This window comes from Atractosteus spatula, chromosome 19, assembly GCF_055471065.1.
Source record: "Atractosteus spatula isolate fAtrSpa1 chromosome 19, fAtrSpa1.hap1, whole genome shotgun sequence".
In the NCBI taxonomy this organism is placed as follows: Eukaryota; Metazoa; Chordata; class Actinopteri; order Semionotiformes; family Lepisosteidae; genus Atractosteus; species Atractosteus spatula.
Window position 1 is genome coordinate 18,559,102 of NC_142724.1, and position 136,833 is coordinate 18,695,934.

General features: G+C 37.8%; 3 protein-coding genes across 3 annotated transcripts; 1 reads left to right on the plus strand and 2 right to left on the minus strand.

The window, feature by feature from the left end:
• Positions 1-19,421: 19,421 nt before the first annotated feature.
• Positions 19,422-75,733, minus strand: LOC148818171 (polyunsaturated fatty acid lipoxygenase ALOX8-like). The gene is made up of 14 exons (XM_088937459.1): positions 75,581-75,733; positions 73,244-73,439; positions 71,822-71,903; positions 70,549-70,671; positions 66,173-66,279; positions 63,406-63,578; positions 46,168-46,311; positions 45,547-45,747; positions 43,830-43,916; positions 42,591-42,760; positions 41,654-41,775; positions 34,385-34,485; positions 23,785-23,955; positions 19,422-19,601 (listed from the first exon to the last, which is right to left on the minus strand). The coding sequence occupies exons 1-14, from the start codon at positions 75,731-75,733 to the stop codon at positions 19,422-19,424; spliced, it is 2,010 nt and encodes a 669-aa protein (XP_088793585.1).
• Positions 75,734-95,681: 19,948 nt separating this feature from the next.
• LOC148818172 (cytochrome P450 2J4-like) lies at positions 95,682-106,660 on the plus strand. Its single transcript, XM_088937359.1, has 9 exons — positions 95,682-96,194; positions 99,039-99,198; positions 99,947-100,096; positions 100,635-100,795; positions 101,365-101,541; positions 102,556-102,697; positions 103,339-103,526; positions 104,305-104,446; positions 104,599-106,660. Exons 1-9 carry the CDS (start codon positions 95,988-95,990, stop codon positions 104,772-104,774), a joined length of 1,503 nt encoding a protein of 500 aa, XP_088793485.1. The 5' UTR covers positions 95,682-95,987; the 3' UTR covers positions 104,775-106,660.
• Positions 106,661-128,098: 21,438 nt separating this feature from the next.
• On the minus strand, positions 128,099-133,815 carry LOC148818173 (cytochrome P450 2J4-like). The gene is made up of 8 exons (XM_088937569.1): positions 133,709-133,815; positions 132,900-133,049; positions 132,215-132,375; positions 131,499-131,696; positions 130,162-130,303; positions 129,333-129,520; positions 128,427-128,568; positions 128,099-128,274 (listed from the first exon to the last, which is right to left on the minus strand). The coding sequence occupies exons 1-8, from the start codon at positions 133,734-133,736 to the stop codon at positions 128,099-128,101; spliced, it is 1,185 nt and encodes a 394-aa protein (XP_088793695.1). The 5' UTR covers positions 133,737-133,815.
• Between the last annotated feature and the right edge of the window lie 3,018 nt (positions 133,816-136,833).

The following is a 136,833-nucleotide window of genomic DNA, read 5'->3' on the forward strand; positions in this document are numbered from 1 at the left end:
CTTTACATTAAAAAAAAACTTTTTTTAAATGCATTTTCATTTGCACACAGAGCAGTGTTTACTTGAACATGGAGATGCCATACTGAATAATTCCTGCACACAACCATTGCAGCGGAATTTGCATCGTTTGGCAGGGCTATGATTCATACAAGTGGTGGTGAATTTGGAGACAAAATGTATTTACATTGGGTTGCTGTAAGTGGAGCACTAATAAGCCCAAAGCTCTACTTATTGTTTTACAAGAGAATGCACCTGACAAGCTGGACAGTATGCTTCTCAAAGCGCTTTACAGAATAACAACAACAATTTACAAGTTCTGGGAGGAAAAATATGATCAACATTAATAATAATAATAAACTTTATTTTATATAGCGCCTTTAAAGGTGGCTCCTCAAAGCGCTTTACAGGATAACAACTGATAAAACAACAGTGGCTGGGGTTGAAAATACCTGTGAAACCGGTTTGTTCACTGTAGACACAGAGACTTAGTAGCAATAGCAATTACTGTAGCAATAGCAAAATAGCAATATTATGAACACATAATTGACTTTTTTTTTAAAACTTTTTTTTGACAGCTTGACACAAGTTTATCAGTGAAAAGACCACGGGCATTCTTCCTCCCCCCTACATTCTCAGAGTAGAATAGAATTTATTATTAGCACAATTTATTACAGTGCTAAATTTAATAGATAGATAGATAATACTTTATTAATCCCGTAGGGAAATTGATGTGATTACTAATAATCAATATTAATCAATATTATTGATTACTAATAATTTATGCAATCACCTAGCTTTCTTAACGCGAGAAGTACTACTGTAAGTAAGTACTATACTTACTGTACTGTACTTAAGTACTACTGTAAGCAAAAAAAAGGGGTTTTGGAGGGGGGGGAGGTGTCTTTCGCTGGAAGACTTGCCCCCTTCTACTTTGAAAATACCTGTGAAACCGGTTTAATTCGTCACAGCCAGCACTCCCACAGAGAGTGATGAAAACCGCGCTGCACCAGGCGAATGCACATAATGCTGGGATTTTGGGCTCAGGTGGATTTGCGCCCTACAACCTGCGGTAACCACTGTGTACTGTACATACAGTACGAACATGTGTTATTTTGAAATATAAAAAAATGTCAGTATACTGTAGTGTCCATAATATTTGCTATTTTAGTTTTTCAAAGAAGTGTTTTTGTTAAAAGAAAACTCATAATGATAGCTGGATTTGAACACCCAACCTCACACTTATACTGTAAATCAGTCGCTTAAGCCATGACGCCACCAAGGCAAGTCATCTAACACACACTGAAACAGCAATACAGATATTAGAGTAATATGGTCGGAAGGTCAACCACATGTAAGACTTTGGTGCTTAAAATGTTTAGGGAGAAATGGAGTATTGGTGTGTATTTTTTCTTTAAAATACCAATAACAGCAACATACAGTTTACATAATATGTTTATGTTCCTAAATTAATATCGTTTATGACCTTTATGACCTTCATTATGCTCCTCTGCGTTTTATGCTTAGCTACTAAAATTTCCCTTTAGTGGTAAAATTCCATATAAATATTCAATACTAAGCAGATTAAAATGTGCACAGTAAAGAGATTAAATGATTAAATCTTTTCACCAATGTCCAATACACCACATTATCTTCCGTGTCGCATTAACATTGGAATGTTTTTTTGCAAGTGTCAAAAGAAGCGATACACACCCTGTCTTCTCTATAACTCTTCAGTTTACAGAGAAATTCCACCAGAGCCTCACAACATTGTCCAATAATACTCTTCTTGTGTCTAATTTTTAGTTAAGCAGGATTTGAGCTACAGACCATAACAAAAAACAGAATCCACCTGTGATTCGGGTGTTAACAAAACGTGTTTACAAAGAAAGTGAAATACAGTAATACTACTAGCTATATAGATAAATAGGTTTAGATATTTAGATCTTTAAATTAATATTGTAACGCCCTCGCCCGGTGGTGAGGAGGAAGCGCACTTGAGCACTCATAGTACCGCGGAGCAGGCCAGGAGTTATAGCCAGGGAGAGTCTGAGGGACAGCATGACGACCAGCAGCTGACCCTGCATATGTAAATAGTGTTATAGTAGTTTTAGTGTCCTGTGTAGCCATATAAGTGTATAGCCGGTTGTTAAGTAAGGACGACCCTAACGATGTGTACGTGTTCCGGAGTCTCCTCATGTGTGTGATATCCTGCGCTTGGTTTACTGATCGTGTCTCCACTAGTCCTTTGTCCTGAGAGAACCTGTATACGTTACAATATCATTATTAATTTCTTTAGATACGTGATTACATATTCTCGATTATAAAACAGATAATTCCAGTCCAGGAATCTGACTTGCTGACACCCTTCTGAAGCGGTACCATAATCTCTGGTATATGGACACCCCAGAAATTTGACTTTTTACTGTGTGATAAATTTTAAAGACTACTTCTTAGCGTAGATAAGAAAGCGTAGATAAAAAAGCTTGAATTCTCATGTATCTGATACACGTATCTTTTTATGCAGTCTTTGTTGTGCTCTTGAGGATCCTTTTGATATTTTGAGCTCTGGTTGAATGATAAGTGTGACAGCTTAAATTATTTTCGTTGTTAGAAATTATGAAACGCTCTGTTAAAAGCAAGGGAGTTTTATGTCAGTTACAGTAAAAGAAAATGCCTGACGAACTAGGGATTGGACAGTTTCCAAGTGCTTGTACAATCGATGGAAATGTTCAAATAAATGTGCTAAAGAAATAAACAAAAAAAGTCATTTATTCCTTTATCATATTGGCTAGCTAATGTCCTGTCCTCGTTAGTTAGATCAACGAAATGCTGTGGTGTTTGTCAATGAAAAAAATAAAGTCTTTTCATTTAAAATGACAGTTACAAAGAATGTGGACCAGCGTAACTTTGAGTTTACAGCTTGTCCAAGGTCATTCATTATTAATACTATTAGTAATATCTTCGGTAAAGGCTTTGATGCATAAAATATTTCTGCATAATTAAAATATTTATGATAAAGGTAGGTTGTGTACTTTTGCCCAACTGAGCAATCTTGCTTTCATAAAATATACCAACTTTTTAATGACTGATGATTAACATGCTGTAATGCACAGTTTAAATTTAAAAGCTCAAATGCTGTACATGAGAGGTTAAGCTTTATTGGCTCCTCCTGGTGGTTTTACAAGGTGATTCCGGATACTTTCTGATATGACGTCATATGACATGTTACACTGCGTCATACCGCGTTTTGATGCGACACGCCCACCACCTTGTACCGTGGTGTACCTCACGCGTTTTGAATGGCTGCATCTGTATGGCAGTTATGCCTTGCAACATAACATATGTTGACAGTTAAGCATTTAGACCAAAGCAGAAGTACATACTTTCATAACTGCTGAAGTGGAAATTTACAAGACACAAGTATTTAAAATATAAAAGACTTATCAGACAAAGGAATTAAGAATAACTCCCTCATCTTATAGAAAGTATTTTACACTGACAAACTGAACTAAACCTTTATAGTCTTAAGCAGAGAAGAGGAAGAGGGGATCTGATCTAAGTATTCAAAATCCCCCAAAACAGTGCTCTGTTCTAAAGTAATGGCAGGGGTATCTGATTGATGCTTTCTATAATCTACTATATGACCATGTGTTTGGTTTTTGACACATTGAGCTGAAGAAAAGAGTTAATCCTCGCTTTTATATCTACTTGATTGAAATGGTGTCTGCTTTGGTTTATCATCATTTCTGGATGGGATGTATTTGTGTAAGCAGTATATTAGGGAGCTGTATCAGCATGCGTAGGAAGAAAGAAGGTGTAGCTTTAAGTCTCAAAAACAGATGAGACTATCTCCTAAATCTTCTACATTCTGAAGGAAAGGGTTAAGAGCTTCTTGGAACCCTTAATTGTTGCTGGGCAGGATAGGCTGCTTGAGAAATAAATTCCCATTGGAGTTTTAAGGAACAGTACATCTGCTACATAGAGCTGTTTATTACCTTTGTGTGTGTGTATTGATTAAAAACAACTGTAAAGCTAAAGTTAATTAGTGTGATTACTTTGTTATACTAAATAACACTTCCTAGGGAGTTGTCATTGCTGGTATTGGTATTCCCAGTTTTAGAGAGTTAAGATTACATGTCTTTTATATTTTAGATATCTATAAATATGTAATTTTGTATTTACATTACATTTAATAGATTAAATGATTTAATAGATTTAATAGATTACATTTGTTTCCGCAAATATTATATTTAATGTCTCATGTTGTTCTTTGCTCATATCACAAAGACACTTTCACAAAACATTTTCAAAAAACATGAAAATGAATGCTTTAATAAGATAACATCTTAGTAAGGAAACTAAAACATAAAGATATGCTCAATTAATATTGCTAGTGCTAGAGTGGCTATAGAAAGTATTCATTCCACCTTGGATTTTTATTTTACATTTTATTGTGCTTCAGTATAAAAACATTATGTGTTTAACTGGGTGTTTGGCCACTGATTGATCACAAAACACTATAAAGTGTCATATTGAAAACAACCTAAATGTACTGCTAAATTAATTATAAATATAAAACATAAAATAAATGATTGCATAAGTTTTCACCCCCTCTTAGTCACTCTATGGTAAAGGCAGATTTGTCAGCAATTATAGCCTTGAGTTTTCTTAGATATGTTTCTACCAGCTTTGCACACTTGGACACTGCAATTTCTGCAGAAAGAAACTTTCGAAAATCAATTAAAGCAAAAATAAGATATTTGCTGAACATTTCTAGTGGTATATGAATATGTGTACAGTGTTATTTTCTACAATTCACTCACTTGCTATTTCAATAGCCACAAAAATCCAAGATTATTTTGGTGTAGAACAACAGTATTCAAGTGCTTCATACATTGAAGATGCTACCATCTACTCTTAGGGATTAGGGATGAACCTGGTACCACTTACATGTGTACTTGAAATAGATGCACAGTTTATACAGTGAATAGAAAATTATGTAACATTTTCTGGGGGAATATCAAGCATCAATTTATAAACAAAATGTTTGCAGTAAATGTATGTGTTCATTATTGTTCATCTTTGTTCATGGATTGGTGCCTAACAGTCCATTCAGACCACTAACTCCTAAAGAAAATTCAGATGTCTGCCCATATTTTAACTCTAATGGGGAACTTGTAGTTAAGACTGGCATGTCTTTTTAAAGTTAGATGCATCAGCAAATGTTTGTTAGATACCCCTGTAGGGGTTTTGTGCATTTACAAGGACAATCACAAAATGATTCTTCAACGACTATTAGAAAATCAACCTTTCAGAACAACTCAGCAAAGCACATGCATGGATACTAATACACGAGAATACATTTATTAATACATAAAATGTGCATACTGTATATAACAGATCTGATAGTGAAGGCTAGCAGAATACAAAAGGTATATATTCAGTTACGAAGAGTTACAAGTACCAAGAGATACATTCAGTATACCATTCATCTACAGATGCAGCCATTCAAAGTGCGCGTTACAGACACGTACCGCAGGTGGCGTCGCTCAGTGTGACGCAAGATGACGCGTGGCACCGCAGTACGTGATTGGTTGACCAACAGGGGCACTCGTGGTCCGTTGGTCTGTCGTAGAAAGACTTACAGTAAACGTCTTTGCTGTGCCCGTTGTAGATATTGAATTTTACCACTGAAGGGAAATCTTAGTAGCTGAGCATAAAAAGAATAGGAGCATACTGTAACGCGTGTGAAGGCCATAAACAATATTAATTTTGGAACATAAACATACAGTATATAGCTGGTCTTGGTACTTTAAAGAAAAAAAATACACACCAGTATTCCATTTCTCCCTAAACATTTTAAGCTTTGAAGTGTTTAACTAACGTGATACCGGAGTCAACAAGCATACTTTTAGAATTTGATTAAAAGGGAATATAATATGGAATCGCGTATCTAAAGAATTTAATAACGGTATTCGTGTGCTGCGACAGGGCTGTGTAGGGCTGTTTCGCCTGCCTGTTCATGCGAGCTGTCTTGTAGCCGACTGGTCTAGGTGCGTGACTACCAACTGGCAGGTTGTGTGTTCGAATCCAGCTGGTGCTGGACTTTTCTTTTAACAAACATTTCTTCGAAAAAATAGAATAGCGACATTATGGACAATCAATTGACTTTTATATTTCAAAATATCGCAACATGATCGATATTTGCGATATTTTGAACATATCTTCCCTTCTGACAGCGGTTCCTGCTTCTATTGTGTGTGTGTGTGCAACAGAGTAAATTTTTATAGAGAAATGGAGGCTGGACAGTATGCGTTACAATATAAACATTTATATTGATTTAAATTGTGTTCTGATTTAAATCGCAAACGCGTGTTTAATTATGTGTGTTTTTTAATCATAATCAGGCTAATGCATTTCTACATTTTCTGTATGAACCAGCTTAGAGGTTCATACAGAAAGACAGCTTGTGTTTAAATTGAGTGTAAGGTAATTTATGCTTCTAAAGTCATGGTCAGCATTTATTATTGTACTGTGCTGTAAACTTTTTCTGTGTCTAGTCACATTATTTTATAGCGTTTTTATTGCGTTATTAAATCCGGTGGCGCTGTGTGTTAGTTTCCTGATTCCCATTATTTAAACTGCGACACTGATCATTCATCTCTAAATAAACTTTATTTTATATAGCGTTTTAAGCGAATAGGTAATTAGATTGCTCATAAACCTAATCGCTTTTTCTACATAAACACAGCGTGATTGCTCTCTGAAAATGCTTTTCCTTTATTTTTAAAGTAGGCTCAGATTTCAACTATAGATCGTATTATTATAAACTTTCTTGGAAAAATGTATTTTATGTAAACCATGTTTGCTATTAATTCATTTAGGGCTAAAATACGTTCATTGTCTTCCAATCGAGTCGAGTTGACATTGGAAGCCTGCCACACCCGGACTGTTAAACCAACGCATTAGCACGTCAAAGCCCGTATTGGTATTGAGCCAGTATTGGCTTTAGTATTCCCCCCCTCTCCCCTCAATTCAATTCAAATCAAGGTGTTTTATTTGCATGACAGATGGGTACAAGCAGTGTTGGGTATGTATATTGTAACACTTACGGCAGACAGGCACTGTGTAAGAGCCGGCGCACCAGAGCAGCGCACCGAGGGAGCGTCTGCATTTATAACTTAGTTTTTAAAATTAGTCAAGCAATATGAAGCATCTCCTTTTACGTTTAAGTCCCTTAAATACATTGAGCACAGCTTTCTCACCACTTAAGATTGCTTTTGATACCATCCTTACACAAAGCAGAAGGGAGATCTTAGTGCCTGAGCATAAAAAGAATAGGAGCATACTGCAACGCGTGTGAAGTCCATAAACGATATTAATTTTGGAACTTAAACATACAGTATATGGCTGGCCTCGGTACTTTAAAGAAAACCGACACACCAGTATTCCATTTCTCCCTAAACATTTTAAGCATCGAAGTCTTTAACTAACGCGATACCGGAGTCAACAAGCATACTTTTAGAATTTGATTAAAAGGGAATATAATATGGAATCGCGTATCTCAAGAAATTAATAACGATATAATTATATTCATGTTGCAAAAGAACTGCAACGGACATAAAAACTCCCTTGCTTTTAACAGAGCGTTCCATAATTTCTAACTACGAAAATGCCAGGTGAAAGGATTTGTAAACATATTTTGTTAAAGCAAGTCAGTTTTTTCCGCAACACATAAAAGACATTTTTCCAAGAAAGTTTAGCCTTTGTCACTAATGAAACCACTAAATAAAGACATAAATATAGAAATCTTAAGATTTGTTTTATTTAATGTTGGTAGCAGGATGAACTGTCAGAGTGTATATTTTGTCGCAGAGTTGCTGCAAGATGTTAACAGTGAAAAAGGTATTTAGAAATGAGTTATTTCAAGATGAAAATTTTCAGAATAATTGCAAATCTAGCAGGATAGAGAAAGCACAGAAAACTGGCAGTTAGATTGATCAGATTAGTATGAAAAGTCATTTAGCAAAGGGAATGAGAAGAGTGACAAACTAGTATACTTTAGATGTTTTTTTCTGAACCAGGGAAAATCTGATCATGTTTCCCTATAACAATAATAAAAAACTTTATTTGATATATCACCATTAAAGGTGGCATCTCAAAGCAATACAGTAGATGTAAAAACAGATAAAAGGACCACAGATTACAAAGTAAATGCATATAAGAAAGACAAGCAGTTAGAGGTGCTACCAAAATTAGAAAATGAAGCAGATACAGACACTAAGTCTTCTGAAAAGAAAGGTTCTGAGGTTAGATTTAAACTGGCCCTGGTGTGTGTGTGTTTGTGTCTGTCTGTCCTGTGATGGACTGGCGCTATGTCCAGGGTGTATTCTGCCTTGTGTCCGTCGCTTACTGGGATAGGCTCCAAATCCTCTGTACTGGATAAAGAGATTAGAAATGGATGGAAGTAAAGGCACTGTGTGGATGGAACTATACACAGTGTTAGAAACCCACTATGAAATGGCAGCATCTCACTGAGAAAACATTTTATAGTGCTGGCTTAAGGAAACAGCCTTTCCACCTCTCTTGCACATCAGTATCCATACCTAGTTATTTAAACAAATTGCCTCTAATTATAAACATCTTAATATGCTGGCTCTGTGGATCCGCATCAGCTATGTTTGCCCATTCCTTCAATTCATGTGCGTCCAACACACAGTTCAACGCTAGCAACTACACAAAATCTAAAATATGAGCTCTACTTGCCACTTACAATACCAACAGTACCAGCTAACTTTAGTAGTGACATTTTCATGGATCTTTTAAACAATAAAATTTACAACATCAGACTTCAGACACAATTAAACGGGCCTCAAAAAAGTCTGGTACAAACATTTTCAGCATGGAATAAACCTTTACTTTAATGGTATAAACCTTAAATGGATTCATATTCTCAATAAGATTTGGTGCTCAGTAACATGACTTAGAAAATGACAGAAGACATACGTATCATGCTTATCCTTCTATTTTTCATAATCGTAAACTCCTTAAGGCAGTTACATTTTCTCTGTTCTGACCTGGAGTTACAGAGAAATTTAAATTCTAATAAGAGATTTGTAATGAGGAAAGTCATACCAATCACTCATACCAGGATTTGCAATTACAATACAAATACTTTCTTTCTGTATGTGTTTATTTTGCAGTTTGAGTCTATGGCATTCCTTTGGGGGTCTATACTCCAAGGCATGACTTTTTTATGGGAACATGACATTTTTTTAAAGTCTTTTAATGCAAGCTTCATATAAACCCTTAGCAGTGGTTACTGTCTGGAGCAGGTACTTGAATGGCACAGATTCATTGAAATGATTCAATTTCTTTTGAAAATATTTGGGATAATACATATTCCAGAAATCACAGCCGTTGAATTATCCAGAAATTAATTTCTCTCAGGGTGTATTTAACCCCTCATGGATGGCATTGTATGAAATGAGTTTGAAGTTCCCCATTTGCCTCTATTATGAGATGCTGTGGACACTATTTTATACATTTTAGGAGTGTCCATAGGAAGGTATGTTCTAGAAAGAGTGAACTTCTGTTTTGCCATTATTTTTAATAGGGGCGTTACATGTTTACACTTGGTGCTCCTACTAGAGGAGAGGATATGATTAATCTAGGCTTATCACAGAAACTGAAACACATCTGGTTGGTGAGTCTACTGTGGGTAAAATGTTACTGGTACCGCATGTTGTAAAGCTCGGTATTTTCTCTCTTGGCCTGACTTTTTTTAATGTCTGAGTGTTAGAATCCATGTTGTTGCTGGTAAGGGAATGGTAGGTGCTGTGATTGACACAGTCAAAGCCTTGTACAGAGATACCATTGTAGCTGTTTGACAGTATTTTAGATGCCCTTAGTTAAAAGCATGGGAGGAAGTACTGCCAAGGGAAGGGGGGGAGCAAGGATTTTTTCTTTGAGTTTGTGAGGTTATTTTTTGTTATATTGTGTTTCAGAAAGCAAGAAAATAAGATTTACTGTATGATAAAAAGAGAAAGAGCTGGAGTAGATCCTCAGATCAGTTTGCTACCAGCAATCAAACAAAAAAATGGAAAGAATTGTCTCCTCCTGATTGGAACCTTTCTTACTGTCTTATTATAATTTATCAGGCTACCTTTTAATTTCCACTGAGAGAAGGAAGTCACTTGTCATGCAGCTATTTTATTCTTCATTGCACAATATGCTCTAAGTTAGCAAATGAAACATGAAATAAATCAAGAATACGATTAACATGAATGTATAAACATCCAAACTATACTTTATCACATTTAATTATTGGGTTAGCTTTTTATTGAGCCAAAATGTTATAAATGTGTGAACGTCTGTAAAATGGAAATATTTATATTTTTCTCTTTTCTGTTACCTGCCTGACAGCATTTTGTATCCCATTCTGTATATTACTGGAAAATATTAGACCCAACCTAAAGAATTCATGGGGGTAGTGGGACACAGTACTGCAAAGAGTCTCCTAAAGGGACAGAGCTATTAGTACTTATGTGTTTGAGTCTGGAGAATATAGTAAACTCTAAACATTAAGGGAATGCATGGAATCAGAAAATATAAATTGCATAGTACACAAGACTTAACTGGTTTTATTCTAGGAAAGCAGACAAGACTGAGTCATGGGACTCAGAGGATCCAAGGCTAGACTGAGTATAATAGGCTTCGGTCTTCTATTGTGACATCTACTGTAAATTACAGAAATGTTAAAAGTAAACAAAATAAAGTAACTAAAATGTGGTCTGAAATCACCCCTTTAGACACTCATTTTACTTCACTGGTGTCAGATATGAAAGGCAATAGTCTCCCGTTCTGTCTGCTGTGTGTTGCAGCAGAGGGACTCCCTGCAGCTGAAAGGGGCAGAGTAACTTGCATGCCCTCTAGTACAGTTTACACATGCACGACTTTAAAAGCTAGCAAGACAGGTTTCGATTCACATTAGCTGGCGAGCCTTGTTAAAAAAACGAATGATAATGTTCATGAACAGTGGCATGTTACAAAGTTATACTGAGATTTCCTAAGATACGCGATTAAAAAATAAATAAATAAAAATTTGAATCTCCTGCGGAACACATTCCATAGGAATCAGCGGTTTTACAGTATATATCGCCTTTAAAGGTGGCTTCTCAAAACGCTTTACGGGATAAAAACAACCAGAACAGCAGCAACAACAATATTGTATTTCGTTGCACTTTGAAAACCAAGTAATAACTTAACTATACAGTACGTGCAAACGTTTCGTATGTTGCTGTCGTGAATGCCTGTGTACCCATAAGTATCTTATTTGCCTTGAGTCTGTCTACAGTATCTCTGTCCCACTACCCCCCTCTCTCCCTCAATTCAATTCAAGGTGTTTTATTTGCATGACAGATGGGTACAATTCTTGTTGGGAATGTATACTTTGATATTTACACCCGGCGCGGCACCGAGGGAGCGTCTGCATTTATAACTTGGTTTTTAAAATTAGTCAAGCAATATGAAACATCTCCTTTTACTTTTAAGTCCCTTAAATACATTGAGCACAGCTTTCTCACCATCCTTACACAAAGCAGAAACTGTCCGATGACTCACAGTACAAGTGGAAAGATTACAGATTTTATTCGTCTTTAATTTTGCCTGTGGAGTGTATCTTATTAAGCTATAAATTGTATTTTGAGCGCGGTTTTTGACTTTTTTTTAATTGCATTTTTGGCGCGGACAGCACATACAAGGGTTAATGAACTGCGCCAAGAAATTTAAAATAGTATTCTTTAGGTGTGAGGGTAGGAGTGGACCGCAGCAGGCATAATCAGCAAACAAGGAAAACAAAGAACAGAACAGGTGAGATGTGTATCCAGAAAGCGAGTGATCAGAAAAAGGAAATGGAAAACGCAGAAAAAGGAAACGCTTTACAGGATAAAAACAATAACAACAGTAGTGGCTGGGCAAACGATTTTTTTTATCGAAATACAAATTGAGATACTGTACTGTATAATGATGTGCATGAACAAAGGTACACTGCAATTTTCCTTAGATACGCGATTAATGCTTCGTAGGAGGAGGCGGTCTTTTCCTCTTGTCTAACAGTCTGTCCACAAACAAAACATTCCTGTTGGACAAGAGGAATTGAAAAAAAACAATTTTGTCAATGAAAACCGGTGTGTGTGTCTCTCCCTGCTGGATGTCCCTCTCACAAACTGCTGAATGAATAAAATAATTTTATTGAAAACGCGTTTGCGATTGTCTGGTATTTAATTTGGTCCCTTTTAACTGTTTTTCGATCTACTGTATTGCTTTGAGATGCCACTTTTAAAGGCGATATGTAAAATAAAGTTTTTTATTATTGTTATAGAGAAACATGATCAGATTTTCCCTGGTTCAGAAAAAAGATCTAAAGTGCTACACATAACTTTCTTAATTCGATGTATTTAAAGCAGTGAACTACTGTAGGTGTCACATAACATTCAGAAATACAATCACGTATTTGACAAATAAAAACGATTATAATCTAATCCTTCCACGTTTGATCCCAAAATCCCAAGAAATATAAATCTTGACGGGTAGAAAGCTATGCTGAAAGTTTATTAAGATACTTAGAAGACAAAGATACTGTATCAATTTATGTTGCATTAGCCTGATTATGATTAAAAAACACATATAATTAAACACGCGTTTGCGATTTAAATCAGAACACGCTTTAAATCAATATAAATGTTTATATTGTAACGCATACTGTCCAGCCTCCATTTCTCTATAAAAATATACTCTGTTGCACACACACACACAATAGAAGCAGGAACCGCTGTCAGAAGGGAAGATAAGTTCAAAATATCGCAAATATCGATCATGTTGCGATATTTTGAAATATAAAAGTCAATTGATTGTCCATAATATCGCTATTCTATTTTTTCGAAGAAATGTTTGTTAAAAGAAAAGTCCGGCACCAGCTGGATTCAAACACACAACCTGCCAGCTGGTAGTCACGCACCTAGACCAGTTGGCTACAAGACAGCTTGCATGAACAAGCAGGCGAAACAGCCCTACACAGCCCTGTCGCAGTACACGACTACCGTTATTAAATTCTTTAGATACGCGATTCCATATTATATTAGCAGAAAAGCTTAAAACTACCACTTTTTCACACGCTATTTCACATGCTAGTTAAATACTTCGATGCTTAAAATCGTTAGGGAGAAATGGAATACCGGTGTGTATTTTTCCTTTAAAGTGCCGATTCCTGGAATCTGACTGGCTGACACCCCTCTGAAGTGGTTCCATAAAATGTGGTATACGGAAAAGAAAGCGTTGATAAATACAAGTGTCTTTTAATACACTCTTTGCTGTGCTCTTGAGGATCCTTGTGATATTTTAAGCTCTAGTTGAATGATAGGTGTCGCATTTTAAATCATTTTCGTAGTTAGAAATTATGAAACGCCCTGTTAAAAGCAAGGAAGTTTTTATGCCCGTTGAAGTAAAACAAAATGCCTGACAAAGTATGGCTTGGACAGATTCCAAGTGCTTGTACAAATGTGCTAAAGAAATTATACTTTGAGTATACAGCTTGTCCAAAGTCATCCATTATTAATACTATTAGTAATATCTTCAGTAAAGGCTTTGATGCACAAATATTTCTGATAAAGGTAGGTTGTGTACTTTTGTCCAACTGAGCAATCTTGCTTTCATAAAATATACCAACATTTTAATGACTGATGATTAACATGCTGTAATACACAGTTCAAAATTAAAGGCTCAAATGCTGTACATGAGAGGTTAAGCTCCCCCTGGCGGTTTTACAAGGCGACGCCGGATAGTTAACCACGTGACAAAAAGTTAACTGCGTCATACCGCGTGATACTGCGACACGCCCACCGGGGTATGCCGCGAAATACCTCACTCATTTTGAATGGCTGCATCTGTATACCATTTAGTTAATAAGCTTTTTGATTACAACTTCTACACTAGAGACTCAAAAGCAAGTACATCACTCATATGAATTAAACTGACATCAACTGGGATTGAGGTAACAATTGAATTCTCGAGCTGTAAATGTTGAATACTCATCCGATCTATGTGGATTCAGATCTCCCACGGACACAAAGGAACAGCAACAGGCTGTTGCTGCGTCCAGTCTGTGTCCTCTGGGCCAGTGCCAGGCAGTCTGGTCTGGCGTGAGGTGGGGGAGAAGGAGAAGATACCTGCTGCAACAAGCTGGCAGTAGGCTCTCTGAAGACCATCTAGTTAGTTCTGGCTGAACTAGCAGAATTTGTGCACATGGAAAGTGACTGCGGGTCCAAGCAAGTCACACTCTTTAAATGGGAAGAAGACCAGTTCGTTCCCGGTGTAGCGCTAGTCCTGAATACTGAGATTCAGCTGTCGACAGTTCCGACCGTAGTTCACTCATTGATCAGGCGAGCGTTCACTGTGGTGTACCGGCGGTTCACGAGGCTTGCTGCTGGGCTAACCTCGGGCGGATCCTTTGGTTACGCGTGGGCGACATCCGATCAAAGTAAAGTCCTGGCACTCAGACACAGTGGCCAAGTTGAGTCTGAGAACGTCCTGGAGTTCTGCTTTTGCAAACATCAGTCTCACTTGAAATATGATGGCTACTCGAGTGGATGAGATTGCTAACAATCTACAAGAGCAGCTTGCAGAGAAAGCAGCCAAATTTATTGCATATTCACTTGCCGTTTCGTTGCCGTTCAGGATTTTATGCCCAGATTAGACTTTCTTGCATCAAAGAAAAGAGCTCCGGTTTCTGGCTTGGCAGAGCAACAGTAGACTAATAGTATGTGATGTAGACCTATCCTTATTTGGGTTTGTTTGTTTTTATTCATTTCAATTCATTTTGTACTATATACATTGGCAAAAATTACCTAAAATGTTTGATCTTATTTTTAACTTGAATACATTTTCTTTTATGAAATGCTCAACTATATTCTTAAATAGAGGAATAGTGTAGCAACGTTTTGTTTGTATAGGCTACATTCACTTGCATATGTGGAAAAATTTATAATAAAACTCTAATCATTATTCATCTCTGCATGTGTGGCCCGCAACATGATTAAATGTTTTTAGTTTGTCCCCCCTTAAAAATGAGTTTAACACCCCTGTTCAACTTCCAGCTTCCCCTGACACCTCTCTCTTGTGGTTTGACCTTCCCTCTCCCCTCTCTTCTCTCTTCCTCCTTCTCTGTGGTCTTAATGTGATCTTATTTGGTGTGTTTCTGGACTGTCATGTCACCTCAGAACCTCATTCCAACCTCACCTCCCCCAAACTCTGTCACTCTGAGCACCTGAGCTAGTCCACCTCAGAGCCTCATTCGAACCTCACCTCCTGCGAACTCCCAGTCCCTCTGAGCACCTGAGCTAGTCCACCTCAGAGCCTCATTCGAACCTCACCTCCCCCGAACTCCAAGTCACTCTGAGCAGCTGAGCTAGTCCACCTCAGAACCTCATTCGAACCTCACCTCCCCCGAACTCCTCCAAGTCCCTCTGAGCACCTGAGCTAGTCCACCTCAGAACCTCATTCCAACCTCACCTCCCCCAGACTCCTCCAAGTCTGTCTGAGCTCCTGCACTTGGAGCTTGACTTGCCATTCAAGGGCCCAGTATGGCTGGGGCTGGATCAGCTTTCATATAAAATTTTAAATAGACTTTAATATTTAAGATTTTTCCAAAAACTGGAAAAGATGAAGTGCCATGCTACCAGGAATGTGTCCAGAATTTAAAATTGATAAAGGATCACTACCGAATTCACTGTGAGACTGTCTGTACATACAGTCTTTCTGGACCTCCACAGTACAGAAAGCACACTTAAATATTTCAATTCCACTGTCTCCTATTACTTGCATCATAGGTGATCTATCTAAGTTTAAGCAGAAATTCCACATAAGAATGCTTTTCTGACCCTTTGTATCATTGCTAAAACATAATCATGCAAAAATGTGTGGCTTAAGCAGTACCTTCTCAAAAGAATGGATTAATGAGGCAGTATCACAGATTACATTTGAAAAGATAGTATATATGTAGTCTACAGGGGACAATAATTAATATACTGTAAGCATGTACTGTATGGGGCCTATTAGAAGAATATTTGAATTGCAATTGTAATCTCATTACCAATGTAGTATGTTGTTCTTTTCTTCCTCATATTTTTTTTTACCATAGAGGAAAAATTAGTGAAGAGAAGAGAGAAAAAAAATGAAATAGATGGAATGAATGTAATATTTACTAAAAAGGTATACGAGAGAGTAACAACAAAAAGTAATAAAGTTGTCCTGTTATTAGTGCATTTTAGACTCTTCTGTTTTTTTTCATTTTCCTAATTGAAAATAATATAACTTAAGACATTCTTCTACCGAGTCATGTAATTGGTGCTAATTGTAACTTATAAAACACATTAATTGAAGTAGTTATGTGTTTTTCACAGTACAAAGACATACAGATGAAGCCATTCAAAGTGCGCGGCACAGACACGTACCGGAGGTAATTGGCTACGGCCTCGTGCATCGTGACGCGCGTTGTTGCAAAATACCGCGGTACGTGATTGGTTGACCGACAGGGGCACTCGTGGTGCCTTGGTCGGTCGTAGAAAGATTTAAATGTCTTCACTGTGCCCGTTTAAGTATTGAATATTTAAATGGAATTTTACCACTGAAGGGAAATCTTAGTAGCTGAGCATAAAAAGAATAGGAGCATACTGTAACGTGTGTGAAGGCCATAAACGATATTAATTTTGGAACATAAACATACAGTATATGGCTGGTCTCGGTACCTTAAAGAAAACATACACACCAGTATTCCATTTCTCCCTAAACATTTTAAGCATCGAAGTCTTTAACTAACGTGATACCGGAGTCAACAAGCATACTTTTAGAAAGGGAATATAATATGGAATCGCGTATCTAAAGAAATCAATAACGATATAATTATATTCATGTACCGCAACACAAGAATTGTACACGCTGTACGATGTCTGTTGATAATGTTTTGTAGGGCTTTTTCAACACTCCTCACATGACCTTGCCGGTGGTGCTGTGGGTTACGTTCCTGACTCCCACATCACACGTTGGGTGTTCGAATCCAGCTGGCGCTATGACTTTTTTTTTTAACAAACATTTCTTTGAAAAAATAAAACGTTTCCCTGGGTCAGAGATTAAATAAAACTTCACTCGCACCAAACAAATTTATATTTCTAAATATCACAACATGATCGAATTTAATAACAATCATTTTGATCATTTTAATAAATAATGATAACAATAACAATGATAGCAATAACAATGAGTAGTCACCTATGCGTTACAATATAAACATTTATATTCATTTAAATCGCGTTTTGATTTAAATCGCAAACGCGTGTTTAAATATATGTGTTTTTTGATTCACAATCAGACAAATGCAACATAAATTGATATCTTTGTCTTCTAAGTATCTTAATAAACTTTCAGCATAGCTTTCTCCCCGTTTAGATTTATTTTTCTTGGGATCTTGAGATCAAACGTGGAAAGATTAGATTGTAATCGTTTTTATTTTTTAAATACATTTTAGAAAAGTGTAATCTATACTAAAAAGCTGTACACCACCTGCTATAAAGATACATATTGTAATACTTTCGGGTTCGGATAGGACGGACACAAGAACTCAGACTTCAGAACTCAGAGCTCAGACTTGCGGAGTTAAAGCAAGTTAAAGTTAAAGCACCTTGAATTGAATTGAATTGAGAGAGAGAGCACAGCCAGGACAGACAGGCAAATAACATACACTCCACAGACATTCACAACAGCGACATATCATAAAACGTTTGCACATATTGTTAAATTATTACTCCCTTCAGTGGTAAAATTCCATATAAATATTCAATACTTAAACGGGCACAGTAAAGACATTAAATATACATATACATACTGTATACAGTACAGTTTGCATACAGTAATATGTTTATGTTCCTAAATCAATATCTTTCATGAGCATGTGAAAGGCATGGTGAATCGGAGATTCTCAAAAATTACTGTACTTTGCATGATTGGAAACAAATGCGTGATTGCGAAATGCTGTGGTGTTACTTTTACAAAGACGGTCAATGAAAAAGAGAATGTGGACCAGGGCAATACTTTGAGTTTACAGCTTGTCCAAGGTCATTCATTATTAATACTATTAGTATTATCTTCGTTAAAGACTTTGATGGCGACAGCTCAAACATGAGAGGTTGAGCTTTATTAGCTCCACCTTGCAGAAATTCCGGATACTATTATTTTACTTGCGGTACTATACGAGAATTTACGGTAACTCACGGTAGACTGCGTAAAGCGCACCGCAAAATAATGCGGTATCGCCCGCTTGTTTTGAATGGCTGCATCTGTAATGGTATGTTATTTGGCCTCTGGGTAAACTGGCCCTGGTGTGAGTTTGAGTGCGTGCAGCTGTGTCTGTGTGTGTCCTGTAATGGACCGGTATACCACCAAGGATGTATCCCACCTTGTACCCTGTTTGCAAGGATAGACTCAGTGAAAACATTGAGAAATATTTACTATTGGAAGGAAAAAACAGACAAACTTAGAAGTGGGTGATAGATGTAGCACACAGGTCCATGTGTTTTCAGGAGAATATTTATTTAGAATTTGAATTTTTTCACTGGTGAGGACCCAAACACAATAGGGAACTCTTTAAAATAGCTGCAACATACATTTTATTAAATGCTAACAGAAAACCCACAAGCATCTACCAATGAAGACTGATTGCAAATGTCATCATTTAGATGTATATGTTGTAGTAGTTTTGGAACCAATTATGTATAATTTCACATCTCAGTGCACAGCTACCTTTGGATCATTTGTTGACATGTCACAGACAGCACAGTCCCATACCTGAGGTACAGGCGCACACTCTTCACCACAAGCCTGGAGGAGCCTGGGAGACCCAGAGGTCAATGTGATAGTTCTGGCCAGCTAATCCCACCCTACCCTCAGCAGTGCTCATGCACTTGCACATCCCCTCTTGGGGAATCTCAGTCACTGTTAATAGTGACCTGACCCAGAGTCAAACCCACAACAACAAGAACATAGAATTAAGAATCTACACTCAGATGAGCAGTTTTACTTGTTGAGCCTCTCAGGAGCCTTGGAATCTTGCCTTACTTTTCTATTAATTATCCAGCCCAGAGAATAACGAACATAGAAAGGGAAACCTCTAAACCCACATGATCTTAAAGCTTTTTCAAAGATTCATTTGATTTAATTTTAATTATTCCTTTTGATTTAATTTGTATTACTTTTTATTTCTGTTAATCGGTAAAAGAAAAGCATATGCAGTATTTTCCTTCTATTTTTTAAATTCAGGATGAAACAAAACAGGCAAGACACTGAGTTTAGAATGTGCCTCTTGAGGGTAAGATTCAGACAGCCACACTGTTCTCCACAACAGATGGAAGCATGTATGTGTATTTCATTTCAATGCTTGTGTTGCGAGTATTTATTTCATCCTCAATCTTCTCCAGCTCAGATCTGAATTTTAAAATCAGATCTTGGGGTCTTTTCTCTGTGAAGAGTTTCTCTGGATAGTCTCCCAGTTTAACCTGTGAAAGAGAGGAGTAGAGTATGATGATGTTGAAATTATATACTTGACAGTAGTTATGTTCTGTGTGGTGATCAACACAGATACATGGTTAATTGTGATAACAAAATGCAATGCTTACAGTATAAGTTAAGTAGAGAATGAAATGTTAATGTTGTATTTTAAATTCTATTTCATGATATTCCATCCTCATTCTTCCCTCAGCATCTATGTATTCTACACTTTATGAAGACAATAAATCTTTGATCCTGGTTGTTATTTAGGTCTGGAATATATTCTGGTAGAATTATGAGAACAAGCCGCTAGCTATTGATCTGCTGGAAAGGAGAAGTTTTAGATATTTTCCATGATACCGAAGTATTATCTGAAACGTCAAAGCAGTATACAGATGCAGCCATTATAAATGAGCGAGGTACGCTGCGGTAAAACGCGGTGGGCGTGTCATGTCATACCGCGTCATACTGCGGTTATGATTATAGTATCCGGAATTACCTTGAAAAACCACCAAGTGGAGATAATAAAGCTTAACGTCTCATGTACAGCATTTCAGCAGTAGCCAGAAACACCTGGTTTCAAATCCCAGTCACTGCTGAAGGACAATCTTTTTCCAATTAAGAATTTCAGGTGTATACTCTTAAGACTATTAATCATTTTAAACTTTGTATTACACAACCAGCAGCCGTCACCCTGCAACTCAAAACTGGCAGCCCGCTGAAGCTAAGCAGGTGTGAGCCTGGTCAGTACCTGGATAAGAGACCTCCTCGGAAAAACTAAGGTTGCTGCTGGAAGAGGTATTAGTGAGGCCAGCAGGGGGCGCTCACCCTGCGGTCCATATGGGTCCTAATGCCCCAGTAAAGTGACTGGGACATTATACTGTAAAACGAGCGCCGTCTTTCGGATGAGACATAAAACCGAGGTCCTGACTCTCTGTGGTCATTAAAAACCCCAGGGTGTTTCTTGAAAAGATTTTTCATTGAGAAAAAGTAACTCCACAGCTTTTCGTTGATCCTATCACGTATTCGTTTCCAATCATACAAAGTAATTCTTGAGAATCTCCGATTCACCATGCCTTTCACATGCTCATAAATGATATTAATTTAGGAACATAAACATATTATGTAAACTGTATATGGCTTGTATTGGTAGTTTAAAGAAAAAATACACACCAGTATTCCACTTTCTTCCTAAACATTTTAAGCATCAAAGTCTTACATGTGGTTATTTTGGAAATGTTTTTACATGCTCCTTCTGACTATATTGTTTATATACTTTGTAAAAAGTTATAATGTTTTAACTTTATAATGTTTTAACCTTTTCTGCGAATATGCTCGTTATCGCAATAAACAAAAGCCTACTTTTAATAAATAGGTTAATAAGGAATATAAAATGGAATATAAAGAAATTAATAACGATATAATTATATTCATGTACATTCATGTACAACAGAAAAAAGTGAATCCTGTTTTTTTTTGGTCTGTAGCTCAAATCCTGCTTAATTAAAAATTAGACACGAGAAGAGTATTATTGGATAATGTTGTGAGGCTCTGGTGGAATTTCTGGTGGAATTTCTCTGTTAACTGTAAACTGAAGAGGTATAGAGGAGACATGTGTATCACCTCTTTTTACACTTGTAAAAAAGAACATTCCAATCACAGAAAAGGTTAAAACATTATAACTTTTAACAAAGTATATAAACCTAATATAGTCAAAAGAAGCATGTAAAAACGTTTCCAAACTAACCACATGTAAGACTTTGATGCTTAAAATGTTTAGGAAGAAAGTGGAATACTGGTATGTATTTTTTCTTTAAACTACCAAAACCAGCTATATTTAGTACAGTTTACATAATATATTTATATTCCTAAATTAATATAGTTTATGACCATCATATGCGTTATGCTCCTCTGCTCAGCTACTAAAATTTCCCTTTAGTTTTAAAATTCCATATAAATATTCAATACTAAAGGTATTAAAATGTGCACAGTTTTCACTACTGACCAATGCACCATGAGTGCCCCTGTCGGTCATTTTGGCCAGCTAATCACGTACCGCGGTACACCGCAGTGACGGGGTTGTACCGTTCATTTTGAATGGCTGCATCTGTACATGGATTTGTTAATAAATGTAATAATTACTACCTGCTCTTCTTCAGCAAAGAAACAAAGGAGGACTTGAATTGTTTTACAAAATATATATTTTTTAATTTCTATGTTTTAAGGGGGAGGAGGGATACATTAGGATAATTAGCATATTTAAAATCTAATATCTCAGAAAAAATGCCTATGTTTCAGTTTTTAGCCTTCTTACGAAGTGCCACCAGTGTGCTATTATTCCGGATGATGTGAATGTGGTCAGGAATATTATTCTTGACAGACTGATGCAGTAGGACTCACGTGCCCAGTGTCTGTCAGTAAGAGGGCTGGACTGTTCTGGGGAACAACACTCTGTCTCTTAGCAAGACAATTGTGACTTGTGGATAGTAGTGGAAGGCTGAAAGCTCTCAAGGTTAGGAGTGAATGGTCTAGGGGTAAGGAGACTCCTAGACATATGTGTTTAATGATAGCAGTGAAGTTCACAAGAGTAACAGCTGCAGTCGTTTCTGTGTCAGCTCACTAGTAAAGAGAAGATGGGGAAAGGTGCAAATAGAATCGACCAGGAAAGAGTCTTTCACTGCGATTTAACCCGAAGGCACTACAAGGCTTAAGCGCTGGTGAGCAGTCAAAGGTCTGTGTGAGCATTAACATGGTTAAAATGGAAACAGGTTCTTTTTTTTAGTCTATTATTCTAAATCAATGGTCTTCGGTTGTTGTCTAGGGGATCACCTATGTCCCCTGTGTTTTGCGTGAAATTAAATCTTAGCCAGAAGCCAACTGTGATCTGTGTATGTTGAAGAACTTTTTGAAAACACATGCGTCCATCTCTTAAAAATGTAAGTGGGATTTGAAATGACTATCAAACCTGAAGTTAATTTAGTAGTTAACTAGTTAATTTCAGAACTTTTCCCATTCTCAAAAAAGAAACTCATTGTGGGGATGTTAAATTGGCATTCTAACTAATATACTTCAGAACTAATATACTTCGGGGTATTACTGAAACCAAGCACTGAGAGCAAAAAAAGTCTAAACAAGCACACAGATCAGTTACAGACACCAATTCACACCGATGAATAAGGGCTCAGTTGGTTGAAAGCCAGCAGACTCAGGGGCCCTTTAATATCAGGACTGAGGACTGCTGTGTTCTAATAGGGATGTTCCCTGGTCTTGCTTGGTTCTCTTACTAGATGACGACTCTAGTCTGGGTCTCATGCATTGGCAGAGCTGGACCTGGCTGGCTGGTCTGACTGCAGCTCAAAAGACTCAGGTGTCACGATGGCAGTCTTCACATTACCTGTAACAGACCCTGTTTAGATGGCAGTGTAGCAGAGGAACCTGCACATAAAGCTGTTCCTTTATATGGGAGTTTAAGTTGTGAACAAATCAACCCCCGATGTGTAAATACCTTTCAAACCCTGTCCTGTCCATTTGAAAGCAGGCCTAAATCCCACTCCCACAGAAAGTAATAGTAGGAAAAACCCACATGGTCAATCCCATTTAGGTCAGTCTGCTCTGTCCATCTGCTTTCTTATCGGCAGGCTTGTATGATAAGGATCAAGGCTGCTACTTAAACTAAAGTCTTATTTTCAGTTTTAATCCAACCTGAATATTTTGAAACTTCTTAAATTGACACAATGGATCTCACCCAGAGGTCTAGTATCTCACCATCAAGAAGAATGTCAGGGTCTGAGAAGGCAAACTCTGTTCGTTCTTGTACACTATTTCTAGAGATTTGACTTTCTACAGATGCAGCAAATTCCATAATAACCTTGTGAGAATTTCAAATTTTCCAGTTTTAGGAGTGTCTCAACATCAACCTCTGGTGGCTCAATCTCAATTTTTCTCTCTTTCTGGCTTCCTTGCTACACTCCCTCTGAATTGTTGATCTAACTTATCAATCACATGCACTGATACTGTAATGCTTGGGTCCATGGAGGGGAGATCTGGATTGCTGCTGCTGATGCTTAGTGCTTCAAACTCAGTTGTCTAACGCATTCCGGGGGATCCAGGGGATCCTAAGCCAGAATACATTTGCTAATTAACTTGATGGTGTCTAAACAGTCCATGTCAGTGTAGGAGAGGGAAACTCACTTTGTCAAGATAAGAGTAGCTGACCATCCGTGTGACAGCCAGACTCCTTAAGGTGCTGTTTTTATCAGCTATGCTGTGGATGAGCTCAGAAAAGGGGAGATCCTGCTTCGTGGTGGGAGGAGGGCGGGTCATGGTGGAGGGAGCGTTAGGCATCCAGGAACAATAGTCAAACTGAGGAACAAAAACAGAAGCATGATTATAAATGTAAACTTGTGTTAAACTTTACTAAAAACAATCCCCTCCAATTTCATCTGCCAATATTACTGCAGCACGCCCAGCAAAAAGGATCAGCAAAATTTCATGAACATCCATGAATGCATACTGTATAGGAACATGCACAAGAACAGATATACAGATTAGATCAGTATAATGATAAAGGAACGAATCATGCTTGAGTCTGAACTCACATGCTATGTATGGAAGAAGGTTTTGCTGTAAGTGGTGACTGTAAAGATACTGATCATGTAGGACAGTAGTTCTCAAACTGTGGTACGCGTACCTGCAGTGGTACGCGGAGTGCCGCCAAGTGGTACGCCAAATGACCCTGGAACTGTGTTGTGTGCGCTGAAAAATCGGGACGGGTTTTCATATTTTGTATTTTAATACGTGTCGAATACGCAGCCTACATACTACGATACAGTGCGCGCTAATACTTCAGTGGACACAAGAGATACTCTGTAATTCTATACCACTCTATGGGAATGCGTGCTATGGACGCAAGTGACCAATTGTATTTAAAAAAAAGCTATTGTATCTCCAGCAAATAGGGAGGTAGGAGAATGTGCGTGATTTTGGAACAATGCCAATGCTGTTAGCACAGGAATGCATAGAAATACGTGCTACGAATGCTGGTAATCTTGTGAGCACAGGAAAGCGTGATAGATAACAGAAACATATTTAAGAACTGTTCTAAGTTAATTTGAGAAAAATACACCGAGCGTCTCTGTGTTTCGCTCCCATGCGCATGAAATAAAAACTTAAAATAAATACGGAAATAAAAACAGAAACACGGAAAAATGCAAGCTTGCGGATTGCTAAAGCAGGTAAGCCACGCTATTTTTGAAGAACCTTATTTACCGTTGGCAAAAGAGCTGACACGTATTATGTGTGGAGAAAAAGCTGCTAAACAGCTCGACCTGCTGCCGCCCCGAAAGACACAGTCACTCATAGAATCATTGAAATGAAGGATTATATCAAAAGTACGCTGATAGAGTGCGTTAAGATGAGAAGATGTTTTTCACTGCAATTAGATGAGTCTGTAGTCGATTTGGCCAATTTGCTCGTTTTACTTTAGATACGAGTTTGAGGGCATGTCCCATGAGGACTTTCTGTTCTGTAAGCCGCTACCAACAGGAACTATAGGAGAGCACATATTTCAGCTTCTGAATGAATTTATCGAAGAGAATGGCATCGACTGGATAAAATGTGTCGGAGTTTGCACAGACAGTGCTAGAGTGATGACAAGCCGACACAGTGGTGTAGTTGCACGATATTGAGAGGTTGCTGCAGAAATGAATGGACGCATTGCAACATCCACCGCGAGACTTTTGCAGTCAAGAAAATGCCTGACGATTTAAAATCTGTTAGACTCTGTTGTGAATTGTATCAAGGCTCGAAAAATTAATTCACATCTGCTTTGCTCGACTAAACAGGCTCACCCCCTCACTGAAATGGTGCCTTTTTATTATTTTTATTTGTTGTTGTTACTGTTTTTTTTCTGTAAAACACTTTGAGAAGCCACCTTTAAAGGCGCTATATCAAATAAAGTTTATTATTATAATATTTATTATATGTATGCGCGCTCATGTTGGTCATTGAGAATTTCTGGGGTTCCTATGAAATGATGACTTGTAGGTGGTACTTGGATGCTTTGGTTGGATAAGGGGTGGTACTTGGTCCAAAAAGTTTGAGAACCACTGATGTAGGACAAGCTATTTAGTAAATTAATCTCCTGTCAGCTAAGTCAGTCCTTTCCTTATACCACAGATGATATTGCATTTAATATGCTATATAAAATTGGGAAGCAAACTCCTCTTTGAACATATTTTATATTATTATTTTTTATTAACCGCACCAAATTTAGAATAAACTCAGTGTCTGTTAGAAACTTACTCCACAGAAGAGCAACCAGATTATAGTATTTTCCAGGGCTCAAGAGAATATCTTACACTGAGAGGCTGAAGGAACTAATGGAATATCATTATCTTCAAAGGCACTGACAAAATAACTAGCAGATTTCTTCTGTATCAACAGTGAAACATAAATCAGAGGACTCAAGTGGAACTACTTGGAAGTGCATTTAAAAGCAAGGAGTCTTTACCCAGTGGGTCGTGGGTATATGGAGCAAGTTACCCAGATCTGTTATTTCTGAAAATAGCCAGACAAGATAGCACATGATCCACTTACATGCAATCCTAGCTAATTAATTAAAAATGTTTCTACATTATACAGTAATAGCATTAATTATCATCTGTGAGTCAAAACTCGTTACCACTGCAACCTGACTTGATGACAACATGACAACGTGGCCAGTGGATCTACACTTGACAAAGAAGATTAATAGGTGACACTTGTGGTGTATTAGGTGTTTGTGAAAACATAAACTTAATTTAATCTGTTGTGCTACTTCTTTAAATCAACTTAATATGAAATATTAATATATTACATCTCCCTTCCAAAGTTTAATATCCCTGGAAACATCCCCATTTCCACTATGGTCTTAAGAGATTAACCCATTAGTGATTGTTTAAACACAATTTTTTTTTTTAAATGTTATTGTCCTTATAGTGGTAATAGGCAATGTACTCTCATGTAGTGGGCTGCACCCAGGCAGTTCAAAGCACGATTATTTTGTTTCTTACATAGCCAAATATATAAAAATAGTCCACTATTATAGCTCGTTGTTGGCTACGGCGTGAGTGTGTGTATCAGGTTGAATTATTATGAAGTAAGATGTTAAGACGGGGTTAATTTTAAATCCTTTCTGCATGAAGATTAAACTTCTAAGCAACAAGCTGGAGTTTATGGCAGGAAAGAGGGTTAACTGATAAGGATTCCAGATGCGAGCTAGGAACCCCCTGGGGACGTAATCTTAACTGACCATTTGGCCAGGGTCTGTTAACTGGTCAAACACCATGACCCCCCCTTTTTTCCATAGTACCGAGTGACGTCAGAAGCGGCAAGAATATACTATATAAACTAGAAGTTTGTACCGGCACCTTGAACAATATTTCAGTTTTGTTGTTCCTTGCATGCAATAAACTCATCTGTTTAACTTCATCTCGGGATCCAGAACCTTATTCTTTCTGTTACAACAATTATAAGTGATGGATTCATGATTTAGGATTTCTTCACGGAATTCTTTAAGTTAAAGGAGGGAAACGAGTCATTTTTACATGTTGTGTATCACCTCTTATATTTGTAAATACATTCCAATTTAAATGCAATATGGAATATATTATTAATAATATTGTAACGAATTGGGTTCTTGGGCTTGTGCCTTCGCTGTTCCTGTCCCGGCTCATCCTTCACCACATAGGCTCGATCCCAGGTCTCCTGTGTTGCTCAAAAGAGGTTTTGCCGGCTGAGCTACAGAAGACCTTCATTAACACCAAAGGCCAGCAGCCCTGTTATGCACAGGGGAGTAGAGGGCTGTACTGTCACCACGCTACCAACGGCTTGTACCATCTGTATGCCTGCCGTACATTGCAAAATTAATAATGAATGACCATGGACGAGCTGTAAACTGAAAAGTTAGAGAAGACACGTTGAGTCTTGTCTTTTCAGCTTGGAATTAAACCTTTACAGCGATCCTTTTGGCTATATTTTTTACAAAGCCGGATGAGTAAAAATAGATTGGATTAATAAATGGAGTAAGAAAAGATATTTCACATATACTTTGAAACCATACGACTTTGGAACAGCGGAAGGCGAGACTTGGCTGGGAGGGGGGGCTGTATTTTGATTTTCCTGCGCAAACCGTATTCGTTACAATACTATAATGAGTCCCTGAGGCATACCATTCAAATTTCAGAATTATAAAAAATAAAACTTTGCTCAGTTTGAAAGTTTTAAGTTTAAAAGGATCCTTATTCTAGGGGACTTTAATTATACACATCGATTCAACCTCTTCCAGTCTGGCTAAAGACTTCCTTTCTCTTTTGGGATGCTTTGACCTTACTCAGTTTGTTTGTACCCCTACACATAACAAAGGACACACCTTAGATTTAATTATTGCAAATGACTCCTTTGTCTCCCACTGCTCTCCCCTTGATCTAGGCCTCTCTGACCACTTAGTTAATCTCTTCAATCTGGAATTACCTGTTTCCAACATCTCCCCCCCACGCTCTGTAAATTTCAGCAACTGGCGATCAATTGATCACCCAAGGTTTGCAAATTCTATTCTGTCCTCCTTATCCTGTTTCTCTTCCTCTGACCCTCTAGAGGACAAAATACAGTTACTTGACAGTGCTCTTTTATCTACCCTTGACACCTTTGCTCCTTTAAAAACTCGAACCATCTCTTTCTCTAGCCCTGCCCCCTGGTACAATGACCATCTGTGATCCATGAAGGCAGCCTCTCGCAAACTTGAGCGTAGGTGGCATCTTTCTGGCCTAAATGTACATTATCAGGCTTGGAGAGATTACTTATCTGAATATAAGGTTACTATAGAGTCTGCTAGGTCCACCTACTTCTCTCACATCATTGAAAATCACCAAAACAACCCCAGACATCTTTTCTCCACCTCAACAGACTGCTAAAGCCAAACTGCCCTACCACATTACCTGCCTCATCACAACTTTGGAACACATTCTTAGATTTCTTTAGTTCAAAGATTGACAACATCCGGCATCACATTCTCTCCACTACGCATATAATTTCCATACCTCCTCCCTCCTCATCCAACTTCTCTGGTTCCCGTCTCTCCAGCTTCTCTCTTCTTGACTCAGCATCCCTCAATAAACTAGTTACACGCATGAAACCCACCACATCTATTTTAGATCCCATTCCCACCATTTTATTCCAGTCCTGTTTCTCTTCTCTCTGTCCTATTGTCCTCAATATTATACATGAATCCATGAGCACTGGCATTGTACCAATGGTCCTCAAAACTGCTGCCATTACCCCCATGCCAAAAAAGCCTAACATAGCTCTCGACAATCTTAACAACTTTCGCCCCATCTCCAACTTACCCTTTCTTGCTAAAATTCTAGAATGTGCTGTCACACTTCAGTTACATAACCACCTCACGATCCCCTCCAATCTGGCTTCCGTCAACTTCACAGCACAGAAACTGCCCTGGTCAAAGTCACCAATGATCTTCTAATAGCTTCTGATTCTGGTTCTCTTTCTATACTCATCCTTCTTGATCTCAGTGATGCCTTTTACACTGTTGACCATAACATCTTACATTTCTCGTCTTGAGACTGTGTTTGGAGTTTCTGACACTGCCCTCAAATGGTTTAAATCTTACCTCACTGATCGCTGTCACTTTGTCTCTTTCAATGGGTACAGGTCTGAAATTGGTCTTGTTAGCCCTCAGGGCTCAATACTGGGCCCCTTGCTCTTCAGCATTTACATGTTCCCACTTGGTCAGCTTTTAAGATCACATGGCCTCAGCTTTCATTTTTACGCTGCTGATACTCAAATATACATGCATACCAAACCTGACACTGATGTGGCTGTCTCTATTCTATCTAATTGCATCTCTGACATAAAAATTTGGATGACTCAAAACTTCCTTCATCTTAACTGCGACAAGACTGAAGTCATGCTTATTGGCACCCCCCATCAACTTCGTAAAGCCAGTCCTGTAACCCTATCTGTAGATGGCTCTGTACTTGAGCTTCAGTCTAAATTGAAAAACCTTGGGGTTATATTCGATTCAGGCTTAACATTCGACCCACATGTGCAACATACTGTCAAAACATCTTTTTTTTCACCTTAGAAATATCGCAAGACTACGCCCTATGCTATAATTAACTGTGGCTGAAAAGCTGATCAACACATTTGTATTCTCTCGAACTGACTACTATAATGCTCTACTCACTGGGGTATCTAAATCTACTCTGAACAAACTGCAGTATGTCCAAAATTCAGCAGCCAGAATCCTGACCAGGTCTAGTGCAAGTGTTCACATTACTCCTATCCTGGAGTCCTTGCACTGGCTTCTGGTCATTTCCGTGTAGACTTTAAAATTCTCATGCTTACCTATAAGGCTCTGCATGGCTTGGCACCTCAGTACCTGTCTGAACTATTATCGCCCTACTCCCCTCCTCGCAACCTCCGCTCTTCAAATTCTGCCCTTCTTAATGTCCCCCAAGCCCGTCTACATTGTATGGGTGACAGGGCCTTCTCCTGTTATGCCCCCAAGCTCTGGAACTCTTTGCCCAAGGATATCAGAAAGTCACCTTCTCTAAACACCTTCAAATCCAGATTTAAAACCCTCTTCTTCAGAAAAGCCTTTACTTAACTGGTTCCATTCTTCACCCCTCTGCTCTTCTAAGTACCACCATCCACTATCTCCTCTATTGTTATTGTTGTATTGTTGTATTGTTGTAATTGTATATTGTAATTGTGTCTTATCTTGTGTATTCTTCTTATTTATTGTTGTATTCTTCTTATTTATTGTTATTGTCATCCTGTAAGGCGCTTTGAGAAGCCACCTTTAAAGGCGCTATATAAAATAAAGTTTATTATTATTATTATTATTATTATTATTATTATTATTAATCAACTTTGCCTGTCCAGGGGGGTTGGGCAGAGTGATGGAGAGTGAAATAAATGACCGCCTTCACTTTCCCTTACCTCCTGGTGTGAGGTGATAATGCGGAAAACAGGTTTTTTTATTTTACTGGGAGTGTGAGCATTAAGTAAGCACTGGGGCGCACAGTGAGATTAACACAGTGAGATTACTGAGATGGATAGTTTTAGTAAATACAGATGCAGCCATTCAAAATGAGCGGGGTATGCTGAGGTACAATGCGGTGTGCATGTCGCAAAGAAACGCATCATAACACGTCATTTCGCGTCATACCACACTGTACCGTATGCAAATTTGATTATGTTAATAGTATCCGGAATCATCTTGTAAAACCGCCAGGTGGAGCTAATAAAGTTTTACCTCTCATGTACAGCATTTGCGCTATCACCGGAAAACACTCGCTTTCGAATCCCCATCACTGCTGTGGGACAATCTTTATTCAATTAAGAATTTAAGTTGTATACTCTTTAGACTTTTAAACTGTGTATTACAGCATTTTAATTATTATACATTAAAAAGTTCGTATATTTTAGGAAAGCAAGATTGCTCAGTTGGACAAAAGTACACAACCTCTCACCTTTATCATAAATATTTTAATTATGCAGAAATATTTTATGCATCAAAGTCTTTACCGAAGATATTACTAATAGTATTAATAATGAATGACCTTGGACAAGCTATAAACTCAAAGTATTACCCTGGTCCACATCCTTTGTAACCGTCTTTGTAAACGAAAATACTTTATTTTTTCATTGACAAAAAGTAACACCACAGCATTTCTTTGATCCGATCCGATCCGATCATTCGTTTTCAATCATACAAAGTAATTCTTGAGAATCTCTGATTCACCATGTCTTTCACATGCTCATAAAAGATATTAATTTAGGAACATAAACATATTCCTGTATGTAAACCGTACTGTATATGGCTGGTCTTGGTAGTTTAAAGAAAAAATAAACATCAGTATTCCACTTTCTTCCTAAACATTTTAAGCATCAAAGTCTTACATGTGGTTATTTCGAAAACGTTTTTACGTGCTCCTTCTGACCATATTACTGTACGTTTATATACTTTATGAAAATTGATTGTTTTAACCTTTTCTGCAAATACGCTCATTATCGGAGTAAACAAAAGCTTTTAAATACTTTTAGAATTTGATTAATAGGAAATATAATATGGAATCGCGCATCTGAAGAAATTAATAATGATATAATTATATTCATGCACTGTTGCACAAACAGTACTATAAGACTTTCCATTGATATGTGTACTTCTGTTTTACTGTTTAGTGTGTGTCTGCAGCTTAAGTGATTGACTTATAAGGTTTAGGTCAGGTGTTCAAATCCAGCTATCGGCATGAGTTTTCTTTTAACAAATAAACATTTTTTTGAAAAACTAAAATAGCAAATATTATGGACACTACTGTATATTGACATTTTTTATATTTCTAAATATCACAACATGTTCGAAGCTAAGTCATTTATTAATAACAACGAATAATTTCAAACTTCTACTGATATTATTACTGACTTAATATTTTCAACACTATATTGAATTTGTTGGTCTTTCTAAATATCACAAAACGTTCAAAGTGTGTTAAGCGATTACCATTTTCCATGAATACTTGCGCTCGTTATCGCAGTAAAAGAAACTCATACTTTTCAGAATCTAATTTAAGCAACAAGACACGAGAAGCAGTGCTACTGTATATCGTGGATATAGTCACAGTTAAAAGGTGTTGTTAGGCCCGACGCGATGCAGAGGGCCGGCAGCCCTTTTAACGGTGGCTATATCTACGATATAGCACAGGCCTCGAGTGCCTTATTGCTTTTATAAAACAGTCCCCAAATATGCGATTGCTGTATAGAATGAATTTTAATTTAAAAAATTTAACACGAAAATTAAGCTATTTACGTTCCTCCGCCTGAGAATATAGTCCCTCGTTGCTATGCAACGCAGAAACACAGCCACAAGTAACTAACTAACAAGGACAGGACATTAGCTAGCCAATATGATAAATTAATAAATTACTTGTTTTTTGTTTATTTCTTTAGCACATTTATTTGAACATTCCAGGTGGATGCTGCACATTGGTGGTGGTGTAGGGGAGTCCCCATTACCTGTAAAGCGCTTTGAGTGGAGTGTCCAGAAAAGCGCTATATAAGTGTAAGCAATTATTATTATTATTATTATTATTATTATTATTATTATTATTTCAATCGATCCTACAAGCACTAAAAAACTGTGAAACTGTCCAATCCCTAGTTCGTCAAGCATTTTCTTTTTCGCTGCGGGAGTGCTCCTACTGGTCCTGGTCTCAGTGCTTTCTAGGATATAATGCCAGTGATTTGTTGTTAAAATTGGGTTTCCAATAACGCTGCAACGAACTCTCGTTTTTATGTCCACTATAACAGACATAATCTCTCTTGCATTTAACAAGGGAGCATTTCATAATAATAATATGGACAGCAGCCCACTGAAGCTAAGCAGGTGTGAGCCTCGTCAGTACCTGGATGGGAGACCTCCTGGGAAGAACTAAGGTTGTTGCTGGAAGAGGTGTTAGTGGGGCCAGCAAGGGGTGCTCACCCTGCGGTCCATGTGGGTCCTAATGCCCCAGTATAGTGACGGGGACACTATACTGTAAACAGGCGCTGTCCTTCGGATGAGATCCTGAATCTCTGTGATCATTAAAAATCCCAAGGCGTTTCTTGAAAAGAGTAGGGGTGTAACCCCGGTGTCCTGGCCAAATTTCCCATTGGCCCTTACCAATCATGGCCTCCTAATAATCCCCAACTCTGAACTGGCTTCATTACTCTGCTCTCCTCCCCACTGATAGCTGATGTGTGGTGAGCGTTCTGGCGCACTATGGCTGCCTTCTCATCATCCAGGTGGGGCTGCACATTGATGGTGGTGGAGGGGATCCCCATTACCTGTAAAGCCCTTTGAGTGGAGTCTCCAGAAAAGCGCTATATAAGTGTAAGCAATTATTAATATTATTAATAATGCTCCTATTCTTTTTATGCTCAGCTACTAAAATGTCCCTTTAGTTGTAAAATTCCATATAAATATTCAATACTAAGCAGATTAAAATGTGCACAGCAAAGAGATTAAATGATTAAATCTTTTCACTACTGACCAATGCACCACGAGTGCCCCTGTCGGTCATTTTGGCCAGCCAATCACGTACCGCAGTATGGCGCGGTGGTTCGTGCGTGGATGCGTGTGGTACGGGTTTGTACCGCGAACTTTGAATGGCTGCATCTGTATGCTGACAAATATCTGAATTTTTGCTTTCACGAGGCAAGATAAAATTGTATCCAGCTGTGAATCAGCTACATGACCTTGCCCCTGTGAAAGTTTTGGGAAAGAGGTTTAGTGGGCAGCGTTACTCACAGTGTAGTGCCCATAGAGTGTTAATTTTGATACACTGTATGGTATAACAGCATAAAGTAAGTACATTTTTTAAAATGTTTGTAATCGCTATTCTTGCAAGTGTGCTGCCTGTTTTTGCCTGCCAAATCAATTGTATTTTATATAATCAAGAAAGAAAGAAAATATTAGTATTTACTGAACACTATAAGTATGTGAATGTTGGTGTTTCAACTTACATTGGTTGTTGAGTTATGGTAATCTAAATTTTTAGATTTGTAAAAATCTAAACATTTGTAAAAATAGAATAACATTCTAACAGGATTGCATTTATATGTTTTGTTTTTTCCATCTTTACTTTGTTCAGCAGAAATAAGGGGTCAAGATGACCAGGAAGGCAGGACTACATTTGATAGAAAAGAGATTTAAACAGAAATTGGTTGTTTCCAGTCATTAGAACTAACTCACCTGTCCACTATTGACTGCGCTGTGTTGCACCGAGCAGGTGAATATGACCATGGTGAGAAACTTCGTTAGTTCATGAACAGTGAGGAAGGTTTCTGGAATACCTGTAAGAGATGTGGTAACACACAATGACACTGATTGACTTAACAATACTAGTATAATACCATTACAATGCCAGTAATAGTGCTGATACATTACTTTATGGGAACACAAAGTGGATATTAAGTTATCTTTTGGTTAATACCTCTATATATATGGAGAATTAGGACCTGACGATGTGCTTCTCACCCTCCGCCCCCAGAGGTATCTGTCATTGGACACGCAAATGAGTGAAAAAATTGAGTGATTGAGTGATTAAGTGTCTTCTAAAGCCACATTTATTAAATTATTTCTTTGCAGTCCTTCTTTATCTCAATTGATAAATTATTTATCTCAATTACTATTAACAGATTAATATTAAAAGACTAACAGAAATATACTGTATATGACTGCCAGTCTTAATCAAGAGTATACTGAGTCTTATTCAGGAGTCTGTTTTATTGTTTTAGTAGTATCACATAAAGTTCAAAGAGTATCAGGAACAGATCTATTGTAATTTGATATTGCTATTTGATATTAGGCTGTTCATGCTCATTTCCTGCTAACAAGTCAGTCTGCATGCATCCCCCCATATAGAACATGCCTGAATAATGGGGCATTGGGATTCCTTGTTGCGTCACAAAGAGAGATAAGAGCTGCACAGACATAACCATAAAACCATTTGACTATGAGTAAAGTAGGCCTGGTGATTCTCAAGTCAAGAGAGAAGCTTCCTCAACAGAAGAGACAAGATCATTTATTTGGGCTCCTTAGCAAGGAATGCAGGGAAGGACTTCTGTTAAGCTTCAGTTTCAAGAAACTATGCAACCATAATTTAAAAACATCCAATTATATATATCCTACATACCACGAACACCATGTTTTACCATTCTGTGGATTTTAAATGAAGAAATAACATGTTTATATTCAAAAGAAACATAACCAGCTGTGTTAACCTCAAGAAACAAGGGTTATCTGATCAAATGCCTATAGATATAACGTTTTTATCTTAAAAAAGGGCTACTTAAAATAGATTAAACTGTCAGAATTCTGATTGCAACTAGCATTATGAAAAAGATTATGATTTAGATTTTAGAGAATAGATTATTCTGATCAACCAACATGAGATGAGGATTTGTTTGGAAAATCGAGTCACCCCTGGTTAAACAAACAATGGCATTTCTCAGATGTCTTTTAAATTTGAAATATATTTTTCTGCACAATATTTAACAGCTTTTTTAAAAAATACTGTGTATTTTAAAAAATACAAAAACTGTGTCCCTTCATTGCCTGTCTCTTAATTTTCTTGCAGGTAACCATGTTAAGGGTACTGAATTTGGCACCAAGCCTACATTAGTAATGATAATAATAATAATAATAATAATAATAATAATAATAATAATTGCTTACACTTATATAGCGCTTTTCTGGACACTCCACTCTAAGCGCTTTACAGGTAATGGGGACTCCCCTACACCACCACCAGTGTGCAGCCCCACCTGGATGATGCGACAGCAGCCATAGTGTGCCAGAACGCTCACCACACATCAGCTATCAGTGGGGAGGAGAGCAGAGTGATGATGCCAATTCATAGATGAGGATTATTTGGAGGCCATGATTGGTAATCTATAGATTCATCAACAACTGTGTTACAAGATTAGATGTGTTGATATGTTCTTTAGAATTGTTATTGTGTAGACCAAGCATCTGCAGTCAACACACATCTTTCAGTTGACTTGCTGTAGGAATTGCTCTGTGTTTGTTGAGAAATGCATCTTGGGATGGTCAGTTTCCAGAGGAATATTAATGCACGCTAACACCTCTATCAAATCAGTAATTACAGTCTGGCAATGTTCCAAATTTTCTGTTTCCTTGGCCCCATATAATCAATGTCAATTTCCCAATTGCTTTTGTTTTTTATCAACTTTTGTGAGTTTAAATGTTGGTCCATTGTTATCTTCAGAGTGCTGACCAATGATAAATTGCAGATTTATCAGTCTCACCACCTCCATGGTGAGTTGTAAATTTTTACTACGTCTTGCAGAATTGGTTCTCACACTGAATGTTTTCTCATTCAATAACCTTTCTTATCAGCCAGCTAGTGGTGTCAGGTATGGCATTAGGAGCACCTGGTTGGACCCTATGCAGACTGTAGGTAGCTAGTGGTTGGCGTCCAAATCCCAAGGGGAAAAGGCAAAAACCGTAGTCAAGGTAGAAGAGCTAGGTTGGGTTTCACAAGAGTCAGGTCGAGAGCATCCAAATCCAAAACGAGAGGAGACGAAGTCGAAGCAGGAAGAAAACAAGGTTGGGTAGCCAGAAATCAGGCCGAGATAGATTACACTCACAAGAGGAAGCCAAGGGTTGTTCTCAATAGTGAGCGGGGACTGAGTGGAGTGAAAGGGTATAAATAGGGAAGAGCATGAGGGATGACGATTGATTCATTACTGCGTGGGTGTTGGCAGTGAGAAGTGCACATAGGAATGCGGTTTGTGACAAGTGGAGTTGCAATGGGAACCAGGATGGGACCCAGCTACGCTAATATTTTTGTCAGCTGGGTAGAAGAATGCTTTTTCGCTTCCTACAACGGCTTTGTCACCTCTACATGCAATACATTGATGATTGTGTCAGTGCTGACACATGCTCTAATGACCAGCTAAAGCATTTCATTCATCACTTCACCAACTTCCACCCATCCCTCAAGTATACAGTTAACATATCTCCCATTATGCTTCCATTTCTGGACATTAAACTACCCATTAACCTTCCAGGACTCTCTACTTCTGTCTATTACAAACCCACTGTCACGATCGTTACTCCTCCTCTTAAGGGCGCTCCAGCCCTTCCTCGTTCTGTCCCATTCCCCACACCTGTTCCTTATTCCAGCCCCTCTTTAGTTCCACCTTAAAGCCAGACGCAGGCGATTGCTCGGGGCTTCTCATTGATTTCCGTGTCGTGAGAGCCCGGGGTCCTGCCGCGTCTGGCTCCGTTATGGTTTTAGTTTCCTGTTCCTGATTCCCTGCCCCGCCGGTCCCGACCCGGTTCTGGTTTTAACTACGGATGGATCCCCTGGTTTTGGACTATACTGCCTGTCTTGGATTCCCCCTCTGGATTTACCCTTGGATTGTTCGCCTGGATTCACTCCCCCTGGACACTGGCACTGCATGGACACGCCCCCCTGTCTCCTGACCTACTCCTGCATGTTATTTTTCCCTATTGTTTCTTCACCTTTCGGATCGTGTCGTCCACATAGGGCCCGGAAAGAACTGTTCCTGACACCCACAGATTCACAGACCTTTCCGTTGCTTCTGAAAATGTTTTCAGAAAAATGAAAAATATTTTCATTTTGCTTTAATTAGATTGGTAACACGCAGCAAATAGTCACATAATGATCTGTGTTCTCGTTTTAAAGGCACTTTGACGTTCCACTTTTTTCCACTGTTGATTCTGAAGTTCACTGGGTTGATTTTGAGTGTCACATTCCTTTACTGCAAATCAGTTTTTGTCACTGCTGTTCCAAACGATATTTTTCCAAAGAAGAGTAACTACGTACCTTCCCAGGTCCTGCCCTGGCTAGCTTGAAGAACTGGACATTCTTCAAAATCAAAAGTAAAATGGAAACTAGAGTGTAGAAGTGGATACAATGTGAAAGTGCATTTAAAACTGAACAGGAAACATTTTCTTATACAAATCATTGTGGGAGGCTGAAGTAAGCTTCCCAGTCATGTCGATCATGCTGATACCCAGGTTTCTTTCAAGAAATAGTTGGATGAAATCCTTGGGTCATTTAGCTACTAATTATGAAATAGGCTAGTGAGCACACTGGCCTTTTCTCATTTGTTACCATTCATATGGTCCTTCAGGAAATTATTTATGACAAGTATGACTTTGCTCTGTGCAGTGCCATTACAATTATAGAGAGAGTCTCATTTCTTGTATTTCACCCCACACATACTAAAAATTCTCTCCCTTTTTCAAGTTCCTCAGGCTCTGATGACTTTGCAGTGACAACATGGACATACAAACCCAAGCCTTTAAAATGCACTCTTTTTTCATCAGCAGAGGATACCCCACCTACCCCACCCATGTTATTGACAGGGCCCCCTCCCTAGCCAAAATAGCTCTTGGATTATCAACTCAACTAGGAACTCCCAGCCTCACAGCCACATTCCTTTTTTGCTTCCTTACCACCCTAACAGCCTTTCTATCCCCAGGACCATTAACAACAACTTTCCCATCTTACAGGATGATTCCTCCATCAGTACCATTTTTTCCGACCGTCCCATCATTTCATATCGCCGACCACCTTTTCTGCGTAACCTTCTTGTTCACAGCTCCCTTGGCCGCCCTCAGCAACCACCCACACCAGGTACTTTCCCTTGAAACAGAACTCGCTGTATCACCTGCAAGTATACATCTAACACCACATTCATTCAAGGCCCCTCTTTACAATTCCGGATTACTCAGATGACATCTTGTACCTCCAGCAACCTTATTCACTGTATCTCTCGCAGTAAATGCCCAGCTACCTACATTGTTGAGACAAGAAGGAGACTGGGAGACTGCTTTAGGTAATATGTCAGGGCTGTGAGGAGCGTTGATTCTGCTTCTCTCCTGCTCCCACCTCCTCTCCACTCCTGGCTTGTTCTCCAGTACTTTATCAACTGCTGATTTTCCTCTCTCTCACACCTGAAGAAGGTTTGACAGCCAGTTGTGTTTCTTTTCTTCTCTTTTCAGCATGGAAAAAAACCTTTATTTGTTTCCTTGAATTTATACTACTTCCATCTGGGAGACGTCTCTGGAAATCATTTATCATTCATCACCGCTGTAATATCTCTCTGAAATGTAAAGTAACTCTCTTATCTCCTGTAACACTATTTTACCATCTTCTCTGTTTGTCATTTTTGTATGTTGTTGTATTGGACTATAGTCTAAAACCGTGGTTCTCAAACTGTGGAGCACCCCCAGGTGGTACACCAGATGACCCTGGAAATTTGCTATGTGCAGCGAAAAACTGGGATGAGTTTTCATATTTTCTGATTTAATAAAATTAGTATCAAATATGCACCCTACATACAGTACTTAGCTACGACGATACAGTGCGCGCTAATGCTTGAGTGGATACAAGGTCCACTATGTAATTCTAAATCATTATATAGGAATGTGTGCTCGGAACCTAAGTGACCAATTGTATTAAAAGAAGTTATCTTTAACAAATAGGGAGGTAGGAGAATGTGCATGATTTTAGAACACTATCAATCTTCTAAGCACAGGAAATTTGATAGATAACAGAAAAATGCTTAAGGACAGTGTTCTGCTCCCATGCGCATGAAATAAAAACTTTATTTATAAAGTTTTTTAATATAACTTTATATTAACCCTAACTTAACTTAACTTAACTTAACTTAACAGGGACTCCTGACTCCCTACACAGTCACTCCTAGAATTATTGATATGGCGGATGACGTCAAAAGTATGTTGATAGAGTGCATTAAGATGAGCAGATGCTTTTCACTGCAATTACATGAGCCAATTTGCACATTTACGTTAGATACGAGTTTGAGGGCATGTCCCAAGAGGACTTTTTGTTCTGTAAGCCGCTACAAGAACTACATGAGAGCACATATTTAAGCTTCTGAATGAATTTATTGAAGAGAATGGCATCAACTGGAAAACATTTGTCGGATTTTGTACAGACGGTGCTGGAGCGATGACAGGGCGACATAGTGGTGTAGTTGCACAAATTAGAGAGGTTGCTCCAGATATGAAGTGGACGCACTGCAGCATCCTCCGTGAGGCCTTTGCCATCAAGAAAATATTTAAAATCTGTGTTAGACTCTGCTGTCAAATTGTATCAAGGCTCGACCAATGAATTCACGTCTGTTCAGTGTGCTTTGTAATGAAATGGACAGCGAACATGTGCAGCTTTTGGTACATACTGAAGTGAGACGGTTATCAAGGGGCAAAGTGCACACAAGGCTCTTTGAACTGCACTGCGAGGTACAGATGTTTTTACATGACCAGCAATGTCCCTTGGCAAGTCTATTTGATGATCCAGTGTGGCTGGTAAAATTAGCCTACATGGCTGATATATTCTCACGTTTGAATGAGCTGAATATGGGACTGCAGGGGCTCTCTTTTACAATGTTTGATGTGTATGACAAGATCACCACTATGAAGAAAAAGCTGCAGCTTTTTTTAATAAAATCAATGCAAGTGATATCTCTGCTTTCCCAACTTTGGAGAACTATCTGCACACATATGGTGTGGCATTTGATGCTGCTCTTCTTGATGTGATTGAGTGCACCTCTTGTCACTCTGGAAGAACAGTTCTCAGAGTACTTTCCAGTTGAGGCCACACCAGAGTGGATCAGGAACCCCTTTACTGTTGGGAATACCCAAGGATCTGACCTGTGCTGAACAAGAGAAGTTGCTCAAGTTATCATCTGATGCGACTTTGATGTCAAAATTGAAACAACAGTCACTGTCACTGATGCCTTTTGCTACTTCCTACCTTTGTGAGAAAGGCTTCTCTGCTCTCACTGCAATCAAGACAAAGTACCGCAACAAAATGGATGCTGAGCCAGATCTGCGTTTGCAGCTCACTGCCCTCATCCCTGGCATTGCAAGGCTTTGCTCGACTAAATAGGCTCACCCCTCTTACTGAAATGGTAATTGCTCAGTGCTATTTTTATTACGTGTGTGTGCTCACATGTTCATATTGGTCATTGAGATTTTCTGGGGTTCCTATGAGAAGATGACTTGCAGGTGGTACTTGGATGCTTTGGTTTGATCAGGTGTGGTAGTTGGTCCAAAAAGTTTGAGAACCACTGGTGTAAAACAAAATTCCCCCAGAAGATAACAAAACTTTAAGTGAATTGAATCAAATTTGTCAGCACACAATATAGTTATCGTCATTTTCATCGTCATCACATTCCTATGCTGATTACCTAATTAAGTGTCACTAGGTTAGTGTCTACAGGGACACCTGAAGGAGATTGCTACAGGTTAGGAGACCAAATTTCAAATGGTCAAGAAAAATGATGATAGTTTAGCACTAGAAATATCACTTATGATAAAAATACAAAGCCATGCATACAATGTCATTTTTTTCATGTAATTAATCATTTTCTCTTATGTTTTTGAACCCCAAGAAAAACATTTAAACAAGATCTTGTGTTGTTAATGTTGGCCTACCTGACTGTTCCCTTCCCAAGAACCCATTGCTGAAGATATCCTTTATCCAGGCCTGCAGCTCTGGGTCTTCCAGGACATCTTTGTCCGCTGGGTAGTAATTTTTCAGTATGCCCTCCACAAACCTGACAAGGAAACACAGCAGTTAAGCAATTCATTGAACACTGCATAAATATGTTTTGCAGGATTTGCAGTGAAGTGTTACAGTCAATGAGATACAATCGTTGTAACTTCACAAATTTAACAACTCTTTTGGTACTTGAAATCTAATTAAAAATAGCTCTTTGTCAGATTTTATCATTCAAATGATCCTTTTGTTTATGTGAATGTGTATTGTTTGTGGGTTTTCTTGTTTCAGGGTTCACTCAACAGATTTCAGAATTAACAAACTTTTTTATCACATTACTTAGGTAAAGAAGAAAGTAATCTTACCAATGTCTTCCTTATGTCGCAGTAGCCATTAATTTAAATACAAATTAAAAGTTAAAGTTTTATTTAATTTAACGTTTGTGAGTTTAAGAATGGATTCATCCACACTCCTGTGCAATAAAGGGTTAAGCGTTTTTTTTATAATGTTTCTGTTCATTTTTATCCATGTGAAAGGTGTACCTACTCAAATCCTTCTATTAAACATTTTGAGTTATTTTGAGTAGAAGTCCATCTATTCTTCTATGTAAAATAACTACAAAAATATCAAAATCTGTTGCTGACATGCTGTGGACTTGCTAAACAGTCAGAAATTACCGCATGAACACTGTATTTTTGGGTTTTGTGTCTACACTCATGTTCATCTCTTGCTGCTTAAACTCTGATGTTTCAGCTTCTGAGTAACGACAGGCAGTTTGAACATGATCACTGTTTTTCTCTTAGACAAAGAGTCCAAATTAATGAAAACTGTGGTTGTCTGCATCCCTGCTATGAAGACGCCTGGCAGCCCCACCTGTTGATTGCAGCCCACAATTTAAGGCCGTCATCGCGGTAGTGGTAGTTGGGTATTCCTTCTACCCCACGAGCGGCAATGTCCTCTGGCAGACAGAGGGAGCTGTAAGTCAGGGAACTGAAACCTCTCTGCAACACTTCAGACTTCCCCTTTCCTCCAGAGCTGCAGACCTAATACAGAAGGAAACAAAGAGACATTAGTTTGAATCTTGTTTCTTCTAATTTTATAACTAATTTTGTAATTAGAATGAAGTCGAGGAATGTTTTTCCTATGTATAAAATATCTGAAGAGAACCTTCAATTATGACTGATTATAGCATAGTGTATTTTTGTTCCATATCTGGAAATCTTTCATAGCATCTTCTTTGTGATGCTGACAGGATTTATAACAAATAAAATCCTTAAATTATGAAATTTCCTTGAAGCCACCCCAGGAAAAAAGACACTTTAGGGCACCCTATCAAATCTAACCTGCTAAAATCTAACAAATCTAACGTGATAAAACCGCATGTAAATGCATAGAGCCAGGATCCATAAGATATTGTTAACCAGCATATAAACCAGAAAAAGGATAGGAACCCAGCCTATAACCTTGTGTTTCAAAGATTTGTAGACAGTTTGGAATGCCACATGCTTATAGCCATGCAAAATGTATTAACATTTAGATCTACCATTTATGAAATTGCTGTTGAACTGCACACTATGTAAATGTGTCATTTAAATTTTACTCTTTACTATCATTCATACTCCTATAGAACCACACAATTATTTCTGCAGTAAGCAACTAGTCATACGTCTTGATAAATTTGGTGCTGCTTCTCTAAACTGGTACTTAAGAAATAAATCAATAAAAAAAATTAATTTGAGAAGGTTAGGAGATCATTGACAGATGTCCAATTAAATAACATAAAATAGTTGGTTTTATTAATTTAGAATCCATTATAATGTGACAATATTATAATGTATACAAAAATTGTTATTCCTCAAGAAGTTACATAAAAAATTATGGTTTCAGCAAAGGAACGACAAAATATTTAACAGTGTTTAAGACCTTATGGAGTATTTTATTTTGAGGTAAAATTATTATGACATTGATTTATAGTAAGTTTGATTTTTCAATTAAATTAAACAAGTCTTTGTGACAGATTTGAACTTGGAAACGTCTACCTAAATGTTTTAATTACTACAGTTAATAATAGAAATGTAGTGCAGTTTCAATGGTTATGTGCAAGAGACTGACCTCATCCAAAACTCCACCTTCAGACATCAGCTTATTTCTTGCCAAAAGATTGATGTGAAAGGTGTATCGCATGTGAGGAATCAGGACCTTCAGTTTGAAAAGAAAATATAACTTATTAGTAATATGTAGACACTTTAGGAAAGAAAACAACAACAATGACCAATCTGAGATACAATATTGAGTTGTAGTGGAAGGGATCTCCTTGGGGAAGCCTTCATCTTTACTTGAAACCCGGATAGACTTGAAACCAAGATGGCCTCCTAGTAATTGTAAGAGGAACAGATTCAGCTGGAACAAGTGTTGGCACTCAAAGAACTGGAATTCCATGGGAAAGAAAGGGTCTCTCTGAGAGATTAGGCTTCTCATAAAATTCGTACTCAGAAAAAAGATTCAGTCTGGGCCCTGGCTTCATCTGGGAATAAGAAATTGGTAACTCTGGCAACTGGGTTTTTGTGCAAACTCATATGGCCACCTCACCACTATTTCTTTTTTTTTCATTGTCAATAAGCAGACCATTACACTTACTGCTATTTTAAACTTATTTGCCCAATTGTTTAAGGATTAGTTAAGGGTAATTCTAGTTATTATTGTTGGAGAATAACACAGGTGTCTAATACTGTTTTAATATTTGCTCTCTTTGGTCCAGAATATTATGAATCACACTCTGAAACTGAAAATATTTTTAAAAGTATCAATATCAGCTGGGACCACATCCAAAATTTTAGCAAGCCACTATAAGGGACTCTTTTGTTCCTGTTACAGAAGATAACTTCTCCTCACCTGGATCATGAACAGTGTTGTATTTTTCCACAACAGGAAGTCTGGCCATTTAATGTAGCAGAATTCACTTGTCTGAGGACACGCTGTATCTCTTTGGGCTGGCAGAAAACAGTACAGCCCTAGAAAACTACTAAAATTGCACTATTTTGCCAAACAGATCTTACTGCTGTACTGGGGACTAAAGAACTCCTGTACATACATTTTTCCTGTAGCTGGACAGTTTCTGGTCTGTGGTGCTAATTAAGGAAATATTGGGATGATGTCATGAATTTGTTCATTGTTAATATTCTCTCAGTCCATACAATTGTTCCATTTTAAAAGAAACGTAATGTAACCACAATCTGAAGACGTAAATCAGAGTATGTGTTTATGCATGATTTATGTCCAGCCCAGTAAAACCTTTAATGCACAGCTGGGGATGATCCTCAAGGAATCACTACATTAACTATACAATAAATGAATTATTATACTTGAATGTTCATTCTAAGTGACCCATTTTGATTTTATTTGACTCACAATTCTGTGATAATTGAGATAAGTACAATATGATGGTGACAGTGTCTCACCAGTAGAATCCAGACACAACTTTCACTATTAATGAAGGTCTACAGCTAAAAGGTCAGTGCACAAAGTTCATAAATAACTTAAACTATAACCCTGATATATGGTAACTAATCACATTTGTACCACATTCATACCAAAGGTTTGTTGTATTAAGCCACTATGGTGTCTTAAAAGTAGGGTGTCGAGGAAATGGATCAGATCTGCTCAAGAGGAGAAAGAATTGTGGGAGCTTGAACTGCCAAACATATCTAGTATAATAATTTGGAAACTTTCCAAGATGACTGGAATATAGCAACAAGTAAATAACACAAAAACTAAATACATAAAGATTATGTTGGGTACCTCAGCTGTCAGAAATATACAGGAACAGTACCTTGAACAAAGGGTGCACTGAGGGTAGCTGCCTGAGTGTGGCAACACAGAATAACTCTGCAATGAAGTGGGTTCGCAGTAAGTGAGTAACCAACTCGAAATAGTTAAAGTCAGCACTGCGCACATAGGTCTTCGCCAGGAGCCAGCAGACAGAGTCGCTGGGCAGGAATATGGGGTTTTCTGGTCCTGCCTTCTGCTCAAGCTATAATGAGGAAACAAAATGCATTAATAAAGACCCACTATCTTTTGTACAGCTTCTGTCACTGGGTTTAGAAAATGTTGGACATTCACATTCAAGATAATCCCTCACCATGTTATGATGCCAAAGTAACAAAACTGCAAAAATGTAGACATCCCTATATCAAAACTTTCATTAATCATAAGGGGGATTATTGATAAACCTTCATAGGTATTATAATTAATGAAACATGTAATTAGTGTATTGTAAAGCCTACACATATCTAAATTAAGATCGCTCAATTGGAATTTAAAAAAACAGGTTAGTCAACTTCAGACAACTTCTTATTACACTAAATACGTTTTGTATTACAAATGTTTAAACAATGTTTGAAATATATTATTAGGTATTTTAGATAAGTTAGTAATTGCATGAATCTGACACCTGGATGGCGATGGGCATCAGGTTTTCTTCATTATCCAAATACAAAAGGCAGAGAGGAGCAGGAAGGTATTGTTTTTTGTTATCGATAATATTGGTTTCAATGCCATCAAGCAGTTCATAGTCCACCAGATAGATACTTCCTTTCTGTGGAAACAAAATTACATGAGTTAATTTTGCTTTTTGCCTTTACAAACCTAAATGAGATGCTACAATACTTGACAAATTTATTAATGCTAAGAAATGGAAGACTTATTTGGTTCACTTCAAAAAGAAAAAAGAAAGGTTTTTTGATGCATTTGTTAATGCCTTCACAGACTGATTATTATTATTTCATGATCGCGCTCCAGGCACCTGGGCTGAATTCTGGCCTCAGGAATCCTTTTCTGTGGTGTTTTCATGTTTTCCCACTGTTGTGAGTGTTGTGAGTATTGCTTCTCTAAAGTCTCCCCCTCCTATATATCATATGTGTTTAATGTTAATACAAAGTACAATATCTAGGCCTCTCTGACCACTTAGCTATTCTTTTCAATCTAGAATTACCTGTTTTAAACACTTCCCCCTCACACTCTGTAAATTTCCACAACTGGCGATCAATTGATCAGCCTAGGTTTGCAAATTCTGTTCTGTCCTCCTTATCTTGTTTCTCTTCCTCTGATCCTCTAGAGGACAAAAAATACATTTGCTTGATAGTTCTCTTTTATTTACCCTCGACATTTTTGTGCCTCTAAAAACTTCCACCATTTTTTTCTCACTCTGTCCCCTGGTACACTGACCATCTGTGATTTATGAAGGCAGTCACAAACTTGATCGTTGGTGGGGTCCTTCTGGCCTAAATGTACATGATCAGGCTTGGAGAGATTACTTGTCTAAATATAAGGATACGATAGAGTCTGCTAGATCCACTACTTCTCTCACATCATTGAAAATCACCATAACAACCCCAGGCATCTTTTCTCCACCATCAACAGACTGCTAAAGCCTAACTGCCCCACCGAGTTACCTGCTCATCACAACTTTGGAACACATCCTTAGATTTCTTTAGCTCCAAGATCAACAACATCCTGCATCACATTCTCTCAACTACACATATCATTTCCACACCTCCTCCCTCCTCATCCAACTTTTCTGGTTCCCTTCTCTCCAGCTTCTCTTGACTCAGCATCCCTCAATAAACTAGTTACACACATGAAATCCACCACCTCTATTTTAGAACCCATTCCCATCCCTTTGTTTCAGTCCTGTTTCTCTTCTTTCTGCCCTGTTGTCCTCAATATAATAAATTAATCCTTGAGCACTGATGTTGTACCAGTGGTCCTGAAAAATGCTGCCATTACCCCCACGCCAAAAAAGCATACCATGGCTCTGGAAAATCGAAACAATTTTCGCCCCATCTACAACTTACCCTTTCTTGCAAAAATTCTAGAACGTGGTGTCACATTTCAATTACATAACCACCTCACGACAAACAACCTTTTCGAACCCCTCCAATCTGGCTTCCGTCAACTTCACAGCACAGAAACTGCCCTGGTCAAAGTCACCAACCATCTTCTAATAGCTTCTGATTCTGGTTCTCTTTCTATACTCATCCTTCTTGATCTCAGTGCTGCTTTAGACACTGTTAAACATAACATCTTACTTTCTCTTCTTGAGACTCTGTTTGGAGTTTCTGATACTGGTCTTAAATGGTTCAAGTCTTACCTCACTGATTGCTGTCACTTTGTCTCTCTTGGCAGATTTAGTTCTGAAATTTGTCTTGTTAAGTCTGGTGTTCCTCAGGGCTCGATATTGGGTTTTCTACTTTTCAGTATTTAAATGTTTCCACTTGGTCAGCTTTTAAGATCACATGGCCTCAACTATAATTTCTATGCTGGTGATACTCAAATATACATCCATACCAAACCTGACACTGATGTGGCTGCCTCTATTCTATCTAATTGCATCTCTGACTTCAAACTTGGATGACTCAAAACTTCCTTCATCTTAACTGTGACAAGACTGAAGTCATGCTTATTGGAACCCCCCATCAACTTAGTAAAGCCAATCCTGTAACCCTATCTGTAAATGGTTCTGTACTTGAGCTTCAATCTAAATTGAAAACTTTGGGGTGATATTTGATTCAGGCTTAACATTCAACCCACATGTGCAGCATATTGTTAAAACATTTTTCTTTCACCTCAGAAACATTGCTAGACTACACCCTATACTATCACTAACTGTGGCTGAAAAGCTGATCAACACATTTGTCTTCTCCCGAATTGACTAGTGTAATGCTCTACTTGCTGGGGTATCTAAATCCACAGTGAAAAAACTCCAGTATGTCCAAAATTCGGCAGCATTACTCCTATCCTAGAGTCCTTGCACTAGCTTCCTGTCAAGTTTCATGTCTAGTTTAAAATCCTCATGCTCACCTATAAGGCTCTGCATGGCTTGGCACCTCAGTACCTGTCTGATCTATTATGGCCCTATTCCCCATCTCGCAACCTTCGCTCTTCTAATTCTGCCCTCCTTACTGTCCCCCAGGTCCGTCTACATTGTATGGGTGACAGGGCCTTCTGTTATGCCCCCAAGCACTGGAACTCTCTGCCCAAGGATATCAGAGAGTCACGTTCTCTGAACTCCTTCAAATCCAGACTCAAAACCTTCTTCTTCAGAAGAGCCTTTACTGAACTGCTTCCATTCTTTACCCCTCTGCTCTTACTGTATTTAGTACCACTACTGTGACCCCTTCGTATTCTCATCGTGTTCATCTTGTGTATTTTTTATTGTTTATTTTTAATAGTTTTTGTTGCTGTTGTCATTCTGTAAAGCACTTTGAGAAGCCACCTTTAAAGGCCATATGCAAAATAAAGTTATTATTCTTAATATAACGCAAATAGTGGGAGAAAATATCTGTTAGGAAATATTCACCTTAATATTCAACATTTACTGTAGCTGTTGTAGAGGCTGCTTAACAGGATTTCACCTACCAAGTTTCACTTGGAGCAATAAGCAATAAGTATTGTAACTACACGTTCCTTTTTTTATGCACCACGTGACAAGTGATTTATGGTTTTGTGTTGTGGTAATTTTGGTAGACCTGAGATTGTGAATTCTTCTACAGCTCTGTTGTAAGGCAGCTCCTGAGGTCTTTGACTCTTTCCCAGAGTATGTACAGTATACTCCGGGACTGGACACGGTAGCCATCTAGATCTTTCTTTGCCCCTTCCAAGGTTTATAAGAGAACTAAAGAAAAGTACAGATGCAACCATCTAGAATGTGCATCAAATCTCACACTAACTGTAAGCAAACTGCAGTATATCTGAGTTTTGGCCAGTGTTCTGCAATCAGTTCTGGAAACTGTTTAAAACAAATGTGTAGGTGGCGTGTGTATTCAATTAGACGTTATTGAAATAGCAGTTTTATTTAATCAGTGTTTTTCTTAGTTTAATAATAATATGCCTTGAACACATACTGTAACATTTCATATAAACAAATATGTAAACAAAAATAATATATATAGACTACTTACTGTTGAAAGAAATGTGTAAAGTTTTTTTCTGAAAAGGAATTAGATGTCATGAATGGAGACTGGATAGGACCTTGTTTTTTTAATGTGCCTGGTTTCATGGACATTCTCAGTAAACAACGACTTTCATGGAGTGACTATAAACTAAAACAACTGAAATTGTTAATGATTTGCAGTTAGACTGTTAAGGGATGCACCACTGAAACATTTTAATTTCATTTTAATGATTGCTTGCAAACAGCTGTGTAAAAGAATGCATCTAGATGAAGGCAGTGTACATGAACAGTGTTAATACTGTCGCTGTCATTTTCCATCACCCCACTAAAAACATTGGTAGAGGTCTCTTTGTAATGTAAATCAATCCAGAAACCAGTCATTCTAATGCCCCATAGTCTTTTGTCTTTAGAAATATTCCTTGATGTCAAGAGATTCTAATATTTGTAGTATCTACTATCAGGTGGGAATTAATCAAGATTCAAAATTGATAATCAAAATCTCCCAATGTAAAAAATGGAGCCAACAAATGCTTTACAAATAAATATTTTTTCTGGTTGAGTTTGCATGGAACGTAATGAAATGTATCCTAAATCAGCACATCCCACTTTTTTCATTGTCAAAACGCTACTGAAAAATTGACCCTGTTTAGTAATACTGTATACTCACCCACATCAGTGCTACAACACATGTATGATGTACAATATTACGCTGTAACCAGTATTGACAGTTAAAAAAGATAGAAATTATAAAACGAATTTGAAACTAGTTATTATCTCTTTGTACTTCTTCTATTTCACAACCGCATGTGAGATAATGGTGTGCCCACTGGGTGTTGTGCTTAAATTACTGAGGCTGTAAAGACTTCAAGTGAGCTCTGGGGGCCTGTTTCACATTGCAAGAAATGGCCAGATAAGTTTAGTAAACATATTGATAAAAGTCTGTATTTTCAGTTCCACAGAGCAAGAGCAAATTGTATCCAGTTAAGTACCTATAGCAACACATCTACTATTCTTAACCTGCTCCATGCAGGTTGGTTTAAAGTGTGCCTGACCTTATGGTTAGGAGCTCAACTCACAAACTAATCAGACCCCCGCCAAAAATGATGTCACCTTTCTTCAGGGACATAGCTGATGTTGAAGCAGCTGTCAGGAGATCTTTGTGGGAAGAAAGTAAACTTAGAGATCACCAAAACATTTTACAGTTCTCTGATAATTATTATTTGAACATAACTGTTATGACCGTGCACCACACCATTAATTGCACTCATTAACCTCATTTCCCAATCATGTCCCTTTCCTTCACTATTTAAACTCCTAGTTCCCACACTTCCTCGCTCGGTATTTGAGTCACTGGCTAGTCAGTTTGCTGCTTGCTTGGTTAAAATCTCACTGCACACTTTACCTGGAATGATTATCCCAGATTTAGACCTCTCCCTTCGACCTTTGGACTCTGCCCTTTTGGATTGCGCCTCTTGGACTTGTTTGCTTTCTTGGATTCTAACATGTACCACATACAGATGCAGCCATTCAAAGTGCGCGGTACAGACACCGCGGTACAGATACCGCAGGTATGATGACACGGGATACCACGGTGCGTGATTGGTTGACCGACAGGGGCACTCGTGGTCCGTTGGTCTGTCGTAGAAAGACTTACTGTAAACGTCTTTACTGTGCCCGTTGTAGATATTGAATTTTACCACTGAAGGGAAATCTTAGTAGCTGAGCATAAAAAGAATTGGAGCATACTGTAACGCGTGTGAAGGCCATAAACGATATTAATTTTGGAACATAAACATACAGTATATGGCTGGTCTTGGTACTTTAAAGAAAAAAATACACACCAGTATTCCATTTCTCCCTAAACATTTTAAGCATCGAAGTCTTTAACTAACACGATACCGGAGTCAACAAGCATACTTTTAGAATTTGATTAAAAGGGAATATAATATGGAATCGCGTATCTCAAGAAATTAATAACGATATAATTATATTCATGTTGCAAAAGAACTGCAACGGACATAAAAACTCCCTTGCTTTTAACAGAGCGTTTCGTATTTCTAACTACGAAAATGCCAGGTGAAAGGATTTGTAAACATATTTTGTTAAAGCAAGTCAGTTTTTTCCACAACACATAAAAGACATTTTTCCAAGAAAGTTTAGCCTTTGTCACTAATGAAACCACTAAATAAAGACATAAATATAGAAATCTTAAGATTTGTTCTATTTAATGTTGGTAGCAGGATGAACTGTCAGAGTGTATATTTTGTCGCAGAGTTGCTGCAAGATGTTAACAGTGAAAAAGGTATTTAGAAATGAGTTATTTCAAGATGAAAATTTTCAGAATAATTGCAAATCTAGCAGGATAGAGAAAGCACAGAAAACTGGCAGTTAGATTGATCAGATTAGTATGAAAAGTCATTTAGCAAAGGGAATTAGAAGAGTGACAAACTAGTATACTTTAGATCTTTTTTTCTGAACCAGGGACAATCTGATCATGTTTCCCTATAACAATAATAAAAAACTTTATTTGATATATCACCATTAAAGGTGGCATCTCAAAGCAATACAGTAGATGTAAAAACAGATAAAAGGACCACAGATTACAAAGTAAATGCATATAAGAAAGACAAGCAGTTAGAGGTGCTACCAAAATTAGAAAATGAAGCAGATACAGACACTAAGTCTTCTGAAAAGAAAGGTTCTGAGGTTAGATTTAAACTGGCCCTGGTGTGTGTGTGTTTGTGTCTGTCTGTCCTGTGATGGACTGGCGCTATGTCCAGGGTGTATTCTGCCTTGTGTCCGTCGCTTACTGGGATAGGCTCCAAATCCTCTGTACTGGATAAAGAGATTAGAAATGGATGGAAGTAAAGGCACTGTGTGGATGGAACTATACACAGTGTTAGAAACCCACTATGAAATGGCAACATCTCACTGAGAATAAAACATTTTATACTGCTGGCTTAAGGAAACAGCCTTTCCACCTCTCTTGCACATCAGTATCCATACCTAGTTATTTAAACAAATTGCCTCTAATTATAAACATCTTAATATGCTGGCTCTGTGGATCTGCATCAGCTATGTTTGCCCATTCCTTCAATTCATGTGCATCCAACACACAGTTCAACGCTAGCAACTACACAAAATCTAAAATATGAGCTCTACTTGCCACTTACAGTACCAACAGTACCAGCTAACTTTAGTAATGACATTTTCATGGATCTTTTTAACAATAAAATTTACAACATCAGACTTCAGACACAATTAAACAGGCCTCAAAAAAGTCTGGTACAAACATTTTCAGCATGGAATAAACCGTTACTTTAATGGTATAAACCTTAAATGGATTCATATTCTCAATAAGATTTGGTGCTCAGTAACATGACTTAGAAAATGACAGAAGACATACGTATCATGCTTATCCTTCTATTTTTCATAATCGTAAACTCCTTAAGGCAGTTACATTTTCTCTGTTCTGACCTGGAGTTACAGAGAAATTTAAATTCTAATAAGAGATTTGTAATGAGGAAAGTCATACCAATCACTCATACAGTACCAGGATTTGCAATTACAATACAAATACTTTCTTTCTGTATGTGTTTATTTTGCAGTTTGAGTCTATGGCATTCCTTTGGGGGTCTATACTCCAAGGCATGACTTTTTTATGTATAAACATCAGTATTTACTGCTATTAATTACTGTACGATTTATAGTTGAAATCTGAGCCTAGATATAAAGTTAGATATAAAGTTAAAATCTCGACAAAGCAATGTAGGAAATACAGAGAAAATAAATCCTTTCTGACATCTAAAATCAGTTTCGATCAAGGTCTCTAAAACGAACAAGAAAAAGAAGATTTTCGGAGGGCAATTACGCTGTGTTTATATAGAATAAGTGATTTATGAGCAATCTAATTTCTTGTTCGTTTAAAACAGTGAAATGTCAGCTGTAAAAGATCGCACCAGAAACAGCACTCTCTCTGCCTGTCATAGACGTTCAGGAAAGGCTGAATGAAGTCATGTCAAGTACAATAATTCGGAGATCAATAATAACAGTTGTAGGACAGTATATAAGGAGGATAAGGATTTTGAAGTTGACTCGAAATCTGAAAGGTAACCAGTGCAAGGACTTGAAAACAGGTGTAATGCATCCCTGATAGGATTCTTGCTGTCATATTCTGAACATATTGAAGATTGCTCAGTGTGGATTTAATTTCCCCAGTTCTTAGTTTCTCTAGTTCCCTTTAAAATAAACTATTATTCCACAATGCAGAGTATTACATGGCCAGTATTTACACATGATATTTGTGATTTAAAGAAATTAACACAAGCAGCTTTTGGAGATTTAAGTGTTGGCTGAGTTATTGCAGGATAAAAGACTAGAGATGTTGGCAAGAAGAAGATAGTTTGGGGAAAGCTGAGGAATACACTTATAACAAGAACACTTCCTAATGGGGTTAGGCATACTTTTGATGAAGATGATGAAGTTAACAGACTATATGTTTACATAGATACTGAAATAAGGATTGTATTTTAGATTATGTGTAGTTGCTGGCATTGAACTGTGTGTTGGATGCACATGAATTGAAGGAATGGGCAAACATAGCTGATGCGGATCCACAGAGCCAGCATATTAAGATGTTTATAATTAGAGGCAAGTTGTTTAAATAACTAGGTATGGATACTGATGTGCAAGAGAGGTGGAAAGGCTGTTTCCTTAAGCCAGCAGTATAAAATATTTTATTCTCAGTGAGATGCTGCCATTTCATAGTGGGTTTCTAACACTGTGTATAGTTCCATCCACACAGTGCCTTTACTTCCATTTCTAATCTCTTTATCCAGTACAGAGGATTTCGAGCCTATCCCAGTAAGCAACGGACACAAGGCAGAATACACCCTGGACATAGCGCCAGTCCATCACAGGACAGACAGACACAAACACACACACACCAGGGCCAGTTTTCCCATAAACCAATTAACTTACCAGTATGTTTTGGAGTGCGAGAGGGAGTCATATCACACATATGGAGAAAAACCATGTAACCCAGAGAGAACATGTAAACCCCACACACACAGGATGGCAGGAATTGAACCTAGGACCCCAGTGCTGCAAGATAGCAATGCTAACCACTTTGCCACCATTAGAAATGGATGGATATCTTAGTTATCTTTCTAGTTCACAGGTTTGCATGCATAATTTAATTTTGAAAGCCACTGAGACATCAGGTACTACTGTTGTATTTATGAAAAAGAAACAAAACAAAAAACATACTAACAACTGTGCCATCCTACTCCTTAGCTAATACATTTTATTATTCATAAACAGTTAACATTGTTAGCAAAATATTTTGAATTATATTTAACCCTATTTTTTCTTTAGTTTTGTATTTAACTTATTATATGATAGTCAGACTTAATGTATATTTGAACAATGAAAATATATTTTTACAAGATTTTACATTAAGCACTTAAAATTAATATGGTTAATAATAGTAAACTGTAACATGCTGTAACAAGATCGGTTAAACTGCGAAGAAAATGCTTTCAGAGAAAATGTTTCAGGTGTGAAGAACATAGATCTCCAATGCAATTTCAACCAAACCTGTTCCCACACACCCTGCCCCCACTACCATTAGAATATACACAAAGCACTCAAATCTTTCGAGCTAATGATCAGGTGACCCGAGAGAGAGCGAGAGAAACACCAAGGGGTGCGGAACCAGGGAACTATTTACATGGAAAACGGGCGATCTCCCCAGACTGTCCGCCCGTTTCACTGTTACCTGGACACCTCTTTATTTAGAACTCACAAACACTGATTTTTAGTTTAGAAGGATTCAAGTAGGGTTTTAGATGAAAGGCAGCGACCTTAATCAAGCCCAAATCACAATTGAACCCATTCAGAGCCTACATTACATTTTAGCGTTTTATTCTGAGCAGAAGACCCTCACACCTGAAGAAGGGGGAGGTGTTTTTCGCTGGAAATCTCGCCTGCTTCTACTTTACAACCGGAGTGCTGGCTGTGACGAGTTAAACCGGTTTTACAAGTTTCAATCACAGACCATGTGACATGGGAGTCAGGAAACTCCACCAGATTTGATAACGCTATAAAAACGCTATAAAATAATGTGACTTGGCACAGAACAAGTTTACAGCACAGTACAATAATAAATGCTGACCATGACTTTAGAAGTATAAATTGCCTTACACTCAATTTAAACACAAGCTGTCTTTAGCCCTCTAAGCTGGTTCATACAGAAATGTAGAGATCCAGGCTCAGAACACACAGCTTCATTAGCGAATACATATGCAGGACAACTAGAGAAGACGTTTTACAGAGGATGGATTTTTAGAAACATCCCATCAGTGACATCACTGAAGTCAACTCCTAGGTACTGTAACTGTCGTGTGGATAGTTTCACAAGAATCAGACAAAGGTTTAAGCATCGCTTGTTCTAGATAAAACTGCAAAAAAAAAAACAACAACCCATAATGTACTTCTTTGCGGCTCTGTTTGCCCAAATCATATATTCACAACGTGAAATCTAGAAAATAATATTACGTAACCAAAATCCGCAATATGGAAACAGAACCTGTGTAATTGTTGATAGATGATGTACTCGTAACATTTTTTCAAGACGAACTACAACATTTAAAAAATGACTTGTATGTACTTGATATCTCTAATCAATCCACGGGTCCCAGCACAAAACGAAAGTAAAACGCATACCGTTTCGCGCTTCTTATTAGTTGCTCAAAAGTAATTTGACCGTATGAAATGCATAATATAAACCTAGAAACATGTACGTGAGCAGTACTTAAGCACTGTAGTATCGGTGTTAAGACATACCTCTCAAATACTGTAAATCAAGTTAAAAATATCTCAAGACAGATTCTGGTCATAATGAAACCATGTTTCGTGTATGTTTTCTTTAAAGTACCGAGACCAGCCATATACTGTATGTTTATGTTCCCAAATTAATATCGTTTATGGCCTTCACACGCGTTGCAGTATGCTCCTATTCTTTTTATGCTCAGCTACTAAGATTTCCCTTCAGTGGTAAAATTAGATATGAATAGTCAATACTTAAACGGGCACAGTTAAGACATTAAATATACATATACATACTGTATACAGTACAGTTTGCATACGGTAATATGTTTATGTTCCTAAATCAATCTCTTTTATGAGCATGTGTAAGGCATGGTGAATCGATTCTCAAAAATTACTGTACTTTGCATGATTGGAAAAAAATGCGTGATTGCGAAATGCTGTGGTGTTACTTTTACAAAGACGGTCAATGAAAAAAAGAATGTGGACCAGGGCAATACTTTGAGTTTACAGCTTGTCCAAGGTCATTTATTATTAATACTATTATTAATATCTTCGTTAAAGACTTTGATGGCTACAGCTCAAACATGAGAGGTTGAGCTTTATTAGCTCCACCTTGCGGAAATTCCGGATACTATTATTTTGCTAGCGGTATTTACCGGTAACTTGCGGTATTTACCGGTAACTTGCGGTAGACTGCGTACAGCATACCGGAAAATAATGCGGTATCGCCCGCGCATTTTGAATGGCTGCATCTGTAGGGTTAATCTTTTTATTGACATACTGTTGTAACAATAACCCCCCTCAGAATAACATATCTTCAGAACCTGCATGTTTTGTTTTTTAAAAAAGACTACAAATCAGATATCATGTTAAAATGGCATTCTGGTAAATTGTATTCAATTATTCAAACCAATTATAATTCCGATTCAAGTGGTGATTCCATTTATTAACGATTTATTTATTACTACATCCATTATTATAATTAAATAAACTGTGCTATCTAATAAATACAATTTTAATTTAGTATAAATCTTATTTATTTATTTTTTATTAAAGAAAGAGTTTTTATTATCCCCAAGAGGCAATTAGTTAAAGTTCATCTTGTTCATTGGCCAGGATTTGACTTAAGGTCTTCCTTGTGGCAGGTAAGAATTCTACTGCTGAAACACCAATGCAAACCAACAGATCTCTCTGTTTGGACAAGCTACAGTAAAATAAAAATTACAATTGTCGCTTAGTGATGGGTGTATTGGATTGAACGTTTCACAGTCCTTTACATTGTATAGAAACATTATACATATTTTGTTAAGAAGTGAATCTAGATACAATGGGGAACACCACTGATTGAATGCCAGTGTCAACATTTCCAGCTTCAAAGCAAGGGGAGGTTTGCTGAATTGTAGTGGTCCCAGATTCAGTGATCAAAGCAATCTTATAGTTTACCTTGGTTAACCTTAATTAATAAAGTTCTGGGTATTGTCAGTCAACAGTCCAGGAACATAGCATAAAACACATAGCTTTAGAAGAACAGACAGAAACCAAGAGAGAAAAGGGCAGAAACAAAAGAAAGAGGATGGGAGAGAAGGTGAGAGCTCCTTGTCCAGATCATTCAGAAAGAACAAATTGGAGCTAGGTATCTGTACTTTATTAAGAGTGCTTGCTATTCTGTTGTTGTTAGGAACTTTGATTTCCTGTGTAAAGAATCCCTCTCCTGGTATGTGGGTGCATTTAAAGAATAAAGAGATAGGTTCTCATTCATTTTGTGATATATGGGTTTAAAGAGAGAAATGTATCTGCAGGTTGTATTCTGTTTAGTTTAGAAGGCAGTTCTTTTTTTTGGTTATTTAAGAGTTAAATACTTTGTATCGGTCTGAGGTTTTTCTGGATGTTTAGGATGTTAGGCCACTGGCTCACTTTATTTGTAAGTTTGTAAATAGTGTAACTTGTGTGTTGTATGTTTTTGTTACATAAACAATATATTAACTTTTAATAATGTGCTGATTTGTCTAACAGCCACAGCTGTGGTACTTTAATGATTCACTGCTCCACCTGGCAGTTTTACTGAGTAGTATAGTCCTGCATCAGATTATTTAAAAAAATAATTATTTTAAAAAATAATCTGAGAGCTGCGTTGCTGTTCACCATGTTCACCATCACCATGTGATGCTTATTGCAATATACCACCTGACACCTCATGCATTCTAGATGGCAGCATCTGTACCTGTCTCAAACTTTGCTCTGGTATACAAATGCTTCTCTGAAATGTCTCAGTGTCTCAGAAGAATTCTTAGCACCTAATCTTGCAGAGCTGTTTCTCCTTAAATAATTAGGTTGTTGGCTTTAATGGAGAATGGGGAGAACTCACACTGATTCCTCCATTCTTCTTCCCTATTGGACAGCTTCCCGAACTGTTACTCAATAGAGTTTGGAGGAGATCTAAACGATATTCCTCCCCCTTTTCTGAATCACCTAGCTATTCAAGTGCATCTTCTTGTATATCTCCTAACCCAGTCTATTTATCCCGGTTATTGAGACATGATCACACATAATATATTGCCTGAATACACTTCGCTTATACTTCGCTCAGTCAAACTCACTTTTGTGTGTGATGTGTGTAGCGGCAATGCTTGTTAATAAGACAGAATTAAGTGTTGCCGTGCTTTCCCAAATGAGGCCCCATCTCTCTCTTCATCTCTGTGGTGCAGTCACAGAGAAACTATTCATGCAGGCTGATTTAAAGATGTTTTCTTTTGATAAAGGACAGCTCCCAAATGGGGATGCACTTAGCTAAGCCTGGCTATCATGATCAATGGTCATCCATTGGCGCCTATATGTCTAGGGAGTGCCAGATGGACATTGCATTCCTAAGTGTCAGTAGTAAGTGACTCATATCTCACCTTGATCAACCAATCAGGGACTGGTAGGGTCGAGTAACCCACGTGGGTCTCTGATGCCCACGAAACTTTCAGCCAATGAACGAGCTGAAGTTCCTCCAGGTAAAAACAGGCAACACAGAGAAGAATTCGTAGGAGAATCTCTAAGGAGAATTCCAGGGGTGCGAGACTATTCTAAAGAATTCCAGGGCAGGACGGCCCAGGAGCAGAAAGGCTCCCAAGGGCAGGACATTCTCGCAGCGCGCCTCCTGACCATCCTGAGACTCAGCCCGGACAACCACGGAACGGCCAGTGTGTCCAAGTGCCAGAACTTTCCTCTGTTATAAGAGTTGAGAGCGGAGGTTGCCAGAGAGTAACCAGAGGATCCACCCGAGGTTAGCATCAGCGGCAAACCTCGTGAACAGGTCAGAACTGTGGACAGCTGAATCAGTATTCAGAACTAGCGCATCATCAGGAACAAACCGGTCTTCTTCCTGGCCTGCTGGGACCCACAGTCATCTTTTCTCCTGTGCACAACTTCGCTAGTTAAAGCCAACACTAACTAGCTGGACTTCAGAGAGCAGCGCAGCAGGAATCTCTCCAGCCGCACTGAGCACTGCTTGGCACGGAGCCAGAGAGCGCGGATTGGACAGCAACAAGCCTGCAACTGTTTCTTTGTGTCCGCAGGAGATCTGAATCCCCAGAGATTGGATGAGTATTCAACTTCACTGCATTACTGCTCGAGAATTCAACTGTTATCCCAACCAGTTGATATCAATTTAATTCCTAAGAGTTGTGTACTTGTTTTGAGTATCTAATGTAGAAGTTATAACCAAGTTCCTTTACGAAACGGTCTAAATGAATGATCTACGGAATGTATGTCCTCTTGATATATGTAACTCTTTGTAACTGATTGAATATATATCTTTTGTATTCTGATAACCCTCTCGATAAGATCTGTTAGGTTTACATGCATATTTTCTGTATTAATAAATGTATCCTCGTGTATTAGTACCTGTGTGTGTGCGTTGTTTGAGTTACTCTGCTTGCAGCTTGAAAGTGATAATCCTTGTCAATGAGGACTGCTTTTGCATCATTTCTCTTAGGGATAAAGTTATTACATTCTTTGACCTTCTCATACAACAATACAGTGCACTGCTAAAGTCAACTATTGAATCCTTGCCTGACTTATACATTTATTTAACACCAAGCAAATAACAATAATGTCGTTTTAATATTCATCATTAACACTATACAATGTATACAATCCGTGATGGAAGAGAGGGAGAGGATTAATTCAACTTGAAATCCTATACAATCACAGAAGTCTCCAAGTTCATCAATTGGAAGTAGGGACAATTTCTTTCTGTGTTTAGAGACCTGCTACTCTCAATATGTTACACTCCAGGAAGAAACAACTGGCTTCTGAACGCGTCTCTTTCTTAGCAATGATGAGCAATGACGACAAACAATCCACTTAGATATATTGCATCTCAGAATTATCTGCCTGAAGAAGGGAATGCTGAAAGCAGGGGTTTGTTCCCCAAATCTGCTCCTAGAGAATACTGCTCCCAGAGTATTACCATAATCAGGTGTGTAATTACATTCAACAGTATATTTGCTGTTATATATTTGCTGTTATATATTTGCTGGTAAAAACACCAGTTATAATCCATGAAGGAAAATCCCTCCATGACGGTACTCTGGAACATGCTGAGAATTACAAGTTGCACCAGCGTATGTTTATTGTTTTAAATAATTGAATTCATGAACTACACAGTAAGGACACAAGTCATTTGTGTAGATGTAAGACTTGCAGCTGATTTGAATTATAGAGAATCTGGAGAACCACTTGGAATTACAAAATTCTGGGTTCGTTTTTAGATTCCATTGCTTTTTAATTCTTCTATAAGTACTAATGTAAAGGACTAAAACACTGTCATTCTATAAATTTGAAGAAATTAATCTCCTAACAAATTAAAGTCAGTACTGTCACTGCTTTAGGTGACTGAGAACCGTTTCTTATGTTTTAGATAAGGTTTGTGACTCTTGGAAGAGTAAACAATTTTAACTTCAAAGCAGAAAGGACATTTGCTGAGGTCTGGGGGGTCTCTTGAGCAGAAACAATTGTAAAGTTTACCTTAATATATCTACAGTAGGTAAGTTGTGGATTAATAATTGTCAAGTAGCAGTACAGACACACACAATATATGATTACATTACGAGCAGGAGGTAGGAAAGTAAGAAACAAGAAGCAGAGAAGAGAGAGGAGTCTGGGGGAGTTGAGACTTGAAGATTGCGACGGACGAGAGCGCCTACTTCATGATCATCCAAACCAACCCTGACCGGAGCTAAGTATTTGAACCTTGCTAGAGAGCGTGTGCTTTCCTGTGTTTTTAGGGAACTTGGGTTTCCTGGGTAAAAGATACCTCAGTTAGAAATGTCTTTCCAGCTTAGGGGTGCCATATAAATGGCTGACCCTGTTCTCTGACCCCAAGTTTCTCTCCCTGTCTGTGTGTCTCATGGAGAGCAAGCTGGGGTATGTGAAAAGACAAATTCCTAATGCAAGAAATTGTATATGGCCAATAAAGTGATCTTATCTTTTCACTTATCTTAGGGTGCATTTCTATGGATAGGGATGTAGGCTCCCATTTATTTTGTGGCATCTGGGGTGCAGAGAGAGAGATGTAACTGCAGGTTGCTTTGTATTTAGTTAGAAGGCAGCTTTTATTCTATCTCTCTTATCTCTTTCTATCCCCAGGACTATTAATGACAACTTTTCCATCCTACAGGATGATCCCTCAATTGGGGCCCTCTTTTCGGACCACCCCATCATCTCATATAGCCAACCACCTCATCTGCTGTGAACCTTCTTGTTCACAGCTCCCTTGATCGCCCTCAGCAATCACATCAGGCACTGTCCCTTGCAACAGAGCTCGCTGTATCACCTGTAAGTACATATCTAACACCACCTCCTTCAAGGCCCCTCAGGACAATTTCGGACCACCCAGATGGCATCTTGTACCTCCAGCAACTTTATTTACTGTATCTCTTGCAGTAAATGCCCAGCCATTGACATTGGGGAAACAGGAAGGAGATTCGGAGACCGCTCCAGAGAACATGTTAGGGCTGTGAAGATTAAAGATTTCTCCAAGCTCATTGTTTTGCATTTCACCTCTGACGGCCATGGTCACACTAATCTCTCTGTCTGTGTTCTCAAAGATAGTTTTCCTAACTCCCACATCAGAAAGACTACAGAAACTAAATTAATTCTGCAGCTAGGATCACACCTTCCCACTTCTCTTAATGACAGACTACTTTTCATCTAAATTCTCTCTATTCATTGTAGGTTTCATTTCACACCTCTCTTCACCTATCCTGACTTCACACCTCCTGATTGGCCTCTCTGTCTGTCCCCTGCTCCCGCCTCTCGCTCCTCCTCTCTCCCAGCTTTTGTTCTCCTGCTACATCACCTTTGCTTACTGCCCTGTCTTTCTCACACATGAAGAAGGCTCCACGGCTGAAATGTTGTGTTTTTTTTATTCTCTTTTCAGCATGGAATAAACCTATTACTTATCTCTTATGTGGCCTCAGTAAGGATATAGAGTTTAATCCTTAGTAGCAGTCTGGGGGTGACCTTTTTTTTCTGGGTGACTAGAATCTTAGGTCTCTGAAACACCTTGTTTGTAAATACTGTACATAGAGTAACTTGTGTGTTGTATGTTTTATGTGAGTAGTGTAGTTTGTGTCTTTTCATAGTAATAAATATTTGTTTAACCAAGGGTGCCTGGATTATTACTCCTCTCAACAAAGCTGTGACAGAGAACAAATAATTCACGTGCCTCTAATTATACCAGCTGCTCGGTTATATTCTAGAGGAATCACTTAAGTTGGGGGTTATGAATAATTATTTCACTTATGAATTAAACCGCTCGGTCAAATCTTGATTTTCACCATTTTTGTAACCCCCTATTTGTAACAATACATTAATTCATACTGTATAATGTTTTAAGCAATTTACAGTCATACTCACCTCCAATTCTTCCTGAAGGGAGCTGGATTTTTCCAGGAATTCATGGACCATGTCGTTGGTAACTGGGAAGTTTGGTGGGATCTGTTTGCACTGTTTGATCAGTATGGGGTTGGTGCCATTTAGATACTGGTATCCAAAAAAACTGTCTTCCTTCCAATATTGTTGCACTTTCTCTGTATTAACAACAAGAACATGCTTTTACATGTAAGATATCATGGTTTGGTGTTTTTACTGCCATCCTCAAGCTCACGCTCACTGTTAAGACCTTCAATATATTTATAAACTTTGAGAAACATAGAAGCACTGTTTGATTGCCTATTTGTTCCTGCTTGCCTTCTGTTATTATTGATGAAACTGTAAAACAGATTCTGGGTAGTCTAGTGCACTTAAACATAGCTTTTCAGTGTTAAACATAGCTGTCAACAACTACTGAAATGTAATATTTCATATACCAACATCATCGTAACATTAGTCACTTTGACATTTGATTATTAAATTAAACTTAATTTAATTGGTGGATTTAAATTATCCTCCAATGTTGTTTTAGCAGTTAATAAGGCTTTTTTTTAAGAAGATGGCTGAAACCTGTAGAAGTGGAGGTAGACACAGATGGAAGCAGTCAGGTGAAAAGTAAGGGAAACTACAGTACATACCAGGAAACAAGTCAGTTCTTTTCATTGTATTTTTGTAAAAAAGTTTCTGTATTGAGGGAAAAGTTAAACTACCCTGCAGGAACTTTCAGCTTGTGATTCGTGATATATTTTATACACTTTTGGGACTATTTTAATTTTAAATACAAAGGAGGACTGTGCTTCCATTGGCTTCATTGGAAAGTTGTTTATAAAATATCTGCAATAAGGATTTTTTTTTTTTAATTCTTTGTGGCAAACGGGTGGAAGGTGGAATGCATTTGCTCTTTCTGAATTTCTGATGGACTAATCATTTTTTTGAGTGCAAGAGTGAGTGGTAATGGTGTAGATTAATTCAATTTGTTTGCTCCTTGTAACTTTAATAAATGCTTACTACTTTACTAATTTCCAGTAATATGAGACTGCTGTTCTTAGAGCTGATTTACCCTGTAACCTTTGTGTTGTAAATCCATTTGGGCAGTGGTCACCAGGGCAGATCGTTGCAACATTATGCTCTCCAAATTAAATAAATTGTACACTTAGATCCAAGTGAGTAAATTCTTAATGAAGTGTTTTCTCAAGATGTTGGACAAAAAAAATTTAATGATTTTTGGGAAAGTGTAGATATGATGCCACAAGTGGTAAAACATTTAAAATATTTATATAGAAAAAGGGTGTGAGCATCACAAAAGCAGATGCAGAGAAACCAAATGTCTCCAGATATGTTTTTTTTAATTAAAGATAAAGAAAACATTTGACAACTGCATTTTGGTAAATTTTGTGAGTTTATCACCATCATTTTACAGTGTGTTATCTGAACTAACTACAGGTATTTATTTATATTTTATCTTGTTCAAATTAAATACAATTTAAACAGAATATTCAGCTCATTTGGTTACAAAATATTATAAACAATTGTATACTCAAAACAATTTAGAAATATTTAGTCCCTGAATTAATCTCTGAATTGCAGCTGGATATTGAAAATGTTCTCTATCTTAACATGGTAAGCCTTTCAGGTTTTTGAACATCTCAGATTTTTGTTGGACACTTGTGCATGTAAAGCAGAATAAAATGTTCACTATAGAAATGTATATACTAAAATTCAGCTACTCATCTTCTTTATTGTGAGTTATTCTAAGTTCAGTTCTCTCATTCTGTGTGTCTGACATTTCTTTCAGGATTTGAATTAATCTGGATCCCTTCATTTTTATTGGTAGGATTGTTCTTTCAGTGTGGTGGCCAGAACTGAATGGAATATTACAAGTGAGTTCTAGTTAATGCATTATATAATTTTCACATGAAATCGTGTGATTTAACTTTCCGGTGTTTCCACTACATGAGGTCCTCTCTTGTTTGCACACATTGTGTTCCTAAATCTTTAAGGTTGGTCAGACAAGATATACCTCTTCTAAAGCCAAGCTGATTGTTCTCTAAAATGCAGTTTTCCTATATGCATCATTTAATTGCCATTCAGGACTTGTTGATTTGAATTTGGTCAAACCAAATCTATAAACAATTCCTGAGGTTTGTAAGACTGATTTATAAATCAGAAGGTCTTGTCTTAAGGTATAGTATATACCTTAAGATACATAAGGGGCGGTGCAGTGGATCTGTGGCTAAGGATCTGCGCCTGTGGCTGGAAGGTTGCTGGTTTGTATCCTGCGGCCGGCAGAGGAATCCTACTCCGTTGGGCCCCTGAGCAAGGCCCTTAACCCCAACTGCTCCAGGGGTGCCGTATAAATGGCTGAAACCTGTGCTCTGACCCCAAGCTTCTCTCCCTGTCTGTGTGTCTCATGGAGAGTAAGCTGGGGTATGTGAAAAGACAAATTGTATATGGCCAATAAAGTGATCTTATCTTAATAATACAACACTATGCTCCAAAAGGCCCCTAGCAATAGATACTGACACCGTGTATTGTTATATTATGTACAGTATATTGTGACATTGTAATTAGTACATTTTGAGATGTGATTGGATTATTAGTTATTTACTACAATTAATATCAAAAGTGGAATAATCCAAATTAATTTTGGATTATTCCTTAGCTAAATGCCTTAATTCAAAGTGACTTTAAAGTTATTATGACTTTCAATTCTAATAATCATTTTAAAGTGATAACATACAACAGACAATACCTGATATATTTGTTGTTTTGTAGTGGTTGAAGAATTTCTCGTAGATCTGCATACTCTCCCAGGAATCCCTATTGCATGTAATACCTCCCAGGCCAAGGTCTGCTAGACTGGGAATAGAGCCACAAAAATAGAATAAATAAAATCAAATAAAATAGAGAATAAAATAGAGAAAAAAATAATTGAACTTAAATCATTGAACTGATTCATACTGACCACTTGTTTTTTTATATATATTATCTGAAACAGTTGCACCTCAGTTGGATATCTCTAAGAAAGCCACTATATCAGTCATTTTTCAGTCACCCCATGGCTGGAGTTATAAAGACGGCAGACAGAATTACTCTTTTCATGGCACCAGACATAGACATCTTCTGTCACTGAGACTGTGTAATAATGAAACCTTTCTGAATATTTCCTCTGTTATGACCAAAAGGTTGCACTGTTACTGACCCAATGTTTAAAGCTTCTTTTGTTCAGAGTTTCTTGAGGGTTTTTTTTGTTTTTTTGGGATTAGCTGGGACCCTAATTACTTGAGGTGAGGCCTGTAAAGAGGGACTCATTTAAGCTATCATCTGTCCCTTATAAAGGTGGATGCTACGTTAAATAGCAAAGTGCTTGCATCGAGACTTGGGACTTAACATGGCTAAATGAATCCTTCATAATCAGACAGAATTCATCATATCACATGAGATCACAATATAGGAAAATATGTTCCTATTATGAATTAGCTTTGATCATAAAAAAAGCTTTGATTTTCTTCAAAGGAAATACTTATCTAGATGTATGTCTAGAGGTATGGAAAGTATTGTAGGCAAAATAGCATTTTTCCTAAGTTAAAATACTTTTCTCAAGTCATGTGTGCAAGAACACATCTCTACAAATCAAACTAAAACTGGGCTAACTTCAGCAGAACGTTGTAAAGACACAACAGTGAAACCACACTAGTCATACTAGATAGAACCGGTTTAGTATTCATAGTATTCACACTAAATGTAAATGAAGAGGGTTAGGTAGTAGAAAAATTTCAATCATTAGAATTAGCTCTATTGCTCTCTGTTAGAAGTTTTATAGCTGCCCAAAGCTACAGTATAACAGTATATTGGCCAACTACAAGAAGTTGGATGAAAATATAATTATGTACAGTGTCACTGCAGTAAAATACAAGAAGCTTTTCAGCCACCACCCCATCCCTTCAAAGAGTATTGTCACCAGTTTAACCTGGACTGAACATACTCAGATATAAGCCAATCTTTAGTGTAAGATTGACAACATCCGGCATCACATTCTCTCCACTACGCATATCATTTCCATACCTCCTCCCTCCTCATCCAACTTCTCTGGTTCTCTTCTCTGCAGTTTCTCTCTTCTTAACTCAGCATCCCTCAATAAACTAGCTACACGCATGAAACCCACCACATCTATTTTAGATCCCATTCTCACCACATTTATTTCTGTCCAGTTTCTTTTATCTCTGTCCCATTGTCCTCAATATTATACATGAATCCATGAGCACTGGCATTGTACCAACGGTCCTCAAAACTGCTGCCATTACCCCCATGCCAAAAAAGCCTAACATGGCTCTCGACAATCTTAACAACTTTCGCCCCATCTCCAACTTACCCTTTCTCTCTAAAATTCTAGAACATGCTGTCACACTTCAGTTACATAACCACCTCATGACAAACAACCTTTTCGAACCCCTCCAATCTGGCTTCCGTCAACTTCACAGCACAGAAACTGCCCTGGTCAAAGTCACCAACGATCTCCTAATAGCTTCTGATTCTGGTTCTCTTTCTATACTCATCCTTCTTGATCTCAGTGCTGCCTTTGACACTGTTGACCATAACATCTTACTTTCTTGTCTTGAGACTGTGTTTGGAGTTTCTGACACTGCTCTCAAATGGTTCAAATCTTACCTCACTGATCGCTGTCACTTTGTCTCTCTTAATGGGTATCGGTCTGAAATTGAATTGAAGTGTTCCTCAGGGCTCAATACTGGGCCCCTTGCTCTTCAGCATTTACATGTTCCCACTTGGTCAGCTTTTAAGATCACATGGCCTCAGGTTACATTTTTACGGTGATGATACTCAAATATACATCCATACCAAACCTGACACTGATGTGGCTGTCTCTATTCTATCTAATTACATCTCTGACATAAAAAGTTGGATGACTCAAAACTTCCTTCATCTTAACTGTGACAAGACTGAAGTCATGCTTATTGGCACCCCCCATCAACTTCGTAAAGCCAGTCCTGCAACCCTATCTGTAGATGGCTCTGTACTTGAGCTTCAGTCTAAATTGAAAAACCTTGGGGTTATATTCGATTCAGGCTTAACATTCGACCCACATGTGCAACATACTGTCAAAACATCTTTTTTTTCACCTTAGAAATATCGCAAGACTACGCCCTATGCTATAATTAACTGTGGCTGAAAAGCTGATCAACACGTTTGTGTTCTCTAGAATTGACTACTGTAATGCTCTACTCGCTGGGGTATCTAAATCTACTCTGAACAAACTGCAGTATGTCCAAAATTCAGCAGCCAGAATCCTGACCAGGTCTAGTGTAAGTGTTCACATTACTCCTATCCTGGAGTCCTTGCACTGGCTTCTGGTCAAATTCCGTGTGGACTTTAAAATCCTCATGCTCACCTATAAGGCTCTGCATGGTGTCACGACCACCAGCCAGCAGAGATCAACGCGTAAGCGAGCTAATCAGTACCAGCAGCGGATTACTATTAACAAGCGCCGCCGCACGAGTTAACACACCTGCAATTGCTCTACCGTGCGGCACGCCGGGTTATTTATACTATTCTAACCTACTTCCCGTTGCTCGGTATTGAGTTCACTTCTTGTTGCTCTGCCTAGCGTTTCTTACCCTTTTGCCTTCCTGGAATTCTGTCTACACCTTTTACCTTCGGACTTTGGATCTCGTCTCGCCCCTTGGATTGTTTGCTATCTGTGCCTATTTCGGATTTGACCCTGCAGCTCTCTTTTCGACCACGATTCTGTCTCACATTTTGGATTGTTCGCCACCAGTGCCTTTACCGGATCTCGACCTACCTTCGCCTTCGGACTACGACTCAGCTCCTGGTTTTGCTCTGTTCGCTTACTTACCTCCCTACGGCTCCTGCATCTGCATCGGATCCTTTTCACCTCTACAGAGCAGCGTTACAGAAATCGGTGTGGGAGCCGGCGAAACAGGGGAAGAAAAAAGCCAGGCTACCTGGTTAGTGAGCAGTTGGAGAGAAGATTGAAGCTGGGCGATGGTTTGGGAATGCTGCGGGAGAAGGGAACGAAGGGTCTGTGCGTCTGCGGGATCCATAATCTGGCTCGGTATTCTGTAACGCTGCTCTGTAGAGGTGAAAAGGATCCGATGCAGATGCAGGAGCCGTAGGGAGGTAAGTAAGCGAACAGAGCAAAACCAGGAGCTGAGTCGTAGTCCGAAGGCGAAGGTAGGTCGAGATCCGGTAAAGGCACTGGTGGCGAACAATCCAAAATGTGAGACAGAATCGTGGTCGAAATGAGAGCTGCAGGGTCAAATCCGAAATAGGCACAGATAGCAAACAATCCAAGGGGCGAGACGAGATCCGAAGTCCGAAGGCAAAAGGTGTAGACAGAATTCCAGGAAGGCAAAAGGGTAAGAAACGCTAGGCAGAGCAACAAGAAGTGAACTCAATACCGAGCAACGGGAAGTAGGTTAGAATAGTATAAATAACCCGGCGTGCCGCACGGTAGAGCAATTGCAGGTGTGTTAACTCGTGCGGCGGCGCTTGTTAATAGTAATCCGCTGCTGGTACTGATTAGCTCGCTTACGCGTTGATCTCTGCTGGCTGGTGGTCGTGACACATGGCTTGGCACCTCAGTACCTGTCTGAACTATTATCGCCCTACTCTCCACCTCGCAACCTTTGCTCTTCTAATTCTGGTCTCCTAACTGTCCCCCAAGCCCGTCTACTTTGTATGGGTGACAGAGCCTTCTCCTGTTATGCCCCCAAGCTCTGGAACTCTCTCCCCAAGGATATCAGAGAGTCACCTTCTCTAAACTCCTTGAAATCCAGACTCAAAGCCCTCTTCTTCAGAAAAGCCTTTACTTAACTGGTTCCTTTCTTCACCCCTCTGCTTTTCTTAATACCACCATCCATGTAATTGTGTTTTATCTTGTGTATTCTTTTTTATTTATTGTTGTTGTCATCCTGTAAAGCGTTTTGAGAATCCACCTTTAAAGGCGCTATATAAAATAAAGTTTATTATTATTATAATAAACTACCTGCGCAGCCTTTTAAGAATGTGACATACAGTATCTGTATAGAATACATTCTATTAAGTTAATAAATAAATAGAATAAATTCCAATAGGTTAATTAGGTCTTACGCTTTGAAAATTGAAAAGTCCAATTCAGTCTCTTTGGTGTATGAAAATTGCAGCTCTGAAGGCAAATCCTCTGGTCTCTCATAATGCACATGTTTTGGAGTGTTTTCTTCTGTAGCAGCCCATCTGTGTGAGAAACATTTAAAACAAGTGGTTAAGAGTGACTGGAACAATCCCATTACCAACCAGCTATCCCACATATCTTTTTAATATTTCTTTTATTCAATCCATCAGAGATTGATGGAACCAGGGAAACATCAGATGTGCTCCCACAGTTTCTCTTGTTAAGGAGAATTTGATCAGAAATGGTTCCCTGCTGGATAGAATTCTGAACAAATAAGCACAGCTGGTAAAAAGTGACATGACAGTAGCGGTCTCTCTTTATGATGCGTGATGTAACATCCTGATGTTCACAAAGTAATTCACAAATTGGTCTTTAGACTGGACTTAAAGTTCCTAAAAAAGTTCCTTTTTGTAGTGTTCTTATTTTAGATATTGAGGGTTTTGGGGTCAAATACTCAAATTCAACAAGGGGAAGTAATGGGCAAGGGAAACGTCCCCAGCTGGGAGTCTTTCAGGGTGACTTGTTTGAGTTTGGGAAAGTTCTGGCAATCTAGAGCCAAATTAATGACATTATCAGTAAAGACAAATGAGTTTCACTTAAAGGTAATTTATGACCATGCTTTGACATTACATCCACTTTACTTCTGAAGATGCTCAGAAGTACAAAAATGAACTAGTAGTGTTTTAGAACAATGTTTTATGGACAGATCTCCGTGTTCCAAAGACAAGTGAGACCTACAAGTTAACTTTTACCACAGCCATGGAAACAAGTGAAGAAAGAAAGGAACTGTAAGTTCTAAATGAACACTCTATGATCTGTAAAGCATGGTGGAGGAAATGTCATTAATGGCCACCTCTTGAACTGACTCATTCATTTTTATTGATCATATAACTAATGATGGCAGCAGAAAAAATAATTCTGAAGATAAAAAAGTCCAAACACACAAAGAGTCTGGAGCACAATGGATTGAATGAATGTGAATGTGTGCTAGAACTTACTGCCACTTGAAATCACTGACGTGAACACAATGCTTTTTTAATTTCTAATTCTAATCAAATGTATAACATGGAATGACCATGATTCAATATTTTCTAAATGTTTTTTTCCAAGTACCAATAGGAAACAAATCCAAGTCTTGCTCATACTTGCTGGGAGTGTGCAACTGGGCTGTTTATTCTAGTCCTGTTTGAATGATCTGTATTTTACACCTACTGAATCAAGGTCCTCCGGCTCTCCAGCTCACTCTTTCTGTGTTTCTGCAGGATGTCAAGTTGATCTTCCTGTGGCTTCTTTGCTGGAAGACAGGGTAGAGGGGATTTTCATGTGTAAGATAAGTGAAGATGTATTGTAGCACTGTCAAAACTTTACTAACCCCTTACAATGATATTGACTGTAAGGTGCTGGATTGGACTTTTTGATGTCTATGACATTGTGTATTGTTTGTGTAGAGACAAATGAAGATAATTGTTCTGTAAAAAAACAGATGTTATTAACATTTTACTGTAATATATTTTTAAAAAATCAATAAATTGTTCTTCATATCTTGCTTGTTTGGACCAGATTATAGTTTATTTGGCACTAATGTATGGTTTATTTTCACAGGGAAAAACATTACTTTCAAATGAAGGAATTAGGTTCACTTCAAATGAGGTCTAGTTTTAATGCAGGCAGTAAATGTATTTCATTTGACACAAATAATAAGCATATATTATCTTGTATAATATCTAGTGAGCAACATTTAAAAGCAAACATTATATTGTAACCTTCACAGCAAAGACGAAGCAAAGCCCAATTCTACTAGACATTTTCTGCTGTGCAACCAGACAGAAAAAAGAACAGATACAGTATACTCTTTTTTGTTCCATCCATTCCTGTCTGCTTTATCCAGTACAGGGTCACAGAAATCTTTTCAAATGAATTCTGAATATGTTCTAATTAATCTTTTCCAAAGAATCCTAAAGAAAAAGAGGGAAGGGATTCACACCTTCCATCACTGATGTGCACAGGTGCACAGCACAGTTGAATGAAGCAGAGCCTTAAGAAGGTTAGATTCTACAATGTATAACACCAGATTGACACCCCTACACTTGAGAACAGTAAAATGGGTTTTCAATGACCAATTAGTCAAGACCGTGTTTTAATATCTCATCTGAAAGACAGCATCACCACTCTTGGACATTAGTTTGAGAAACTCTGGGCTAATGGGTACAGAGACACCTACTAGTGTCTCTACACCAAATACAGCAGTTGCTTAGTTTCCTGATATTCCAGTCACCAGCACCAGTACTGACCAGGTCGAGACTTGTTTAGCATTTGCGATCTGACAACATCAGACTACAGGGTAGCAACTCTGATGCCACGTTGTAAGCTATTAGGCGTCCCTATATTATTATCCAAAGTGAAATGTAAGGAGCATTCCAGTACCTACGTTTTTATGATTTATAAGTTAGTCACTGTTCCTTTATTAAAACAGAATCTTATGAGCTGTTAGCAGATATTTAATTAAATAAACATATCTGTATATTAACTTTACTGTTAATATGACATGCAACAGCTATGCAGCATAGAAAACAATAGAACATTTTTATCCTTAAAACCCAGAAATGTCTATTATTTTTAAGGAGGAATGAATACCTTTGCCCTCTCTCAGCTCAAGGCTTTCTTTCCCCTTCAGCCATCTGTAACAAGGGAAGTTGTAGGTTTTCTCCTCAAACTCCACTGTCACCATCGAACAGAACCAGTCATCTCCGAGCAGATGAGGAGACTTTTCCAGCCTGATCAGCACAATGTCTCCCAGATGTTTTTTGCAACTTAAGTAGTGCACATCAGTCTGTAAAAAAACACACGTCTGTAAAAAAACACACATCGGAACCATATGTTTTTATTGTACTTTTTTGTTCTAATGTGGAGTCTTTCTCCAAGCTGGAATAGTAGTGAATCCTTTGTGTGGTTTTAAACTTTTCAGATTATTTTGACATCCTTTACAATGGATTGTTTCACATCTTAAAATACTAAAAGGGAAAGTTAGGATGATCATTTTTACACATCTTTCACATAAAATCCAAAAATCCTCACAGTCTTTGAATGTCCTCAGTATCAACAATGAAACATGAACCATGAAAAATTGGTCCAAAATAAACGTGTCAGCAATATGGAAACTACAAGGAAGTGAATTTAAGAATGTGACTGAGAATGGCACAAGATGGTCAACCATGTTGTTAAAGCTCATAACCTGCCTCCTTTTAAGAACTGGCTGGAAGGGATCCTCAGATTAAACCAAATGAGCTAAATTAATTAGCCTAATCTCATTTGTATTTTTTCTTCTGTCCTTGGTTTAATGTGAATACACAGTTTTGTCTTAATGGGTCATTTACTATTACTAAAGAAATGATAACACCAAGATTTACTGGAATGTTATGCTCATGATGCTTTACTGTACCCATAGTTCTTTAATGCCACCTTTTCATTTCCTTGAACACAAAACTAGGAAGTTTTCACTCTCAAATATGAAGAAAAAGCTAAATATTTAAGCAGATATAAACGACCTGCCTAAACAGGTATAGAAGCTTCACTGACATGTAACAGCCTGGGGATGTTTCCTTTACAGGAAATCCCAGTGCCTTTGTGCTACAGGGCTGTATGACAATGTGTGAGAGAGTAAGAGCTCCCCAGTGCTGCATGTGATGTAACTCATTACCTGACACTGCACTGAGATACAAGCAGGCAGGCAGATTTGTTTAAGTCGTGGAGTTTAATAGCAGTTAGTTCCAGCTGTTTTCTTTCTGCACCTTCAACTCACTGCTCTTTTCAACATTTCTATAGCATATTATATATATAGTATTACATTTTTACAACTTGTATAGCTTCTTAATATTTTTATATCTACATATTTAAAAAGCTTTCTTTATTTTGTAAAAACATTTGTCTTAAAACTTTAATTTTTTTTAATTTTAGTTTTATTTTCTTAAATATTGTCTTTAAGCTGTCATATTGTTATTTTTAGAATTTAACTTTTTTCCATCCATTTATTGACTGTTTAACCCGATATCAGTGTCACGGGTGATCTGGATACTATGCAGCAAGCGACAGGCACAAGACAGGACACACTCTGTCAGGATCTCAGTCATTACCAGGGCACACAGACACACTCACACCAGGGCCATTCTTCCCAGAAGACAATTAAGCCACCAATATGTCTGGATTGTGGGGGGGAACCAGAGCACCCAGAGGAATCCCAGATCAACAGGGAGAGAACATACTGTACAAACGTCAAACTGATACTGTAGCACCCCAGGTCTGAAATTGAACAGGGCCCTCTTCTGCAAGGCAGCAAGCTAACCACTGTGCCACTGAGCAGCCCGGACTGTTTTTTTGCCTTGTTTCATAATCGTTAGGAGGGTTTAATTGATTATTTATTTTATTTTTATTGATTATTATTTTATTTATTTGATTATTGGTTTATTTATTTACTCTCTCTTCCCTTTTGCATTTCAATTTAGAGAATAGCCCATTTCAAAGGAAAACATTAAAATCACAAGATGAATTTTACACTTAGGTATTAAAAAAAAAACAACTTAATTTGTCATTATACTTACACGGGTGCATAGTATAGTGAAAAGTGTTTCTCATTAGTCACTCAGATCTTATATCTGGTTATTACCAAAACTCACAATTAGATGAAAGGTCTACCCTCAAATATTGTCATACAATATACGTGAATGTTGAAGCATATAGTTATTTTATGTTATACATAATATTTAAGATGTACCAGCATATTTTCTCAAAATAAACTTTGATTTTGGTAACACTGGACAATGGCCTAAACTGCACAGCAATGTGAAATATACAAACATTAAATTCCTGTTGTCTATTTTATGAATACATGCTACCATTCGCAGGAACAAATAGAGAACAAACATGATTCTTTAGTTTTGTGTTCATAGATACAATAGAATTTGTTTAGATACTCACAGTTCCACGGACCAGATTTTGACCCCAGTTGTGCAGATTAAAGGTGTCACTTGTGTCATCAGTACCTATCAGGGTGATATAAACATTGTCATTGGTTCCAGCAAAAGCCATGTTGCCAGTGGTCACAGACACTTTGCAAGTAAATGACACCATTGTTTTAAATTTCTTTTATGATTTACAGATGGTAAAGTTTTTTCCTTTGTGTTCAGCAGAGAAGAGATATTAAGTCTCAGTTGTGGAACTTCACAGTACACGTGGGCCCTTAAATAGAGCTTCAGTTGAATCCTCCCTCTTTATAAGGACACTCATACACACCCACATACATACACAACTTTAGTAACTGGTTAATCACTCACACAAAAAGTAAACAATATTGCATATTAATTAGTTTAAGATTAGGTTTTAGTTTATTTTATTGTTAAGGCTAGGAATTGTATAATTTTCAAATGTTTTAATGGAGTTCTGGTAACATTAAATCAGGATTTTCCAACTCCAGAGATGTGGGTCCAGAAACTAGGAACAGATGGTTTAATTTTTCTACTTATTCCTTACTTGCAATAACTATTATTATTTTTCCATTATAATGCTGTTTGTAATAATAATAATAATAATAATAATAATAATAATAATAATAATAATAATAATAATTTATTAAGCTCCTATCAAAACCCAATTATACTGTTCATCTTGAATAAAGAAAAAAGACAGGAAAAGTACAATAAGAGTAGAGTACAAAATTTATTTTTTCAATTCAATTTCATAGCAATAAAAAAATGATTTGAATATTCTGACTTAAGCACAACCCTGATGTTAACAATATTTGGCACATCTTTTATAAATGTCTCTGTCTTTTATTTATCTGTCTCTATAATTATTTGTTTACTTATACAGTATCTCCCACACTAATAAATAATTTAATATATGTGGCTAACTCTAATTTTCTTTTACTAGACTGTTCTTTTTTTCATAATGCTCAGTGGTTCTACATTTCCACAATTGGTATAACTAAAGATATAACAATATAAAATGTGATTCTTGGGATTAATTAGGCAGATATGTGCTGGATACAATTGAGTTATATATGACAGAAGATTAAAATCAGCTTAAAATTCAATTGTACTCTTTTGGAAGTCTCTTCAAGTTTATCTTTTAATCTGTCAAATACAGCATGTGTTGTTCCAGAAAAAGAATAAAACATAAACCATCTCTATCACAATCTGCAATCTTTCTGTCACATCACCGGTTCCAGCAGCAGGCCTGGCGTGAGAAGTGGGTTTGGCTCAGACTGAGCGTTGAACTCTGGACTACTATGATCCCAGAGGAACAGAAATGGTAATTAATGGTCAGATTTTGTCATCTTGTTTGAGGAAATAGATATGCAAAGGTGGTGTTTCTCACCTTGAGTGTGTGGGTGAGACCTAAACCTTTCAGAGTCTGTGAAAGATGACAAAACCCCAGTTTTCTCAAGATTCCCTTTCCTGGGAAACCTAGCTTGAAAGATTCCCGCTTGGAAATCGCAAACCCCTATACCTACTGTAAATGATGTTTCCTAACTCAATGTGGGATATGAGAGAGAGAGAACCTTACATAGTTTGGCTTATAGCAGTAGGATAAACCCTTTCTTTATTGCTCCCATTTGATATGAACCACTCATCCACTTTCTTTAACTTACCAGTGGTTCAATGTGGTAACAACCAAGTGTGCTGCCACATACCTCTCTAAAGCTCAATCAGCTGAGTCAAGCTCAAACCTGATGGCTCTAGAACCACTCCTCTGGTCAGACTTTACTCAATGATTTAATATTTGTCATAAATGTCATTAAAATAAATTATAGTAGAACATTAAGTGTCTCCCTCACCTAGCAAGAAAAGCATCTACTGCAGTTTTTAATTTGGCAACATGAGCAAAAAATTATATTTCCCTTTACCACACAATTTAAAGAATTCCATGAAGTAATGTCCACAGATATCCATACTGTATATCAACTATATAATTACCGTCTTTCTTGTAGACAGACTTCATCTAGATGTCATTACCTACTGTACACCACTAATTTGGAAACGATAATTAATATGATATTAAAAATGTTTTAACTGTGTACACTGGGCCTCAATGGCAAATTGCGACATTTACAATTTAAATATATTGATTGAATATATTGCTGTTACGTCCCAGTGTGTGGTCTGTGTGTTTTTTTTTTGTTATGTTCCACACTGCTGACCTTTGATTGTTCTCCCTCCCCCATTGGCCCACCATTACACCACTGTTCCGTATGACATCATCATCAATCAGCCTCTCAGCCAATCAGAACTCATCTTATTCAGAATATAACATGGAGGTTTTCAGGCAGGAGAGGCCTTTTGTTTGACTCTGGTCCTGCTTGGTTCTGCTTTGCTTCATTTCACCTTGGTTATCGCTTCGTTTCACTGTTGTTTTGTTTTGTGTGTGTATTTTCGTATAGCTTCGGCTTTGTTGGTTTCTGTTCGTTTCTTTGTATTTTCGTTGTTTGTGTTTATTCTTGTTTGCCATTACCTTGCCCTAACGTGTTACGTGTTCAACCTTTGTGTTCTTTTGTACCCTGTTCCTGTTGATTACTCTCGTTTTCCCTCATTTGTATTCCTAGTTCACTTGTGTTTTTGTGTGAACTTTTGTGTATAAGGTTAGTTTAGGTTGTTGGGTACATTCTACACACTTAGTTGATTTTGTATTAGTCACACTAGTTTAGTACGGGTGAGTGCCGTTGGCCTTGTATGGTTTTGGGTAATCAGTGGAGGTTAGCTAGGGTGTTGAAGACGCCGAAGACCGTGTTTTGGGTTTTCTTTTGTAGACAGGTTAGCTTTCCCTCACTTTCCTAGTCAGCTCCATTTTGTTTGTTATTTACATTTCTTTGGCACCACTCTAGTTCCCTTACCCTGTGTGTTATTGTCTCCAATCCAGTCACATATTCTTCTTAAAATCATCACTTTTGCAGTGACCCTTGTTATCACACTTCCTAGTCCCTCACCAGAACCCACCTGCTTCCAAAAGAATTATCCTAAATGTTACACCCCTTTACCCCTAGACACTTGGGGTCGTAACAGTTGCAGACTTGTATCAGCTTCTATGCAACATATAGTATAGTCAATAGTATATGACAAAGTCATTTAAATCACAACTCAAAACTTTTATTTACAATGTGTTTAAAGCCAGTATCTATAATATGTCTTTATAATCAAAATCTAAAATGAATTATCTTTCTAATTGCCCTTAGTACACAATTGCTAATAATTCTGTATACTGTAATAAACACAACAATAATTCTGCTAGTGTTATACAGTTTTGTGACACATCGCATTTGGAGCTGTGGTGGCAACTTGGTAACAACATCCTGTCTCAACAATGTAATCATTGTATTTAATACAATTGTTTGTTGCTAGTATACAGTACAGTATGATTAGCGCAGGGAAGCACTAATGGGTTAATAAACATTTAATACTGTACTGATTTGTCTGATAATCACACACAGATATGATATTTTTCATTTTTGTGCAAGGTAAATTGCAATATTAACAATTTCAGTTGTAGTCACTCCATGAAAGTCATTGTGTTCTAACAATTTCCATGAAACCAGGCACATTAAAAAAAACAATGTCCAAACCAGGTGCCATTCATGGCATATAAACAACCCCTGTACAGCCACATTGCATTTTAAAACAGCAGCTAGGATTTGCATTTTATATGTTTAAATAACATACAGTATAATACACATTCAAGAAACAAGTTAAATGAAGATGCCATTTCAGTTATATCGCAACACAAGTGAAATTCTTTGAGCAGTGAAGGGCTGAATTCAGCATGCTGAACAGAACCATAGTGCACCGCACTGTTTCCTCTGATGCGAATTTAGACACATATTCTAGATGGCTGCATCTGTATGTCAGAAAGTGATTGGTGCTGACTTTTTGCCCTTTCCCATGTCTGTGAGTTCTGAGTTTTGTGTAAAGCATGTTCCATTCTAGAGGACCCTTCAAACCCTTCTTACCTTCATACTTCACACAGATTTCCCAATTTAAAAACAAATAGGGTTAAGTTCTCTAACCTTGCTTAACAAATGATTCTTTTCTGTATGCACATGGGTATTGCTTGTTTATGTTTTTTCTTTATATTGTCTGCTGCTTTAAAAGAAAATGCCCCTTGCGGATAATAAAGACTCTCTCTCTAAATATTAACGAGGCTTTCATTTTTTAAAGTGAGTGAACTTTCTTTGAATTTCTTGAATTTTAATACTGCCTCCTTTAGTTCACTATGAAATCTATGGATATTCACTTATCCATTTATATCCCGAATGTGTTTTTCAATTCAATTTCCTATTTCAATTCAATAATCTGATACGAGGAAAACTAGAAATTCAGAGTTGCCCTGACCCCTGGCCTTTGCAATATATGGTCATGTTTTACAAATATCTATTTGTCTATTTGCAATTATTTTCTTATTTTTCTTACACACAAACAGAAAAAAAACATATATGTGGCTATCCTGTCAACTTCAATTTTCTTTTACTATTCTTTCACATAATGCATAATACTCAGTGGTTCTAAATTACCACTCTTGGTATAACATTGGGATTATTGTAAAAATGTCATTATTAGGATAAATTATATGTGTATAAATGATCAGTTATACGTGGCATATGTGCTAGATACAATTGAGTACATTACATATGACAGAAGACTAAAATCAAATTAAAATTAAAATTGTACTCTTTTGGAAGTCTCTTCAAGTTTATCTTTTAATCTTACACAAACATTCTGTCAAATACAGCATGTGTTGTTCCAGAAAAAGAATAAAACATAAACCATCTCTATCACAATCTGCAATCTTTCTGTCACATCACCGGTTCCAGCAGCAGGCCTGGCGTGAGAAGTGGGTTTGGCTCAGACTGAGCGTTGAACTCTGGACTACTATGATCCCAGAGGAACAGAAATGGTAATTAATGGTCAGATTTTGTCATCTTGTTTGAGGAAATAGATATGCAAAGGTGGTGTTTCTCATCTTGAGTGTGTGGGTGAGACCTAAACCTTTCAGAGTCTGTAACCCCAGTTTTCTCAAGATTCCCTTTCCTGGGAAACCTAGCTTGAAAGATTCCCACTTGGAAATCGCAAACCCCTATACCTACTGTAAATGATGTTTCCTAACTCAATGTGGGATATGAGAGAGATAACCTTACATAGTTTGGCTTATAGTAGTAGGATAAACCCTTTCTTTATTGCTCCCATTTGATATGAACCACTCTACCGCTTTCTTTAACTTACCAGTGGTTCAATCTGGTAACAACCAAGTGTGCTGCCACATACCTCTCTAAAGCTCAGTCAGCTGAGTCAAGCTCAAACCTGATGGCTCTAGAACCACTCCTCTGGTCAGACATCACTCAGTGATTTATAATTTAATATAATTAATTATAACTTGTCAATTTCAATTTTCTTTTACTATTCTTTTCACATAATGCATAATGCTCACTGGTTCTACATTACCACTATTGGTATACAGTAACTTATTATTAGGATAAATTATATGTGTATAAATGATAAATTATATGTGGGATATGTGCTGGATACTACTGAGTATATACTATATGACACATGATACAATGTAAATTATTTTTTGTCTTGTTAAAGTCTCTTCAAATGTATGTTTTAACCTTACATAAACATTCCTAACATTCCTAACAAATACAGTATGTTTTGTTCCAGAAAAAAACAAAACATAACATTTCTGTCACAACCTGCAGTTCACAACACCAAAGAAAAAGATAAAAATATAAATAACAGATTCAGGCTTGGAGTGAGAAATGGGTTTGGCTCAGACTCAATATTGACGACTTTTCTGCTCAAGAGGAACCAAAATAGTAATTTTTGCCATTGATCGACACAAAACACTTTGTCAAAGTGAAAACAATTGTACAGACCCTCCTAAACTAACTATACATTAAATATAAAATAGAAAATAACTGATTGAATAAGTAATCATCCCTCTTGAGTCAATTGGTAGAGGCACCTTTGGCAGTAATTATAGCTATGTTTTCTTGGGTAAGTCTCTTCCAGGTTTGCATATTGGAACACTGCAATTTTTGCCCATTCTTCTTTACAAAATAGCTCAAGATCCCTTAATGTGAATGGAAACTTCTTACTACTGATGTTAGTGGCTTTCTCTCCCTCTCTCAGATTATTTCATATCTCCCTGATCTCCATGTTTCTGCTGTTTCTCTGTCCTTTTTATATTTTCATTAGAGCTTCAGCTGCAGTTGTATGTTGCAATCTTTATTTCCTTTCTTCGTCTCCTCTACACCAAGCAATAGAAACTTCTCTGTGATTCCTTTTGATTTGGCATCAATTCATTGAGCATTATTGCCCTAGATAGTTTTTGCAATCTTTTTGTATCAAAGAAAGGTTGGTTATTTAAGGGTGATCTCCAGAATCAGGATTGGGGATCACTTCATAACAGGGTCACACTAACTTCCTGCTCTTTTTCAATAACATCAGTAGAAAAAACGGATACATTAAGCACCCAAATAAGAAAACAGTACATTATTTTAATTAGCTTGAATACAAACACACTGGTTGTTAAACATCCAGTGTTTGTGTTCAGATGAGCTCCTCCACAGGCTGTGTCCTGTGCCTTTGCCTTCACCCTCAGCACCTGCAGTAGGTCCCAGCTGCAGCAGTGCAGTCACTGTGCAGTCCTTCTGAAGGAGGTTTTTGTACGGGTATATAGTACTGTGTGATTACAGAGGTTCTGCCAGGGTAGTGGAAAATCTGATGGTAATAATCTGATGCATCTTCAGCCAGGATTAAATCTCAGAGCGAAGTTAGTTCCCAATCCACTGCCATTGAAACACCTGTGATCCAAGATTGACGAGTATTGCATCATGTATCAGGAGTTTATTAGCTTTCTGTTGGTATCAGAGGAGGCAATTGTCACTGTAGACTGTAGGCCTAGTCTTACAAGTGATAGTAACTACTTCTCTTGTCTGAGCAGATTTCACAAGTGTATGAGTCCCACTAAATTGTCCAATAGTCTCTGAAAATGAAAAAAATAGAATTCAATAAAGAGAAAATGGTAAGATATTACCCTTTGATGAACTGGTAACCCATCCAGAGTGTACCCTGCCTTGCACATGTTGTTTGAAGGGATAGGCTCAAAATCTGTTAAAATCTATAGATAATGGATGGATCCATGTTAAAATATCCACAATATGTGCTTTTTCTCATTTTGTTTCTTGAATTATACAAAATGCTTCCTTCCTTACAGATTAAAAAAAAATCAAATCTATGCCGGTAGAACGTAAACAGTAATTCTCTAAACACATTCTTCCCCCGAGGACAGATGAGGAGTGTCCAGATGAAGATGGTGATGAAGGTCATTGTTGCTGTAGGTTCTGTTGACATGAAGGGCAGCTCTCAGTCATTAAGTGTTAAACTCACAAAGCTATAAACACTCCCAGAGCACTGAAGCATGTGCTGCCATGTGTCTTTTAATGCAAATTGTCTTTCCTGATAAAGTAGTTGTCACGACCACCAACCTGCCCAGACCAGCCCCCAAGAGGACTAATCAGTTCCAGCAACAGGGTGATAATTACAAACGCTGCCGCACGTGTTAATTTCACATCAGACGCCTTACCGTGCGGCAGGCTGCATTATTTAAGCCTCCCTTACCCGCTTATCGCTGCTCGGTATTGAGTTAACTTCTCGTAAGCTCTACCTAGCGTTTCTTTACCTTTTGCCTTCCCGGAATTCTGACTACACCTTTTTGCCTTCGGACTTCAGATCTCACCTTGCCCCTTGGATTGTTTGCTAACTGTGTCTATATCGGATTTGACCCTACCGCTCTCTTTTCGACCTCGATTCTGTCTCACATTTTGGATTGTTCGCCACCAGTGTCTTTACCGGATCTCGACCTACCTTACACCTTCGGACTACGATTCAGCTCCTGGTTTCGGTTTGTTCACTTACCTCCCAACGACTCCTGCATCTGCATCGGATCCTATTCACCTCTTACAGTAGTGTTGTGACAGAGCAAGATGATCAGTTTAGCAGTAACACTCCCATGACAGCAGGACTAGACAGAGAGCAGCTTTAAAAGGTGTAGCTGATGAGACACAACAAGCTAAACCCTTCCTTCACTCAATACAGCTTGAATGGAATTGAGTGTGAAGGGTCTGGTTATACAGTTGGTGCTGTGTGCTCAGAAACAACAGGGCTGAATCCACACTGAATCAATGTCAAACAGCAAAAGCGATAAAGAACGCCTTTGCCTTGTGACTTGTAATTGTCATAAATTAAAATTGTGGCTTCCAGACAGGCAGATAACAGTGAAACCACATTACAAGGAAGTACTCAAAGCCAGAACAGTTAATTTAACCAAAAACATGTATTTCCATTCGAATTGATTAAAAGCATCTATTTAGCATCTAATAATATGACAGCAAGTCCAGGTGTTCTTATTACAATCAGCATATAAAATATTCAACAGGTGTCATTTTTGATTAAGAGAAAGAAAAACCATCCAGGACACAGATCCTCTCTGATCGGGATGTATCGGGTTGTATAAGGGATGATATGTATGTTTGCTAATCTGGTGGGTGTTATTCAAATCAAGAGTTCAACAAACTCAGTGGGCAATAGGATTATCCATCTCATCCCGGCCTAAGTAGGAGACAGATATTTGTGGAATACGCCATTCTTATTTTAATCCTCTATCATACATAATAACAAAGGAGCAGTGGTTTTATAATAAAATCCATTCCATTTGGGCCAGAGGCTTTACCGTTCGGGTGTGTTTTATTGCATCATTAATTTTTCGACTGCAAAACTAGAATTTAGATCGTATCTAGCCACATCATAGACATATAGGCAGGACGTATCATGTTTAGTTTAGAAAGCAGCTTTATCTTATTTTGGTCTTTGTAGGTATATGATATGATAAGATATGATTTTGTGGCAGCAGTCTTTTTTTTTCTGGGTGATCAGGATTTAGACATCTGGGGCACATTGTTAGCGTAATGTGTGTGTTGTTTAGTGTGTTATTGCTAATGTAAAATAATTGTTTGACCTGGTCTTCCTGAATTATTAATCTTTTCATCAAAGCTGTGCCGGAGAACAAAGAACTCAGGTGCCTCTAATCATACAAAGAGCTTGAGTATATTCTTGGTACAATCATTTACAAGTCTGGGGATATTAATATTTATTCTAATTATTGATTAATCCACTCCACCTATTTGTGATATTTTGCAATTTTAATAATCCCCAATTTGTAACAATATTGTAAATTTAATGTACATTTGCACTGTACCTAATCCTATTGAGATTTTATGAAAATAGGAGCTAGACAAAGACAGACAAAAAGTACATGAACCTACTGTATAAGAATGCCCTGCAGCAGCTGGAGCAAAAACCACAAGAACAGTGTTCAAGGTTTAAACTGTAATGCTATGACCAAATGAAGAATATCAATATTAATAATATTAGCATTAGCATATCACTGTTTCAGCGTTGGCCAAGAGAACAGGAATTTCTTATAAGGAACTAGTGCTGATCAGCTGAAGGCCACTTCAATTTATGGAACAGTGTTACACATATTTATGGTTTGGAAAGTATCTTTATTGACCTCTCGATGCCAAAAGACAGAGATACAGGTTCATAAAGAAAAAGGGACAAGTGATCTTCATAATAAACTCCCACACACAATTTGTGCTTCCACAGAATGATGTATTTCTTTGCAAAATTATATTTTTAAAGCAAACAAATAGCAGACTGGGATAACAATTAAGGGCTTTTTTAATGATCAAGTATGAGAGAATATTTTATTGGCAAAAAATGTTAAAGAGGAACACACTGAACACAGCATCCTCTTACAACATACATCAACTATTAAGGAATGTGAAGGAGATGGGGAGGCTTTGTCGTGGCTGTACTAAGCAGAATAAAGTAGAAGTCAAGCAAACCTGAATTTTCAGCACACAGGTGCATGTATTTGCATGAGAATATTTGATTTCAAATCGTTTTTTTCATTGGTGAGTACACAATACAGAAAAAGAGTACCAGCTCCCAAATTAAATGTCAACAGAAAATCCACAGGCATTCATTAATTTAACTGAAAACTGAAAACCTCATCATTTCAATTTGTAAGTTATTGATGTATACCTGCCCAATTTTGGAATTAATTGTGTATAATTTCATGTCTCAGTGCACAGCTATGTGTATTCTCCTTCATCTCCCCATACTACTCTACAAAGGGGAGAATGAGGAGACATACTCCTCCAACTCTCACATCTTCGAATCATTTATCTATAAACATGTTAGAGGTAGCACAGTCCATACCAGAGATACACATTCACAGACTTCAATGCAAAAAAAACTGGGAGGCCATAGGGATCACTGTGAGAATCCTACCAGACTAAATCCATCCTAGACTCATTAGGGCTCAGCTAATTTTACATTGATTGTGAAGGTCCTGTCACAGTCACTAGTGACATGAGGTTCAAACCAGCAACACTTAAATCCTAGAGCACAACCTGCACTCAAGTGGGGAGCTTCGTAGTTAAGCCAATCAGGAGCTGTGGAATCTCATCTATTAATCAGCCCAGAGACTGAGCAATATAGATAAAAAGATAAAATATAGATAAAAATCTAAGACAAGCTTAAGATCATAGTTCTATGTTCAATTTGAATAATTCAACAGTTCTATAAATCAGCATAAAGCATGCAGTAAAGAAAGAAAAACGTATATATTGTTCCTCATCATTTCTTAAAATTGAAGATTCAACAGCAATGAGTGCAAGATTGTGCCTTCTGATGGTGACGTTCAGATAGCCACACTGTTCTTCACAACAGATGGAAGCATGTAAGTGTATTTCACTTTTGTGCTTTTATTGCGGGACTTTATTTCATCTTCAATCTTCTCCAGGTCAGATCTGAATCCAAAAATCTGATCCTGAGGTCTTTTCTCTGTGAAGAGCTTCTCTACAATACAGATGCAGCCATTCAAAACAAGCGGGGTATGCTGCGGTATAACGCAGTGGGCGTGCCGCAGAATACTGTTTGAGCTGTTACCAGAAAACATCCGGTTTCGAATCCCGATCACTGCTGAGGGACAATCTTTATTCAATTAATTATAATTAATAATTGCTTACACTTATATAGCGCTTTTCTGGACACTCCACTCAAAGCACTTTACAGATAATGGGGACTCCCCTCCACCACCACCAATGTGCAGCCCCACCTGGATGATGCGACGGCAGCCATAGTGCGCCAGAACGCTCACCACATATCAGCTATCAGTGGGGAAGAGAGCAGAGTAATGTAGCCAATTCATAGAGGGGGATTATTAGGAGGCCATGATTGGTAAGGGCCAATGGGAAATTTGGCCAGGACGCCAGGGTTACACCCCTACTCTTTTCGAGAAACGCCCTGGGATTTTTAATGACCAAAGAGAGTCAGGACCTTGGTTTTACATCTCATCCCAAGGACGGCACCTGTTTTACAGTATAGTGTCCCCATCACTATACTGGGGCATTAGGACCCACATGGACCGCAGGGTGAGTGCCCCCTGCTGGCCCCACTAACACCTCTTCCAGGAGCAACCTTAGTTTTTCCCAGGAGGTCTCCCATCCAGGTACTGACCAGGCTCACACCTGCTTAGCTTCAGTGGGTTGCCACTTGTGAGTTGCAGGGTGATTTAAGTTGTATACTCTTTAGACTTTTAAATTTAAACTGTGTAGTACAGCATGTTAATCATTATACATTCATTAATGTTGAGCATTATGACTCTGTTTTAGAAGATATAGAACTGTATATACTATATACATAAATAGTATCTCAGCACGAGTTTTTCAAAAAAGCTTGCAGAGTGATCCCTTTGAGTCCATTGACTCTTGCTGTTGAGTGATATTTGTTATACAGCTCCCCAGCTGCAATCACCTACAGCAGTCATAGAGCTTGTGGCTGGAGTCAGTGACGTACTTTAAACTGCTACAGATGCAGCCATTCAAAATGAGCGGGGTATGCTGTGGTAAAACGCGGTGGGCTTGTCGTGGTATAACACCTCATAATGCGTCATACCGTATGTAAGATAATAGTATCTGGAATTACTGCCAGGAGGAGCTAATAAAGCTCAACCTCTCATGTACAGCGTTTGAGCTGTCACCAGAAAACACTCGGTTTCGACTCCCGATCACTGCTGAGGGACAATCTTAATTCAATTAAGAATTTAAGTTGTATACTGGTTAGACTTTTAAATATAAACTGTGTATTACAGCAGGTTAATCGTTATACATATAAAAGTTGGTATATTTTATGAAAGCAAGATTGCTCAGTTGGACAAAATTACACAACCTACCACCTTTATCATAAATATTTTAATTATGCAGAAATGTCTTATGCATCAAAGTCTTTACCGAAGATATCACTGTCATGCCCAGTACACCTAGAGGGCGCTCTACTTTCCTCCTGTTCCTAGTTCCCTGCGATCATTCTTGTCTTTCTGGTGTGTCTTGTTGTGTAGCCTATTTATTTCCTGCTTCTGCTCTGCTACTCGCTCAGCATTTACATTCGGATTTCCTGAAACCAGCCTAGCACCAGGGTCGCCCCACATCCGCTACCTGAGGGCATAGGTTTCTATACGGCATTTCCTGAACAGCTGAGCCCGGGCTTACCCCCGTCTCGTTGCTATGCATAGGGTCTTTTCGCTCTCTTGCCATTCTAAAGTTCGTCCTTTCCAACATCTGTGACAATCACTAATAGTATTAATAATGAATAACCTTGGACAAGCTGTAAACTCAAAGTATTACCCTTATCCACATTCTTTGTAACCATCTTTGTAAATGAAAATACTTTATTTTTTCATTGACAAAAAGTAACACCACAGCATTTTGTTGAAACGATCACGCATTCGTTTCCAATCATACAAAGTAATTATTGAGAATCTCTAATTTACCATGCGTTTCACATGCTCATAAAAGATATTAATTTAGAAACATAAACATATTACTGTATGTAAACTGTACTGTATTTTGCTGGTCTTGGTATTTTAAAGAAAAATACACACCAGTATTCCATTTCTCCCTAAACATTTTAAGCACCAAAGTCTTACATGTGGTTAGTTTGGAAATGTTTTTACATGCTCCTTCTGAGCATGTTACTGTTTACTGTTACTGACCATATTACCTGCCCTGCCTGCGGGCACTTTTACTGTCCATGGAGGAGGGTGGACTGTCTTTCATTAGAAGGTTAGACCATTCTACTCTGAGAATGTAGAGGGGGTGGAAAGTGCCCACGGTCATTTAATTAGTATTACAATTCACACTGATTCCCTTGCGAAGATATGGACATAAGAATATTCGTTCGTGGTAAAAAAAATGGCATTAAGCACTTAAACTTAATATGGTCAGTAACAGTAAACAGTAACATGCTCAGAAGAAGCACGTACAAATGTTTCCGAAAAAACCACATGTAAGACATTGATGCTTAAAATGTTTAGGGAGAAGGTGAAATACTGGTGTGTATTTTTTCTTTAAAATACCAATACCAGCCATATACAGTTTGTAACGTAGGGATTTCTATATTTATGTCTTTATTTAGTGGTTACATTAGTGATGAAGGCTAAACTTTTAGCTTCAGTAACGCGTATGCTGTATGGCATACAGTACATGTTTGTTTTGGCTTTTGCTTGTTCACATATTTCCCCTTTTTATAAAATGACATGGATGAAAACTGTTCCAGAGCCACTGTTGTTTCATCAGTGAAAAGTACATCATGAAATGCCTCTCTCTGTTCAATCCATTGGAAAAAAGAAAAGGAGCATAAAGCATCTGATGGTCATAAACGATATTAATTTAGGAAAAACAAAGAGGTATGTTTTTAACTGCACTGCATCGGAGAGAATACCATAGCACATTTTTTTTTACTCCCTGGAAACGGGCTTCCATTAGAATCAGTATAGCTTCTGAGAAATACATTTTTCTTGCATTTAAGTTTAACTAGTTCAGAGCGCCTATTTCTTTTTTAAAAAATTTAAAAATCGTTTGCGCAGCCTAAGAGAGGGGGTCTGCTCTCAGTGACAGCTGACAATCCTCCATACACTCAAGTGAAAAATGTAAATGTCGTATTTACAATTTGTTGATAATAAAAATGTTAAGTTTTCTAAAGCTTTGTGATAGTTTACCCAGGGAGCTGTGTAAGCATTCGTGGCCAGCAAAAGATCAGCTAAAGTGGAAAGATGCGACACGGAAGATATCATTAATAACCTTTTAAATCTGAAGGGAGATCTAAAGGGATCCCCACACGATCCACATGATACAGGTGTCATGCCCTCTACTCATTGCATTCTCACACGGAAACGCACCCGTACTAATTACACTCCAGTCCTGAGCAATTCTGCCAAACGACACTGTCCCTGCAAATCAGCCAACCACGACACTTCCTCAATCAACGCACCTTCCTCTTCGCACAGTACTTAAACCCCTCTGAACGCTCTGCTCTTTGCCTGGTATTGGTTGTACTTCTGTTCACCTGCCTTGCCTCTGTTACTCTTTGTCTTCTGTATCCTCATTACCAACCATGGAATTCTACCTTGACTTCGCCTACTGTCTCGCCTCACAGATTTGGAAACCCACTTGTTGCTCTCCTCCTACTGACCTTTGGCTCTGCATACTCGACTTTGACCTCAGCCTTGCCCCTCTCCAGTTTGGATACCTTCTCTCTTGCCTTTTTCCTCACGGACCTCGGAACCTGACTCGGACTTCGCCTTTTGTTTTGCTCCTTTATTGGACCACATAGGGACCATCCCCCCCCATGTACTTAACAGGTCACTCCTGACAACAGGTTCCTGCTACTGGAGCGATTCAGAGGGAAAGACGGTGACTATTCATTGTTATTAAAAAAAAAATGACTTAGATTCGAACATGTTGTGATATTTAGAAATATAAAAAAGTCCATTAATTGTCCATAATATTGGTATTTTAGTTTTTCAAAAATGTTTTTAAAAGAAAATTTGTGGCGCTAGCTGGATTTGAACATCCAACCTCTCAGTTAGAAATCGGGCACTTAAACCATCATGCCACTAGCACAGTCACATGACAAGTGGAGAAACAGCCATACACATCAATAGATACTGTATGTGTACAGTATATACTACTGTTTGTGTTACAGTACATGAATATAATTATATCGTTATTAATTTCTTTAGATACGCAATTCCATATTATATTCCCTATTAATCAAATTCTAAAAGTATGCTTGTTTACTCCGGTATTGAGCGTAGTCACAGAAAAGCTTAAAACTATCACTTTTCTCACAGAGTACTGTATAAATGTCCAGTACAGTAACATGCTCAGAGGGAGCAAGGAGCATGTAAAATAATTTCTGAAATAACCACATGTAAGACTTTAATGTTTAAAATGTTTAGGGAGAAATGAAATACTGGTGTGTATTTTTTCTTTAAAATACCAAGACCAGCCATATACAGTACAGTTTACATACAGTAATATGTTTATGTTCCTAAATTAATCTTTTATGAGCATGTGAAAGGCATGGTGAATCGGAGATTCTCAAGAATTACTTTGTATGATTGGAAACGAATACATGATCGGATCAACGAAATGCTGTGGTGTTACTTTTTGTCAATGAAAAAATAAAGCCTTTTCGTTTACAAAGATGGTTACAAAGAATGTGGACCAGGGTAATACTTTGAGTTTACAGCTTGTCCAAGGTCATTCATTATTAATACTATTAGTGATATCTTCAGTAAAGACTTTGATGCATAAGATATTTCTGCATAATTAAAATATTTATGATAAAGGTGGTAGGTTGTGTACTTTTGTGCAACAGAGGAATCTTACTTTCTTAAAATATACCAACTTTTATATGTATAACGATTAACCAGCTGTAATACACAGTTTATATTTAAAAGTCTAACCAGTATACAACTTAAATTCTTAATTGAATTAAGATTGTCCCTCAGCAGTGATCGGGAGTCGAAACCGAGTGTTTTCTGGTGACAGCTTAAACGCTGTACATGAGAGGTTGAGCTTTATTACCTCCTCCTGGCAGTAATTCTAGATACTATTATCTTACATACGGTATGACGCATTATGAGGTGTTATACCACGACAAGCCCACCGCGTTTTACCACAGCATACCCCGCTCATTTTGAATGGCTGCATCTGTAGCAGTTTAAAGTACGTCACTGAATCCAGCCACAAGCTCTATGACTGCTGTAGGTGATTGCAGCTGGGGAGCTGTATAACAAATATCACTCAACAGCAAGAGTCAATGGACTCAAAGGGATCACTCTGCAAGCTTTTTTGAAAAACTCGTGCTGAGATACTATTTATGTATATACAGTAGTATATACAGTTCTATATCTTCTAAAACAGAGTCATAATGCTCAACATTAATGAATGTATAATGATTAACATGCTGTACTACACAGTTTAAATTTAAAAGTCTAAAGAGTATACAACTTAAATCACCCTGCAACTCACAAGTGGCAACCCACTGAAGCTAAGCAGGTGTGAGCCTGGTCAGTACCTGGATGGGAGACCTCCTGGGAAAAACTAAGGTTGCTCCTGGAAGAGGTGTTAGTGGGGCCAGCAGGGGGCACTCACCCTGCGGTCCATGTGGGTCCTAATGCCCCAGTATAGTGATGGGGACACTATACTGTAAAACAGGTGCCGTCCTTGGGATGAGATGTAAAACCAAGGTCCTGACTCTCTTTGGTCATTAAAAATCCCAGGGCGTTTCTCGAAAAGAGTAGGGGTGTAACCCTGGCGTCCTGGCCAAATTTCCCATTGGCCCTTACCAATCATGGCCTCCTAATAATCCCCCTCTATGAATTGGCTACATTACTCTGCTCTCTTTCTCTAACCTGAGGCAGGTTACTGTATATATAAGAAAGAATGTTTAAAGCTTAGTAAAAATGTCTAAGATTTGACAACTCTTTGTTTTGATTGTTCTATGCTTAGCCATGTGTATCTATGCCTTTTTGTCTGGGTTTTGTCTTTCTTGTCAGGCAAGTGAAGTGAACTTGTATAGTAAGCATAGATTGCATTCTGTGCTCAAGAAATTAAAACTTTTGAGCTTAAAAATAAAATGCTGTACAACAGCATCGGGAATTATTCTTTTCTATTCATTTAGCTGCAACATATAAATTTGACCACATTCTTCCAGGGCACCAAGGTATCAAGTACAATCAGAGGTGTGACACAACCCAGTAAACTGTTTTAGAGGAATTCCAAGAAAATATTCATAGTTTGAAATGCCACTGAAGATATCAATTATCCATGCCTTCCTATACACAATTCCTACTGTATATTTGTGTAACAGTGCCAGACCAATGAAACAAATTCCAGGTTTAATAAGTATTTTTTTGACTTGTTCAACAATAGGCAACCTTGACTTTTCCATTCTATTAATTGCAAGTCATTGTTGCAGATAATCCTTAATTTTGAAAGTGCGGTTTAGTACCAGGGTCAATTAAAGAATGAGTATATTGGCAGGTTAAAAGTCCTGTAATGGCATGAGATAGAGGAGACATTCCAAGGGCCAAGAGATGAATGGAGCAATTCCTGGTGTTGTCTGAGTTTTGTTCTATTTGCATTCTCAGTTACATAGTGGGTCTAATTTAATTAGCTGCAAAACTACTATCCTACCCAGGCTGCATGAAGATTTATAAGTCTGTACCTTTAATGAAGTGAATGTCTTGTGTAATCAACTTAAAAGACCTTAAGAAAAAGTCTATGCATGTTTGAGAAAAGTGCATTGATTGTTTGCCTCCTCAGGTTGGAACAAAATCTAGAAGGCCTTCCTAGAACTGTCTGTGGCAGTTGGAATGGAGAATTGAACAATTCTCAAAAAACAAAGCAGCCATGACATAACTATTACATAACCGAAGCACATCTGATCTACATTTGTAATTGTATTCAGATCACAATGCATAGCACGAATTATTCATCTGAATCGTTTCAAAAGTTCTCATATAGTATATTGGGTGATTTCCCAATTCATTTTGTAAATGATTATGCTTTAAAACTTAATAATTTGTGGACTTTGTTTATGTTTACAGGCTACCTTGAGAAGGATGAAGCAAAACGTCTAATCCACAATTACAATCTCATTTTCAACTTGAATTTGAGTCCCTTGAAAATTAGTGAGGGACTTCATACTTTTCAGTCTGAAGGGGGAGTCAACTTGGATTCATTGCTGCATTATCTTAAATAATTGTAACACTTGTGAAAATACATAGAACCACATTGTATATGATGAGTAGATTTTATTTCTTTTTAAAAAACTCAAAGCTACAAGTTGTTGTACTTAGACTGGAGCTGATTATGTTTCTTAAAATAATATCTCATTTCTGAAATCTGTTTTTAATCTATGTGCAAAGTAAACTGACACCAGGGTTACACCCCTACTCTTTTCAAGAAACACCCTGGAATTTTTAACGACCACAGAAAGTTAGGACCTCAGTTTTACATCTCATCTGAAGAATGGAGCCTTTTACAGTATAGTATAGTCACTATATTGGGGCACCAGGAGCCACACAGACTGCAGAGACTACAGGGTGAGCACCCCCCACTAGCCCCACGTCCAGCAGCAACCTTAGTTTTTCCCAGAAGGTCTCCCATCTAGGTACTAATCAGGCTCACACCTTTTTAGCTTCAGTGGGTTGCCAGTTGTGAATTGCGGGGTGATATGGCTGCTGGCTATTATTATCTGAATTTGATGTTGATGTTTGCTCTAAATTCATGTTTAATCAGTTAATAAATACAGCAAAGAAATTTGATGTTTTTGTGAATAATGTAAATCATTAAGTGTAATAAAAAGGTTTGGAAAAATCTACAAATCCAGCTTTTGAAGCTCATAATTTTGCTGAAGATATGTAATTATATTTATAAATTTGTGGATGTTCTGCCAATTAATATAGTAATGTTTATGTAGCGCCCTCGCCTGGCGTTGTGGCAGAAGAGCACCCGGTTGGGGTGCACGGCAGGGGCAGGAAGGGAGAAGTAGTGGCCAGGGCGGGGAGTAGGGGAGCCACTGGTCGGTGCAGCCAGAACCGGTGTTCACAGTTGCGAGATCGCCCGGACTCATGTACTGTAAATAGATTCCCTGGTTTTGCACCCCTTTTATACATATACCCAATTATTACCCTATACCTGTGTAACCAGTGTGTTGTACTGTGTTTGTCTCTTTGTCTCACTCACCTCCCATTGTGGTGGTTGTGCCGGAGGTGCGTCTGATTAAAAAAAGCGCCGTGTTCTCAGTTAACAAGAGCTAGAGTTCTTGTCTCCGTCCTTGCCGGACCTGTCGCGTTATGTTTATTATATTTTTAAACATACAGAAGAAGAGACTTCTTTTTCAGGTGAATGCTGCACATTGGTGGTGGGGGGGAGTCCAGTTAAGTGGAGTGTCCAGAAAAGCCCTATATACTGTAAATGTAAGAGATTATTTACATGGGCACCCTCACCGCTGCTACCTCAGGTCAGCCCCCCAGCGTTGGGGACTCAAACCTGGGCCTCCGACATCACTCAACAGGGACCCAGCCTCTTGAGTCAAAGGGATATCTACCCTCAGCCCGCCGGCTGCGGTCCCTGCTATTCACAGGAAGGGCGGTGACGTCACCGCGCTGGTAAGCCGGCTCTCACAACCAATGGAAGCCGTATGCGTTACATTATTATTATTATTATTATTATTATGCAAATAGTTGTGAAATTATGGAGCAAGCTAACCGTTTTTAAAAGAAAAAAACGGACAAGATTTTGGGATAAATTTCCTACAGCAGTACAAATGAAATATTATATAGTTTTGCTAAACAGCTTCTTATTTTATGGAAGCCCGTTTCCGCCAGGGAGTACAAAAAAACGAGCTATGGTATCTCGCAGTTGCGACTTACTGTAGTATCTCAGAATTGCAATTGCGAGATACCATAGCGCTTTTTTTTTACTCCCTGGGGGAAACGAGCTTCCATATCTTATCGTTTGCAAACATTATTTTTGCAAGAAAAAATAAGGACATTGGGCAGTCACCCAAGCTTAACTCTAATGGTGTCTGTCTCTGATAACTTTTTAGCTGGCGCAACAAGTCTGAAATTGTGGATTACTACCAAACAGTAAGCTAAAGTTTTCCCCTTGGGGAGGCCGTTTTTTCTAAGATTTTCTGGTGCGTAACAGGACATTTAATAACGTCGTCATGGATGTGTTGACTGTGTCCCAGTTTACAAAACAATTCACAAAGATCATTATGTATGCTACGCTTCAGCGTACTTTGGTCAGCAAGTGGTATTACAACAGAAGTGCACAGTAAACTTTAAGTCGTAGCGCAGAGCAAACCTACTTCTTTACACACTTCACTTTCGGATATTTTATCTATTTATAATGGAGTATCTTCGCATTTTCTTTCATTACTTCTGGGGATGGTTGGACGTTCGAAGTATTCTGTTATTTTCTTTCGTGTTTTTGGTTCTCGGCGATGTTTTTAAAAACAAGATGCCGAAAGACTTTCCACCAGGTCCCATGGGTCTACCTTTCCTCGGAAATATCTGGGATTTTGATGCCAAGAAGCCTCATCTGTATATGGCTAAGGTACACTGTATATTTGTTTAAGGTTTTGTAACCAGAGACTGAACACGGGTAAGATAATATTAGGTGAAACTAAGAAAAAAAAATAACCCCACCCGCTTTGGCAGCGTCTGTGCGGAGTTGTTCAGTACATTAGCTCCTTCAGCACTTTCAAGCCTGACCAGTTTAATTCGTTTACCACTTGCCTTTTTATTACTCGTTTTCTCTGTAATATTCTGAGAATTATTGTTTACGTTCCTCTGTTTTGGGGGATGGGGGTTGTTATGTGAGGGTCCTTTAAAACGTGTTTTTGGACGTTTTGGTTTCGGTTTATAACACTAAAATGGAGTTTATGACGACAATCCGGAAGGTACTGTATGTCAACAACCAAGTTCAATCAACCTCAGCAGTTAGTAATTTGAAACCATTCCTGATTTAATTTCCTCACATAAAAAACAACAACAATAAGAAGAAGAAGAAGAATATGCATAATCTTCTTATTTTTCTCTAAAACTACTTTTGTGACCCTCCTCCACCGTGTATCCACCTTTGCAGCTGCCCTTTCTTTGGCCCCTCGTCCTATGGCCAGGGGGGTTTACCCTCAGCCAAGCTGGCTATGCCAATTTATTTATTGTGACTAAAACACTATAAACGTTTCAATACGCTTAACTGCTTAATTTTAGAGTGGTGTTATTCCTAGTGAACTGCTATTATGAAATAAAGAAACCTACTTTTCACTACACTTCAAGTACAGTACTGTTTTATTTTGTATACTGTGGTAATCACAAGTATAATATTTAAAATAAATGTGGTTAATGATTATTAGAAACATACAATACCAATAGAACAGTGGTTGGTAAACTGAGTAGGTCAATAATGCAATACGTGCAAAATGTCTTTTGAAGGGTCTGTGGTTGTTAAAAATCCAAAGGCGCAGATCCTTAGCCACAGAGCCACCACACCGTTTCTGCAGTGAACCAAGATATACTACAGTTTCATGGAAGTTCGGGAGGGATGACAACAGCCAAGTTCAATCAGACTCAGCTGTGGAATCAATCCTGACATCATTCCCTCTTCCTCTAATACACTATAAATACTGTATCTGATCCCCTTCTCTCTCTCACATATGTCTTTTTGCATGGACTGTGCTATGACCCTGCTTTATCCTATCTTTTTTTCCCACTTTGCAATGGATATTCCTGTTTGCTGATCCAAGTGAATAGTTGTTGCTTTTTTTGTCTCGGCCAGGAATCTCCAGCTCCAGCTCCAATTTCTGCCTGTACCTGCATGTGCTCCATCTGCTCCTTTGCTGTCTAAGTTCCTCTCTTTTCCAACCCTGTCTTGTTTGTGTCTCTATCCTTGGTGTCCACTGCAGCCCTGTGTTCATTCCTCTCCTCCCCTGCTGTTCCTGATGTCATCTCCTTGGCCCCTGATCCACTTTCGCTTTACCTACATTCGAGCAGGTACTGTAGCTCCAGGTTGCTGCTGCTTCATGGTCAGTGCAGCACCTTCTCAGTTACAGTATTATAACTGGAAGGAAGAGGTTAATAATAGTCCACGTAGCATAAACACCATTCTGTGTCATTGTAGATCCTCAGAATTGTGTTACCTTGAGGATAAGTTGGGTGCAGCCTTTCATGTGAAATATTTAGATATCTATCAACATAAAATGTAGGTAAAAGATAAAGGCTGAATAACTCAGGAGAAAGAAACTTCCTCTCATTTAACATCTTTTGTTATTTGTTTTCTTTAAAGAAAATAAATCCACTGTACTACTTTGGCCTGTCAACAAAATATTTTATGACACACCTGAAGAAGGCTCCACGGCCAAAACGTGTTCTCTTTCTTCTTTTTTTCAGCATGGAATAAACCTATTACTTGTTCCTTTGCAACAAAATATTTGAGATGCTTACTGCCGATTCACAACTAATTCTCGGATTGAATCAGTTCCAAAAGGAGCAATCCTTGCTGCCATTTGTTTTTTTCTCCAGATAAAGCAGTTGTCTGGAGAAAAATGTTTTAGGCATGATACTGTTCCACTAACAAAATGAAAGTTTGTTTTACTTATCTGAAGACATGTCAGGTCTTCAACGATTGGCCAACTGGGGTGTAGACTAAAGAGTTAAGATCTTGCGCCTGTATGATTAGTTCCATTCTCTAAAATCATGAGTTAGCAAGAGAAATAGGTATCTTATTTTATCTGTGCAGCTCAAGTAATAAAAAAGAAAAGGGAATTTTGAGGTTTCAAACTTGCCTCCCCGTAGAACTATGTTCCCATAATACATTGCACTTTTTCTGGTAACGATTTTTACAATTTTTGTAATTTTTTTTCTGATTTTCTGGTAACAGCACCAGTAGAGTGGTCAGAAAACTCATAATTATTGGCAGTTATAGTAAGTGTGTTAAAATAGACACTACTCTCTAATCAATCCATCACCAAATATTCACAACTCTGCATGGGGGTCCTAATCCTCTTCCTATGATCTTAGCTCTCACCAAGACGGTTAAGCCAAATTTTGACTGAACACTTGACAATCCTTTCAGTACACTTAGTTTTTAGGTGTGGTTTTTCTTAGTGAACAATGATTTATCATATTATATCCTAGTATTTCACAACTTTTCAGGTGAGCTAAAAGCATTTACAGCTCTCCTCAAATATGATACTATAAAAAGCTGTTAGAACATTTCAATTGAATATCTAATGTACTTCACATGCAATAGTTATACAATGCAATACTATATTTCCACTTTTCAATAGTATATAGAAAATCAGCTTGTAAGCTCTAAAGTTCAACCATTTTTCAATTATTGAGGTTATATGACATATGAATGATATCTCCCTTGATTTAAAATTACTTTTCCATTCAGCTTGCAGAAAAATATGGAGATGTATTTACCATCCGTTTGGGAAGACACTTTGTTATTGTAAACGGCTATAAACTGGTAAAAGAAGTTTTGGTTCATCAAGGAGGCAGTCTGACAGACCGTCCACCATTTGCAATGGGTGATGAGCTCACCAAAAATCAAGGTATTTACAGTAAATGATTTAAGTAAGGAACATGTGCATCTTGCTCATAAGCATACCATCTCAAACCTGATCTGATTTCAAAAGCTATACATAGATGAAGAAAATCAGTGGCTCAATGTTGCAGATAGAACTGGTGTTGGGTGACTTGTATGACTTGTAAGTAGCACAACTTTGTACAGGGTATTTACAACCTGCCTTCATGTGTTGACAGGGACCATTCTTTTACTAAAGCTATACACTAAGGTCTTTATTATACACTCATTAAAGATTCCATGGTAGAAGTCGCAAAGTTGCAGTATCTAATTCTGACTCTAATTCTGTTACCCTCAATTAGCCACTATAATTCTGTGGTTAAGTATATACTCTACTTTGTTTGTAAAAGGGAGCAGGTGGAGGTTAATTATGTTCTTAAAAATATAAAGAAGAAAAAAATGTAGTGTTCTAACTGTGAGTGTGAAGAAGTCTCATTTTGGAAAAAGTACTTTATCAATGTTGGGTGTTATTAGGACCATGATTATGAAGTGCTAGTGGTATACATTTTCAATTTTCAAAAAGCAGTTGTATTGTATATATTTGTGTGTACTGTATATGTACGTTAATTTTCTTAAACAAATGCATGTTTCATTGGATTATGAAAGATATTAGATACATTTCTAAGAAATTAAAATTATCGCTTTTTAATCTCTTTGGACACAAATGTTACATTGGTGCAGGCCCTATGTATAAATCTATAATGTACAACATGCAGGGTTGGTATTATCCAATGGTTACTTATGGATGCAGCAGAGAAGATTTTCCCTTATGACTTTAAGGAATTTCGGTGTGGGCAAGAGGAGCCTGGAACATACCGTTGTGGAGGAGTGTAGGTTCCTGAATGAGGCCATGGAGGATGAGCAAGGTATCTGTTACTGACCCAACTGATATTGTCCATGACTTGTGTGAGTGTCTTGTAATGTTATACTTGTAATGTTATACCAAAGGTGAACTGTTATGTTACTTTGCACAGGGCTGTTATTTCTCCAATGAGTTATGTTGTCAGTGTCATTTTTCTACTCATATCCATATTTTTTCACTATAACTTCAGTACCATATATATAGCTTTTATAGTTAAACACTTCTTTTAAGTATTTAAATGAAGGGCTAAAGGATTGTGCCATTGTGTGAGTCTAGAATAAACTATTACCTCGTGATCTTGCATCTAATATTCTGGATTACTTCAAGAAATAGCTGGATTTAATCCTTGGATTAATTAATTTTCTAGAAACTGAACACCACAGATGATCCTAAAGACTCTCCTATTGTTTGGAACATATCTTTTGTTCTTTTGATTCTTTATCTCAAACCAGCATAGGGATATCTGTGATCAAACTTTACTGTAGTTTGCAGCTTGTACTATTACTGTACACTGATGTATCATTTGTTATGTGCCATTTTAGGGAAGCCCTTTGATCCCCAGTTCATCATTCACAATGCCGTATCCAACATAATCTGCTCTGTGGTGTTTGGAAGCCGGTATGAGTACACAGACAGACGCTTTCAGGAGCTGCTGCATTTGATTGACGTAACATTAAAAATGCAGGTTACCATGTGGGCCCAGGTGAAAACAGCATGTTTTTCTTTTCCTTGATGTAACTATGAGAAGATTCAAATAACATTTCCATGAAAGTCTTTGGCTTTCCAGTGAAGTGTTTAATAATAATAATAATTGCTTACACTTATATAGCGCTTTTTTGGACAGTGTAGATACTGTCCCTGGATTGTGTTCTCAGTAATGTGTTTTATGTATGTAAAAAGGCCTACATAATGCACTCCCTGAGTTGTTAAATTGAAGATCAAGAGACAGAGAAACTTCTCTGGCCAGAATGTTCCTAAGACATCAGTTCCCTTGAAAACATGTGCAGTTCAATCCAGCATACCACGACCATCATCATAATTTAATCTGTCATCACAAGGCTGTGAATTTAAAATTAGTTGTGTATTTTATAAAGCTATCACATTCGTAGTAGACCTTAAGAAATGTGAAGATGCTGGGAAACATGGAAACATTGCTGTAGCTTTTTACCACAATTAAAAGTAGGTACATCAGATGGAAACACAATTAATAAAAAATACATGGTGATTTATGATGCATAAATGTTAGTGTCATAATGGTTCTCTCTTGTGCAGCTGTATAATGCGTTCCCTACAATAATGAAGATAGTTCCTGGGCCTCACCACACTATCTTTTCAAATTGGAAGAGTGTGATTTCATTTGTGAAATCAGAGATCCAGGCTCACAAAGAAGACTGGAATCCATCCTGCCCCAGAGATTACATTGACTGCTATCTGGATGAGATTGAAAAGGTAAACCAAAGCCATAGTCCAGCCATATCAGGTAGTTGAGCAGTTGGCTAGAAATTCACTGCTTTTCCATGAATGGATACTCTCTACAGATTATCTTAAAAAATGAGGAACCTCAAGTCAAAGTGACTGTTTATCAGAGTTGATAATGAAAATTAGGGGGAAGGGGACTCTAATTCTCAGTATACCCTAGTGTTGTTTATCCTATCCCAGTGTTCATTGTACTAGCAATCTCCCAGTCAACCATTCAGCTAAACACCATCATCTTGCTTGCTGACAGTTCTCAGTTTCCTTATACCTGTCCCTGGCTGCTATTGATTTCTACTGCTAGTTAATACCCCTGACCTTTAGCAAAGTTTCAACTATGGCCATCTGCACCTGATATCTTGATACCCTACAGAACTACTTATACAGTGTTTCAGATACTATTCTTTTAAATGCAATCATCTTAACTGCTGCTTCCTTGATATATGACAGCTGTGACATAATCATGTAATTATTCTGGATCGGTCATTCTTTTGAAGTCTTCCATGTCATCTTTAGTGTATTAATTCCTTAGGTGTTGCAGTTATTCAGTGAACAAGTGTAATAATATTCTAGCTCTGATTAATTGCTACATATTCTTCAATTGATAAAATGTTTTTGTCTAACAGAGGTGGAACCAAATGCTTACCAAGCTAAGATAGATATCCTTATTTGCTTTTAAGTAAGCTTTTAAGCGCTTTGAGAAGCCACCTTTAAAGGTGCTATATAAAATAAAGTTTATTATTATTATTATTATTATTATTAAGTAATGTTTCTTTGCTGCTATTCTTATAATGTGGCCATTTTCTCAGATTTCTCACAACTTAAATGCAATAAATTCCAAGGGATATACAGTATAGAATATTCTTCTGAATGTTCCCAGGATGTCCACAAAAATATTTCCTAAAACCGAGGAATGTCCAAATGTTTAGTTTTTGAGTACTTTGAAAAGTAAGATATTTTAGGAAACAGGATTTGTTTTTCCACTTTCAGAGTAAAGATGATATTGACGCAAAATTTGATGAGGAAAACCTATGTTTCTGTGTTCTCGATATGTTTGTGGCTGGGACAGAAACCACAGCAACCACACTAAGGTGGGCTCTCCTCTTCATGACCAAATACCCAGAGATACAGAGTAAGTCAAGTGCGATGATCTTTTTGTCTAAATTACATATTGAAAATTGACATTTTCATATCTTGGCCCCCGAGTCTTCAGTGCAAGGTTGATTCAGTGCAGGCTCTTCTTTCAGGAAAGCATATTTTATCACACATGGAGTAGAATGTCATAAACATTTATGGGCTGTTCAAGGTACAACAGATACACAAAACAGATGTGATACAGAGTTAAAGCTCTTTAGGTTACAGTGTGAGGAGAAATAAACCGACACCACAAAAATCAAACAAAACAAAAGCCTAGCTCTCTTTGTACAGTTTTGTACAACTGTATAATTAAGCTGTGTACCAGCAACAAAACCAAGTCTGTTCTGGGACAAAACTCAAGTGTCAAAACATGGCAAAATGTCAACCATTCTCTCTCTCCCTCTGGTGTTACTTGCATAACATAGGATCTGCCCTCTATCTCTATCTGATGGCAAGTATAGTTGAGACAAGAATCTGAACTTGTCTCATTCCACCTCCCCATCAGTTGGCTATATAAATTCATAGTATATACAGTACATTAAGTCTAATGAAGATCTCTCACTTGGGCTCATGTTATGCTTAATAGATAAATCTATTGAAAGATTTCCTCTTTACTTACTCTGTTGATTTTTACAGAGAAGGTCCAGGATGAGATAGACAGAGTCATTGGACAGGGACGGCAGCCCTCTATGGCAGACCGTGCTAACATGCCCTACACTGATGCTGTGATCCATGAAGTCCAGAGGATGGGCAATATTGTTCCTCTGAACCTGCCCAGGATGGCAACAAAAGATATCACTGTACGAGGTTACGTTCTTCCAAAGGTAAGACTAATGGAGTATATAATGAAAGTTTGGGAGGGATGACAGCAGCTAGTTTCAATCAACCTCAGCCGTCAGTAATTTGTAATCATTCCTGACATCATGTCCTAACATAAAAACAATAAATCCCCATAATTCCCTCACAAATGTCTTTTGTATGCCTCCTCCTTCCCATTTCCACCTTTGCACCTGCCCCTTGACCACTTCTAACTCCACATGGGGGTCGTAGCCTTGTTGTCCTATGCTCAGAGGCTGGCCTTCAGCCAAGCAGGCTGAGCAAACTTTACTGTGACTAAAACACTATATAAATTCACTACACTTAACTCTTGGATGTTGTTATTCCAAGTGAAATAAACTTTAATGTTAAAATACATGTACAGTATTTTTACAGAATGCATGCTGCTTATTCTAAGTATAGCTCTAAGTAAAGTTGAGCTTTAGTACAACAATGAAACTGTTGTACTAAAGCTCAACTAATAAATAGGTCAATACATTGAATAGGGAAATGTTTTAAGTAGTTAAAATAAAGTCGCAAGAAATAAATCACTCTAGATGAATCTTGAACTTTCTTTACTTATAAAAAGAGATTACATAATGGCTTTGCTTATAATGATATCAGATACTGACATGGAATTTAAATTTCATTAGCAAGATTCCTTTCCTTTCTGGACATTTGTATCAGATATCATTTCCTTTTCAGTGCTGTATGTTATTGTTAAGAGTGTTTTGAGTACTATTGTTAAAGTTGATAAATATTTAAAATTTTAATTTATTTTTTTAGGGTACACAGATCTTTGGAAATTTAACTTCTGTGCTTTTTGACAAGAATGAGTGGGAAACACCACACCATTTTAATCCTGAGCACTTTCTAGGGGAAAATGGGAAGTTTGTCAGAAGGGATGCATTTATGCCATTCTCTGCAGGTAAACATTAGTGTAACCTAATACAGTATACGCTAGACATTTTATTCATAAGAATAATACATCTAGATATTTTAAGCAGATACATTTTCCATGCTGTAAAATGTAAAATGAAAAATGCTTTCAAAGTCCTAAACTACCTTCTGTTCCTCTAGGAAAGAGGGTGTGTCTGGGGGAGCAACTGGCTCGGATGGAGTTGTTCCTCTTCTTCACTTCTTTTCTTCAGAGGTTCACCATTTCCCCACCACCTGGCGTGGAGCCCAGCCTGGAATTTAAGATGGGATCCACACTTTACCCTAAGGAGCTGAAAATCTGTGCTGTCTCTCGTTAGAAGAAAAATCTTTGCAGTTAAAGCAGGTTATATACTAATTTCTGGAGCATCTCAAAAGGTCAATTTGATTAAAGTATTTCAAATCTGTGAAGGCATTGATAAAGTCACTCCAGTGGACTTCCTCAGAGTCAACAGTGAAACCCTAACAGAGAACACAAATTGACATTACTGGGAAATGCATTTAAAACTGAGAGTAGGAAACACTTTTTTACACATAAGGGCTGTGGGGGTCTGGAGCAGGCTGCCTAGTGATGTTGATGAAACTGATACCATTTCAAGAAGTAGTTGAATACGATCCTTAGATCAGATGTGTACTTGAAAACATCAGCTTAGATGGGCTGAATAGCCTCTTTTGATTTGTGACATTTCTTGACATGACATGTGGGACAACAACACTGGCCAGAAATCACTCCGAGGGGGGTCGTCTAATTAGCTCAACCCCTGCATTATGAGACAGCTCTTATTACTTGAGGCTGAGAATCACAACATAAAAAGGATGGAGCAAACACAGCTCTGTTTTTTGGACCTGATTGTGGGTTATAGGTTTTATTTTCAATACAGTCTTGTTTGGAAGAGTGACTGGTGGTGGAAAAAAAGGTACTGTAATACAGAAATGTATGTGTAATCTGAGAAGTGTTCTGAAAAGGCTTGTTTACGGGTAGGTAATTTGATTACTGCCTTACCCCAGGTCTTTAGAGAGACCTTTGATCCACAGGTTTATTGTAAGCTCCAGAAAGAGAGCTAGCTATAGGCCTGTTTTGCTTTACACTCCTAACACGTGATTACAAAACTAAAATAGCCTAACTTGTAACCAGAAGTTAAAAAAAATGCGTTTCTAACAATGCATTTCCCCAGCAATTTTATCATCACCAATGCATTACCTTTCCTTAAACTTTAGTCCATCAAGTTTTATCTTGGAGAATACCCTGGGACACCCACAACAGGTCATTCCAGAGGACCAAAGGACAGCCCTTTTTTACAATATAGTGTCCCCATCACTATACTAGGGCATTAGGATGCAAACAAACCACGGAGAGCCCCCTTCTGGTCCTACTAACACTTCTTTCAAAAGCAACCTTAGCTTTCCCAGGATACTGGGTAAGGATATCCGTTGCTGATCCAAATTTCCGTATGTCCACACCAATCCGCATCGTATCCAAGTCTTAATCCGTAAATCTTAGTCATAAACTGTATCCCGTAGTCCGTAATTCTTTATTTCCTCCAGCACAATCCTAAACCTCTACTTCCTCCAAAACGCATTTACCTTATCGGCTTCCGCCCCGGCTCACCACTTCTGGGGCATTTATATCCTATTTCCTGATGTAGTTCAGCTGTGTCTCCTTGTTTCGCTGCATAGGCCTTTTCCAATAGCGGGTCAGCTGGTTATCCTGGGTGGCCATCTATAGAATATTTTCAGTGTTTCGTTCCGGAAATACCAGTTATAAATGACCCTTCCCTGGGTCCTCTTACACCACAATGCAAGTAGAGAGTCATGTGGGAGTGTATCTTGTATCGTTTGTTTCACTGTATAAAAGAGCACTGTAAGTGTTGTCTTTGAACTCCATCTGTCGTGTTTTCCAATAATCCAGAGGTGACCTTGCCTGTCAGCAGTTAGCCCATGCTGTGCGCTTTATCCTCCCATCAGTTCAATTTGAAACAAAGATGCAGACTTGCAGCTAGCTTTGCAAGGCATCTCTAAGGATAACTGCTTCAATAGAACCATCTTGTTATTATAGGTTCCAATGGTGTATGCATATGATATGAGCATCAGACATGTTTATATACTGTATAGAGATGACTGTCAATATCTTGTCTCCCTGGACCTTCTTGATAAATTTTTCAAAGGGTTTGTATGATTATAAGGACAATTTATAAAGTTTGTTTTTTAAGACTTGTGTTACATTTGTCTCATTTTAAAATAGTGCTCGGCTCTGATTTCAACATGGTTATGGACCCCTCTATGGATTATTCCAGCTCCACAAACACCAGGCCCAGTCACATGCAACTGGAGACTTAAAGCACTGCATATTGGATATACAGTAGGTTTAACCTACTGTTTCAAGTATTCAGTCCTACACTCAGGGAATACATCTACAGTACCTGTATTTCTCACAGATTGTAGTATTCCAGGATTCCAGATAGAGCAAACAGGAGTGCAGAAAATGCACAGCCCTGACAAGTCCGGTTGGAGATTGAAAATTGTGTTGAAATGAATTATCATCGCTGACAGATTGACGTATAAGACTGTAATCATATCTACGAAGTCTTTGCCCAGTCCAAAGTGATCCAATACAGCCCAAGAGATATTCCCATTCCAAGCGAACAAAAGATTTGAGATTATTATATGATTAGTTATATGAAGGAGTCGCTGGATATTATCTGAGGCCAATCTTTGGTCTTGATGTACAGATGCAGCCATTCAAAATGCACGGTACAAACCCATACCGGACGCAACTACCCACAAGCCACCATGTTGTACCGCAGTACGTGATTGGCTGGCCAAACTGACCAACAGGGGCACCCGTGGTGCATTGGTTGGTAGTGAAAAGATTTAATCATTTAATCTCTTTACTGTGCACGTTTTAATCCGCTTAGTATTGAATATTTATATGGAATTTTACCACTAAAGGGAAATTTTAGTAGCCAAGCATAAAAAGAAGAGGAGCATAATGCATCTGAAGGTCATAAACGATATTAATTTAGGAACATAAACATATTACTGTATATGTATATGGCTGGTCTTGGTAGTTTAAAGAAAAAATACACACCAGTCTTCCATTTTTCCCTAAACATTTTAAGCATCAAAGTTTTATGAAATTTTGATGCTTAAAATGTCCCCAAATATGCGATTGCTGTATAGATTGAATTTTAATTTAAAAAAATTATTTAACACGAAAATTAAGCTGTTTACGTTCCTCCGCCTGAGAATATAGTCACTCGTTGCTACGCAACGCAGAAACACAGCCACAGGTAACTAGTAAAGAGAGGACATTAAGCTAGCCAATATGATAAAGTAATAAATGATTTTTTATTTCTTTTGCACATTTATTTCAACATTTCCATCGATTGTACAAGCACTTTGAAACTGTCCAATCCCTAGTTCGTCTGCATTTTCTTTCTGTGTCTTCTAGGATATAATGCCGGCGATTTGTGTTAAAATTGGGTTTCCAATAATGCCGCAGCAAACTCTTGTTTTTATGTCCACTATAACGGACAATCTCCCTTGCTTTTAACCGAGCGTTTCATAATTTCCTAAAATGAAAATGCGACAGAATTCTGGGCTACCCCTATACAGAGATTACGGTAGGCTTCAGAATGGTGATTGGCTGACACCATCTGACACCCCTCTGATTGGAGAAAAAAAAACTTGCTGATCTGTTCTACATAGCAGGAAGACATGAGCATATGCTGCTTCTATTCGAAACGTGTATTTTAAAAGTTTAATTAGGAAGTAAAAACATTAAACGCGTACACAGATTTCTAAACTGATCAGGAGGAAGAAAAATCACCCGTGTTTCGCACATAAAAAGTGGTTATTAACTATTGAAACCTGTTTTATTTATTTTATTTTTATTTAGATTAAGAGTTCCCGTCACCCTCATTTCCGTTTAAATCGCAAACCCGTGTTTAATTTAATATTTTTATTGATTCACAATCTGACAATGCAACGTAAATCGTTATCTTTGTCTTCTGCATAATAATGTTCACCACTCTGTTCAGCAAATTAATAATTTTCTCAGAACGTTTACCCAGCGTAATATTGTATTTCATTGCAGTTTGACTGATTGTCTTGAAATCAATTGTTGTCAGAATATCCCCACCTCCAAACAAGAACAAAATTGCAACAATTTTATTAACTGGCTGTTTCAGTAACTTACAGTATATATTTAAAGTAATAATTTAACAATATATGTAAATGTTTTAAGATATGTTTATGTTGTGAATGTCTGTAGATTGTATCTTATTTTTAGTTTTTGTTTTGTTTCACGTTAATTTTATAAGGGAATCTTGATTAAAATACTTTTATTTTTTCAGACAGAATTCACATTCGCTGCAGCCAAATGGCCTTGCAGATCAGATATCAAGGAACCAAACAATTATCGCGCACGGCTCCTCAATGGAATCGCTTTAACATGCTAATGCGTTGGTGTAACACTCTGTGTCTACAGTACATTGTGAACAAACCGGTTTCACAGGTATTTTCAACCCCCAACCAATGTTGTTTCATCGGTTGTTATCCTGTAAAGCGCTTTGAGGAGCCACCTTTAAAGGCGCTATATAAAATAAAGTTTATTATTATTATTAATATTGATCATATTTTTCCTCCCAGAACTTGTAAATTGTTGTTGTTATTGTTGTTGTTATCCTGTAAAGCGCTTTGAGAAGCATACTGTCCAGCTTGTCAGGTGCATTCTCTTGTAAAACAATAAGTAGAGCTTTGGGCTTATTAGTGCTCCACTTACAGCAACCCAATGTAAATACATTTTGTCTCCAAATCCACCACCACTTGTATGAATCATAGCCCTGCCAAATGATGCAAATTCCACTGCAATGGTTGTGTGCAGGAATTTTTCAGTATGGCATCTCCATGTTCATGTAAACACTGCTCTGTATGCAAATTAAAATGCATTTAAAATGCCCAAGAGGATATTCCCCCCAAGAGGATATAGAGGATATCCCCCAAGAGGTATCCAGGTAACAGTGAAACAGCGTACAGTCTGAGGAGATCACCGTTTTCCATGTAAATAGTTCCCTGGTTCCGCACCCCTTGGTGTCTCTCTCTCTGTCTCTCTCTCTGTCTCTCACTCTCTCGGGCCTGCGCTCTAGGCGGGCTTGTCTTGTGTCTCTCTCTCTTGTCTTGGCGCGGGAGTGCTGCTGGCGGGTGGTGACGGAGAAGAAATAAAGCGCAGTTTTTAACTCCACAAGTTAGAGTCTCTGTCTTCGTCCTCAATGAACCCAAATTCATTACATTGGTGTTAGAAGCGGGAGGATGGACAGTGAACATGGAGATGCCATACTGAATAATTCCTGCACACAACCATTGCAGCAGAATTTGCATCGTTTGGCAGTGCTATGATTCATACAAGTGGTGGTGGATTTGGAGACAAAATGTATTTACATTACACAGAGACTCAGTAGCAATAGCAATTAGCAATATCAAAATAGCAATATTATGGACACACAATTGACTTTTTAAAAAAAAACTTTTTTTTGACAGCTGGTTTTTGTTGACAGCTTGACACAAGTTTATCAGTGAAAAGACCACGGGCATTCTTCCTCCCCCCTACATTCTCAGAGTAGGATAGAATTTATTATTAGCACAATTTATTACAGTGCTAAATTTAATATTATTGATTACTAATAGTTTATGCTAACACCTAGCTTTCTTAACGTGAGAAGTACTACCGTAAGTAAGTACTGTACAGTAAGTACTTACTGTACTGTACTTAAGAACTACTAGTGTAAGCAAAAAAAAGGGGTTTTGGAGGGGGGGAGGTGTGTTTCGCTGGAAGACTCGCCGCCTTCTACTTTGAAAAAACCTGTGAAACCGGTTTAATTCGTCACAGCCAGCACTCCCGCAGAGAGTGATGAAAGCCGCGCAGCGCCAGGCGAATGCACATTAATATGTTGGGCTTTTGGGTTCGGGTGGATTTGCGCCCTACAGTTCAACCTGCGGTACCGCTGTGTACTGTACATACAGTACAGTACGAACGTGTTATTTTGAAATATAAAAAATGTCAATATACTTTAGTAGAAATTGAGTATTGGTGTGTATTTTTTCTTTAAAATACCAATAACAGCAACATACAGTGTACATACTATGTTTATGTTGCTAAATTAATATCGTTTATGACCTTTATGACCTTCGTTATGCTCCTCTGCGTTTTATGCTTAACTACTAAAATTTCCCTTTAGTGGTAAAATTCCATATAAATATTCAATACTAAGCAGATTAAAATGTGCACAGTAAAGAGATTTAATGATAAAATATTTTCACTAACGACCAATACACCACATTATCTTCCGTGTCGCATTAACTAATGTTTTTTGTTTAATGTTTTTTTACAAGTATCAAAAGAAGCGATACACAACCTGTCTCCTCTATAACTCTTCAGTTTACAGAGAAATTCCACCAGAGCCTCACAACATTGTCCAATAATACTCTTCTTGTGTCTAATTTTTAGTTAAGCAGGATTTGAGCTACAGACCATAACAGACCAAGAAACAGAATCCACCTGCGATTCGGGTGTTAACAAAACGTGTTTACAAAGAAAGTGAAATACAATAATACTACCAGCTATATAGATACATATATTTAGATATTTAGATCCTTAAATTAATATCATTATTAATTTCTTTAGATACGTGATTACATATTCTCGATTATAAAACAGATAATTCCGGTCCTGGAAGCTAACTAGCTGACACCCTTCTGAAGCGGTACCATAATCTCTGGTATACGGACGCCCCAGAAATTTGACTTTTTACTGTGTGATAAATTTTAAAGACACTTCTTAGCGTAGATAAGAAAGCGTAGATAAAAAAGCTTGGATTCTAATGTATCTGATAAAAGTATCTTTTAATACAGTCTTTGTTGATCTCTTGAGGATCCTTGTGATGTTTTGAGCTCTGGTTGAATGATAAGTGTTGCAGTTTAAATAATTTTCCTTGTTAGAAATTATGAAACGCTCTGTTAAAAGCAAGGGAGTTTTTATGTCTGTTATACTAAAAGAAAATGCCCGACGAACTAGGGATTGGACAGTTTTTCAGTGCTTGTACAATCGATGGAAATGTTCAAATAAATATGCTAAAGAAATAAACAAAAAAAGTAATTTATTCCTTTATCCTATTGGCTAGCTAATGTCCCGTCCTTGTTAGTTAGATCAACGAAATGCTGTGGTGTTACTTTTTGTCGATGAAAAAATAAAGTCTTTTCATTTAAAATGACGGTTACAAATAATGTGGAAAAGCGTAATGCTTGTCCAAGGTCATTCATTATTAATACTATTAGTAATATCTTCGGTAAGGGCTTTGATGCATAAAATATTTCTGCATAATTAAAATATTTATGATGAAGGTAGGTTGTGCACTTTTGCCCAACTGAGCAATAATGCTTTCATAAAATATATATCAACTTCTTAATGACTGATGATTAACATGCTGTAATACACAGTTTAAATTTAAAAGCTCAAATGCTGTACATGAGAGGTTCATTGGCTCCTCCTGGCGGTTTTACAAGGTGATTCCGGATACTTTCCAATATGACGTCATATGACGCGTGATACTGCGTCATGCCGCGTTAGGATGCGACACGCCCACTGCATGGTACCGTGGTGTACCTCGCGCGTTTTGAATGGCTGCATCTGTATCAAGCTAGTCATGAACATCTCAATGCATTGGGCAAGAACGTTTACAGTATATAAGTACTGTATGAAGTTAGCTATTAATTTAGGAAAAGGGGACGAAAACGTTTGCAATTACCTAGGCCCTTCTCTTTCTTTAATAAGAGTGTTTGCCGAATTTACATATCTACAAAAGCTGCATTTCCTCACAGTATTCCGAATCATGACCTCACCAGTTCGTCCCAGCAGTAAAGTGGAAGCTCTGGCTGTATCCCTTCAAGGCCAGGGGAACAGTCTTTTGCAATAGACTGTAGAGCTGCTTTACACTCCTCCAGACAGAGGCTTACGGCTTGTCAAAAATCTTGAATATTTTTCTCAGTCAAGTTGGCCATGAGGGGTGTGTAAAGTTTGATAAAAATAATGGAATTCAGAATTTATTTGGTGAGGATCAGACAGCAGAGCACCATTACTGGATTTAATTTAAAGATAATGCCCACCAGCTTTTTACTGCACAATTTGAGCACTCATAAAGGACTTGGTCTTTCATAATATCTACAATATGCATATTACAATAGTAAAGCTGCTGGGTTTTACAAATTAAGAATTCAGCACATTGATTAAGTTCTGTTCACTTTTAACTAGATGAAGTTCTTTGATGGTAAAGTCTGAGAATTAAGACTGTTGTGTATGTTCTAATATTTTTATTTTTCAGATCTGAAATTTTTTAAGCCTGTTCTTGTTTAAATGGGATGGAAATTTAGTTGGAAAATCCCTGAAAAACCCTCTTTTAGTGTATCCCCTAATTTACGGGGATACTTGACTGAGCCCTTATTGAATACAATAAATTCAAGAAATCATGTTTGAAATTCAAACTTAAATCTGTGTTATATCATAGAAACATGTTAAAATACCATCTGGGGGCAGGAGATGAGGAATCAGTATTGACCTTCTGCCTGCACATGAATGATCTGAAATTCTGTTTTGCATTATCTCACAGCCCTGCCTAAAATGCTTAAATGACGTACCATATCCCCCGTTTTTCATTATGTCTGATCAACCTATTTTATTTTCTTTATGGAAAAATAGAGGCATGCACACTTCAATGATATCATTGAACATATTACTCTGCTTACATTTGAGGACCTCAAATTAAAGTACACATTTCAAGGTACCTCTTCCTTTTTGTATCTGCATTAGTGCTCTGCAATTCATGCTTACAGAGGGCCTTGAGGGATACAGTTATCATTACATGAGTTGCAGGATTTTTTTTAAATATTGATAAAAAGAAAAACATACAATTCCAAATAATACATTTTCTTTTCTTGAAGGCAAGATATCAGAAATTAGCTGTTCACTATACGTGGGCTTGATTTCTGCAGATGACATTACACGGGACACAACATGGGAAAAGTTGACATACATTATGCCTCCAGCAATCCAAATCATCAGTTTATGGATTCAGTCTCATCCACAGATCTCATTTTATCTGACAAAAAGATATCTAATGAAATTGGCACCATTGGAACTATGCTGTGTTCTCGGGATGCTGTTGGCACTTTTATGCATGTTTTAGGACTGTTGGGAGGTGAAATGTTTCTGTACTCAAGTTGCTTCACAAGGGCTACACAAGGCCCAGGGGGAAACAATTTTAGCAGGACATTGCTGAAACAGCCAAGACACCTATATTACTTCATCGGCAAGCACAAAATATTGAATGATTTAAAAAAAAATCTTTCTTTTGTGTCTCCCCTTATGTTTCATAACTTAAAGAGAGGGAGAGGAGGGGATGAGGAAGGGGAAAGGAGAAGATAGGGGAGAGGGAGGGAGGGAGGAGTAGAGGGGAGAGGGAGGGACTTAACTGGGTTTTGTCTTCTCAATTTTGATGTACAATTCTTTTGCATTCACTTCACACCATATACCACACCACACCTCCCCCCCAAGCTCTGTAAAATTCCGCAACTGGCGATCAATTGATCAACCAAGGTTTGCAAATTCTGTTCTGTCATCCTTATCTTGTTTCTCTTCCTCTGACCCTCTAGAGGACAAAATACAGTTACTTGACAGTGCTCTTTTATCTACCCTCGACACCTTTGCTCCTTTAAAAACACGAACCATCTCTTTCTCTCGCCCTGCCCCCTGGTACAATGACCATCTGCAATCAATGAAGGTAGCCTCTTGCAAACTTGAGCATAGGTGGCATCTTTCCAGCCTAAATGTACATTATCAGGATTGGAGAGATTACTTATCTGAATATAAGGTTACTATAGAGTCTGCTAGATCCACCTACTTCTCTCACATCATTGAAAATCACCAAAACAACCCCAGACATATTTTCTCCACCATCAACAGACTGCTCAAGCCAAACTGCCCCACCATATTACCTGCCTCATCACAACTTTGCAACACATTCTTAGATTTCTTTAGTTCTAAGATTGACAACATCCGGCATCACATTCTCTCCACTACGCATCTCATTTCCTTACCTCCTCCCTCCTCATCCAGCTTCTCTCATGACAACCTTACCTCATGACAAACAACCTTTTCGAACCCCTCCAATCTGGCTTCCGTCAACTTCACGCCACAGAAACTGCCCTGGTCAAAGTCACCAACGATCTTCTAATAGCTTCTGATTCTGGTTCTCTTTCTATACTCATCCTTCTTGATCTCAGTGATGCCTTTGACACTGTTGACCATAACATCTTACTTTCTCATCTTGAGACTGTGTTTGGAGTTTCTGACACTGCCCTCAAATGGTTCAAATCTTACCTCACTGATCACTGTCACTTTGTCTCTTTTAATGGGTACAGCTCTGAAATTGGTTTTGTTAAGTCTGGTGTCCCTCAGGGCTCAATACTGGGCCCCTTGCTCTTCAGCATTTACATGTTCCCACTTGGTCAGCTTTTAAGATCACATGGCCTCAGCTTTCATTTTTACGCTGATGATACTCAAATATACATCCATACCAAACCTGACACTGATGTGGCTGTCTCTATTCTATCTAATTGCATCTCTGACATAAAAATTTGGATGACTCAAAACTTCCTTCATCTTAACTGCGACAAGACTGAAGTCATGCTTATTGGTACCCCCATCAACTTCGTAAAGTCAGTCCTGTAACCCTATCTGTAGATGGCTCTGTACTTGAGCTTCAATCAAAATTGAAAAACCTTGGGGTTATTTTCGATTCTGGCTTAACATTCGACCCACATGTGCAGCAAACTGTCAAAACATATTTTTTTCACCTTAGAAATATCGCAAGACTATGCCCTATGCTATCATTAACTGTGGCTGAAAAGCTAATCAACACATTTGTATTGACTACTGTAATGCTCTGCTCACTGGGGTATCTAAATCTACTCTAAACAAACCGCAGTATGTCCAAAATTCAGCAGCCAGAATCCTGACCAGGTCTAGTGCAAGTGTTCACATTACTCCTATCCTGTTTATTTTTATTATTATTATTATTATTATTATTATTATTATTATATACAGATGCAGCCATTCAAAGTTCGCTGTACGAACCCACACTGGGGTAATGCAGTGCCCACACTGGGGTAAATTTTGCCTGAAGTTCGAAAATGATTTTGGCACACCTGTAGCTTTTTCACGAAACCTCCTAGAGTTACGAAAACACTTGCTCTGTGTACAAAGTACATTGTGACAGTTTTCACAGCCTTCACTATGCCGTTTTTTTATTTCTATGAAGAAATCTATGAAGCTTTGTTTGATTTGAGTTCTTTGTTTGATTTCTGAAACCTTTCCTTTACGTCCTGTTTTCATTCAGGGAAGGGTCAACTATATTCACAATACTACTGACAGCAGGAAGATTCAAATATTCTTTACTCATATTGAAAAAATCATAAAAAAATAAGGAAACGTTTCACAACCCAAAGCAAGGTTGTAAAAGGTGAGAGGGGCTGTCTGGTGTGTAAAACACTTGGTTGCAGCACTGTAGCTGTTGTGCTTAAAAACTATTGAGTCATGAAGGAGACCTCCTATCCCAGTGTATTACCTGTAGTGTTATCTTCAAAAAAATTATAAAAAATAAAGAAAGGTTCCACAACCCAAAGCAAGGTTGTATAAGGTTAGGGGGGCTGTCTGGTCTGTAAAACACTTGGTTGCAGCATTGTAGCTGTTGTACTTAAAAAGCTATTGAGTCATGAAGAAGACCCACCTATCCCAGTGTATTGCATGTCTAAAGGTGCCATATTGAAAAAATCATTAAAAAAAAGGTTTCACAAGCCAAAGCAAGGCTTGGAAAGGTCAGAGGACCTGCTTACTGTGTAAAACACTTACTTGCAGCATTGTGATTCAGAACAAAGAGATTCAGAACGCAAAGCTGTGTCAGTCTTCTGTGAAAAAAATCTGTTTGAACATCATGGGAGCTGTTTTTAATAAGCTGCTGAGTAAAGAATATTTGAATCTTCCTGCTGTCAGCAGTATTGTAAATATAGTTGACCCTTACCTGAATGAAAACAGGACGTAAAGAAAGGGTTTCAGAAATCAAACAAAGCTTTTTTCCCGTGCTTACAGTCTGGGTAATTGGAGACTGCGCTGTTCTGCTTCCCATGGTGATATACGGGTTTTTCTCACGAAGCCGTATTGAGCAGTATTTCTCGTGTTGTGAACGTATGTACACAGCGGCCCCCCAGGTTCCAGTTAGTGTGTAATTACGCATCGTTGAAATTAGCTCACTGATAATTTGATGTAGAGTCTGTGGAAATTTTCACAAGTGGCGGTCTTTAAAATGCATTTGGTTTGAAGGTGTTCTGTGTTTCCATTGCGAAGATATGGACAAAAGAATATTTGTGCGTGGTCAAAAAAAAGTCATAAAAACGACAAAGTGAAGGCTGAGAAAACATTCACAATGTACTTTATACACAAAGCAAGTGTTTTTGTTACCCTAGGAGGTTTCGTGAAAGCACTACAGGTGTGCCGAAATTGTTTTCGAACTTCAAGCTAACTTCACCCCGGTGCTTAAGAGATGTTCAACTGGTTTTTTTCAGCACGCTAGAGCACCACAATTCACACTCAACCACATCACAGATCACAGATTAAAAAATAAATCACAGATAAAAAAGGTCTGTGATCTGTGATCTGTATCACAACATGTTCATAGTGTATGTATACAGTGGTACCGCAGGGTGTAGGGCGCAACTCCACATGAGCCCGAAAGCCCTACATTAATGTTGTGCATTCACCTGGCGCTGCATGGTTTTTGCATCTCTCTCTCTCAAAGTAGAATAGGGTGAGTCTTCCAATGAAAGACACCCCACCTTCCCCCACTGACGTGTTTTCTTAGAAAAACAGATTCACAACGCGAAGCTGTGTCAGTTTTCTGTGTAAAAAAAATCGGTTTGTACACCATGGATGCTGTTTTTAAGATGCTGCTGAGTAAAGTATAGGAATTTTCCTGCTGTCAGCAGTATTGTTTATATAGTTGACCCTTACCTGAATGAAAACAGGACATAAAGAAAGTTTTTCAGAAATCAAACAAAGAAATTAAATCAAACAAAGCTTGAAATGGAAATCTAATAAGTAAATTGATTCTTAAAATGTAGAGAGCTTTGCAAAAAATATATTGGTGCTTTTAGAAAATATATTTCAAGGATGTAACTACTGTGCTACGTGCAGAATTTTAGAAAACAGTGTGTCAGCAAAGTACGCACTGTTTAGGTTACTTTAGAAGACAATGTACCAAAACAATATGTGCTGTCTGGATCATTAGATTAGCCGAAAGTAACTGATAAGCTTTGAAAACAAATCTAGTGGTGCTTCTTCTTTCGTTTTTATGATGTAATCTGTTTTGTCTTAAGGAAAGGGGAAGTGTTAGAAGGGACAAAGTCCTGAGCTTTCTCTTACAGTACAACATCTTATAAAAACCCTGTACTGCTTGTAACAAATTGAGTCTCTGATGCACTTTGCAGAGTGACAACAGGGCTCCCAATATTGCAATATTGAAATAAAGACCTTACTCAGGTGAGAACTCTCTCTTGTGGCTTCCTTGATAGTTATATTTCCATGACAAGCTTCATAGATTTCTTCATAGAAATAAAAAAAACGGCATAGTGAAGGCTGTGAAAACTGTCACAATGACTTTGTACACAGAGCAAGTGTTTTCATAACTCTAGGAGGTTTCGTGAAAAAGCGACAGGTGTGCCGAAATCATTTTTGAACTTCAGGCAAAATTTACCCAAGTGTGGGCACTGCATTACCCCAGTGTGGGTTCGTACAGCGAACTTTGAATGCCTGCATCTGTATATGGTATGAAAGGAATTGTACGTCAAAAATAAGAAGACAAAACCCAGTGAAGTTCCTCCCTCTCCCCTCTACTTCTCCCTCCCTCTCCCCTATCTTCTCCTTTCCCCTTCCTCATCCCCTCCTCTCCATCTCTTTAAGTTATGAAACATAAGGGGAGACACAAAAGAAAGATTTTTTTTTAATCGTTCAAATATTTTGTGTTTGCCAATGAAATAATATAGGTGTCTTGGCTGTTTCAGCAATGTCCTGCTAAAATTGTTTCCCCCTGGGCCTTGTGTAGCCCTTGTGAAGCAACTTGAGTACAGAAACATTTCACCTCCCAACAGTCCTAAAACATGCATAAAAGTGCCCACAGCATCCCGAGAACACAGCATAGTTCCAATGGTTCCAATTTCATTAGATATCTTTTTTGTCAGATAAAATGAGATCTGTGGATGAGACTGAATCCATAAACTGATGATTTGGATTTCTGGAGGCATAATGTATGCCAACTTTGTCCATGTTGTGTCCCATGTAATGTCATCTGCAGAAATCTAGCCCATGTATAGTGAACAGCTAATTCCTGATATCTTGTCTTCAAGAAAAGAAAATGTATTATTTGGAATTATTGTATGTTTTTCTTTTTATCAATATTAAAAAAAAATCCTGCAACTCATGTAATGATAACTGTATCCCTCAAGGCCCTCTGTAAGCATTAATTGCAGAGCACTAATGCAGATATAAAAAGGAAGAGGTACCTTGAAATGTGTACTTGTTCACATTGTACAATGTACAATTTGAGGTCCTCAAATGTAAGCAGAGTAATATGTTCAATGATATCATTGAAGTGTGCATGCCTCTATTTTTCCATAAAGAAAATAAAATAGGTTGATAAGACATAATGAAAAACGGGGGATATGGTACGTCATTTAAGCATTTTAGGCAGGGCTGTGAGATAATGCAAAACAGAATTTCAGATCATTCTTGTGCAGGCAGAGGGTCAATACTGATTCCTCATCTCCTGCCCCCAGATGGTATTTTAACACGTTTCTATGATATAACACAGATTTAAGTTTGAATTTCAAACATGATTTCTTGAATTTATTGTATTCAATAAGGGCTCAGTCAAGTATCCCCGTAAATTAGGGGATATACTAAAAGAGGGTTTTTCAGGGATTTTCCAACTAAATTTCCATCCCATTTAAACAAGAACAGGCTTAAAAATAAAAATATTAGAACATACACAACAGTCTTAATTCTCAGACTTTACCGTCAAAGAACTTCATCTAGTTAAAAGTGAACAGAACTTAATCAGTGAGCTGAATTCTTAATTTGTAAAACCCAGCAGCTTTACTATTGTAATATGCATATTGTAGATATTATGTAAGACCAAGTCCTTTATGAGTGCTCAAATTGTGCAGTAAAAAGCTGGTGGGCATTATCTTTAAATTAAATCCAGTAATGGTGCTCTGCTGTCTGATCCTCACCAAATAAATTCTGAATTCCATTATTTTTATCAAACTTTACACACCCCTCATGGCCAACTTGACTGAGAAAAATATTCAAGATTTTTGACAAGCCGTAAGCCTCTGTCTGGAGGAGTGTAAAGCAGCTCTACAGTCTATTGCAAAAGACTGTTCCCCTGGCCTTGAAGGGATACAGCCAGAGCTTCCACTTTACTGCTGGGACGAACTGGTGAGGTCATGATTCGGAATACTGTGAGGAAATGCAGCTTTTGTAGATATGTAAATTCGGCAAACACTCTTATTAAAGAAAGAGAAGGGCCTAGGTAATTGCAAACGTTTTCGTCCCCTTTTCCTAAATTAATAGCTAACTTCATACAGTACTTATATACTGTAAACGTTCTTGCCCAATGCATTGAGATGTTCATGACTAGCTTGATACAGATGCAGCCATTCAAAACGCGCGAGGTACACCACGGTACCATGCAGTGGGCGTGTCGCATCCTAACGCGGCATGACGCAGTATCACGCGTCATATGACGTCATATTGGAAAGTATCCGGAATCACCTTGTAAAACCGCCAGGAGGAGCCAATGAACCTCTCATGTACAGCATTTGAGCTTTTAAATTTAAACTGTGTATTACAGCATGTTAATCATCAGTCATTAAGAAGTTGATATATATTTTATGAAAGCATTATTGCTCAGTTGGGCAAAAGTGCACAACCTACCTTCATCATAAATATTTTAATTATGCAGAAATATTTTATGCATCAAAGCCCTTACCGAAGATATTACTAATAGTATTAATAATGAATGACCTTGGACAAGCATTACGCTTTTCCACATTATTTGTAACCGTCATTTTAAATGAAAAGACTTTATTTTTTCATCGACAAAAAGTAACACCACAGCATTTCATTGATCTAACTAACAAGGACGGGACATTAGCTAGCCAATAGGATAAAGGAATAAATTACTTTTTTTGTTTATTTCTTTAGCATATTTATTTGAACATTTCCATCGATTGTACAAGCACTGAAAAACTGTCCAATCCCTAGTTCGTCGGGCATTTTCTTTTAGTATAACAGACATAAAAACTCCCTTGCTTTTAACAGAGCGTTTCATAATTTCTAACAAGGAAAATTATTTAAACTGCAACACTTATCATTCAACCAGAGCTCAAAACATCACAAGGATCCTCAAGAGATCAACAAAGACTGTATTAAAAGATACTTGTATCAGACACATTAGAATCCAAGCTTTTTTATCTACGCTTTCTTATCTACGCTAAGAAGTGTCTTTAAAATTTATCACACAGTAAAAAGTCAAATTTCTGGGGCGTCCGTATACCAGAGATTATGGTACCGCTTCAGAAGGGTGTCAGCTAGTCAGATTCCAGGACCGGAATTATCTGTTTTATAATCGAGAATATGTAATCACGTATCTAAAGAAATTAATAATGATATTAATTTAAGGATCTAAATATCTAAATATATGTATCTATATAGCTGGTAGTATTACTGTATTTCACTTTCTTTGTAAACACATTTTGTTAACACCCGAATCGCAGGTGGATTCAGTTTTTTGGTCTGTTATGGTCTGTAGCTCAAATCCTTCTTAACTTAAAATTAGACACAAGAAGAGTATTATTGGACAATGTTGTGAGGCTCTGGTGGAATTTCTCTGTAAACTGAAGAGTTATAGAGGAGACAGGTTGTGTATCGCTTCTTTTGATACTTGTAAAAAAACATTAAACAAAAAACATTAGTTAATGCGACACGGAAGATAATGTGGTGTATTGGTCGTTAGTGAAAATATTTTATCATTTAATCTCTTTACTGTGCACATTTTAATCTGCTTAGTATTGAATATTTATATGGAATTTTACCACTAAAGGGAAATTTTAGTAGTTAAGCATAAAACGCAGAGGAGCATAACGAAGGTCATAAAGGTCATAAACGATATTAATTTAGCAACATAAACATAGTATGTACACTGTATGTTGCTGTTATTGGTATTTTAAAGAAAAAATACACACCAATACTCAATTTCTCCTACAGTATATTGACATTTTTTATATTTCAAAATAACACGTTCGTACTGTACTGTATGTACAGTACACAGCGGTACCGCAGGTTGAACTGTAGGGCGCAAATCCACCCGAACCCAAAAGCCCAACATATTAATGTGCATTCGCCTGGCGCTGCGCGGCTTTCATCACTCTCTGCGGGAGTGCTGGCTGTGACGAATTAAACCGGTTTCACAGGTTTTTTCAAAGTAGAAGGCGGCGAGTCTTCCAGCGAGACACCTCCCCCCCTCCAAAACCCCTTTTTTTTGCTTACACTAGTAGTTCTTAAGTACAGTACAGTAAGTACATACTGTACAGTACTTACTTATGGTAGTACTTCTCACGTTAAGAAAGCTAGGTGTTAGCATAAACTATTAGTAATCAATAATATTAAATTTAGCACTGTAATAAATTGTGCTAATAATAAATTCTATTCTACTCTGAGAATGTAGGGGGGAGGAAGAATGCCCGTGGTCTTTTCACTGATAAACTTGTGTCAAGCTGTCAACAAAAACCAGCTGTCAAAAAAAAGTTTTTTTTTTAAAAAGTCAATTGTGTGTCCATAATATTGCTATTTTGATATTGCTAATTGCTATTGCTACTGAGTCTCTGTGTAATGTAAATACATTTTGTCTCCAAATCCACCACCACTTGTATGAATCATAGCACTGCCAAACGATGCAAATTCTGCTGCAATGGTTGTGTGCAGGAATTATTCAGTATGGCATCTCCATGTTCACTGTCCATCCTCCCGCTTCTGACACCAATGAAATGAATTTAGGTTCGTTGAGGATGAACACAGAGACTCAAACCTGTGGAGTTAAAAACTGCGCTTTATTTCTTCTCCGTCACCACCCGCCAGCAGCACTCCCGCGCCCAGACAAGAGAGAGAGACACAAGACAAGCCCGCCTAGAGCGCGGGCCCGAGAGAGAGAGAGAGAGAGAGAGACAGAGAGAGAGACAGAGAGAGAGACACCAAGGGGTGCGGAACCAGGGAACTATTTGCATGGAAAACGGGCGATCTCCCCAGACTGTACGCCGTTTCACTGTTACCTGGATACCTCTTGGAGGATATCCTCTATATCCTCTTGGGGGGAATATCCTCTTGGGGGAAATTCTAACAACAAGTGATTATAAGACGATCTGTCAAAGTGCAATGAAATACAATATGCTGGACAGTATGCTTCTCAAAGTGCTTTACGGGATCAGAACAATAACAACAACAATTTTACAAGTCCTCGGAGGAAGAATATCATCAATATTAATATAATAAACTTTATTTTATATAGCGCCTTTAAAGGTGGCTTTTTAAAAAAAAACTTTTTTTAAATGCATTTGCATTTGCACACAGAGCAGTGTTTACTTGAACATGGAGATGCCATACTGAATAATTCCTGCACACAACCATTGCAGCGGAATTTGCATCATTTGGCAGGGCTATGATTCATACAAGTGGTGGTGGATTTGGAGACAAAATGTATTTACATTGGGTTGCTGTAAGTGGAGCACTAATAAGCCCAAAGCTCTACTTATTGTTTTACAAGAGAATGCACCTGACAAGCTGGACAGTATGCTTCTCAAAGTGCTTTACAGAATAACAACAACAATAACAACAACAATTTACAAGTTCTGGGAGGAAAAATATGATCAATATTAATAATAATAATAAACTTTATTTTATATAGCGCCTTTAAAGGTGGCTCCTCAAAGCGCTTTACAGGATAACAACCGATGAAACAACAGTGGCTGGGGTTGAAAATACCTGTGAAACCGGTTTGTTCACAATGTACTGTAGACACAGAGTATTACACCAACGCATTAGCGTGTTAAAGCGATTCCATTGAGGAGCCGGGTGCGATAATTGTTTTGTTCCTTGATATCTGATCTGCAAGGCCATTTGGCTGCAGCAAATGTGAATTCTGTCTGAAAAATTAAAAGTATTTTAATCAAGATTCCCTTATAAAATTAACGTGAAACAAAACAAAAACTAAAAATAAGATACAATCTACAGACATTCACAACATAAACATATCTTAAAACATTTACATATATTCTTAAATTATTACTTTAAATATATACTGTAAGTTACTGAAACAGCCAGTTAATAAAATTGTTGCAATTTTGTTCTTGTTTGGAGGTGGGGATATTCTGACAACAATTGATTTCAAGACAATCTGTCAAACTGCAATGAAATACAATATTACGCTGGGAAACGTTCCGAGAAAATTATTAATTTGCTGAACAGAGTGGTGAACATTATTATGCAGAAGACAAAGATAACGATTTACGTTGCATTGCCAGATTGTGAATCAATAAAAATATTAAATTAAACACGGGTTTGCGATTTAAATGGAAATGAGGGTGACGGGAACTCTTAATCTAAATAAAAATAAAATAAAAAAACAGGTTTCAATAGTTAATAACCACTTTTTATGTGCGAAACACGGGTGATTTTTCTTCCTCCTGATCAGTTTAGAAATCTGTGTACGCGTTTAATGTTTTTACTTCCTAATTAAACTTTTAAAATACACATTTCGAATAGAAGCAGCATATGCTCATGTCTTCCTGCTATGTAGAACAGATCAGCAAGTTTTTTTTTCTCCAATCAGAGGGGTGTCAGATGGTGTCAGCCAATCACCATTCTGAAGCCTACCGTAATCTCTGTATAGGGGTAGCCCAGAATTCTGTCGCATTTTCATTTTAGGAAATTATGAAACGTTCAGTTAAAAGCAAGGGAGATTGTCCGTTATAGTGGACATAAAAACAAGAGTTTACTGCGGGATTATTGGAAACCCAATTTTAACACAAATCGCCGGCATTATATCCTAGAAGACACAGAAAGAAAATGCAGACGAACTAGGGATTGGACAGTTTCCAAGTGCTTGTACAATCGATGGAAATGTTGAAATAAATGTGCAAAAGAAATAAAAAAATCATTTATTCCTTTATCATATTGGCTAGCTTAATGTCCTCTCTTTACTAGTTACCTGTGGCTGTGTTTCTGCGTTGCGTAGCAACGAGTGACTATATTCTCAGGCGGAGGAACGTAAACAGCTTAATTTTCGTGTTAAATAATTTTTTTAAATTAAAATTCAATCTATACAGCAATTGCATATTTGGGGACAAGTTTCATAAAACTTTGATGCTTAAAATGTTTAGGGAAAAATGGAAGACTGGTGTGTATTTTTTCTTTAAACTACCAAGACCAGCCATATACATATACAGTAATATGTTTATGTTCCTAAATTAATATCGTTTATGACCTTCAGATGCTTATGCTCCTCTTCTTCTTATGCTCGGCTACTAAAATTTCCCTTTAGTGGTAAAATTCCATATAAATATTCAATACTAAGCGGATTAAAACGTGCACAGTAAAGAGATTAAATGATTAAATCTTTTCACTACCAACCAATGCACCACGGGTGCCCCTGTTGGTCAGTTTGGCCAGCCAATCACGTACTGCGGTACAACATGGTGGCTTGTGGGTAGTTGCGTCCGGTATGGGTTTGTACCGTGCATTTTGAATGGCTGCATCTGTACATCAAGACCAAAGATTGGCCTCAGATAATATCCAGCGACTCCTTCATATAACTGATCATATAATAATCTCAAATCTTTTGTTCGCTTGGAATGGGAATATCTCTTGGGCTGTATTGGATCACTTTGGACTGGGCAAAGACTTAGTAGATATGATTACAGTCTTATACGTCAATCTGTCAGCGATGATAATTAATTTCAACACAATTTTCAATCTCCAGCCGGACTTGTCAGGGCTGTGCATTTTCTGCACTCCTGTTTGCTCTATCTGGAATCCTGGAATACTACAATCTGTGAGAAATACAGGTACTATAGATGTATTCCCTGAGTGTAGGACTGAATACTTGAAACAGTAGGTTAAACCTACTGTATATCCAATATGCAGTGCTTTAAGTCTGCAGTTGCATGTGACTGGGCCTGGTGTTTGTGGAGCTGGAATAATCCATAGAGGGGTCCATAACCATGTTGAAATCAGAGCCGAGCACTATTTTAAAATGAGACAAATGTAACACAAGTCTTAAAAACCAAACTTTATAAATTGTCCTTATAATCATACAAACCCTTTGAAAAATTTATCAAGAAGGTCCAGGGAGACAAGTTATTGACAGTCATCTCTATACAGTATATAAACATGTCTGATGCTCATATCATATGCATACACCATTGGAACCTACAATAACAAGATGGTTCTATTGAAGCAGTTATCCTTAGAGATGCCTTGCAAAGCTAGCTGCAAGTCTGCATCTTTGTTTCAAATTGAACTGATGGGAGGATAAAGCGCACAGCATGGGCTAACTGCTGACAGGCAAGGTCACCTCTGGATTATTGGAAAACACGACAGATGGAGTTCAAAGACAACGCTTACAGTGCTCTTTTATACACTGAAACAAACAATACAAGATACACTCCCACATGACTCTCTACTTGCATTGTGGCTATATATGGTCATTCTAAAAGGCTGACCATTACATATATATCCTTTACTGCCGGCCTGCGTGACAAGCAGCCCTTTCTGCTGAATAAACCATTTGTTCCAGGAGAGGTCACTCGGTCATTTCCCTGAGAACTATGTCAGCTGTGCATAAAGACACCATATGGCTAAGTTATCATTTGAGACCAGATATCCTGAGACGGATTTAGTAAAATGTAAGTAAAAAGATACATAGTTAACAAGATATAATACAAACTTCTAGTAAGAACTTTTAGTTAATTCCCTCAGTTCCTTTACCCCAACCATCCCACACGCTTCAAGCCACACCTTCTTTATAGGAGTCTGTAGAAAGACTCCTCAAGGTGACCGTGTAACCCTGAGCAGTATAACTGAATACATGCTAAATACTGTATATGAAGAGTTAATGATGTTCAGATGTAACAAGTCATTAGGCAAAACATTTTCTGAGGAAATGCATACTACAACACTCTCAGTGGTTTACTTTTTTGTTTTCTTGGACTTTTGTATGCAAATGTTATGGTAATAAATTTAAAACATCATTACTCATAACCAGTAGCTACAGTATATCACCCTGCAACTCACAACTAATAACCCACTGAAGCTAAGCAGGTGTGAGCCTGGCCAGTACATGCATGAGAGACCTCCTGGGAAAGCTAAGGTTGCTGTTGAAAGAAGTGTTAGTAGGACCAGTAGGGGGCTCTCCGTGGTCTGTTTGCATCCTAATGCCCTAGTATAGTGATGGAGACACTATACTGTAAAAAAGGGCTGTCCTTTGGTCCTTTGGAAAGACCTGTTGTGGGTGTCCCAGGGTATTCTCCAAGATAAAACTTGATAGACTAAAGTGTAAGGAAAGGTAATGCATTGGTGATGATAAAATTGCTGGGGAAATGCATTGTTAGAAAGGCATTTTTTTACTTCTGGGTACAACAGTTAGGCTATTTTAATTTTGTCATCACGTGTTAGGAGTGTAAAGCAAAACAGGCCTATAGCTAGCTCTCTTTTTGGAGCTTACAATAAACCTGTGGATCAAAGGTCTCTTTAAAGACCTGGGGTAAGGCAGTAATCAAATTACCTACCCGTAAACAAGCCTTTTCAGAACACTTCTCAGATTACACATACATTTCTGTATTACAGTACCTTTTTTTCCACCACCAGTCACTCTTCCAAACAAGACTGTATTGAAAATAAAACCTATAACCCATAATCAGGTCTCAGAAAAAGAGCTGTGTTTGCTGCATCCTTTTTTTGTTGTGATTCTCAGCCTCAAGTAGTAAGAGCTGTCTCATAATGCAGGGGTTGAGCTAATTAGACGACCCCCCTCGGAGTGATTTCTGGCCAGTGTTGTTGTCCCACATGTCATGTCAAGAAATGTCACAAATCAAAAAAGCCCATCTAAGCTGATGTTTTCAAGTACACATCTGATCTAAGGGTCGTATTCAACTACTTCTTGAAATGGTATCAGTTTCATCAACATCACTAGGCAGCCTGCTCCAGACCCCCACAGCCCTTATGTGTGAAAAAGTGTTTCCTAGTCTCAGTTTTAAATGCATTTCCCAGTAATGTCAATTTGTGTTCTCTGTTAGGGTTTCACTGTTGACTCTGAGGAAGTCCACTGGAGTGACTTTATCAATGCCTTCACAGATTTGAGATACTTTAATCAAATTGACCTTTTGAGATGAAATTAGTATATAACCTGCTTTAACTGCAAAGTTTTTTCTTCTAACGAGAGACAGCACAGATTTTCAGCTCCTTAGGGTAAAGTGTGGATCCTATCTTAAATTCCAGGCTGGGCTCCACGCCAGGTGGTGGGGAAATGGTGAACCTCTGAAGAAAAGAAGTGAAGAAGAGGAACAACTCCATCCGAGCCAGTTGCTCCCCCAGACACACCCTCTTTCCTAGAGGAACAGAAGGTAGTTTAGGACTTTGAAAGGATTTTTCATTTTACATTTTACAGCATGGAAAATGTATCTGCTTAAAATATCTAGATGTATTATTCTTATGAATAAAATGTCTAGCGTATACTGTATTAGGTTACACTAATGTTTACCTGCAGAGAATGGCATAAATGCATCCCTTCTGACAAACTTCCCATTTTCCCCTAGAAAGTGCTCAGGATTAAAATGGTGTGGTGTTTCCCACTCATTCTTGTCAAAAAGCACAGAAGTTAAATTTCCAAAGATCTGTGTACCCTAAAAAAATAAATTACAATTTTAAATATTTATCAACTTTAACAATAGTACTCAAAACACTCTTAACAATAACATACAGCACTGAAAAGGAAATGATATCTGATACAAATGTCCAGAAAGGAAAGGAATCTTGCTAATGAAATTTAAATTCCATGTCAGTATCTGATATCATTACAAGCAAAACCATTATGTAATCTCTTTTTATAAGTAAAGAAAGTTCAAGATTCATCTAGAGTGATTTATTTCTTGCGACTTTATTTTAACTACTTAAAAAATCATTTCCCTATTCAATGTATTGACCTATTTATTAGTTGAGCTTTAGTACAACAGTTTCATTGTATGATTTATGACCTACTTAGAATAAGCAGCATGCATTCTGTAAAAATACTGTACATGTATTTTAACATTAAAGTTTATTTCACTTGGAATAACAACATCCAAGAGTTAAGTGTAGTGAATTTATATAGTGTTTTAGTCACAGTAAAGTTTGCTCAGCCTGCTTGGCTGAAGGCCAGCCTCTGAGCATAGGACAACAAGGCTACGACCCCCATGTGGAGTTAGAAGTGGTCAAGGGGCAGGTGCAAAGGTGGAAATGGGAAGGAGGAGGCATACAAAAGACATTTGTGAGGGAATTATGGGGATTTATTGTTTTTATGTTAGGACATGATGTCAGGAATGATTACAAATTACTGACGGCTGAGGTTGATTGAAACTAGCTGCTGTCATCCCTCCCAAACTTTCATTATATACTCCATTAGTCTTACCTTTGGAAGAACGTAACCTCGTACAGTGATATCTTTTGTTGCCATCCTGGGCAGGTTCAGAGGAACAATATTGCCCATCCTCTGGACTTCATGGATCACAGCAACAGTGTAGGGCATGTTAGCACGGTCTGCCATAGAGGGCTGCCGTCCCTGTCCAATGACTCTGTCTATCTCATCCTGGACCTTCTCTGTAAAAATCAACAGAGTAAGTAAAGAGGAAATCTTTCAATAGATTTATCTATTAAGCATAACATGAGCCCAAGTGAGAGATCTTCATTAGACTTAATGTACTGTATATACTATGAATTTATATAGCCAACTGAGAGGGAGGTGGAATGAGACAAGTTCAGATTCTTGTCTCAACTATACTTGCCATCAGATAGAGATAGAGGGCAGATCCTCTGTTATGCAAGTAACGCCAGAGGGAGAGAGAGAATGGTTGACATTTTGCCGTGTTTTGACACTTGAGTTTTGTCCCAGAACAGACTTGGTTTTGTTGCTGGTACACAGCTTAATTATACAGTTGTACAAAACTGTACAAAGAGAGCTAGGCTTTTGTTTTGTTTGATTTTTGTGGTGTCGGTTTATTTCTCCTCACACTGTAACCTAAAGAGCTTTAACTCTGTATCACATCTGTTTTGTGTATCTGCTGTACCTTGAACAGCCCATAAATGTTTATGACATTCTACTCCATGTGTGATAAAATATGCTTTCCTGAAAGAAGAGCCTGCACTGAATCAACCTTGCACTGAAGACTCGGGGGCCAAGATATGAAAATGTCAATTTTCAATATGTAATTTAGACAAAAAGATCATCGCACTTGACTTACTCTGTATCTCTGGGTATTTGGTCATGAAGAGGAGAGCCCACCTTAGTGTGGTTGCTGTGGTTTCTGTCCCAGCCACAAACATATCGAGAACACAGAAACATAGGTTTTCCTCATCAAATTTTGCGTCAATATCATCTTTACTCTGAAAGTGGAAAAACAAATCCTGTTTCCTAAAATATCTTACGTTTCAAAGTACTCAAAAACTAAACATTCGGACATTCCTCAGTTTTAGGAAATATTTTTGTGGACATCCTGGGAACATTCAGAAGAATATTCTATACTGTATATCCCTTGGAATTTATTGCATTTAAGTTGTGGAATATATTGTGGAAAATATTCTAATAGGAAGTGTATGGATATATCAAGATATATTGCTATAAATGGTAAACTGATAAACTGATAAAAATCTGGGAAGCATTATTTATCTTACATTAAATGGGGAAAATACAAGGACGATTCTTTAATAAGACCTTAAGGATGACTAAGCTAAGCTTTAAGAACAAACATGATTAAACCAACACTGATACTTGCAAATAACAAAAATTGAGATTCATGAATTGTGTGGACATAAGCCAGGAACTGCAGTAACTAAAAAAAGTTACTCAATTTCTAAGTTCTGCAGTCTTATTCCTATTTTTTTCCAGTAACATAGGTCAAAAAGTTGGGCCCTAGAAATGCCAGAAGAGACAGAAAAATAATAAAAAACAGCATTATCAGACATAAATGAGGAATCTGAGAAAATGGCCACATTATAAGAATAGCAGCAAAGAGACATTACTTAATAATAATAATAAACTTTATTTTATATAGCATCTTTAAAGGTGGCTTCTCAAAGCGCTTAAAAGCTTACTTAAAAGCAGAATAATTACATGATTATGTCAGAGCTGTCATATATCAAGGAAGCAGCAGTTAAGATGATTGCATTTAAAAGAATAGTATCTGAAACACTGTATAAGTAGTTCTGTAGGGTATCAAGATATCAGGTGCAGATGGCCATAGTTGAAACTTTGCTAAAGGTCAGGGGTATTAACTAGCAGTAGAAATCAATAGCAGCCAGGGACAGGTATAACAAAACTGAGAACTGTCAGCAAGCAAGATGATGGTGTTTAGCTGAATGGTTGACTGGGAGATTGCTAGTACAATGAACACTGGGATAGGATAAACAACACTAGGGTATACTGAGAATTAGAGTCCCCTTCCCCCTAATTTTCATTATCATTTCCGATAAACAGTCACTTTGACTTGAGGTTCCTCATTTTTTAAGATAAACTGTAGAGAGTATCCATTCATGGAAAAGCAGTGAATTTCTAGCCAACTGATCAACTACCTGATATGACTGGACTATGGCTTTGGTTTATCTTTTCAATCTCATCCAGATACCAGTCAATGTAATCTCTGGGGCAGGATGGATTCCAGTCTTCTTTGTGAGCCTGGATCTCTGATTTCACAAATGAAATCACATTCTTCCAATTTGAAAAGATAGTGTGATGAGGCCCAGGAACTATCTTCATTATTGTAGGGAACACATTATACAGCTGCACAAGAGAGAACCATTATGACACTAACATTTATGCATCATAAATCACCATGTATTTTTTTTTAATTGTGTTTCCATCTGATGTACCTACTTTTAATTGTGGTAAAAAGTTACAGCAATGTTTCCATGTTTCCCAGCATCTTCACATTTCTTAAGGTCTACTATGAATGTGATAGCTTTATAAAATACACAACTAACTTAAAATTCACAGCCTTGTGATGACATATTAAATTATGATGATGGTCGTGGTATGCTGGATTGAACTGCACAGGTTTTCAAGGGAACTGATGTCTTAGGAACATTCTGTCCAGCGAAGTTTGTCTGTCTCTTGATCTTCAATTTAACAACTCAGGGAGTGCGTTATGTAGGCCTTTTTACATACATAAAACACATTACTGAGAACACAAACCAGGGACAGTATCTAAACACTTCATTGGAAAGCCAAGACTTTCATGGAAATGTTATTTGAATCTTCTCATAGTCACATCAAGGAAAAGAAAAACATGCTGTTTTCACCTGGGCCCACATGGTAACCTGCATTTTTAATGTTACGTCAATCAAATGCAGCAGCTCCTGAAAGCGTCTGTCTGTGTACTCATACCGGCTTCCAAACACCACAGAGCAGATTATGTTAGATACGGCATTGTGAATGATGAACTGGGGATCAAAGGGCTTCCCTAAAATGGCACATAACAAATGATACATCAGTGTACAGTAATAGTACAAGCTGCAAACTACAGTAAAGTTTGATCACAGATATCCCTATGCTGGTTTGAGATAAAGAATCAAAAGAACAAAAGAAATGTTCCAAACAATAGGAGAGTCTTTTGGATCATCTGTGGTGTTCAGTTTCTAGTAATTAATTAATCCAAGGATCTAATCCAGCTATTTCTTGAAGTAATCCAGAATATTAGATGCAAGATCACGAGGTAATAGTTTATTCTAGACTCACACAATGGCACAATCCTTTAGCCCTTCATTTAAATACTTAAAAGAAGTGTTTAACTATAAAAGCTATATATATGGTACTGAAGTTATAGTGAAAAAAATATGGATATGAGTAGAAAAATGACACTGACGACATAGCTCACTGGAGAAATAACAGCCCTGTGCAAAGTAACATGACAGTTCACCTTTGGTATAACATTACAAGACACTCACACAAGTCATGGACAATATCAGTTGGGTCAGTAACAGATACCTTGCTCATCCTCCATGGCCTCATTCAGGAACCTACACTCCTCCACAACGGTATGTTCCAGGCTCCTCTTGCCCACACCGAAATTCCTTAAAGTCATAAGGGAAAATCTTCTCTGCTGCATCCATAAGTAACCATTGGATAATACCAACCCTGCATGTTGTACATTATAGATTTATACATAGGGCCTGCACCAATGTAACGTTTGTGTCCAATGAGATTAAAAAGCGATAATTTTAATTTCTTAGAAATATACCTAATATCTTTCATAATCCATTGAAACATGCATTTGTTTAAGAAAACATTGATAAAGTACTTTTTCCAAAATGAGACTTCTTCACACTCACAGTTAGAACACTACATTTTTTCTTCTTTATACTTTTAAGCACATAATTAACCTCCACCTGCTCCTTTTTACAAGCAAAAGGCTCAACAAAGTAGAGTATATACTTAACCACAGTATTATAGTGGCTAATTGAGGGCAACAGAATTAGAGTCAGAATTAGATACTGCAACTTTGCGACTTCTACCATGGAATCTTTAATGAGTGTATAGACCTGTGTAAAGACCTTAGTGTATAGCTTTAGTAAAAGAATGGTCCCTGTCAACACACCAAGGCAGGTTGTAAATACCTTGTACAAAGTTGTGCTACTTACAAGTCATACAAGTCACCCAACACCAGTTCTATCTGCAACATTGAGCCACTGATTTTCTTCATCTATGTATAGCTTTTGAAATCAGATCAGGTTTGAGATGGTATGCTTATGAGCAAGATGCACATGTTCCTTACTTAAATCATTTACTGTAAATACCTTGATTTTTGGTGAGCTCATCACCCATTGCAAATGGTGGACGGTCTGTCAGACTGCCTCCTTGATGAACCAAAACTTCTTTTACCAGTTTATAGCCGTTTACAATAACAAAGTGTCTTCCCAAATGGATGGTAAATACATATCCATATTTTTCTGCAAGCTGAATGGAAAAGCAATTTTAAATCAAGGGAGATATCATTCATATGATATTTCATATGACACAGCTGAAGAAGGCTCCACGGCCAAAACGTTGTGTTTTTTCTCTCTTCTTTTTTTCAGCACTGTTCCTTTGCAGCCTACGCATGCTGACGCAGCTACCCACCTGAATCATTCATATGTCATATAACCTCAATAATTGAAAAATGGTTGAACTTTAGAGCTTATAAGCTGATTTTCTATATTGAAAAGTGGAAATATAGTATTGCATTGTATAACTATTGCATGTGAAGTACATTAGATATTCAACTTAAATGTTCTAACAGCTTTTTATAGTATCATATTTGAGGAGAACTGTAAATGCTTTTAGCTCAGCTGAAAAGTTGTGAAATACTAGAATATAATATGATAAATCATTGTTCACTAAGAAAAACAACACCTAAAAACTAAGTGTACTGAAAGGATTGTCAAGTGTTCAGTCAAAATTTGGCTTAACCCTCTTGGTGAGAGCTAAGATCATAGGAAGAGGATTAGGACCCCCGTGCAGAGTTGTGAATATTTGGTGATGGTTTGATTAGAGAGTAGAGTCTATTTTAACACACTATAACTGCCAATAATTTTGACTTTTTTTGACCACTCTACTGGTGTTGTTACCAGAAAATCAGAAAAAAATACAAAAATTGTAAAAATTGTTACCAGAAAAAGTGCAATGTATTGTGGGAACATAGTTCTATGGGGAGGCAAGTTTGAAACCTCAAAATTCCCTTTTCTTTTTTATTACTTGAGCTGCACACATAAAATAAGATACCTATTTCTCTTGCTAACTCATGATTTTAGAGAATGGAACTAATCATACAGGCGCAAGATCTTAACTTGAGATCTTAAGTCTACACCCCAGTTGGTCAATCATTGAAGACCTGACATGTCTTCAGATAAGTAAAACAAACTTTCATTTTGTTAGTGGAACAGTATCATGCCTAAAACATTTTTCCTCAGACAACTCCTTTATCTGGAGAAAAAAACAAATGGCAGCAAGGATTGCTCCTTTTGGAACTGATTCAATCCCAGAATTAGTTGTGAATCGGCAGTAAGCATCTCAAATATTTGGTTGCAAAGGAACAAGTAATAGGTTTATTCCATGCTGAAAAAAAGAAGAAAGAAAACACGTTTCGGCCGTGGAGCCTTCTTCAGGTGTGTCATAAAATATTTTGTTGACAGGCCAAAGAAGTACGGTGGATTTATTTTCTTTAAATAAAACAAATAACAAAGGGTGTTAAATGAGAGGAAGTTAATTTCTCCTGAGTGATTCAGCCTTTATCTTTTACCTACATTTTATGTTGATAGATATCTAAATATTTCACATGAAAGGCTGCACCCAACTTAACCTCAAGGTAACACAATTCTGAGGATCTACAATGACACAGAATGGTGTTTATGCCATGTGGACTATTATTAACCTCTTCCTTCCAAATAGTTTTTCTTCCACAGCAGTTTAAGACTCTCAAACATCTGCTAATGAAAAAAGACCCTTGATTAGAGCTATACTCATTTTCCAGTGTTTTCTCCAAGACATGTGCTGACATGGTGGCACAGCTCGGCTTGCTTTTCAGTAAGCGAAAGCAAAAATGTTCAAGAGGTCTGCAAACAGCGTGCAATCTTTGGCAATGGGTTCATTCTTTCTTCCTACTGAATGAACAACAAAAAGAAAGATGTTCTTACATTCAGACACTTCACATTCACTAATTCAATAATAATAATTCACTAGGAACAAAAACATCAAAGAATTAAGCATATTGAAAGATTTACAGTACAAAGTGTTTCAGTCACAGTAAATCCTCCCAGCTATAATACTGTAACTGAGAAGGTGCTGCACTGACCATGAAGCAGCAGCAACCTGGAGCTACAGTACCTGCTCGAATGTGAAGCGAAAGTGGATCAGGGGCCAAGGAGATGACATCAGGAACAGCAGGGGAGGACAGGAATGAACACAGGGCTGCAGTGGACACCAAGGATAGAGCCACAAACAAGACAGGGTTGGAAAAGAGAGGAACTTAGACAGCAAAGGAGCAGATGGAGCAGATGCAGGTACAGGAGGAAGGTGAAGAGCTGGAGATTCCTGGCCGAGACAAAAAACCCAACAACTATTCACTTGGATCAGCAAATAGGAATAACCACTCGACCTCAGGGTTATAAGTCAGTCACTTAAGCGATCACACCACCGAGGCAGTCATGTGACAAGCACATATCAATGGAAAGTCTTATACTACTGTTTGTGCTTCAGTACATGAATATAGTTATACTGTTATTAATGTCTTTAGTTACGCGATTCCATATTATATTCCCTATTAATCAAATTTTAAAAGTATGCTTCTGTTTACTCCGATATCGAGCGTATTTTCAGAAAAGCTTAAAACTATCACTTTTCTCACAAAGTACTGTATACTGTATAAACATCTAGTACAGTAACATGGTCAGAAGGAGCAAGGAGCACGTAAAAACGTTTCCGAAATAAACACATGTAAGACTTTGATGCTTAAAATGTTTAGGAAGAAATGGAATACTGGTGTGTATTTTTCTTTAAAATACCAAGACCAGCAAAATTCAGTTTACATAATATGTTTATGCTCCTAATTAATATCGTTTATGACCTTCAGATGCGTTATGCTCCTAGTTTTTTTATGCTCAGTTACTAAAATTTCCCTTTAGTTGTAAAATTCCATATAAATATTCAATACTAAGCAGATTAAAACGTGCACAGTAAAGACACTAAATGATTAAATCTTTCTACGACCGACCAACGAACCACGAGTGCCCCTGTCGGTCATTTTGGCGCGGTATGATGCGCTATGACGTAATGATTTGCCCACGGTACGGGTTTGTACAAACACAGGGAAAACATACAAAATCTACACAGATAGCACCCTGGGAGTTGACACCAGAGCACTGTCAGAAAGCAATGCTGACCACTG

Excerpts from the sequence above, each read along its gene's own strand:
- LOC148818171 (XM_088937459.1), bottom strand. The coding sequence starts at position 75,733 with ATGGTGTCATTTACTTGCAAAGTGTCTGTGACCACTGGCAACATGGCT. Across the intron at positions 63,579-66,172 it reads CAAAACAACAAATATATCAG|AGAAAGTGCAACAATATTGG; the intron begins GTATTGTCTGTT and ends TTGTTAATACAG. Across the intron at positions 42,761-43,829 it reads AAGGTGGAGTTTTGGATGAG|GTCTGCAGCTCTGGAGGAAA; the intron begins GTCAGTCTCTTG and ends CTTCTGTATTAG.
- LOC148818172 (XM_088937359.1), top strand. The coding sequence starts at position 95,988 with ATGGAGTATCTTCGCATTTTCTTTCATTACTTCTGGGGATGGTTGGAC. Across the intron at positions 99,199-99,946 it reads TGAGCTCACCAAAAATCAAG|GGTTGGTATTATCCAATGGT; the intron begins GTATTTACAGTA and ends TACAACATGCAG. Across the intron at positions 103,527-104,304 it reads GAGGTTACGTTCTTCCAAAG|GGTACACAGATCTTTGGAAA; the intron begins GTAAGACTAATG and ends TTATTTTTTTAG.
- LOC148818173 (XM_088937569.1), bottom strand. The coding sequence starts at position 133,736 with ATGGGTGATGAGCTCACCAAAAATCAAG. Across the intron at positions 129,521-130,161 it reads CAAATACCCAGAGATACAGA|AGAAGGTCCAGGATGAGATA; the intron begins GTAAGTCAAGTG and ends TGATTTTTACAG. Across the intron at positions 128,275-128,426 it reads ATTTATGCCATTCTCTGCAG|GAAAGAGGGTGTGTCTGGGG; the intron begins GTAAACATTAGT and ends CTGTTCCTCTAG.